Raw genomic sequence first — 136,622 nt, 5'->3', positions numbered from 1 at the left:
GGAATTTTCTTTTGTTTTTTGCAATGTCCAGTGACAGAAGGTGAAATGGGATAAGCAAGGAGGCAGTGAGAGATCCCACCAAGAGAGCTCAGAGCTGGAGAGGGGGCTGCCCAGTGCGGAGGGCTGGTCTGGCCACTCACTGGAATGGGGCCCAGTTTCCTAGTCTGAACCATGTTGGTCACTACACCACCGTGTTAGAATGAAGTGAACCAACTAAAACTCTAGCACAAGTTCCTCAACAAATGTCACAGTTCTTCTCTACCTTCCTATTTACCACAAATTGCTTTAAAACATTTTTAGCCCAGAAATGAAAAAATTAAAAAAGAACCTCAGAGTATTGAAATAAGGCTTTGTCTCATTTCATGAAACTGCTGTGATCCCTAACCATAATGTGAACACAGTTGGGACTGTGTTCTCCAAACTTGGACATTCACATTCCACCTTATTTGGGCCACATCACCTGTGCTTAAAATTGTAATTTATACTCACTCATTATCATTTCAACCATTTTTAAAGAGTAAAGTTCAGTGACATTAAGTACATTCACACTATTGGGCAACCATCACCACCATCCATTTTCACAACTTTTTCATCTTTTCAAACTGAAACTCAATAACAACTCATTTTTCCTCCCCACAGCCCCTGGCAGCCACTAGCCTATTTTGTGTCCATGAGTTTATTCTAGACACCTCACATAAGTAGTCAACACATCCTTTTGTGACTGGCATATTTTACTTAGTATACTGTCTTCAAGATTCACCCATGTGTCAGAACTTCATTTCTTTTAAAAGGCCAAATAAATATTCCATTATATGTATACCACATTTGGTTATCCATCCATTAATGGCATTTGGTTTCTACCTTTTGGCTATTATTAATAATGTGGTATGAACATTGGTGTATAAATACTATCTTCCAGTCCCTGCTTTCAGTTCTTTGATGTATAGACTCACAAGTGGAATTGCTGGATCATATCATAATTCTGTTTTAATTTTGTAAAGAACTACTGTACGTTTCCCACAACAGCTTCACCATTTTACACGCCCATCAGCAATGCATAAATATTCCACTTTTCCTGCACCCTATTGCTTTCTGGGCACGGCTTTTATCTTTTTTCATAATAGCTATCCTAGTGGGTATGAAGTAGTATCTTATGTGGTTTTGATTTGCATTTCCCTAGTCATTGGTGATCTTGAGTATCTATCCACTTTTTTTTAAGTGCTTTTAACTGTCTAAAACAATAGCATTTGTGAAGCCTGAATAATTTATACCAGTTCCTAAATTTTAAAGAACAAAAATGAATAATAATAATGTTCACCTGTATGCTATCTAAAATCATGAACAAAAAGTATATTCTCAGAAATGGTGTTCAAGGGGATGCAAAAGACTCTAGATTCTACCCTCAAAAGCCTCCCAGACTTCTTGAAGTGTCCACATGGGAAACTATAAAGACACACCTGGGTCCACACTAGCTGGAAAGCATGTTGCCCTCTGGCCCTGTTACTCCAAGTGGGTGGACTCGCCCTGGTTCACTCAAAACACTGTTGCTGACCCAGAGGCCTGACATCAGAGAAGGGTTTCTTGCATAAGAACTCAACCTTAACCTTGGAATACGAGCACCTTTAAAGTACCATCTTTAGAATATTTAATGACTTGAAATGTGTAAAACACAATGTCAGATGAGAAAGCAGAGTATAGTGTAGCTTCAACTAGAGTTCATAAAAGGTAAGAAACATGAAAATATTGAAATGGTCATTTCCAAGTAGAGGGATTATGGGTAGATTTTCATCTTGTTTTCTAAGCTAACTACAATTGCACAGAATTGATTTTATAACGGGAAGTTAAGAATTTGTAAAGAGTAAAGGCAAGAATTAGTTATAATGTTTATATTTGTGAGGTTACAAATTTGTGAGGTCCATGGAAGTGTTCATGGGAGAGCAAGGCAGTCAGCCAGGGACAACTATGAAATTACAGGGGAAAAAAATCGACTTCAAGATGAGTGGTTAGATGGAGAAGGGTTGTCTCTATTTCAGTGAAAATAATGACAGCTTTATGTGATGATAACGTCAATAAATAAAAGGAAGCTGGAGGAAACCACAGCACAGAGGAAAATGGCCATCTCTAGGATGAGTCCTAGTCAGGTTCCCACGAAGCTGAGCTGTGGGTGTTCAGAAGGAGCTTCCTGGGAGGAGCTCCTGAAAACAGCACTTTCAGGGAGCTGCCTTCGGGAAGAAGTTAACTGCACGGTTGCTGTGCAGCAGAGATGCTATGTGTAACAGGCCTCTACGGAGGCCGTGGGAGCTCCAGGGCTGGGATGGCCTTCAGAGCTGTCTCCCGTTGAGGTAAGAGACCAGATCTTTGGACTCCTGAGTCAAAAAGTCACTAGGGAGGTTCCCCAAAAAGCTAAAAATAGAGTTGCCATATGATCCAGCAATCCCACTCCTGGGCCTATATTTGGACAAAATCTGAAAAGATACATGCACCTCTATGTTCATAGCAGCACTATTTACAATAGCCAAGACATGGAAGCAACCAAAATGCCCAACAGCTGAATAGATAAAGATGTGGTACATATCTATATACTCATAAATACAATGGGATGTTAGCCATAAAAATGAAACAATACCATTTGCAGCAATATGGATGGACCCAGAGATGATCATACAAAGTGAAATAATTTAGAAGGAGACAAATACCATAGCATATCTCCTATATAGGGAATTTAAAATATAACACAAATGAACTTATCTATAAAACAGGCTCACAGACATTCAGAAGACTTGTATGATGCAAGTAGATGCATCTTCATACAGAAGATGCCAAGGGGGATGGGTAGGGGAGGGAAAGATTGAGAGTTGGAACTAGCAGATACAAACTATTACATACAGGATGTGCTACTGTACAGCACAAGGAACTATAGTCAATATCCTGCAATAAACCACAAATGGGAAAGAAAACAATGCAATATCCACCTTGGCAGAGGTACAGCTGGGCCTGTGTAATACAAGCATCTCACAAGGGTAGGGTGATAAACATGATCTGTGCCTCCACCCCTCCTTCCCCTTCTACTTTTCCTGCCTGCCCACCCCTACTCCAACTACTGTGGGGGAAGGACCACTTTGTGAGCTGAATCCCCCCACAGGCCTCTCATAGATCCCATAACACTCCAACACCCTGATTTGTTTTCCTGTCTGTCTCACTGGTCCGTCAGCATTCTCAGCCCCTGGATGCCAAACCTCCAGGGACCCTAGAGCTGCTCTGTAGATACTGTAGATGGAAGAGGGAGGGAAGGAGGGAGGGAGGGAGGGAAGAAGAAGGGGAGGAAGGCAGGAAGGGGACTGGTTCTTTATCATCTCCTTTCTCATTAACAGCTGCATTAAAGACAATTAACACTTCTGGAGACCATCTCCTACATCCCCATTGGGAGGGAAGATGATAAAGACAGGAAGAACAGGCAGCATGCTGTGTGACAAAACTGACCTCAGTATGGTCTGTGGCTCCTTCAGAGAAGAAGGCCCTCCCCAGCTGTGGTCACTTCCAGGAGCCTCTGCAACTCCCAGGAGAATTGGCCCACCTCACCCACTAGGTCAACTCTGATGGGGGGGGGGATAAATGAAGAAAAGAAAGCAGAAGAGGGAGGTCACAATTCTTCTCCTAAGTGATATAGCACTTCTAAGCCACAAAATTATTTCTTATGTTGAATGCATGATGTAAATTAACCCATCACAGATTAACCCCAGTTGTACAGGGAGCCCTCATGCAGTGGGAATCAGAAGACAAGTGCGATATAATCTAATTCCAGATCACTCTAGTTTATTTTTATTCAGAAAAAAAAAAAAAGCCAAGGACTACATACTAGATACATCAGCATGTAATCAATGTCAATCAGAAATGTCAGTCAGATTTTCCAGACTAGCCCATCAAAACAAAACCCATGTGCTATGAGAAGAAAATCAAATTTTGTCTGGAATCATGAAAAGTAAGATGTTCATTTTTCTATGGTACTTGGAGATATTTGGATAAAAGGTGTTTCCCACTCTGAAGTATGTCCCAGTTATACAAACACATCCCAGTTACAAACAGAAATGTCAAATGCCCCATCCAACAAAAAACAGCCTTGGTTAGATTCTTCGCCTAAGACCTTTCTCTCAAAGCTTTGGCTCTGTCTCCACTCAGAGTTGTTGATGGTCTTGGCTTCATCTCTGCCAGGCTAGGCAAAGCCTAACCAAGGGTCAGAGTCACCCCAAGTCCAAGATTCCTTCCTCTCTGGGCAGGGGAAGGAGGGAAGTCCACGAAGGAAGAGAAAACTAATTACCTTGTAACTCCATGAGCTTCTAAAAGCCCCAAGTTAGAAGCACCAGGTAATATAGCAATAGGTGATGTGCACTCCAGCCAAGTGAGAGAGTCAATTTCTAGGCTCTGCCCCCTTCTGATGTCTATGTCAGAAGCTTTCTTTATCTTTTTTATACTTTAATAAAACCTTATTACACAAAAGCTCTGAGTGATTAAGCCTCATCTCTGGCCCCAGATTGATTTCATCCCCTCTGGAGGCCAAGAATCCTGGCATCTTTCGTGGCTCAGCAACAACCTTTCACAGGAAAATATAGGAAGCTCATTGTTTTCTCTGCAAGAGTCACTCTGCACAGCTATCTGGAGCTAGTTCTGAGTTCAGCCGTGCCTCATTTCACTTCTTAGGAGAAGTAATAACAGCTGCCTGGTGCACGCTAGTCTGCAGGGCCAGCAACCACATCTAGAGTGTGGATTTGGGAAGACAGCACCGTCTCCCTGTATGGCCATGTTACTGGTCCCCAGCTTCTTTCCAACTTGAAACTGTTAGGTGGGCAGACCTGACTGATGTTCTTCGAAATGGATGTGGCCCTTCCCCTAGTGTCTATCAATCACTGAGGCATGTGCTCTCACTGGGAAGTGAGTTGTTACAACCGCCCATTGAAAAATGGCCAAAAGGAGGCTCAGAGCCATAGGTACTCAATAGATACACATGCTCCTGGAGATCATGCAGTAGATAGGATAATTCTTATTGAAGAGCCACTTTTCCCTTTGGCCCTGGAAGAAGCCAAGAAAGCTCTTTCCTGCACATAGGGGAGAAAAGCCTCCTCCTTGGATGGGGCCTCTGCTGGGAAGAGGTGGAGTGATGAGAAAGAAGGGGCTTTAAAGAGGATGGAGAAGAGCAGGAAACCTCAGACACACCTTTTCAGGCTGCCAAGCGCTGGCCATCCAAAGCTTGGTCTTTTTCCCAGCACAGTGGATTTGGACTCCAACGGCCTAGGAGCAAGTCTCACCCCCTCCATTGCCAGCAAGTGGTCTCAAGGCCTGAGCCTCCATGTGCTGTGGGCAGAATGAGGGCCCGGGCAGGCTGCTCATCATCATCCCCACCGGCACCAGTGCCAGCATGTGAGTGGTGCTCAAGAAAGGTTTTGGAAGGGAGGCGGGGAGGTCCCACCACCAGGCTTCCCAGGAATCAGCTCTTTTCCTGTAAGTCTCTTCCAAACAGTTTTCCCTCTGGCTGCCTCACTGCAGCGTGTGCTAAACACCCCTGGCCAAACATAAACAGAGCTGAGCACGTGGCCTGGTTCTAAAACAATGGCTTTAGAAAGTTGGTAGATTAGGTTCCCATTTTAATGGGATCATTAAGAGGAGTGTATCCCTTTCTTCTTTCTTTCTCTTTATTTTTTCTTCTGCAAATGGCAAAACATTTCAGAGTTCAACCCCCACACAGCAGTACTGAGTAACTTGAGTTCACACTTGAGGGCATTTCCTTCAGCTCCCAGCACCCTTCTGCTCCACTCCTGGGCAAGACACCTGGCATGATCAGAGGTGGCCAGACTCCCCTAAGCCTTTTTGTGCACAGCCTCCACCTTGGAAGACATTTGGACTAAAATCCAATAGATGATTTCCCTGAATACATCAGGAGTAGAGCATTTTTTGTTGCTCTTGCCTGAAAACAATGTTTACACTTGCCCGAGGTGGCAGCCCCAGCAGGTAGAGGGGTCCATCCTTCCCCAAGGTGAGGGCAAAGACCAGGCCCATCTCCTGGCTCCCAGGCTGGAGGGGAAGGAACAGCAGCTGCCTGGGACTCAGCTCTCTGCCCTAGCTAGCCTCTTCATCATCTTCTCTTTTTTTCCATAGGGTTTTTTGGTTTTGGCTGAGCTGGGTCTTCATTGCTCCAGGCAGACTTCTCTCTAGTTATGGCAAGCAGGGGCTATTCTCAAGGCTTCTCATTGCAGTGGCTTCTTTTGTTGGAACCTGAAGAAGGGAGTGGCTACCCATCCCAGTATTCTTGCTTGGAGAATCCCATGGACAGAAGAGCCTGGCAGGCTACAGTCCAGGGGGTCACAAAGAGTCAGATATGACTAAGTACGCATACCCCACACTGTAGTGTAATTGAATAAATAGTACTCATTGTATTAATTGGGACAATTCATTTAACCCCTTTGGTTCTTAATGTTTTCATAACAGTTTCCAAGACTCATCCATCTATCGTGGACTTGCTTTGCCAGGAACTTTGCTAGAAAATGTGTACATGCTTGTGATCCCATTTGATGCTTTCAACAATAGTGTTGAGTAACTATCACTACCTCCATTTCACAGCGAAAGAAACTGAGACTCAGAGAAGGTGACTAACCTGCCCAAGGCCAAATAGCTGGTAGGTGAAGACAGATTCCAACACTGACTCCACATTCCAGGTCCTTAAGCCCCATCCTCCATCCCTAGCCCCATCTCATCCCCCAAATATGGGTTTGAATCAAATTACATCTACCGTTACTGATTTTCTTGAGCTAACAAACATTTAGTACGGGAAAAAATGCTTGCTGTATGCAAATTGTGAAAGGAGTATGACAAGGCTGAATATTGTCACCCTGCTTATTTAACTTATCTGCAGAGTACATCATGCAAAATGTCAGGCTGGATGAATCACAACCCCACAGACTGCCAGGAGAAATGTCAACAACCTCAGGTATGTAGATGATACTACTCTAATGGCAGAAAGCAAAGAGGAACTAAAGAGCCTCTTGAAGAGGGTGAAAGAGCTGGCTTAAAACTCAACATTCAAAAAACAAAGATTCATGGCATCCAGTCCCATCACTTCACAGCAAATAGAAGGGGAAAAGTGGAAGGAGGGACAGATTTTATTGTCTTGGGCTCCAAAATCACTGCAGATGGTGACTGCAGCCATGAAATTAAAAGACGCTTGCTCCTTGGAAGGAAAACTATGACAAACCTAGATACTGTATTAAAAAGCAGAGACATCACTTTGTTAACAAAGGTTCATATAGTCAAAGCTATGATTTTTCCAGTGGTCATGTATGGATGTGAGCATTGGGCCAAAAAGAAGGCTGAGTGACAAAGAATTGATGCTTCCAAACTGTGGTGCTGACGAACACTCTTGAGAAGCCCTTAGACAGCAAGGAGATCAAGCCAGTCAATCCTAAAGGAAATCAGTCCTGAATATTCACTGGGAAAGACTGATGCTGAAGCTGAAGCTCCAATATTTTGGCGCCCTGATACAAAGAGCCAACTGTTTGGGAAAGACCGTGATGCTGGGAAAGATTGAAGGCAGCAGAGGATAAGATGTTTAGATAGCATCACTGATGCAATGGACATGAATTTGAACAAACTCTGGGAGATAGTGAAGGACAGGGAAGCCTGATGTGCCACATTCCATGGGGTCGCAAAGAGTCAGACACAGCTTAGGAAGTGAACAACAGCGACAAAGCATTGTCCTAGAGGCCTGGGGCAAACACACAGGATGCACAGGACATAACCCCACAGGCCATGGTGCCCACAGCCTGGGGTGTAGAGAGACAGCTACACAGAGGGGAAAAGTACAGAGCAGGTGGTGCTAAATATGGAGCAAATGGAAATACTCAGGTTCAGCGTTCAAATCTGAAACAACAGTATTATCACTCTGTGGGGAATAGATACCCACTTTATGCAGCAAGTCACGTCTCATCACTGGAGTGAGCAGACCATCGTCAGGAAATCCTGGAAAACACAGGGTCCTGACTGGGTAGAGGGAGGCCCTCGGGTCCAGCTGCTGGTATCGCCACTGTGCAGAGGCGGCCCTGGCTGGGTGCTGGCTCACAGACCACCAGCTGCACTCCTGACAGAGGGCATCAGCGTACCATCCTCTGCATACCTGTTTTCAGCCACCTGCATCCTGGGCGGGGAGTGGAGGAGGAGCTCCCTCACAAGGGCACCAACCCAACCCCCCTTCATGCGGCCAGCCTCGGGGCTGGCCAGAGAGCGGCTGCTGTGTGGGCCTCACCCCACCCTTCCCAAGCTGTTCCCTTGAAATGTAAGGACGTGCTTGGCCAGACATGCCTGGACTCAGCAGCCTCATTTTTGGTGGCTGGAAAGAGTTCATAAAGTCCTTGCCCAGAATAATTTTCCCCACGGCACTGCTGGAAAATCTGCCTCCATTCTCATTTTTCTGTACAGAATGGCAGGGAAGACTGTGAAAATGCTGGTAGAATCCAGGCAGCTTACTCACTGGCACCCACTCCCCACCAAGCAAGCACAGCTTATCTGAAGGTAATGGAATATGGATCAGACTCATAAAGGAGTAGAAAAGGTCAGGCCAAGAGAGACACAGTCCCAGGCCCTGTCAACTTCACAACTCTTATCTTTGGCAAAGCACCATTCTAAATGAGGTTCTTAAGGATAAGCCACCAGGGCATAGATAAACGCATCACAAAATGGTCCTGTGGTCCTGACCACATGAAGGCATATGAAGCGTCAGAGGGAAGCTTCTGTCAGAGTTCACCGTAGCTGTCTCTTGGAGAAATTACGGTTCCTGGCTCTCTATCAGCTGGGGTCTGCAGTGGGCAAGGGTCTTGGGAAATGGGGCCTGTGGGTCAGTGATTCTGTCAAGTCCTGTCCTGCCTCTGCCTGGTGCTCAGGGGCTGGCTCACCTTCACAATCTTTCTTCATCAACCTCCACCCCCTCTCCAGAGGATCAGCCTCATTCCCAGGCTCATCTTAACACTTTTTGTCATCTTTACCTTACTTCTTACCACTTTTCCTAACCCTTGTTGATAACTCATTAGACAATGTGATTGAAAGCACTTTGTAAGTTAAAAAACATCCTACAAAACCAATATTAAATGTTCAGCTGTGCAGAATTACAGTCATGTCTCAGGGCTCCCAGCCTCTTCATTAGGTCAGGCAGAGCCTGAAAGCGAATTAGCCCTGGAAAAGGAATTGCTGAGAGAAGAGGAAGGGAGATGAAAGATGGTAAGCTACTTCCTATTTAACCACCCCACGGGTCGCAGTGAAGGAGCACAGGTTTAAGGCTAAAGTCATCCAGGGATGACAAAGTCAGGGACACAGTGCTGCTGTGGACTGCTAACACAGCTTCCAGACTTCTCTTGGGTTTGGCCCAGCTATCCAAAGACCTCTTGCTTGTGGTGACTATATTTCACGTTTCATGTATGTTTAGTCTCTAAGTTATGTCTGACCCTTTTGCAGCCCCATGGACTGTAGCCCACCAGGCTCCTCTGTCCATGGAATTTTCCAGGCAAGAATACTGGAGTGCATTGCCATTTTCTTCCCCAGGAGGATCTTCCCGACCCAGGGATTGAACCTACATCTCCTGCATTGGCAGGCAGATTCGTTACTGCTGAGCCACTGCAGAAAAAAGACAGATAATAATCTTTAAGTAGAGGCATCCTCAAGTGTGGATCAGGTTACACATGTTAATCATGTTGTTATATGGATATTTACTATTGATATCCTATGTGCCTAATATACAGGCCAATTTCAACCAGGTACAAACACCAGCTTCAACAGCACTTGCAGACTTTGAGATCAGACTGACATAGGTTTGAGCCTCAGCTCTGCCATTTCCAGCTGTGAGATTATAGGCTTGTTGTTCAGTCTTTCCCAGACTCAGTTTTCATGTCTATAAAATAGGGACAAGAACCTCATGTGAGGACAATCAGTAAAGAACTACAATACAGCATCAAATGCTTCACAATAGAACATACGTAAATATTAGTTTCATCTTTCTCTGCCCCCCTCATAGAAAATTAGTCTCCTCTCAGTTCAGTTCAGTCACTCAGTCGCATCCGACTCTTTGCAACTCATGCTGCATGTACTGCAGCATGCCAGGCCTCCCTGTCCATCACCAACTCCCAGAACTTACTCAAACTCATGTCCATTGAGTCGGTGATGCCGTCCAACCATCTCATCCTCTGTTGCCCCATTCCCATCCTGCTTTCAATCTTTCCCAGCATCCGGGTCTCTTCCAATGAGTCAGTTCTTCGCATCAGGTGGCCAAAGTATTGGAGCTTCAACTTCAGTATCAGTCCTTCCAATGAATATTCAGGGTTGATTTCCTTTAGGATTGACTGGTTTGATCTCCTTGATGTCCAAGGGACTCTCAAGAGTCTTCTCCAACACCACAGTTCAAAAGCATCAGTTCTTCGGCACTCAGCTTTCTTTATGGTCCAACTCTCACATCCATATATGACTACTGGACAAACCATATCTTTGACTAGACAGACCTTTGCAACAAAGTAATGTCTTTGTTGGCAAAGTCTCCTCTATTTAAATTTAAATATTTTATCATCTTACTAATTTTACATTCTTTGCAAGTATGAAACAATGGGGTAACTAATGTGTCATGTGTAAAGCAGTGTGAATTTTTTAGGGGATGAAACTCACTCCATGGAGTATTAGAAAGAGTAACAACCATTTTCTTAACAGGAAAGTTCGGTGCTACCAGCCCTAGGAAGGCCTTTCCTGCTCCAGTGAGCTGAATTAAGGGCCAGAAATATCATGCAACCCATATAAATACTTGCAGTGTTGCAAAACCCAGGTTAGTAAGAGGCTGTGTTGCCCTCCCCCGATTTCTGCCTTACTGACCTTGAACTTGCCTGTGAAAGGCCTAACATTGTGGAGGGGCAGTATTTGCATCTTGGCGCTGAATGAAAGTACTTTCCTCTAACGAGGGGCTTCTCAGAGCCCTATTGCAAAGATCGGGGATGGCCTTTCCTGGGGACTCTTCCACTTCCTTGGTCTGGGCTGCAAGTATATCTCCTGCCAGCCCTCTTCTAACCAAAGATTCATAACTTTTTTGCTTCCACGAAGCCCCCAAGCTTAGTAAAGCAGCCCTGTTCCTTATAAAAAGGATCTCACAAAGTCCCATTTGTGAGCCTGATGGCTAGACCAGGTCCCCACTGGCCTAGAGCTGAATGACTCTTAATGATTAGGATACCTGGTATGCAGGCTGGTCTTACTAATCGGTTTCCCTTGGCCCATTTGGAGGAGGGTTTTTAAACCTGGGTAGTTATCTGTCGGAGAGTCCTATTTTCATGTTTTTATTTTGCTCTCTCTCTGCCCATCCCCACCACCATATCCGATGACTCAGCTCTCAGAGCTAAGAGTATATGCCATGTTGAGCACAACATCACAAAGTCCAGCTGGGCTCTGGCTACCCCTGGAATTCTCCTTCACCATTTTGAGACAAAAATTGAATCACCACAAATTCCTTGTTTTTAAGAAAGGAGAAAGGCAGTGTACAATAACAACAAAATCAACAGCAGAAGCAACAACATCTCCATCTAGCAGGGTCTCCTCTGGGACAGGAGCTACATGAGGAGCAAAGCAGCTGCATTTTCCAAACGCTCTGTCTGGTGGCTGTTTCAGGAGTCTTCTCCTCGGGCTGTGGCCCCGTCTTCTCTCCTATCCTCCAAGAACTGCTTCAGTTGTATAGCTCTCGCAGCTGCCCTGCTAGGCCAAGCCAAGTTCACTGAGGGCATTGTTCCAACCCTCAACTCAGAAAACATCCCATTTCCAGTGTATGGGGCTGTCTTAGGAATGAATGCAACTAGAAACCAATCAAGCAGCATTAGGTTATGCAGCGTCCCCCTAACTCAACTTCAGAAAGCTCGAAACCCAGATGCTGAGAGGGTTTGGAAGCTGTGACCTCTCCATTGCAATAGGCACACCCAGCACCCTGGTCTTGCTGCATCAACACCCTTCTTAGTAAAAGGAGCCAGGGCTTCAAAGAGAAGTGGCTGATACCAGGGCTGGGGCAGGAAAGGTACAAGATAAGCCTGGAACATCTTGTGCCAAAAAGTAAGGAAGGCCTCAAGAAGGATGTTGTTTTTGCTGTTAGTCACTCAGTCATGTCAGACTCTGCTATTCCGTGGACTGTAGCCTGCCAGGCTCCTCTGTCCACGGGATCTTCCAGGCAAGAATGCTAGAGTGGGTAGCCATTCCCTTCTCTGGGAGATCTTCCCAACCCAGGGATTGAACCCAGGTCTCCTGCATCACAGGCAGATTCTTACTGTCTGAGCCACCAGGGAAGGATGGGGATGTGTCAAAAAACATAGAAGCCAACTTGAAGAGGCTACCCCTCGCAAATCTGCAGTAGTCTGGGCATTGAAATAAAAAATGGTAATAAGAGATTATAATCCATTGAATAAAATAATAATCCATGAGTCCATACTGACAATATCTAGACTGACCAATAGACAGACAGATAGCTGAGAAGAGCAAACACTACTGTAGAATGCCAGCTAATTATGTAGACGGAAAGATCAAATTAGATTTATAAAAATGTTTATTATTATAAAAAATGTTGCAGGCAGGAGTCATCAGTGAATGCTAAACCTAGAGGCTGGAAGTTTGATGAGCACCAAGATATTTACACATTCTCATATTAGTTCCCCACAAAATACTTACTATAAAGGGAGAAATAATAGCTTTACAGTGGATAAAACTGGCAGATACTATGTTAATCAATGATCAACAGACACCACCAGCACTGGAACAAATGGCTATCTGTGCCTCCTGCTTGGGTGCCCTGAGCAGGAAACATCACTTCAGTGGCACTTAGGCCCAAAATCCATAATCTGATTCTAATGATGACAAGATATCACACAAAGCCAAGCTGAAGGGTATTCGATAAAATACTGACCTATGGTATTAAAAACTGTCACTGTCACAAAAGACCTAAATTAATTAATTAAATTAAAAGGATGAGCAATTTTTCCAGATTAATGGAGATCAAGGAGACATGACAAGTGAATGCAATGTCTGTATGATCTTGGATTGGATTTCAGGGGGGAGAACTGCTATCAGTTGCATTGAGAAAAATCTGAAAAACATGTGTTTGAGATAATAATTGTTAAACTTCCTCATTTTGACCACTATATGGAGGTTACGTAAGTGAATGTCCTTGCTTTTAGGAAATACACACTGAAATATGAAGTATTTAGAAGGAAAATGACTCGAGAATGCCTTGGACTTTAAGGAGATCAAACCAATCAATCCTAGAGGAAATCAACCCTGAATAGTCACTGGAAGAACTGATGCTGAAGCTGAAGCTCTAGTACTTTGGCCATCTGATTCAAAGAACCTGCTCATTGGAAAAGAACCTGATGCTGGGAAAGATTGAGGGCAAGAAGAGAAGGGGGCAACAGAGGATGAGATGGTTGGATGGCATCACCGACTCAATGGACATGAGTTTGAGCAAACTCTAGGAGATAGCAAAGGACAGGAAAGCCTGGTGTGGTGCAGTCCATGGGGCCACAAAGAGTCAGACATGACTTAGCGACTCAGCAACAACAAAGAGAAAAATGACATGACGTATGCAGCTTACTTTAAAACAGTTCAGAAATGAGATGATGGATGGATGGATGGATGGATAGAGACAGAGAGATGATAGATAGGTAGAGAGAAAGAGAGAGAGATGTAGGAAATGCTATAGCTAATGTTGCAAAATTAACATTTGGTTAATCTTGGTGACGGTATGAAACTCTTTGTACTATTCTTTCCTAACAAAATTTCTATTGTGTGAAATTATTTTAAAAAGAATAGTTTTAAAAAACAAAGGAAAGTAGTTTCACAGTTTCCTAAAAACCTAAACATGTATTAATACTTACCATGGACTGCCCTGTGCTTAGTCGCTTAGTCATGTCTGACTTTGTGCAATGCCATAGACTGTAGCCCTCCAGGCTCCTCTGTCCATGGGGATTCTCCAGGCAAGAATACTGGAGTGGGTTGCCATGCCCTCATCCAGCGGACCTTCCCAACCTAGGGATCGAACCTAAGTCTCCTGCATTTCAGGTGGATTCTTTATCATATAAGCCACCAGGGAAGCCCAAGGATACTGGAGTGTATCCCTTCTCCAGGGGATCTTCCCAACCCAAGAATTGAACCAGGGTCTCCTGCATGCAGGCAGATTCTTTACCAAGTGACCTACCAGGGAAGCCCAAATACTTACCATATGACCCAGCAATTGAACTCTTGGGTATTTATTCCAGAGAAGGATTTTTGTCTGTTCTCAAAAAGCCTGTACATGGATGTTCATAGAAGCTTTGGGTATAATATCCAAAAAACCGGAAAGAATCAAAACATCCTTCAGTAGGTAAATAATGAAAGAAGCTGATGCATTTACATCATGGGCTACTACTGAGCAATGCAGAGGAACAAACTGTTGATACACACAACAGTTTAAATGGATTTCAAGGAAATCTGGCTGAATGCAAAAAGTCAACCTCAAAAGTTCACACTGCATGGTTTCTGCAGTATATAGCATTACTGAAATGACAAAATTGCAGAGATGAAGGAAAAATTAGTAGTTGGCAGAGGTTTGGGGTGGAAGGAAGGAGGGAAGTGGCCATGAGTATAAAAGGAAAACACGGGGGATCCGCACCATGGAAACAAGTCTGTATCTTGACTGTGATGGCGGATGTGCAAATCTGCACACATAAAACTACACAGAGCTACACACACACACACAAGTGCTTGTGAAACCAGGGAAGCCTGAAGAAGCTCTGCGGATGGTAGCAGGGTATTTCCTGGTTTTGCTCTTGCACTGTGGTTATATAAGGTGCTTGGCAGAAACTGGGTGGAGGGTGTGCAGCGCCACCCTGTCCATCTCTTTGTAATTCCCTGTGAATCTATAATTATTTCAAAATAAACAGTTCAAACAAAGAAAACAGAAAGCCCCCGACAGAGCCTGTATGGGCTGCCCTGCTGGTACTGACATGACCTTGGTGCCCAAGAGATGTCCCTTGAGGGAGGGGGGTCTGGCCTGAGTGCTGTCCTCTCTTCTCACTTTATCTGGCAGCCCCACAGCTTTGCATGAAGTTTCAACCCCCATCCCCATGAAACTTATCACCGGGGAACAGATGATGGAAGCACAGGGCAGAGACCCAGAGAAATCTGGGTGTGACCTTTAACAATGCTGGAGCTCACGATGGATTAAGGGCTTTGAAGTCACGCTGCTTGGGTTCAAACCCCAATCTGTCACTTACTGTCGATATGACCTCAGATAAGATGCTTACCCTTTTGTGCCACTGTCTTTTTATCTATGAAGTGGGAGTGACGATAGTCCCCAGGCTTAGGTGTACAATGTATAGCATACTGTGCTTGTACCTATAAAGCTTAGAACAGTACCAGACACCTAAAGAGAGTTAATAAATGTTAGCTTTTATTTATAATACTAATAAAACAATTGTTTACTGTTATTATATCTCTCTACAGGTTTAAATATGTGTGTGTATATATATATATATTTATTTATTTATTTATTTGGCTGTGCCAGGTCTTAACTGTGGAATGTGGGATATAGTTCGCTGACCAGGGATCAAACCCAGGCGCCCTGCATTAGGAGCTCAGAGTCTTAGCCACTGGACCCCCAGCGAAGTCCCTCTCTATAGGTTCTATCATTCCTCTTTTATGATGAAGAAGCTGAGACTTAACAAAACTACTTAACTAGTGTGAATCAACCAGTGACAGAGCTGAGATTCAAATCCAGAGCCTCCAAGAGAAAGTGAAAGTCGCTCAATCATGTCCTCCTCTTGGCGACCCATGGACTATACAGTCCATGGAATTCTCCAGGCCAGAATACTGGAGTGGATAGCCATTCCTTTCTCCAGGGGATCTTCCTAACCCAGGGATCAAACCCAGGTCTCCCGCATTGCAGGTAGATTCTTTACCCCCAGGGAAGCCCAGGGAAGCCCAGGGAAGCTGAGCCACCAGGGAAGCCCAGAGCCTCCAAATGTATGCCTTTTCCCATGTATGTGTCTGAGCCAGTGTGTATGGAAACCTTACCAGAAAGATGAGGAGAGGGAAAATTCAGAAAGAACAGGAAAGGAGAAAGAATAGATTATATTCTAGAGAAAAAGATGTGAAAGAACATCTCAACTGACTGAGGACTATGAAGGAAATTCATGTTCTCACTTACGATGGTTTCCTAAGTTGGAAGCCTCTGCTGCTGCTGCTGCTAAGTCGCGCCAGTCGTGTCTGACTCTGTGCAACCCCATAGACGGAAGCCTACCAGGCTCCTCTGTCCCTGGGATCTAGGGCTGGTGAATTCAGCGGTTCAGCAACGTCATGGGTCACATGGGTCCGTCAATCTTTTGACTCCGTGTTGTCAATTCAAAATTCAAACTACGAAAATCAGAAATGTTTGTCCTTTGGAGTAAATGAATTATGGAGACTGTGAAATTCCATGCTAGGGCCTTAAGTAGGTTTTCAGATCACTTGTGAGCACCAAAGGAGCAGCAACTCTTCAGAAGCTCAGGTTGATACATTTTTTCTTAAAGGACTTGCTAATGGTTTGTCTAAGGTCTGAGGAATATATGTATATGGCATGTCAGTTAAAAAAAAAAACTTTCAAGACAATCTTTCACCTATTAAATATTGTTCCATTGTGTATTTCTTTTAAAGAGGAAGATGCAGTTAAAAACTTACAGAATAAATATTTTAATAGCTTTTTTATCCTGTCCTCTCTGTTTGCATATAATGTGTATCAGCAGAAAAACAGTAAAAGCAAAATGGGTATCTTTACCTTTACATACAGTCCAGTGATATCAGCGTTGCTGTTGCTATCATTTTGAATAGGTGATGCTTAGCTCCTTCTTCCCCTGATGAGAAAATCTCCACTGCATGATCTAGTTCTGCTATTCCAACAGGCATTCACAGTAGGAGAGAAAACATTTATTAAAATACCTCTACAGATTGAACATCAGCAATTCCACTTGCGTCACTGCCCTTGGATTTTACAGTGGAGGCTTGAGCTCTGACACTGACACTCATATAATTAAGTTATAAGCACGCTTACTAGTAGCCCAGCAGGGTCTGAAGATGACCTGACTGTTCTCAGATAGGGACCATTTCAGATGTTTAACCCAAGAACTCAACAAGCTCCTTGAAATTGCTTGAAGGCCCCTTTCAACTGAGAAGCCCTTCTCAGTTTAATGCCTTTGCTGGAAGATGGTCATCGGTGTCCAGTTCCTGCTCCTGCTGGGGGAGAACTAAGCAAACTGTGAAATGTCATCACCAAGCTCCCTGAGTGGATTAGCGGCTCCAAAGGACAACACACATCTCTAAGTCATCCTGTAAAGTGACCCCGAAGCGTGGCTTGTCACACCATCCTGGGCTCGTTTACTCTCTGAAGGGCAGAGGGCGGCCTGATGCACAGCAGGTTCAAGCTCACGGATAATCCAGAGCATTTTGCACAATAACTCTGGTTCTAGCCAAGTCATGGTCCCTGCAGGGCCTGCCAGAGCAGAAGCTTACCTGCCCTGAGGTTGGTAGGGGGAACAGGCGATGGGGGCTATTTTTCACCAGGAAAGAGGTCATCATGTGCCTGGAATGATATCTCTGTGATTCTGCTACTAATTTGGTGCCTGTAACCTTGAAAGGCTGAGTCGTTTCTGAAACACCTCCCCTCCACATATAAAGGGTTGATGCCCTGAGGTTTCAGGACCAGACCGGGGCTGCTGCAAACCCTAGCTGCAATACTCACCCTCCTTGACACCGTATCAAGACAGCAGCAGATTCATCACAAAGGTAAAGGATGTTGAACTTGAGTGTACATGGGATGGAAGTTCATCTTGCCCTTCTCAGGGGGGAGTGAACGGAGAGAGTTCTTGTAACCCTGTCTTTTTCAGCCACTGAGGTTCATCTTTCCCTCTGAATTCTCACCTTACACCTGTTTGGGAATGGTGGAATTCCACTGCTTAGAAATCTCAACAGGACTTTTCCATATCTAGTTTATATATTTAAGTAATGCAATCAAAACAGCTCTGTGAGAGAACCAGAAATCTGTTCCAGTGTTCATTTAACAAGGCTCTGATAAGATGATTTCCTGTAAACAAAAACAGTGCATATTGAGGGGGAGATGCTAAACCTCAGAGGAATCAACATCCTTTCAAATAGAGATGCTCAGCTACAGCGGGCTCCTCAGAAGACTGATGCTTAAGAAGATGTACTAAACTCTGGTCTTTGTAATTCTGAAGCTGAGCTTCTTAAACTTTCCTACGTGCGTGAATCATCTGGGGATCAGGTTAAAATGCAGATTTTGATTCGGATTTTGGTCTTGATAAACTCTGCCTTCATAACAACTCCTTGGTGATACTGGTGCAGCTGGTCCACACAACAACTGAGATGGTTCTGTGGTGTTTCAGGGATCGTAAATAATCTTTAGACTTTTCAATGACTGCATCTTATCAAATCAGTGAAAAATCAAAAACAGTTCTGTTCTATTTTTAAATTTTGATTTGTATGTTAACATAGAGCAAAATGACTCTTCTGTGTGTGCTCAATTCTAAGAATTTATCACATATTCAGCTCTGTGGAACCACCACCACAGTAGGGATACAGAACAATTCCATCACCCCCACCCCTAATTTCTTCAGCTCTGGCTTTGAAGTTATGCTCTCCCCCTATCTCTAACCGAAAGCAGTTATTATAGGCTTGTTTTTTAGAGAATGTCATATCAGTTCATTCGCTCAGTCATGTCTGACTCTTTGCGACCTCATGAACCGCAGCACGCCAGGCCTTGCTGTCCATCACCAACTCCCGGAGTCCACCCAAACCCATGTCCAGATGCCATCCAACCATCTCATCCTCTGTCGTCCCCTTCTCCTCCTGCCTTCAATATTTCCCAGCATCAGGGTTTTTTCCAACGAGTCAGCTTTTTGCATCAGGTGGCCAAAGTATTGGAGTTTTAGCTTCAACGTCAGTCCTTCCAATGAACACCCAGGACTGATCTCCTTTAGAATGGACTGGTTTGATCTCCTGGCAGTCCAAGGCACTCTCAAGAGTCTTCTCCAACACCGCAGTTCAAAAGCGTCAATTCTTTGGTGCTCAGCTTTCTTTATAGTCCAACTCTCACATCCATTCATGACCACTGGAAAAACCATAGCCTTGACTAGACAAACCTTTGTTGGCAAAGTAATGTCTCTGCTTTTTAATATGCTGTCTAGGTTGGTCATAGCTTTCCTTCCAAGGAGTAAGCGTCTTTTAATTTCATGGCTGCAATCACCATCTGCAGTGATTTTGGAGCCCAGAAAAATAAAGTCAGCCACTGTTTCCACTGTTTCCCCATCTATTTGCCATAAAGTGATGGGACTGGATGCCATGATTTTAGTTTTCTGAATGTTGAGCTTTGAGCCAACTTTTTCATTCTCCTCTTTCACTTTCATCAAGAGGCTTTTGAGTTCCTCTTCACTTTCTGCCATAAGGATGATGTCATCTGCATATCTGAGGTTATTGATATTTCTCCTGGCAATCTTTATTCCAGCTTGTGCTTCCTCCAGCCCAGCATTTCTCATGATGTACTCTGCATATAAGTTAAATAAGCAGGGTGACAATATACAGCCTTGACGTACTCCTTTTCCTATCTGGAACCAGTCTGTTGTTCCATGTCCAGTTCTAACTGTTGCTTCCTGACCTGCATACAGGTTTCTCAGGAGGCAGGTCAGGTGGTCTGGCATTCCCATCTCTTTCAGAATTTTCTACAGTTTATTGTGATCCACACAGTCAAAGGCTTTGGTATAGTCAATAAAGCAGAAATACATGTTTTTCTGGAACTCTCTTGCTTTTTCAATGATCCAATGGATGCTAGAAATTTGATCTCTGGTTCTTCTGCCTTTTCTGAAACCAGCTTGAGCATCTGGAAGTTCACAGTTCATGTATTGCTGAAGCCTGGCTTGGAGAATTTTAAGCATTACTTTACTAGCGTGTGAGATGAGTGTAATTGTGCAGTAGTTTGAACATTCTTTGGCATTGCCTTTCTTAGGGATTGGAATGAAAACTGACCTTTTCCAGTCCTGTGGTCACTGCTGAGTTTTCCAAATTTGCTGACATATTGAGTGCAGCACTTTCACAGCATCATCTTTCAGGATTTGAAAGAGCTCAACTGGAATTCCATCACCTCCACTAGCTTTGTAGTGATGGTTCCTAATGTCCACTTGACTTCAAATTCCAGGATGTCTGGCACTAGATGAGTGATCACACCATCGTGATTATCTGGGTCATGAAGATCTTTTTTGTACAGTTCTTCTATGTATTCTTGCCACCTCTTCTTAATATCTTCTGCTTCTGTTAGGTCCCTACCATTTCTGTCCTTTATTGAGCCCATCTTTGCATAAAATGTTCCCTTGATATCTCTGATTTTCTTGAAGAGATCTCTAGTCTTTCCCATTCTATTGTTTTCCCCTATTTCTTTGCATTGATCACTGAGGAAGGCTTTCTTATCTCTCCTTGCTATTCTTTGGAACTCTGCATTCAAATGGGTATATCTTTCCTTTTCCCCTTTTCTTTTTGCTTCCCTTCTTTTCACAGCTATTTGTAAGGCCTCCTCGACAGCCATTTTGCTTTTTTGCATTTCTTTTTCTTGGGGATGGTCTTGATTCCTGTCTCCAGTACAATGTCATGAACCTCTGTCCATAGTTCATCAGGCACTCTATCTATCAGATCTAGTCCCTTAAATCTATTTCTCACTTCTACTGTATAGTCATAAGGGATTTGATCTAGGTCAGTGGCTCAGACAGTAAAGCATCTGTCTGCAATGCAGGAGACCCAGGTTCGGTCCCTGGGTTGGGAAGATCCCCTGGAGAAGGAAATGGCAGCCCACTCCAGTATTCTTGCATGGAAAATCCCATATACCGCGGAGCCTGGTAGGTTACCGGCCATGGGGTCGCAAAGAGTCGGACATGACTGAGTGACTTCACTTTCACTTTCCTTTGAGTGGTCTAGTGGTTTTCTCCACTTTCTTCAATTTCAGTCTGTATTTGGCAATAAGGAATTCATGATCTGAGCCACAGTCAGCTCCTGATCTTATTTTTGCTGACTGTATACAGCTTCTCCATCTTTGGCTGCAAAGAATATAATCAATCGGTGTTGGCCATCTGGTGATGTCCATGTGTAGAGTCTTCTCTTGTGTTGTTGGAAGAGGGTGTTTTCTATGACCAATGCGTTCTCTTGGCAGAACTCTATTAGCCTTTGCCCTGCTTCATTCCGTACTCCAAGGCCAAATTTGCCTGTTACTCCAGGTATTTCTTGACTTCCTACTTTTGCATTCCAGTCCCCTATAATGAAAAGGACATCTTTTTTGGGTGTTAGTTCTAAAAGGTCTTGTAGGTCTTCATAGAACTGTTCAACTTCAGCTTCTTCAGTGTTACTGGTCGGGGCATAGACTTGGATTACCATGATATTGAATGGTTTGCCTTGGAAACAAACAGATTATTCTGTCGTTTTTGAGATTGCATCCAAGTACTGCATTTCAGACTCTTTTGTTGACCATGATGGCTACTCCATTTCTTCTCAGGGATTCCTGCCCACAGTAGTAGATATAATGGTCGTCTGAGTTAAATTCACCCATTCCAGTCCATCTTAGTTCGCTGATTCCTAGAATGTTGATGTTCATTCTTGTCATCTCCTGTTTGACCACTTCCAATTTGCCTTGATTCATGGACCTAACATTCCAGGTTCCTATGCAATATTGCTCTTTACAGCATCGGACCTTGCTTCTATCACCAGTCACATCCACAACTGGGTATTGTTTTTGCTTTGGCTCCATCCCTTCATTCTTTTTGGACTTATTTCTCCACTGATCTCCAGCAGCATATTGGGCACCTACTGACCTGGGGAGTTCATCTTTCAGTGTTCTATCTTTTTGTCTTTTCATACTGTTCATGGGGTTCTCGAGGCAAGAATACTGAAGTGGTTTGCCATTCCCTTCTCCAGTGGACCACATTCTGTCAGACCTCTCCACCATGACCCGCCCATCTTGGGTGGCCCCACACGGCATGGCTTAGTTTCATTGAGTTAGACAAGGCTGTGGTCCGTGTGATCAGATTGGCTAGTTGTCTGTGATTGTGGTTTTCGTCTGTCAGCCCTCTGATGCCCTCTCTCAGTGCCAACCTCTTATTTGGTTTTCTCTTACCTTGGATGTGGGGTATCTCTTCACAGCTGGAATCATAAAGGGTATATAGTTTATTGAGACTGGCTTCTTCCACTCAACATGAATGCCTCTGAGGTTCATCCAAGTTATTGAAAATATCAACAGGATTCTTTTTTATTACTGCACAGTATTTCATCCTTCAGATGTTCAACAGTTATTCACACATTCAAAGACTGTTGGTTGTCTCCCCTTTTTGGCATGAAAAATAGAACTGTGGTTAGGTGTACAGACTTTGCTAGAACATTAGCTTGCATTCATTGTTGTTGATTGGTGAGTTGCTAAGTTGTGTCTGACTTTTTTGCAACCCCATAGACTGTAGCCAGCCAGGCTCCTCTGTCCGTGGGATTTCCCAGGCAAGAATATCAGAGTGGGTTGCCATTTCCTTCTCCAGGGGAGCTTCCCAACCCAGGGATTGAACTTGCTTCTTCTACATTGGCAGGTGGATTCTTTACCACTGAGTCACCTGGGAAGCCGAGGTTTGCATTTCTCTAGGCTAAATACCTAGGAATGGAATCCTGGGTCATATGGTGGGAATATGTTTAATTTGACAAGTCATACATTGACAGTTCCAATTGCTCCACCCCTCTCCTCTCTAGCACTTGATATTGTCAATATGTTAATTTTTATTTTGGCCATTCTTATAAGGATATAATAGTATCTCTGCACTTTTTACTTAATTTGTAATTTCCTAGTGGCTAATGATGTTCAACATCTTTTAATGCTTACTTGTTATCTATTCATTCTCTTTGGTGAAGTGTCTGCTAAAGTGGTTTTCCCGTCTTTTACTTGGGTTGCTTGTTTTCATACTGTTGAGTTTTGAGAGTTCTTCATATACTCTGGACACAAATCTTTTGTCATAGACATGATTTGCAAATATTTTCTTCTCAATTTGTATCTCATCTTTTCATTCTTTTTTGGAGAGCAAAACTTTCTAATTTTGATGAAGCCCAATTTATTGAATTTTTTTTCTTTCATGGAGTGTACTTTTTATGTCATATCTAAGAATTCTTTACCTAGCCCCAAGTCACACACACACACATACACACAAAACTAGATTTTCTCTGTAAGAGTTTTATAGGTTTACATTTTATATTAAATCTATAATAAGTTAATTTTTATACACGGTGTGGACCTTAGAGGATTTTTTGGGTTTGTTTTTTTTTTTTTTTGGCATATTGGTATCCTGTTGTTCCAACACTATTTGTCAAGACATGTCTTTGATGTGCTTTTTGTGTTTTTTGTTTTTTTTTTTTTGCTGAAATCACACATCTACATTACTGTAGCTTTACAGTAAGACTTAACATTAGGTAGTATAATTTATTCAACTTTACTCCTCATTTTCAAAAGTGCTTTAGTTACTTTAGTCCTTTTGCTTTTCCGTATAAGTTTTAGAATTATTTTGCCTTTAATTATTTTTAAAAATACAGTTTGGATTTTTGCTAGAATTGCAATAAATCTATAGATTTATTTTTGGAGAACTAATATCTCTGCTATGCTATCTTCTAATCCATTAACATGATATGTCTCTCCATTTATTAAATTTTTATTTTATTCATTAGCATTTTGCAGTTTTTAGCAGCCACATTTTGTACACATTTTGTTAGATTTATACCTAAGTATTTAATTGGGGGGCATTATTGTAAATGGTATTATCTCTTTAATTTCAATTTCCAATTGCCCATTGGTAGCATACACTAATTTGTGTGTATTGAACTGATATCCTGCATCTTTGCTAAACTCACCTACTAGTTTTAGGAATTATTTTGTGACTTGCCTCATGTGCACTTGAAAAGAATCTATATTCTGTCATCATTGGATAGAGATCCAATAAATTACACTTAGATCTAGTTGGCAGCTGCTGCTGCTCAGTATTTTTATATCTGTGATGATTTTCTATCAGTTCAGTTCAGTCGCTCAGTTGTGTCTGACTCTTTGCGACCCCATGGACTGGAGCACACCAGCCTTCCCTGTTCATCGCCCAACTCCCAGAGTTTCCTCAAACTCATGTCCATTGAGTCAGTAATGCCATCCAGCCATCTCATCCTCTGTCGTCCCCTTCTCCTCCTGCCTTCAATCTTTTCCAGCATCAGGGTCTTTTCCAATGAGTCAGCTCTTCGCATCAGGTGGCCAAAGTATTGTAGTTTCAGCTTCAACATCAGTCCTTCCAATGAACACCCAGGACTGACCTCCTTTAGGATGGACTGTTTGGATCTCCTTGCAGTCCAAGGGACTCTTAAGAGTCTTCTCCAACACCACAGTTCAAAAGCATCAATTCTTCAGTGCTCAGCTTTCTTTATAGTCCAACTCTCACATCCATACATGACTACTGGAAAAACCATAGCTTTGACTAGACAGACCTTTGTTGGCAAAGTAATGTCTCTGCTTTTTAATATGCTGTCTAGGTTGGTCATAACTTTCCTTCCAAGGAGCAAGTGTCTTTTAATTTCATGGTTGCAGTCACCATCTACAGTGATTTTGGAGCCCCCAAAAATAAAGCCTGTTAATGGACAGGGAGGCCTGGCATGCTGCGATTCATGGGGTCACAAAGAGTTGGACACGACTGAGCAACTAAACTGACTGACTGACTGACTGACTGACTTTTTCCACTGTTTCCCCATCTATTTGCCATGAAGTGATGGGACCAGATGCCATGATCTTAGTTTTCTGAATGTTGAGCTTTAAGCCAACTCTCCTCTTTCACTTTCATCAAGAGGATCTTTAGTTCTTCTTCACTTTCTGCCATAAGGGTGGTGTCATCTGCATATCTGAGGTTGATATTTCTCCCGAGAATCTTGATTCCAGCTTGTGCTTCCTCCAGCCCAGCGTTTCTCATGAAGTACTCTGCATATAAGTTAAATAAGCACGGTGACAATATACAGCCTTGACGTACACCTTTCCTGATTTGAAATCAGTTGGTTGTTCCACATCCAGTTCTAACTGTTGCTTCTTGACCTGCATACAGATTTCTCAGGAGGCAGGTCAGATGGTCTGCTATTCCCATCTCTTAAGAATTTTCCACAGTTTGTTGTGATCCACACAAAGGCTTTGGCATAGTCAATAAAGCATGCTGAGAAGACAGAGAAAAAAGTAGTGAGGGTCTACTCCACCCAGTGGGACCACAGCTCCTCCTATCAGAGCTGGTGGGTTTTGCATCTCTGCAGGCCCTGCTGCTGGTCCATTCCATTGCTGCTGCCAAGCTCAGCAATGTGTATGTATTGGAGTTTCCTTGGTCAGCTGGGACACAGTGAACCACAACTAGCCGAGAGTCATAGGATTCTTATGAAGATAACTCTCACATCCCTCAATGTGGGTTTAATACTCTGAGTAACCAGAGACTTGGGAAGTTAAATGATTGGCACAGCAGTTAGCAATGGGCAAATGTGCCTTTGTCTCAGCTGACTCACTAAGATCAATCAGCCCCTGGGGCAGTACTGATGCCTCACGGATGGTGAAAAATTCAACACACTTTGTTTAACTGAATTCTATGAAGGTGTTACATGCTGCTGTTCTCTTTAAGCATGCATTAATTTTGTGAGGTAAAGTTTATAATTGTCATTGAAGTTATGGCTTTTCTGAGTTGGTGGTGATTGACTGGAAGGAATACTATTGAGTCTCTCAACAGGAATGCTTTGTGCTATCTGCTCAGTCGTTTAGTCACATCTGACTCTTTGCGACCCCAAGACCTGTGGCCTGCCAGGCTCCTCTGTTAGTGGAATTTTTCAGGCAAGAATATTGGAATGGGTTGCCTTATTTCCTCCTCCAGGGGATCTTCCTGACCCAGGGATTGAAACTGTATCTCTTACATCTCCTGCATTGGCAGGGAGATTCTTACCACTGTGCCACCTGGGAATGCAGTCTGGTGGATGGCATTGTTGGCACTGTTGAACAGATACAGATGAATAGTCACTTATTCATTGAAGACAATCTTCCACATTTTCAAAGGACTTTCTGACTATTGATATCTTCTTTGTCACCTTTCTGCAAGCTAGAGTAGTTGTCCTTATTTCAGAAGCGAGAAAACACAAATGTTCCTGGAAATGTGTATTATCTGTGAGGGGATGGGCTAAATCCTAACAATGAGATGCTGAATCTTCAAGGAGGTTAGAACTGGGGAACTTGGATGAATCTCTAGTCCAAAGATAGAAGATAGTTTTTCTCTATTTATTGAGACATAACTTAAGTGCAATAAAATTCACCTGCTTTAGGTGTACAGTTTGATAAGTTTCAGCATTGTATACAGCTGTGTCACCATGATGAGAAACAAGATATAAAACATTTCCACAACCCAAAAACATTACCAGGCCACCCACCCCATCTGCTTCTGTCCCTCTGTTTCTGCAGGGCTCTCACCCTAGGTCTCTGCAGAGTCCACTTCCTACACCCTGGGCACTCCTACCCACTCATCCTGCATGTCCCTACCCTTAGGAAGCACCCTGAGGCCCTCAGGCCAGGCCAGGTGACCTCAGGGTGCCCCTCACTGGCCCCACAGACTGGCCCTCAATGCCTGAAGCACTGCCACAGGAACCACTGCCACTTCCTGGCCAGACCTTCAGGATAAAGATAACTTGGAGGTGGGAGGCATTTATTCAATTCAACAAATATTTATTGAGCACCAGTACACCCTTTAATATATTTAAATAAAACATAGGATAATCTTATTTCCTAAAAGCTCTGGGAGCTTTCTGCAAAGTCAGTTGGATCTCTGCTCTTTCGCCAGGAAATTGTGAGATCACTGAGCATTTCCAGGAGATAAGAAAATCACCCTCCTCCTTCTTAGGGAACAATTGGGGCAGGGGATGGGGCCTGGCCCCTGAATATGACAGCTGCCCCACTTACCAGCTATATGACCTTGATAAGGTCAGATTGCTACTCAACTTCCTTACCTGCAAAATAGTGTCTACCCTGAAAGACAGCTGTTGCTGAGACATACCTAGGCCCAGCCTTCACTACCTTAGCCTCCCTGGAGCCAGCTCTGGACACAGACATGACCAACACACAAGAGGACAGGATCAAAGACTGAGTTCTCACCTTGACTTGCAGGTTAGAATCACAGGAGGAACTTGTAAAAATCCTGACACCCAGTACATTTTCAAGGCTGATGAAATTAGACTCCTTAAGGAGGAATCCCTGGCATCCATTTTTTGTAAAGCTGCCCAAATGACTCCAAGTTCAGTGAAGGTCAACAGACACTGATTCAGAAAGAAAAGAGAAGTATAATTATTTCATGTCTATAAAAAAAGTTGGGGGGAGGTTGTGATGATTACTTACTGCTAATTATTGTCCTATATCCTGTACAATTTGAGGTTTTAGAATTACAAAAAGCTATGTATATTTAGATCAGAACTCATAAACTGCAAAACACTTTTACATTTATGATCAAATTTAATCTTCAGAGAAATTTTAAAGATGAGGAGACTGAGACCTGGAGAATTATTGGCAAAGAGAAGGTGCATCAAGCTGATAGGTCTGGAGTAAACGTCTGGTTTCAAACCTGTCTCGCTTCTATCCTGCCCTAGTGTCCTTGCCCGTCCCTCTGGGAGAGCTGTGATCCAGAACTTCATGCTGATTCCAGACTGAGTATCCACACACCCCTTCAGGAGTTCCCTTGGATGTTAGTGCCCAAACAACTCAAACTCTGTCCAGCATTGCTCAGGGTTGCCCTGCACAACCCTCTTTCTCTGGTTGCCTGTCTGCACAGGCGTGGCCTGGGCAGCTCCACTGACACCCCTCACTTTCGTTCACCACGTGGAGTTGACCTCTTCAGAATGCCTCCGTCACCCGTGCCTCTGCCTCCCTGGACACTTCCAGTTGCCCGTTAACTCCTTTCCCTGCACCCACTCTCACCCCTCAGCCCCTGTTTTGACCTGTCTGCTGGACCCACCGAGGTCTGGGAGTTGGGCAGTGGTCTCTTCATGTAAAAAGTGAGCATTATTGAGTATCTGACATGTATGATTCCACACACACGTGTGCATATACACACATGTGCATGTACACACATGCACGTGCACACCGAGCTGCTCGCTCTGTTGTGTCAGATGTTGGGACTATTTTCTGTGACACATCTCTTTAGTAAAGAGCCTGAAAATGTTCAGAGGTGTGCAGCCTGCCTTCTGCCTGTTACAGCCATGAGACCTCGAGCAAATTTAATCACTCCTCAAATGTCTCTCCTAGAAAATGAGGAAGGGGATATTGACTCATGGAGATACGATAACTAAAGGGACCAATAGCATAAAATGCCTGGCTCATACTTCCTGCTGATAAAAAGCTGAGAAGTCATTCATTTGGGAGGCGGAAGGAAGGACAGAGGTATTTGTCAGATGCTGGAGAAGGGTCTAGGCTACCCACTCCAGTATTTTGGGGCTTCCCTTGTGGCTCAGCTGTTAAAGAATCCTCCTGCAATGTGGGAGACCTGGGTTTGATCCCTGGGTTGGGAAGATCCCCTGGAGAAGGGAAAGGCTACGCACTCCAGTATTCTGGCCTGGAGAATTCCATGGACTATAGTCTATGGGGTCGCAAAGAGTTGGACTGAGCGACTTTCACTTCACTTGTGACATGCTTCAGCGGGGAGCTTCTGCAGTCATATCCCTGGATCTCATAAATAAACCAGTGTGTCCCTATCACGAGGTTTTGTGCCTGATTGAGGTCTCCCTTGGGAGTTAAACAGCAAGGTCTGTACCTTCCAGAGTACAAGGGGAGCATGTTCTGTGGGGGTTCAGTTGATATTTACTTTTTCAGGGGATGAACAATCAGTACGTCCGCCGGGAGGTCTTCTGCCGGAACACCTGTCACGAGCTCAAACGCTTCTGGGAAAGGGAAATTGGCAAACAGACTTACTATCGAGAATCAGAAGAACATCGCCTGGGAAGAAGTGCACTGAGAAAGTACGTGCCTTGTCTACTTTTTTATTATTAATTTTTAAAAATAAACTTTGATTTTTAGGGTGGTTTTAGGTTCACAGCAAAACTCCGCCACACAGCCTCTCCCACCAGCAACATGCCCCACCAGAGGGTACTCTGTTATAATTCTTAAACCTACATAGACACATCATAATGACCTTCGCTTGTGTGTTTTTTGAAAGCAAAATTAATTTCCCCAGAAAAATGCCAGTCCTAGAGGATGCAATTATTTTAATTTTCCCTGCATGTGGTCCTGCCACCATCTGTGGTTATGGGCAGTAATTTAAGAAATTCTTCCAAGTTAACAAGTGTACACAGCTCTCATCTTTATAACCAGAAAAATCTCTCCTCTCTGTCACCATTTCTAGTGTGTGAGGGTTACACTAAATTTGTGGAGCGTGTCAACAGATGTATCCATGAATAACAATCAAACAAAGGAGACAATGACCAGTTAATGGTCAGTGCTCATTTGGATAATGACACAGGATGTCCTGCACGGTTCTGGGAGGCTCTTGGCCCTCTGGTATGCAACCCTGTTCTAGCCAAGCAAGTCGAGTGGAGAGCAGTGACTCATACGAGCAGACCTGGGTTGCTGTCTCTGGAAGCAGTGGCACTTCACCACCCTCACACATACAGCCTCTTGATGACTGCAGGGAGTCACCTACAGGCCACAGGAAAGGACAGGCCAGCTTGTCTGTTCCCACAGAGGGAACAGTTCAGTTGCTGTCTGTGCACTAAGACCACAGCTACTGTGTAGCCAGGGGCTATGGGGCATGTGTATGCTAGCCATTTTATCTCCTCTATTGGCTTTTTAGCTATATCTCTGTGTGTTATTCTAGTGGTTCCTTTAGGATTTATATACTTATCACAGTCTGCCTTCAAGTGATATATCATTTCCTGTAGAGGGTAAGAACCTTGCAATCATATGAATACAACTTTATCTCACCTCTGGTTTTTGAAAGATAGCTTTGCTGGGTAAACAATTCTAGATTGGCAGGGCTTTCCCCCCCTCTTAAACTTTAAAGATATTGCACTTTCAAAGGAAATTTTAGAAATTAAGACTAAAATAGTACTCAAATAGAAAGAAAGAAAGTGAAGTCACTCAGTCATGTCCAACTCTTTGCGACCCCATGGACTGTAGCCTACCAGGCTCCTCTGTCTGTGGGATTTTCCAGGCAAGAGTACTGGAGTGGGTTGCCATTTCCTTCTCCAGGGTATCTTCCCAACCCAGGGGTCGAACCCGGGTCTCCCACATTGTAGGCAGATGCTTTACCATCTGAGCCACCAGGGCTCAAATAGAAATGAGATTTCAAATATGTATATATTTAAATTTGCAAGTCCTCTGCATACCTTTTCAAGCCCAAACACACACATGCACACACAAGCATACTTAAAACACCTTCAGAATAAAAGGGACAGGAGCTTCCCTGAACCAAAAGTCATGGAGAGGAACACTCCATTTGTGTGTATTTTGTTTCTGTTTTCAGGCTCAGGGAAGAATGGAAGCAGAAAGTGGAAACAAAGCTGAGACTACGCAACAATCCAGATGAGACAGAAAAGCAGGCTAACGTTGGCCAAGAGCTGCACTGACACCAGAGGATACAAAGCACTGAGGTTATTCTGCCAGGACGAGCCAGTGCAAATCCCTTAGTCCCTCTGCTACACCATACATATCCCATACTATTGTTTCCCCCACCTGTGAGGGGATTCACCTGGGGATCCTTCTCCAGTGCTGAGTGGGAATTATTAGCCAAGATAGCCCTCTCTTCATGGGAGCCAGAATATTATTCCCAGTACCTCTAAAGATGGAATTATCTAACATCAAAGCTCTATGCAGCTTACTTTATTTCCATATTATTATCTTCCAATTTTGAAATCCCAATATTTGAAATTCTAAGCACACAAGGTGGGGGGGGGTGATGATTTTTATAGTCATACTGGGTTGACCAAAAAGTTCACTCAGGCTTTTTGATAACATCTTATGGAAAAACTCAAATGAACTTTTGGCCAACCCAATACTTTCAACATTTGCACAGTACTGTTGCTCGACATTTCTCCTAAGAAACAGATCATGTAATCCTTTCTCTTGTTTTCTTTTAATAAGAGAAATGCACCTATCTGCAGCAATAAAAATATTGTAAATAGTCAATAGTATAAGGTTCATAAATTAATTGATCTAATACTATGTTTTCTTCACATGAATTTAATTGGCTTATTCAAAAACACGTTCACATCGAACCACTCAATAAGATTAGGATAATTTTAGTCTAACTTGGTTGCCATGCCATTGCTGGCATGTGTGCTCTTTGTTTTGGCCATTCAGGCATGCAGGATCTTAGTTCTCCTGACTAGGATCAAACCCACACCCCCCACAGTGAAAGCGAGAAGTCTTAATCACTGGACCACTAGGGGAGTCCCATGTGCTCTTCATTTTCTTGCTTTAAATCTCCACATGCTGGCAGCTCAGCTAAAGTATATCTTGCCACCCCAACAAAGTGTCTGTCACATAGATTCTGGACTTTGAAATATCATTGTCACTGCCCAGCTATCCCTCAGATCCCCTTACAGGGTTGCTGCTTCTTAAAGCGAAAATTATAACTAGGCCTGGTGCACTTCCCAAACAGGGCAAAGGAGGAGAGAGGTAGATGCATGTTGTAAAGTACTTCATGGTTGTAGGTAGCTAGCACCTGCAAAGTCTTACATATTCAGGCTGCAGTGCTACCAGGAGACACAGAGAACAAGGCAAGGCATGTGTTCCAGTCCTCTAAATGCCCTGAAATACCACAAAGTGCTTCCATTAACATCCCCAGGGGGCCCAGATGGAAATCACCATCTCAATGGGAAGCAAGAAGAGTTAGGGGATCATTTCCTCAGATTACACTTATATGATCCAGGAAACAGGGCTCAGAGCCCTTCTCCCTGCTACGGTCTCTCATTCAACCTGGGATTCAATTCAATGAATAAACCACGAATCTCAGTTGGGATCACTGAGAGCATTCTGATGAAAGAGGAATTTTTGTTGGATATAAGAGGGAAAGTGAAAGTGTTAGTCACTTAGTCGTGTCTCTTTGCGACTCCATGGACTGTAGCCCACCAGGCTCCTCTGTACATGGAATTCTCCAAGCAAGAATACTGGAGTGGGTACCATTCCCTTCTCCAGGGGATCTTCCTGACCCAGGGATTGAACCTTGGTCTCATGCATTGCAGGTACATTCTTTATTGTCTGAGCCATGAGGGAAGCCCCTAAGAGGGGAAATAGAAGTTAAAAAGGAGAATAAAAGACAGAACTTGCAGGCTCTGTCTGAGAGGCTCTTAGAAGCAAAGGCCTACCATCACAAACTGCAAAATGCTGCTGCTGGAATGTAAATGCAATCAAGTGAGGCAGAAAATGCAGGTGAAAATTTGTTGTGGATTTTCTGACTCATCACATGCCCAGCACTGTGCTATAAATACAGCAGGAAAAAAAAAAAAACAGAAGTGATGGCTCTGGAGGCTACCAGTCTAGGGAAGAAGATAGCAGAAAAGCCAAGGTAATAAGTGTGAAGAACTAAATAACACTGGGAGCCACAGCAGCAAAGGTGCCCACCTGATATAGGGACCCATTCTGGCCGAAAGAGGGCTTCTTAAGAACAGGCTAGTTAAGCCCAGCTGAGCATAATCCAGTGAAGGCGAAATTCAGGACTCAGGTCCCGTGTGTCTTGAGGGAATACATTTAGCTAAGCCAGAATGGGAGTGAGGAGAAAATGTAGCAAGAGCTGAATCTGAAGAAATCAGCATTCAGGGCCTTGCTGGCTGAGTACCTGAGCTTTTCTCAAGGGCCAGCCACTGAAGGGTGTTGGCCAGGGGAGTGCCACAACGGACATGGTTCAGGAGGATTACTTTGCATAGAAAGATGGCAGGACAAAGCTGGGCAGGAAAGCCAAGAGCTTCAGCAGATGCCTCTCAAGAGGCAAGAAGGACCACACGAAGTCCTCAGTGCCCTGGTAGCAGCGACTGGGGGGAAAGAGATGGGGAAAGAAGCATGAGTGCCTTTTCTCACAGTACTAGAGGCTTGAAGTCCAAGATCAAAGTGGCAGCATGGTTAGTTTCTGATGACAGCTCTTTGCTCTATTGTAGATGGCCACTTCTCACCATGTCCTCACATGGCATAAGGAGAGAGAAAGGGAGAGAGAGAAGGTGAGAGAGGGAGGGAGAGAACAAGCTCTCAGGTGTCTCTTCTTGTTGTTTAGTAGCTAAGCCATGTCCGACTCTTTGTGACTCTGTGGACTGTGGCCTGCCACGTTCATCTGTCCATGGGATTTCCCAAGCAAGAATACTAAGAGTGGGTTGCCATTTCCTTCTCCAGGAGATCTTCCTGACCCAAGGATCGAACCTGTGTCTCCTGTATTGGCAGGCAGGTTCTCTATCACCGAGCCACCAGGAAAGCCTGGTGTCTCTTCTTACAAGGACACTAATCCCACCATGAGGGCCCCACCTGCATGACCTTATCTAAACCTAATAACCCCCCAAAGGTCTCATTTCTAAATACCTGTCTTTAGGAAGGGTTAGGGCTTCAGGATATGAATTTGGGAAGGGGTAGGATTTCGGGGATAGGAAGGACACTGCAGTCCATAGCAGAATGGGATGCTTTCAATCTGTGTATGAAGTCCTGGACACAGCCCATTTATCAAACGGATCAGGATCAAACAGCAAAAACTTTGATAACTGAACTACAGCATGGAACAGCATAGGTTTCAAATTGACCTCTGGGTAGCACACAAGCAACAGACCACAAAAGCACTGCAAAGGCTTTGAAAAATAATTGATATTTAAAACATAGCCCACAAATGTGGGCCAGGACACGCATTCTTAACATAAATAGATTGACTGCCTATTAAAATAGTTATATGAAAAACAGAGTCTCCTAACCTTGTACTCAAAATGTCCAGGATATAGTCCAAAATTACTCATACCAAGAGCCAAGAAAATCTCAACTCAAATGGGAAAAGATAATCAACAGACACTTAGTACTGAGATGACATAGAGGTTGAAATTATCTGACAAGGATTTTAAAACAGTTACATAAACACTTCAATAAGCAATTACAAGAACTCTTTAGGCAAATGGAAAAAGTAAAAAAATATCAGCAAAGGAACAATAGATATGTAGACGAACCAAACGGAACTTTTAGAAATGAAAGCTTTCACAACCAAGGCAAACAAACAAACGACAAAAATAACACTGGATGAGCTCAAGGGTAGAAAGGAAAATACAGAGAAAAGGATCAGTGACGTTTCAGATAGTTGATAAAATTATTTAATTTGAATAAGAAAGAGAAAACAGTTTTATTTTATTATTATTATTATTTTTTGGCAGTGCCACATGGCTTGTGGGATCTTCGTTCCTCAACCAGGGATTGAACCCACTCCCCCTGCCTTAACCACTGGATTACCAGGGAAGCCCTGAATACAGTTTTCTCAAAAAAAAAAAAAAGTGGCAGAGTGTCAGGACCTATGGGACAATAGCAAAAGATGTAAAATTTGTGTCACCAGAGTCCCAAGAGGAGAGGATGCCCACTTTCACCACTTCTATTCAACATAATACTAGACATCTAGTGAGAGCAACTAGCCAAGAAAAAGAAAATAAAAGGTTTATCTCTGTTCTTATATGACATGATCTTATATCAAGATAACCCTAAAGATTACACACAAATACAAAATAGACTGTCAGAACTAACAATAAGTGAATTCAGAAAAGCTGAAGAATATAAAATATACTCAAAAATCAGTTATATTTCTAATATACCAAAAATGAACTATGTGAAAAAGATTATGAAAACAATTCCACTTGTTTTAATAGCATCAAAAAGAATAATGTACTTAGGAATTAAATTAACTAAAGAGGCAAAAAGTTTTGTACACTTAAAAGTACAAAATATTGCTGAAAGAAATTTAAAAGATACAAATAAATGAAAAGACATCTCATGCTTATGGACTGGAAAAATTAATATAGTTAAGATGTCAGTATTATCCAAAGCAATCTATAGATTCAATGCAATCTCATCAAAATCTCAATGGTGATTTTTACAGTAATAGAAAAAAATCTGCCGTAAAATTCAAAATTCAACGAACTCCAAATAACCAAAAACAATCCTGAAAAAGCAGAAAGTTGGAGGTCTCATACTTGCTGATTTCAAAACTTTCTACAAAGCTAAAGTAATCAAAACAATGTGGTACTGGCATAAAGACAGACACACAGGCCAATGTAATAACACAGAGAGCCAAAAAATAAACTCTTGCACATGTGGTCAGATGCTTTTCAACAAGGGTGGCAAAACCATTCAATAGGGAAAGGATAGTCGTTTCAGCAAATGGTGCTGGGAAAACTGAATATCGAAATGGAAAAGAATGAAGTTGGACACTCATTATACCGTTTACAAAAATAAACTCAGAATGGATCAAAGACCTAAATATAAGGGCTAAAACTATAAAACTCTTAGAAGAAAGCATAGGGGTAACTTTATGACATTGAATTTGATAATAATTTCTGAGTTGGACTTGGATATGATGACAAAAGAAAAAACAGATCAATTGGGCTACATCAAAATTAAAAACGTCTGTACATAAAAGGACACAATCAATAGAGTGAAAAGGCAACCCATGGAATGGGTGAAAATATATACAAATCATATATCTGATAAAGGTTTCACAGCCAGAACATATGAAGAACTAGAACTCAACAACAAAACACAAACTACCTAATTCAAAAATGGGGAATGTAGTTGAGTAGCTATATTTAAGTGGATATTCAACAGAAATCTCCAAAGAAAATGTGCAAGTGGCCAGTGAGCCCATGAAAATATGCTCAACATCCTTAAATCATTAGGGAGACACAAATCAAAATTACAATGAGATACCACCTCACATCCATAAGACGGCTACTATCCAACAAACAGAAAATAAGTATTGGGGAGGATGTGGAGAAATTGAAATCCTGTCTGTTAGTGGGAATGTAAAAATAGCACAATTGTGGAAAACAGTGTATCAGTTCCTCAAAAAATTAAATGAAGAATTATCACATGGGCCAGCAATTCTACTGCATATATACTCAAAAGAATTGAAAGCAGGATCTTAAGGTGGTGTTTATACACTTATGTCCATAGCAGCATTATCCACAGTAGTCAAAAGGTAGAAGCAACCCAAGTATCCATCAATGAACGAATGGATAAGCAAAACATGGCACAGCCATACAATGGAACACTATGGAGCTTTAAATAGGAAGGAAGGTCCGACACATGGTACAACATGGATGAACCCTGAGGACACTGGGCTAAGTGGAATAAGCTAGTCACAAAGGAACAAACACTGTATATCCCTCCAGGCTTGCATGGAATGGGGAAGGAGCAATTTCCTCAAATAAAAAGCGGAAAGTGTACTGAGCAGAAAATAATTTGTCCCCATAAATCCAAGGGGACCACGACCAAATGGCAAACACCCACAGGACCTCAACACATCTGTGGTCACATTCCCACCCTTAGCTGTTCTGAGCAGCATCTGCTCAGAGCTAAACTCAGAGAAGTTCCTTTCTGGCTTTCCTTTCCAAATCTGTGGTTCCCACAGCAGCCAGTCTTATACCGCAGAGCCCTGTCCTGACTTGGGTTCAGAAAAGAGCGTGGTGCAGACCCAGCAGACATTTCCCCAGGGCGAGGTGGGGTGGATCAAGGAAGAATCCATTTCCTTCTGAGCATCTGAATGAATACCATGGAAATCTGAGAGCTCCAGGGGCCACCATGGCCTCAGACTGTAAAGAGGAGAAGTCTAGCTGCTTGGAAATAAGAGAGAAGCAGATGCCTGGAGAAAAACATATGGGTGAAAAAAGTGTCCTCCAGGGTTCTCAGCGGCCTTCCATTCCCAGTTCTCATCTTTCCCAGGGTCTGACTGCTTACCCAACTTGGGCTCCATGAGGTACTGATGCATCCGTATAATAAATTCCCTTTTCAAAGCTGCCTACACATTTCCCTTATTCACAAAGTTACAAACAATATGGATTAAAGGAGATTTCAGGACTTCCCTGGTGGTCCAGTGGTTAACAATCCACCTGCCAACGCAGGGGACACAGTTTCTATCCCCAGTCTGGGAGGATCCCACATGCCGCAGAGCAGCTAAACCTATGTGCCACAACTACTGGGCCTGTTCTAGAGCCCGTGCCCCGCAACAAGGGAAGCCACTGCAAGAGGCCTGAGCACCACAACAAAGAGAAGCCGCCGTTCGCCAGAACTAGAGAAAGCCCAAGCCCAGCAGCGAAAACCCAGTGCGGTCAAAAATAAATACATATATATTTAAAGGAGATTTCAAAGTCTGGGTCAGGGAACGGGGCTGTTCTGTAGAGACCGGGCCTCCCACATCACCCGTGAAGTCTGCTGGGACCTGAGGCCCCAGATGCGACAGTGCTCTAGAATGCCAAGTTACACCTCTATAGGGGAAAGAGGCAGTCTCAGAAGTTTGGTGCTAGGTTGCTTACTGGGAGAACACCCAGAGTCCACTCAACTCATGGACTAAATTCTGCAAACAAACCTCTCCCAGTTCTATCTCAAGGGCAGCCTAAATACTGTCGGTTCTCCAGAGCAGTCCCGATTTTTAATGTGTTGCCAATATCTGCTCCTGTGTCACCATTTTTGGTGAAGAAATGTGGTCACCATAAATATATTCCAACAGGATTCCAAGGATTTTTCAAAGACATCTCTCATAGATTGTCTCGGCTCAGCAAGTAAGTACTATGTGTACACTGGATAAAGGAATTAGTGATCAGAAGCTACTGGACAGGGCAGCATGCATTCCACAGGGCCCAGGGAGCTGGTGCTGTTTGTTCTGAAGCCACAAAGCACCTGATCATTTGTGTCGGGCTAACTTTCTGTACAACATATTAAACGTACAGAAAGAAAATTCTACTGTGCATAATTCTAGCTAGATGACCTTATTTATGAGCTTCAGTTTCCTCACCCTTAAAATAATAGTTAAAAATTACTTTCTTCATAAGTAAAGCACAGTGCCTGACATATCGTAAGTGATGGTAGGCAAATGGTGCAAATGGAGGTGTAAAGCAACTGAACAGATTGCTAAACTTCCAAGAATGGTAATTTCTACAGTTACAAATAGGCTTCAGGTGAGTGCTCTTAAAGGCTGTTCCCACATTTAAATGCTCAAGATCAAAGTATTCTTTCTTCTAAGATTTTCCCAGAAAGTTTCTCCTCTCCCACTCCCATATTCCACCACCCCCAATCGCATTATCTCCATAAATAGTGCCCCAGTCCCCTGTTACTCAGATTAAAATCTAGTCACCCTGGCTCTTCTCTCTCTCTTAAGTCTTCCATCTAAACCACTCACAAATCCTGCCAGTTCTACCTTCAAAATTCACAAGGTTCTTAAGTTCATAAGGTTTAGAATGAGACCACTACACCCTAGTTCAAAGATGACAGTAACTTTAACACAATTAAAAGTTATCATCTTTATACTACGTAATTTATAAGAGGAGGTCAGAGCCACCCACTCCCCCCAAAGACATCTTCTTTGGGAAGTGCTCTTCCCTTTCCATGAGCGATGGTTCACTTAGGGTGGGTGCAAGGGAGTAGGGTTGGTGAGCTGTAGGTCCCTCAAGGAGCTTGATGGAAGTGGTACTTTTTAAATAGAGTGTGAAACAGAGAGAGAATTATATTTCCAGGCCACTGCTCATATATTCAGGAGCACTACCTCCTCAAGACACTTTTTAGATATCTGTAAAAATGGATATCCTAGGACCTTCTGTTTCAGTGTCTACCTGGTCTCCTAAATGGGGGATAGAGACTTGGCAGAAGTCTTGGCTAGGTCCATGCTGGTCTCCAGCACAAGGCATCAGAGAGAATGATGAATTCACAGTCAAGGTGGTGATGAATGGGAAGAAAAGGTCTTGGACTTGGAGATCCCATTTCTATGGGGATAGGTTTTATGGGTGTGCTGGCAGGTGGAACAGTTTGTGAATGTCACATCTCTGAGAATTAAAAAGGGATGTCTCTCTTTGGAAATACACGAGCATTGCTGACTGGGTGGGGCTCTAACCTATTCCCAGGCTGAACATGTCCCGAAGAGATTTTTATTGATTGGTATGTTTTAGTTTAGTTTTTTGTGAAGCGTGTGAATACAAGTAGAATGAAATTCTTCTTTTAGGATTGATCATAAAATCAACTTGTCATGTTGCTGTGGATGTAACTTATCATTTTTGAAGTTCCATTGGAATTCTCTTCTAGGAAAAAATATGTTTATGGAATCTTGTATAGTGCTTGAAAATAATACCTGTATGACATAGGATTAGTTTGTTTGAGGTCAAGAAAGAGACTTAAGGGATGAATCAGGCCCTGAAGCTCAGCTCCCAGGCCATTCTGTCCCTCTGGCTTGTGTACTCTCAGAGATTTGAACAGTCCTGGATGTTGCTCTTTGGAAATGAGCAGACACTGCTTCCTTTTCTCAAATCTGTGGAAAGGTCACCAGGATAATGCATCTACCAGGTTGAAGACCAGCTTTGGGAGAACTTGAGAAACACAGTGGGAGAAGACCAGGAAAGGAAGATTCCAGCTACATGGTCTGGCTGTGGGGAAAGGGTAAGATAAGTTGGGGCCAGGAAGACCCAGGGCCCACCTCAGGGGGCTCTGAGGCTGAATGTGAAAGCAGAAACCTTGGCTGCCTTGGCATCCAGTACAGCCCTAGGGTCTGGAACAACACTTATAATAGGTTATGAGACATACAACTTACCTGCTGGGTGAATGAATGGAGCGTTCACACAAGCACATTGCTCTACGAGAAACTCCTCAACAACACCCCATTCACAGTAGGACCAGGGAGGCTGAACAGTTGTCACCTCGGGCCTATTTCCTCCCCCTTTCAGCAGAGAACTCACTCAGCTTGTCTGAATTAGTTCACATAAAACAGGCTGAAGTCAGTGGCTAAGCTTCAGAGGCTTCTCCTTTTGACACTTCCTGACCAGGAAGATTTCATTATTTTATAACTGTTCAACTGGTTCCATTCGGCCTGAAAAATGAAGGGCATTACAGTGGCGTGGTGCTTCTAGAACTTTTTCACATGGGTCCAATCCAGTTGTGCCAGGCCTGGGCCTACCTCTGGGTGCGCCCTGCGGCTTCTTGGCTGGTACTTTCTTCCTATTAAAGATAATTGTATATATAAGCCCTGAGTGGCTTTAGCGATGGGTGGTCCCTGTTCCTTGTTCATGACAGCGGCCCAATTCACATCCTTCTACCCCCAGAAGGCTGCCTTGGAGGACAACTCTAGAATCTAGTGAGGACTTGGGACAAGAAGAGGGAAGGGTAAAAAGAAGGCAGAGAACAAACCAAAGGAAGTAAAATTCATGAATGAGAGATAGTACAGTTTTTTGGAAAGAATCCTGCAAAGCGTTTAGAAAAATTGATTCCTGATCTGATACATCTCACTGACAGGCCAGCCAAATGTATTTTGTTGGACTCGTACAGCAGGTAATTAAGCTGACTGAACAAGACCTCAAGTTGCAGGATGAAACCCTCTGAAAGTATTGATTCAACCTCATCCCCCAGGGTTCAGGACCCATCAGCCGAAGAAATCCCATCAACCCTGATGATGTGTACTTTAGAAAGCCAAGGGGCTTTCTCCTCAAGCCTCTACGCTGACCTTTCCTCTTGGCCCAAGGCATTTATCCAGGTACACAGGGTGTATTAGGATTACGGGCTCCACTTTCTCCTGCAAGGAGGAAGCCTAGGGAGGTTCTATCATCTGTAACAGACCCAGCCCGCGAGCTGAGGCCGCCCTGAATGCCTTCCAGAGCTGAGGTGGTGGCAATGATCAAGTGGCATTGATCACTTCAGCTGAAATCAAGGACAAGTTTTCACATCACCTTTCCTAACTGGATGATTCCCATTGGAGGGAAAAGTGCCCTCAGGGTCCACATGCATAGTGAATCTGAGCAAACAATGGTAACCTTATTTTGAAGAGATCTCAGTAATTGTCAGGGGCTTCCCAGGTGGCACGACTGGTAAAGGCCCTGCCTGCCAATGCAAGAGTCTTAAGAGGCATGGGTTTGATCCCTGGGTCGGGAAGATCCTCTAGAGGAAGGCATGGCAACCCACTCCAGTATTCTTGCCTGTAGAATCCCATGGACAGGGGAGACAGTTCATAACATCACAACAAGTTGATACAATTGAAACAACTCAGCATGCACACACACACAGCAGTTGTCAGGGCTAAAGGAGCCGCCAGTGGTTAAGCACTCAAAGGTCTCTTATGACAACCCCAAGGTACCAGTCACCTGTGGGCCTGACACGATGGAGACAGGTGTCTTTATCCAACAGAGCCATGAGCCATGAAACAGAGCCCAGAGCCCTAAGTCCTTCCCTTCTCTGAGTTTCCCCAGCATACTTGAAGAGATGTGTATGGCCTTTGATTTCTCTGGGGGAAATAAAGATCTCTTGGCCTCTGCCCCAAGAATCTTACTCCGTAAAGGAGCTGCATTGAGGACATAGCGGGATGGGAGAATCAGTATCATGTCTCATTGATTTACTCCTGGCTTGATGGTTTCCTATGGTGGTGATCTTGGTGCTTCATTATTTATGTAGACTTTAATTCTATCCTGTGCTTTCTGATTGATTCTTGGATGAAAGACTCAAGTAACATACACTGATAGTCAAGTGCATAATTTATACAAATTTTAGGTATATAATATGTAAGAGGCACAGAAGACCTGAAGCAGTGTAGGTAGACAAACATGAAATAAATTAACAAAATGAGCCTGTCTTAGTATGTCAGGTTACAATAGATAACACTAAAAACTGGAATAACTGTGTGTGATTTTCCCCCCTCTTTGGTCACACCACATGGCATGAGGGATCTTAGTTCCCCGACCAGGGATCGAACTTGCACCCCCTGCACTGGAAGCACAGTCTTAACCACTGGACCTCTAGGGAAGTCTTCTGTGCAGACTTTAAAGGAATTTTGTGTTATTTTAACTTAGTGCTTAAATTTGGGGCTCTGGAATGAATTAACAATTTTCCACTGAAATTAAACTTAATTATGTTTTGTAACTTAGGAGAATTTGCCCCAGATGAGGCTTTTTTTCTTTCCTCTTCTGATCTTTATGTTATAAGCATTTTCAGATTTAAAGTATAATGAATATGCATACATATGTGATCAAAATTTAACAACTGCTGACATTTTGCCATGTTTGCTTTACCTATAACTGTTCTGCAAATGTTTTTGAAAATAAATTACAGACACATTGACATTTCAGTCCTTAGGTTTCTCTGAAATTTTCTCTGAAAATATGACATTTTCCCACATAACTAGTATAAAACTATCACACCTAACAAAACCAATAGTCATTCCTTAAACTTATCTAATACTCAGTAAAAATCATATTTCTCGAGAATAAATTACTCAACCTACAGTTGGAGAAACATTGTAATCTGGGAGAGAACCTGAAGATATTATATTTATATATCTAAGACTCTATAATAGTTTCCCTGTGGAAAGAACCAAAATAGCTCCCTTATACAAGGGAAAAAAGTAACAGAAATTTTCATTTTGTTCAAAAAAGTTTTAGACAGCATCAACAGAAACTTGTAAATTTCACTGCTATTGTCTGAGTGTGCATCAAGGTGAACAGGACGTTCAAAGTTCCCAAAGGGGACTCTTTTCCTTGGGCATCAGTAGGAATCCCTGAACTGGAGACACAGCACATCTTTCCTCTCCTCTTTAGATACACACCGATATGTGAGGTACACTGATGATCAGTTCTCAAACTCTCAAGACCACTGCCTCCCAAAGAAAGTGACCTTCCTGGATTCTCAAAACCCACTAAGGATGGCTCTGGCCAGCACCGCTCTGTGCTATTCTGTTCTCACAGCTGTGCTCCTCGGGGTGTCTGTGAAGCACTGAGACACTGGATCATCAAGGCCAGAAACTGACTCTCAGCTACATCCCACTTACCTTCCTCCTCCTGGGTTTCCTCTGTTCTTACTCTCCATCAGCCCTCCCAACACGGGCACCTGCATAGCTCAGCAAGTGACATTTACATTTGTGTTTACTGTGGTTATTTCTACTGTTTAGGCTAAAATCATGACTGTGGTTTTGGCTTAAAAATAAAGGCAGAAGGATAAGACAGTGGTTTATATCAGGAGCACTGACGCTGTCCCTCCCATCATGCCTTGATCCAAGTCAGAATCTAGAGTCAGGTTGGGACTCTCTCCTTTTTTCACTGAAATGAACACACACTCTGAGTCTACACACATCATTGCTGGATGCACTAAGGGCTCCGTCACTGCCTTCTACTGTGTCCTGGAATGCATGGGATCCCTGGCCCTGGGAAGCACTGCTGTGGATTCCCCAGTCAGGAACCTACCTGACACCCTCGGTGAAGCCAAGTTCAGGCATGCTGGTGTCCTGCAGTGTCTGGGTCACCTCCTTCCCTGTCACAGCACCATGGTGACCATGCAGACCTTTTTCTTCTCGGCCTCCAGTGCAGGACTACCAGGCTGCATCTTTGCCACCCGAGTGCTACATCAATATTCTGCTGAGTACTGATAAGAAAACCTTGCAGGGTTTATTTTAGGGTCTATTTAAGGAGTAAAACAGGCCCTGGAGTCAATAAACATTTCAAAGATTCATCTTATGGTTCTCAAATAAGATGTCTGATAGGTAGCAGACACATGAAAAAATCACCATTTTTATAGAGATAGTGATTTCAAACCGAATTTATAATTTCACCTCTTTCTCAGTTAGCAGAGGTTTTTTCTCCTGTGTTCTCTAGTATACCAGGGGCACAGCTATGCTCAGTCAACAGTTCTTGAAACTTCAAAGTTACTTTGGATATTCCACTCTACAAAATTAAATCTATTATCCCTATTATCTATTTACAGGTACAAAAACTTCATTTTACCCTTCAGTTCTTGACTGAATTTTCTAGCCAAGACACTGATAGTTGGTACAATCTACCAGGTGGTCTACTATTAATATTTTAATTAAATTAAAATATTTTGGTCTCAAATTATTTTGGTCCCAAAAAACCTTTAGGCAGCATCAATAGAAGTTAATGCTCATTCCTAAATAAAATGGCTTTTCACATACTAATATGGGGACTTTTTCCCCTATTTTTTCTTCTAATATATTTAGAGTTTTATTTTTACCTTTTAACTATTCAGTTTATCTGGTGTTTGTTTTTGTGGTTTGTGAAGGAAGCTACACCATCCCTTTTTTTTAAGAGAGAGAACTGGAGGGTATGTGGTTTGCTATCTGTCCTGAGTGAGTCAGGTCTACTGAACATTAGTGACTAAAGTGAAAGACTGAAGAGATTTTGGGGTCCAAAGCCCCAACTTTGGAGAGGCCCTAAATGATGACAGGGCTGTTTATAAGCTGAAGATGTCATAAGCAAGGAGGGAACAGAATCGTAGTTTCCTGGGAGCCTGGGAATCCTGCGGGATCTGGGCCACCCAGGGGTCAGTTACAGGACAACAAGATTAGAGAGACACAGAAGTGCATCAGACGGAAGAAATTCCTGCAATTCAGAGCCAGTCAGCATAAGAGATAGAGACGGGAGAGGCGGAGTCTGCCCTGAGCTCACACTGCCCACCATCTGGAGGGACAGGAACATTCAGGATGTGAGGGAGTTGGAGGGAGTCTCTGCATTACCCCAGGGTGGGGAGGATGAAACCTCAAGTTACAGTAACAGAGAATTACAGAAGCAGTGTGTGTGCTTTCTATTGCCATGAGAGCAAATGATCATAAATTTGGTGGCTTTAAAACAACACAAATGCACTCTCTTTCATTTCTGTAGGTAAGAAGTCTGACATGGCTTTCCCTGGGCTGTGTTCCTTCCTGGAAGCTCCAGGACAGAATCCATTTCTTTGCCTTTTCCAGCTTCTAGAGGCTCTTACACTCTTGTGCGTCTCCCGGGTCATTCCTCCGTGGTTGTTATCTCCTTTTGATACTCTCCCATCTCCCTCTTCAACTTTTAAGGACCCTTGTGATTAGATTGGACCCACCCAGAAAATCCAGGACCAGCTTCCCTTCACAAGGTCCTCAACTTAATCACATCGACAAAAGCATGTGACAGATTCACAGCTTCAGGGATTAGGTAACAGACATCTTCCGAGGACAATTTCTCTGTCTACCACACATTGAAAAGGAAGAAGAAGAAAAAAAAAAAAAAAGAATCCTCAAACTTCTATCCATCATACAGTGGAGAAGTTGTGTTTCTGAGGCAGAAGCCATCAGTGTATGTGGGATCTGTAACTCCAGTCAGAAGGCTGCCTTAACAGGGAAAATAGCCACACTCCACGAGGCCATGGCCCCACCTCTTCCTGATCAGATCTCTGACGGCTCCTCTCCAGGCAAGGCCAGGGCTCCAGCCTGTCCTTTTTAGGGTACGAAAATGCAGCTTCCACCAACACCAACCCTACCATGTCCTTGAAACTAATCTGTGTTGTTTCCTGTGAAGGACAGTTCACACAGCCAGGAAACAGAGGTTTTAGGATGAGAAGCACTTCTTACTGGGAGGGATGACGCTGTTGGGGAAAGGCCATGGTTAGGACAGTGACATGGGGGCAACTGCCCAGTAGAAGCCCTCCAGGCTCCCCGGCCCAGTCACGTGGTGGCAGTAGAGAAGTTTAGAAGACAAGGGTGGATGAGGAAGGAGCTCACTGCACATCAACAGAAGAGCTGTGGACGCAGAAGTGCTTACAGAAGGCAACCCGCAGGCTGCACAGGCTGCACAGGCTGCCTCCCGCTCAGGCCGGTTGGTCCTAAGAGACTTTCTGATGACGAGTGTGGGGGACTGAGAATTACGCAGCCTGGAGCCTGGGGCAGTAGGAAGCTGACACTCCGCGAAGAGGACGCCTGGCGTTTTGATTGGCAGTTGCCTGACAGTTGTGGCTCAGCCTATCCCATTTGAGGCCCGTTACTGGCTTGACACTGGGCATTGGTGAACAGTGAGAGACTAGCTCCCCTTGTGTTGTTCTTCCCTGGCATGTCTGTCATGGAATAAAATGAGCCCTGCCCAGCAAGCCCCTATTATTAAATGAAAACAGTACGTCCAAGAAAGGAGTAAACCAGCTATCAACGGACTCTCCCACCTGCGTGGAAGTGTGGCCTTGCGATGTGGGGTCTTCAGTATACCACTGTCCTGGAGGATGCCTGGGAAAGAGCTAAAGCATGTAGGGGGAAAACGAAAAAACAAAAAAACTCTGCCCATGAACAGAGATGCAGACTGGAGCTTGTCCTGTAAGACACCCCCTGAACACACCTTGTTATATTTTCAGCAACTTGCAGCCAGTAGCCAACAGCCGTCAGTTGTGGCACCTGACCACTGAACAACCTGGATACAGTCCCAACCCCTTAGGGACAAACTGTGGCAGCAGACTGCTCAGGATTCACACGCTCTGTTCATAACCCACGGAAAAGGACCCTTTGGCAATGAACATCAGTGGAACCAATGATCAGTTCTGCGTCACACAGGTAAAGACCGCAGCCACCTGCACATACCATCGCCCAGACTCTGGAGACCCCTTACCCTTGCCCCAGGGGTACCACTGGGTGTCAACTACCGTGATCCCCTTTCTGGGTACCACACAACAATTCCTACTTGCAGAACAGACGCAGGACGTGCCATTTGACAACTCCTAAACGTGCTGCTGCATATCTGAACTCCCTGAACACATCCAGTCCGACAGTGATCCCTCCCTCGTGGTCACGAGTGCCAACATCTGGCATTAATGTGGTATTTCATGCCCAGTATCACCCACAGACAATAGAAGCCATGAAAAGATGAAGTGGACTCTTTTTTAAAAACGGGGGACATCATAAGTGGACCCTAATTGTGGCAATTTTCCAGAAACGTACCACCATTTAAGTACACTATTTAATTAGGATGGAGGATAAGAAAAGGCCCACCCTGCCTGCAAGAGACCCCAGCCACACAATGAGACTTCTCCCACCTCCATTTTCCCCTCCTGTGCCCACCTTCAGGAACCCAGACCACAGGGTCTGTGGGAGGCCGAGCAGAGCTGGGGACCAGGCAGTTTGGGGACATAATGAGCATAAGCATAAGGTGATAACTCCTAGGGTGGTCCTGCCAGCATGGCCAGCATGATCTGAGATGCCATGTATAATCTCCTAGGGATGAATCCATCCGGAGTAAGAAACGGCGAGGATTTTTTAAAGGGTTAAAACTCCCGTGCTTCAGGGACAGGTCATACAGATACTGACCATGGGGCCATGAAAGGACAGCTGTTCTGCTGGTGGGAGGAGACCTCGGACGCTCTGGAGGTCAAAGGTGTTGCGGGGAGGGGGAAGGGGGTACGGCATTTAGTGACTTGGCTGTCACCTGCAGGACCCCTGGCCCAGCCCGTCATCTCAGAATGCCTTGCCAACCTCACCCCAGACCATTGCCATGCCTTCCGATCTGAGTCCTGGACACCCCCTCTTGGGACACTCTGAACTGAGGACTGACTGGGAAGGCAGAATGGCTTCCACCAAACGACAAAACGGTATTTCCTAGATGCTGATATGAACTCCCTTAGATTCACCTTATTACGGCTGGTGCCCTGTGGTTACTCTCTACTGTCAAAACAAAAACAAACCCCTCTTGTGTGCCTCTTGCAGAACTGAACTGGTTGCTGGCTCTGTCACCGCCAGCCCCGACCTGGTCCTGCTGGTGGGACCACCTCCCACTCTCCTGGTTTCTTACCCACCCACCTTGGACCTGAGCCGGGGAGGCCTCCGCCAGGGGCACTTACTCAGAACTCAGGTCCAGCTCCCCCTTCTCTGTACGTAGCAAGCAGAGGAAGCAATGTCCCTGGTGAACTGGGGGGAAGCAGACACCCGCCTGTCATACACCAGTAACGTGACGGAGCAGGGGAAGGGGCACTAGAGAGGGCTGGGGAGCAGGGAGACTTTTGCCTTGGGACACGGGGCTTCATGGGATCGGGGCCTGTGAATATGGCACAGACTGGGACCCAGTGGGACCAGAGGAGGACATTTCTAGGGGAGAGAACAGGGGCAGGAGCTGGAGAGCAGGGAGGGCAGCAGACAGGTTTGACTGTCGAAGGGAAGTAGTCAAGGGTGGGGCGGGGGGCAGGGGGAAGCAGGGTTTGAGAGCTTGCATGAGAGACTGCCTGCAGGGCCAGGGCAAAGGTGGGTCTGCAGAGTCAGGGCTGCAGTGAAAAGTGGGGGGTTGGGTTGTGTGACTCGGACACATCTGCTCACTGAGAGGCCATTTACTAACTCTCAAGTGTCTCCGTCTTTCTCATCCCCAAGTCCAGGCCCTTGAAGGCCAGTGTGGCCCTTTGGAGACTGTCAGAACCCCATCAGTGGGAAGCATCTCCCTGGCCTCTCTCCTCTCCAGCCCTGGAGAGTCTTGATTGAGACAGACTGTGAAGAATTCTACCACTTCCTAGCGATTGTTGCTGAAAGCAGAATCCTCATTCTGGAGAGGAGATGGGGACCAGAAAGACGGGGGCAGAGGCTGCTTTTCACATCAACTGGATCACTCGAGGTGCTAGAGTCCCTGGTTTCCAACCAGACTCAGAGTGGACACCAGTACTCTTACCGCAGCCAAAGGGCTCCAGCAGCGGCTGGGAGACACTATCACTGAGGGTGGACACGCCTGCCCACAGGCCATCTCCATCAACCTCCCCAGGGGACTTACACGGCAGGTGGTCACCTGGCTCCAGGCGTCTTGTCTGTAAATGAAGCACTGACCTTAGCCACCAATCTGCTGTCTAATCTGAAGGCCCCTTCTGGCTCTGCAGTTGTGCGGAAAGGGTCTGACAGCAGAGCTGCCCCGGGAATCTCCCGAAGCCCTGTCAGGAGGCCCCAATTCAGTAGGTGTGGGCGAGGCCCAGCCAGAGGATGGGTGAAAGGGCCCTGGTGAATCTGAACTGTGATGAGTGGGCACCGATGCTGACAAAGCCAGGGAGTGTGAGGGGAGTGAGGCTGCAGCATCGCACCACCTCAGGGCTGCCCTCAGGCAAGGCTGCTGTCACTCGTTAAAGGACAAGAACCAGCTGACAACTGCTGGAGAGCTACCACAGTCCTGGGGGAGGGGCGTGCCCACGGCATCCTGGGGATCCCTATTCTTCACCAGTTCAATCCTCTTCCAGGGACCTCTGTGAGGACACCACGGGCATGTCTGGCAAAAACCAGAGCCCAAAACCGTTCTCCATTCCAGCTGTTCATGTGATGGAACCAGTCAGGGAAGCTCAGCTTTGCCCCTTCTTCTGGAGGCACCTGCGGCCCTCTGCTCAATGCTCCCTAGTATCTCTGAGGGTCCTTGGATTGGCCCCCTGAATCCTTGGGCACAGTTCCCCCGGAACCCTTGGGCCCCTCCTGTCCTTCCTGCGTGCAGGTCCAGAGGCCAATTCCCTTGGCACCTGCTGACAGTGAGGCAAGCAAGTTGAGTTTCTTTCCCCTCTCCCTCCAGCCTGCTCCAGCATGGCCACTGTATGTGGACTGCAGTTCAGAGACCCCCAAGCCCACTCCCTCAATGTCATACCCAATGAGGGGAGGGCCTCACCAGAGGCCACCTAGCAGGGTGGAGCTGGAACAGTTCCTACCCTGAGGCCTAGAGAGGCCCGCACCACCCTGGGGCAGAGCTGGGAAAGAAGCAGGTCAACAGAAGATGACTCATGGGAAAAAAAAAACCCAATAAAGGAAGCGGTCACTAGCAGTTTGGAGCCTCTGACCAGGACAGGAGAAATGGAATGACACCCCCCACAATACAGGAACTTCACTTACAGCCCAACAGACCAAAGTCAGACTTACGGAAGAATGCCAGAAGTCAGCAAGATGGATGGAAGGCTCTTTACAGATCCCCTAGTCCACCATTTTACAGATGGCAACACTGAGGCCCAGAGCGGCTCAGGCACGTGAAGGCAAGGCTCAGGCAAGGAGAAGTCAGGGTCTCTTTGCCTCAGCGTCGAGGAGGTCATCCAAGACTGGCTGGAGAGTGGTGGGGGACAGACCACCAGCTCCAGGGCCACACCCGTCACCCTCACCCCAGTCAGGACTCCAGCAGCATCTCCCTGGAGAAACTGGACCTCATCTCCTCAAAAAGCCAGAGTCACCTCCAGGGCCCATCCTGCCTTCTGCCCCCTGGGCCAGGCCGGGCCAGGCCCGGGCCGCAGGCATTCCACAGCGGCCCTCTCAGCGCTGCGGTGTGTCCAGGAGAAGCCGAGCTACCATGGCTCCCTGGAGCTCCAGCGGCTGGGCAGGCGATGTAGCCTCATGTCCTCCTTCTGGATGTGCTCGTAGCAGGACTGGCAGGAGAGAGGCGAGGCTGGAGCCAGCTGGCCTGCCAGCCCCCAGCCGCGTGCAGAGGCTTTAGGGCCTAACACGGGTGCACCCGCTCCCAGGTCTGGACCACTGTGTCTCCAATCAGCCCTCAGCCACAGTCTGCAAGGAAAGGGGTCCTTCCCTCTCCTCCTGTGTTCAGGGACGCCGCCTGGAACACACTCAGCCCTGGGAGCCGAGGGCCGGGATGTGCTCTGCCCACTTTCCCCCACTCAGCCCCTTTTAACGAGGGCTAGAGCAGGGGCTCTGTGAGGACCCCTCCCACGGAGACACACACTAGCTGTGAATTTGAGCGCATCCCCGTGATGGTGTCTGGGGCAAAAGGGGTCTGCCCCAGAGGCCAGGGCATTCCTGCCTTGGCCAACAGCTTCCATCCCTCACCTCCAGGGCCGTGAGCAGGAAGTCATACAGGCCTCCTGTGTGGAGAGGGTCCATCATGTCACGGATCAGGTGGATCTCGGCTCCCAGGTGCTGGATTCTGGAGCACCGCCGCAGCCACCACAAGAGGGAGAAGGGGACCCATCAGGACAGGCGCCCAGCAGCTGGGAAGGAGCCCTGGTCTGGGTGGCTAGACACCTGGGCTGTGGTCCCCGCTGTGAGTGGTACCCATGGGACCCTGGGTGGGCCTTTCTGGGCCTCAGCTTCCCCATCTGTCCCAAGAAAGGCTTTGCCCATAGACGGTAGTGTTCAAAGGCTTTGCAGTATGTCTTGGTTGGGGGCAGGCAGGGTGGGAAGGGAGGCTCCTGGGCCCACCCCCAGCTGGGGCTCACTGGGCACGAGACACCACGTAGATGAGCAGCGGCAGCAGGTCGTCCATGGGCAGCTTGTGCTCCCGGCCCAGCACCCGCGACACGGTGGCCTCGATTTCCCCGTATGTCCGCTCCAGCACCTCCAGCTTCTCCCGGGGGTCCACCGTGGTGCTGCAGCAGGGTAACTGGCTCCAGATCAAGGCCCTCGGGTTCAATCCCAAACGGGGTCCCCACACTCCTGCCTCCCACGCCCCTCTCCCCAGGCTGCGGACTCACATCATCTTCTGCAGGCACTCCGTGGCCGACAGGAAGCACTTGTCTCTGACCAGGGAGTATCTCTGTGTGGTCGGGGGAGGGGGTTAGATGAGGCCTCCCCTTCCCAGGGCTGGGGCTGGTCCCCAGGCTCCTCACCACCCACCCCTTCCTCATCACTGGCTTCAGCACCAGAGGGCTGAGCGACCCAGGGCAAGTCGCAGCTCCACTGTAAGCGTCAGTTTACTTGACTGTAAAGTGGGGTAAACAGTCTCCAGGAGGTGGGAGGATCAAGGTGGATAGAGGAGAACCGTAACAGCCAATGGTCACTGGGTGCTGCCCAGTTCTAAGTGCCTTGGTCAACAGCTGCTGAATCCCAGGGCTTGTTGAAACACAAATTCCAAGTTCCCTCCCTGAGTTTCTGACTCAGTACGTTTGGTGTGGGTCCAAGAATTGGCCTTTCTAACTAGTTCCCAGCAACGCTGATGCTGCCAATCCAGCAAGCACACTGAACACCAGTGCCTCCTCTGTTCTGGCCTGCCCCCTCCTCCCGCAACAATCGCATGAGGCAGTACTAGTACTGCAGCAGTAGGTACTTCCACAGATGGGGAAACTGAGGGACAGAGATCAAATATTCCGCCCACAGCCATACAGCCAGTAAAAGGGGTGGAGCCTTGGCTTGAGGCTGGTCACTGTGGCTGCACATTCACCCACATGGAAAACCAGAACAGTGCAGAAAGCCTGCCGTCTTCTCCCTCACCCACCTCTGCGGCCTGAGACCGTGACTACGAGGGTAACCCGGGGCCCAGCTGAGGCTCAGGCCTCCCTCTCCTGGGCAGGTAACCAGCTCACCCTCTCACCTGATTGGTCGTCAGTGTGAGGTCCTTGAGGGGCCACAAGTGCCTGAAATAAGACGGGAGATGGGAGGCTTTGCCCTCTGAGTCAGAGGGCAAATTCCCTGCATCCCCGTGTCCCCCAGGAGGGCTGAGCACGGGAAAGAGGCTGGGGATGCACAATGCCATCTGGGAGGACTTGTGTGGAGCCCAGGCTATAGAAGGCCAGGAGGGATTCCCTGAGAGGGCAGCCCTCCATGCAGCCCCAAAACACAGTGAGCAGAGAGAGGGACGGTGCTGCAGGCCAGGGGACCCTTCTGCACAAAGTCCTGGGGGTCCATCCAGAGAGCTCAGCTGTGGAGACTGCTCCAGGGGCTCGGTGAGCTGGCACAGGCTGGCGAGAAGTAGGGATGCCATTCAAGGGAAGTAGAGCCAATGAAGCAGGGAGGCCAGCATGGAGGAGGTGGCACTGAGGCGGCAGAGGAAAACCCTTGGGAAGCTGTGGACAACCAGGTCTCTGGGCTGATGACTGGTCAGATGCAGGAAACATTCACCACAACAGAAAGGGGAACAAGGGTTTTGGGGGAAGGGGGGATAGGAAGCACCATTACCTTGAGAAAAGGGGGACCAGGTTTGGGAGGCAGGAGTGCATTCATACCCTCAACACTCAGATCGAAAGGGCATGGAGGATAAAGGATGTTCTGATTACTGAGGGTAGAAGGGAGGCCCTGACCTGCTTCCAGAACAGTCCTCAGTTTCCCCCTTGAGGATCATCTCTCTCCCACTCTCAGTCCAAGAGCTGGGAGCAGGTGATATTACCCCAGCCCCAGCAGTAGATACTGAGGTCAGCCTGGCCAATCTAGGCCACAGCCAGCATTCAGGGGCACATTCAAGAACCTAGCCATGCCAGGGAGGAACTTTAGAGGCTCTGCTAGAGCTGTTGAGAAGGAGACTCCAACTCCTTGTGGGGACTGAGCTGAGAGAGTATAAACCTCAAGTGACTGGTTCTGTTTGTCACCACACGGGGAAACCAGAGACACACCAATAGAGAGAGGGGTCGCTTCCTTTTTCATGCAGCTGAACACCTAGATCCAGCCATACCTGAATCTAGCTGTCCTGGCCACACCCTAGAACTTCATGGGTACATAAGCCAATTAACCTCTTCCCTTTTTCTCTGAAGACTACTGGAGTTGAGTTTGCATCCTCTGCTACGTAAGAACTCTGGCCAAGGTGGCATGGTGGGGAGGCTTACTTCTGCACGTCCAGGAACTCAAGCAGCCTGGTGTCAGGGAAGAGGCTCAGGTGGGTGATGCCCTGGCTGTAGAGGCTGTCCTCTCTCTCATGAAGCAGCAGGTAGAGGGTGAAGAGCTCCGAGTAGAAGCTGGGCAGCACGAGAGGGAGCACCAAGCTGTGCACCCGCAGGTCCCTGAGTGAGAGCCACCAGGACAGCTCAGGGTCAGCAGGGCGCATGTGGGGGTCTACCTGGGCTGCCCCCAAGAGCCCACAGAAATCTGCATTCCACCTCAGCATGCCTGCCTGCAGCCTCCCCCATCCCTGAGAAAACCCTTCCCAGCCCCGTTCTCAGTCATCTCACAATCAACTGCCATCTGTGACCACCTCATGCTCTCATTCAGCTTTGAGAACCAACATGGCAAGTGAGGTTGGGTTTTGATCCGCACTTGACTGAAAGCAAAACCCAGCCCTGATAGACGAGCGACCTGCAGCAAAGCTGTCAGCAGTCACTCCGGGCTAGTCCAGTTCGGCCTCCTAGCTTTCTGTGCTTGCCAGGACTCAGGGGGAAGTTCTCCCTAGGTCAGTAGACCCTAAGGTCTAACCCTGTTTCCCATGCCTCCTGCAATGCAGTAACAGAAATCCCCCTCCCCCTCTGATCAGGAGCCCTGGGCCTGGGATCTGAAGGCAAGTTGTGAGGTTTGGTCTCGGGGGCACTGGGCCAAGAGATTTAATGACCCACTTAATTCCTGCTCTGTGTGACCTCAGGCTCAGCCTCTGCCGGGCTGTTTCCCCATCTGTGTACAGGAAGAAGGAGGTGCCTGAGGGAGCAGCTCACCCTCCAGGCACCTAAGAGATGAAGCTGGGATAATATGTTCAGAACAAAGGTGCATTTGATGCATTGTGACAGTGTCCCTTTCCAGGCTGCTCAAGGAACAGAGATCACAGGTCTTTATGATTCCTGAATGGTCAATATAAACAGAGTGTGGTCAACAGCATGAATCCCCAACATTTCCTCAGAAACACCTCTCTTCCCTGAGGGAAGTCCCAGGAGCAAGGTACAAGGATCCCCTGGACCTGAGCCTGGCTGCACCAGTGGAGAAGACCCCATAGACTTCCTGGGGGCAGTCACCTTGTCTCTGCATCTTCGTCCTCCTCTGGGGCCTGGCCCTTGCGCTGTAAGGCAACCTGCAGCAGGCCCCTGTGAACCAAAGAGAGGGGCGGTGTGGCTGCCATCTCCCACAGAACGCGTCCCCAAGGCCAGGCAGGTGGGTTCCGCTCCCAGAACCATGAAGCATGAGGCCAGCAGAGCCCAGCTGCCAAACCTCAGCAGTGAGGGGGATGGGAGTACAGGAGGTCCACGTGAGTGTCCTGGAACCCGGACAGAACGAACTACAGCATTGAAGGTTTCAGTTTATAATGTTTGATGGGGTCACAGCTCAGCCAGGACAGGACAGGAGATGGGGTGTGAGTCCAGGTCAGGATCAGCCTGCAGTGGGGTTAGAGCCAGCCCAGAGCCTGGCTGGGGCTTGGACTCTGGCAGCAATCAGGCCTTGTTATCACCTCCCCACTGTCTCACCCATATGCTCACCAGCGGCACACTAAACAACCCATCCTCTGTTTCTCTCAATCCAGACCCAAGGCGGAGGCACCATTCCTACCCAGCGCAGAGGCAGAGCTGAGGCTAGAAAGGGCAGAGCCCCCCGCCCTGGGGACAGGGCAGTGGTTGTCCCCAAGTGCCACCGAGCTCACCTGTAGGCAGCCCAGAGCTCCTGGGCGTGCTGCTTCACCTCCTCCTGCGCCAGCCCCTGTAGGTGCTTGTTGGCCCCGATACCTGCGTATGTGGCCTGGAAGGTCAGCATCAGAGTCCGGAGCAGCTTCCCCAGGGGATGCAGAGAGTTGCTCAGAGCCTGGGCAGGGGCGATGGCCACAAAGAGATGCTCAGCACCAGGGCAAGACCCTGCTTCTCAGACAGGAGCACCACGGCCTCTCAGCAAGGCCTGTCCCCTGCAGTCAGCACCCTCCCCTGCGGCCTCACCTTCCTGAGGCACTGCTGCAGGGCCTCGGGCTCCCGGTGCTGCAGCAGCTCCTCCAGGAGGTCCTCCATCCTGCCCGCCTGGTCCTCGGGGCAGGTCCTGGGGCACCACACACAACGTCTCACCCATGCCCGGGCCCGCCCCCTCCAGAAAGCCTTCTTCCCCCTCCCCCACCCACCCAGAGCCCACTGCCCCCAGCCCTGGGTCTGGACACCCCGTGGGCACACACACCCCACATGCCTGGGCCTCACCTCTCACAGCACAGGTACTCCTGCGACTTGCGCAGCTCCCTTGAGCTCTGCACGTGGAAGCCCAGCAGGGCCTCCCGCAGGTCCCCAGGGCAGCCGGCACGAACAAAGTCCCGGAAGGCGCCATAGACACCCTGCCAGCGGCTCTCCACGGGGAAGACGCCCTGACCCAGCTGCCTGCGATGGAGGTGGTGGGAAATGTGGACAGGGAGGGAGCCGTGTAGGACCCTGTCCAGCCCTTGGAAAGGTGGGGATATCCAGCCTGGCCAGAGTTAGAGCCCAGTGGGGTGGATGGACTGGGGTATGCAGAGGGGTCTGACCTCCAAGACTCCAGGAGGAGAAACGGGAGGCAGAGAAGGGTCAGAGAGAATCTACTCCACGGTAGAGAAAAGAGACAGGGGCACACAGAGCCCTGGAAAGGAAACAGAAAGATCTGGAGAGCTGGAGGCCAAGTCCAGAGACTGGGGTCTTGGCCTGAGAGGCGAGGGCCCAAAGCCCAGGGTTCCCCGACTCTCCCTCCTCCCACACCTGGTTCCTTCCTGAGCTTGATCCTGTCTCGGTCGCTAGGCCCAGGGGTCTGGCTGTGTGCGTGTCTGGTGAGCACTGCCCTCCCCTGTCACACTGACAGATATCCCTACACCTGCACCTAACCCGGGCTCATGCCCCTAGGGTTTGCCATCCACTTCTAGCTCCTGCTGTCAGAGAAAAAGAAACATGCTGGGATGACGTGTCAGGTAAATCAACTTCTGAAATGCTGGCTGGCACCATTAGAACCACCAACCACATCTCAACAGACAATACAAGAGTCACCACTTGAACACCTATTTTCCCAAGGAAGAACTCTGTCCCCAGAAGGAAGAAGTCTATCCACTTCTCAAATACCCCATGATAAGGAGTGTGAATCCACTTCCAAGTTTCCCTTTTCACCCTGGCTGCCAGGGAATTCAGAGTCAGGCTAATGCTCAATTATACTGCCTATCTGCACCTCCTTTTCTTTTAAGCTCAACTCATACTTTAGTTGTCTATTTTATTCTCATTTGCTTAACTATCTTGTACTTTCCTAGAAAAAAAAAAACAGAGTCTAAGCAAAGGCTACACACAGCATTTTTCTTCAGTTCTGTGGCATGTGGAGTTATCACCACATGGCCCTTGATTCCCAGAGTCTCTGATAAGGGTTGTGTGACCTGAGCTTTCTGAACTCTCCAAAGAGCTAAGAGGAGGTACAGAAAAGCCCTTCTAATGAGACCTGAGTCTTTGGGGTAGAAACACGGGCACCCACAAGCACAACCCCCAGAAAGGCTCCAGAATGCACAGGCCAGGTGGTCAGGCTCTCACCTCTTGCAGGTACTGCTTGGATCTGGAGGGAGGGCAGCTGTGTCCAGCACACCCTGGGTATGCAGTCCTCTCCCTGACACGCTGCCAAAAGAGCCCTCCAGGGTGAAGCCATTGGGGAAGGTGACCTTGCCCTGGAAGCCGGGAGAGGAATGCAGGGATGTCTGTCCATTTGTCTGTTCAGCTGCCCTTCCACCCAATCATGACAGGCCTCATGCCCATCATCCTGGGCCACAAAGGCTGGAAACGGACGGGCGGCCTTCCCGCCATCCATTCAATCTGCCCCACCCCAAGGGGCTCCTTCACCCCTGCAGGAGCTCTGACTGAGAGCTGTGCCCACCACCAAGGGACTTGTCTCTGAGGTAGAAGATGGCAAGGGAATCAGAGTAGGGACTCAGAGGTCAGAGTAGGGGGACCACCACAGAGGCTGGGAGCGGGGAATAAGTCCAGAAGTAGGCAGTGGCCTTAGGGAGGGCGTGAGGTATTACTGGCCCCAAGAAGGGGCAATTCCTTGCTGCATGGGACTGTCCCATTCATGGACGGCATTCTTGGTCTCTATCCATTAGATGCCACCATACCCTCCAGTCATTACAAAGAGAAAACAGCCCCTATGTGTCCAAAGGCTCCAGGAGGGATATAACTGCCTACTCCTGGGTCAGCTCGGGCAGAAGCTTCCTGAAGGACAATGCCTTCAGGGGACCCCACTCAAGGCACTGATGGTACTAGTAGAGGTCCCTAACTCTGGAGCCAGCGGGAGAAACAAGAGACCACCAGACCCTCTGCACCTAAGGCAAGCCTGCCTATGCCCTCTTGACTCATACCCAATCAAACTGCACCTTCGTGGCAGAGAAAGGTCACTGCACATGCCCCCTAGATATAGTGGAGATGGGAGAGGCCCCCCCTACCTTCTCCACCCACCCTCAGTCCTGGGTCTAAGCAGGGAGATTATAGATTCTGGCCAAGGTCACAGCGCAGAGTGGAGAAGGGTCTCAGTGGCTCTCACCTTCCCCACGAGGGTCAGGTCCCTGGTAAAAGTGCCCTCGTATAAGGAATCATCATCAGAGAGAAGGATCCCTGGGCCCTAGAGAAGGAGTGGGGAGGGTAGGAGCAGTGGGTTAGGAAGGGCCAGAAGGCTGGGGGTAGGGAGAGGAGAAGGGTCCTGAGCCCTGGCACACCTCCTAGGACTGTGCCCAGGTGGGATGCCAGCCCTTGGACTGCACAAACCCCATGCACCTCGATCCTGGGTTACTCTGACTGATACCCTCAGACCTGGCTTCTCCCCTCCAGCAGCCTCTCTCAGGAAGTTTTCTGGGGGACCCTTCCTTCCCACCTACAGCTCAGGAAGTGCTGGGCTTTTCCTGAACCATCTCTACTTTCCTGTCACTGATGCCAGGGGCAGCGGAGTTCATCAGGCTCCCTTGCGGCTCTGGTTGCCAGGAAGCTTCAGAGCCAAATGGGATACAATTTGTGTTCTTATTTTTAAATCTATTTTATGTGCCTATTCTTATCTTTTCTTCCTCCTTCAACTCCTTCCAGAACAAAGTGTAGCTAAACAAACAAGCCACAATATCAATAACAGCCATCAGGCCGAGCCATACTATATGCCAACCACCTGGCAGGGTGTGGGTGAGACAGAAGGTGGGGGTTGATATGCCCATGCTCAGGATACCTGGGCTTGAGACTCATTTCTGTCACTCAACAGAATGTGACACTAGGCAGGTTCTCTGACCTCTCTGAGCCTCACATTAGTCACTCATACACTAGGGACGACGACACGAACCCCAGGGCTACTGGGAGGATCCCACGAGACCACGCTGGGAGGCCTAGCCCAGAGCTAGGCACCAGGGTTTCCCTGGTGGCTCAGCTGGTAAGGAATCTGCCTGCAATGCAGCAGGAGACCTGGGTTCGATCCCTGGGTCAGGAAGATCCCCTGGAGAAGGGAATGGCAACCCACTCCAGTATTCTTGCCTGGAGAATTCCAGACAAGACAGAGGAGTCTGGCGGGCTAGAGTCCGTGGGGTCACAAAAGAGTCAGACGTGACTGAGTGACTAACACTCCCATTTTCTTTTTTTCAGGCACCCAGTTAGTGGTCTATCAATGTGGGCAGAGGAGGCTGCTGGCATTCTCATTACCATTCACTTCATTACTGCTGTTCCAGTGAGTCATTATAATAGGTAGGTAACCTGAGCTGCTGAAGGGAAAACTGAGGCTGGGAGGGGCAGGGCTCAGCCAAGGCCAGGGTAGGCAGGTGGCAGAACTGGATTCTGGCCCAGGGTTGGGCTCGCTCTAGCACATCAGAACCCTGATTCCTGCCCCATCCACCCCTGACCAGCTTCAGTTCAGCTCAGGACACATGTGGGTCACCGTACTCACCACCATCTTGTCTGCCTGGAAGGTGCCCTGGTAGCAGACACCCGCCTGGGTGACCATGACCCCTGGGCCATAGCGCTGGTCAGCCTGCCACATGCCAATATAGCGCTCACCCCTGGGGGGTGGGGGGGAGAGAAGATGGCCGGAGTTGGATCAGAATTGTTCCCACGTACCTTCTGTGTGCTCTGCTGGCATGGGACCAGGGTGGGGGGGCAAGGGGCAGATAAGGAGCCAGGACATGAATTCACTCAAGTCAGACATGGGGAGGTGAGATTAGGACTGACAAGAGGAACAGAGGGTGGAGGAGAAAGGAAGCCTGCCTGGGGGAGGGCATCCTGGCAGGCTTCTTGGGAGAGGTGGCAGGAAGGACAGATGGAGTGAGATTGCCACTGTGACACATGCAAAGCCATGGCGGTATCAGTACATGTCAGATATGTGGGGACGTTCAGTGGTCTAGAGGGCTTCCCTGGTGGCTCCACTGGTAAAGAATCCGCCTGCTAATGCTTGATCCCAGGATTGGGAAGATCCCCTGGAGAAGGGAACGGCTACCCATTCCAGTATTCTGGCCTGTCCATGGGGTCGCAGAGTCAGACACGACTGAGCGACTTTCACTTCACTTCACTTCAGTGGTCTAGAAGGCTGGGGGGTACACAGGTGTCATGGCACGGATGAGTTCAGAGGAGCAGGAAAGGCCTCGGGTGCCAGGCCAAGGACACTGGGCTTTGTCTCAGCCCAGAGAACCTGGAAGGGCTGTGACCCTTTGAGGGGACAAGATCTTGGGGGCACAAACTCCTCTCTGACAGAGCGAAGGGCTGGAGTTGGGCGGGGGGGTGCATCTGCAGTCAAGGTCAGGGTCCCTCAACCTGAGCCTCAGCAGCAACTGAGGGCGTGGAGTGGAAGTGAGGGGCTTCAGAAAGACTCTGGGAGACAGACAGAATGGACCCACTGATGACAGGGAACCCACGCCTAGAGGCATTTGGTCTGTGAGGGTCCTCTCTCTCCTCAATCCTGCTGGGGGCACTGCAGAGTGCTCACCTGTCGCTGTCCTCCTCGACACCGTAGCCACTCCGCTGGCCCCTCTCCCAGTGGCCTGTGTACCGCAGGGGCCGAGGGGCCTGTGGGGCACTCTCAAGGACCCCGAATCCATGGCGCAGGCCCTCCTGGAAGTAGCCCTTGTACACCTCGCTTGTGCTGTACCTGAGGAGGGTCACCAATGGCTGGCCCTGCCTCCCCCAGAGAACGTGCCCAGCCCACAAGGCTACCCCTCGTCAGATGAGGGTCACTTACTCACAGATGCCATAGCCGCACATGCTGCCTTCCCGCCAGTGGCACTTGTAACAGTCAAACTTATCCTCGGAGGCCTGGGGCACCAGGCGGATGCCAAAGCTGCCAGTGTGGGTGGGCAAGGAGGGCGGTCAGCCCTGGGGCCACGGCCCTGCCCCAGACACCTGTCACACCCCCTCCATGCCCAGGAGTGTCCCTGCTTCCGAGGTGCCTTCGCAGACAACGAGGAGAATCTTATAGGCGATCAGGTCCCTCTTCTTCCTAAGGGCCCCTCAGGATACCCCACCTCCACCCCACCCCCATGACTGAGATTCATGGCCCTAGCCATGGCCCTTCTGGCCCTAGCCCACTCCCTCCATGACCTGCCCTCTCCTCAGAGCCTAGTTTCCCCTTTAGGACAATGAGTGGAGCTAGACCAGAAGGCCTCCAAGTCTCTGCTGGAGGTTTGGGAATTTAGGGTGGGGCCAGGCCGGTGACAGTGATGGGGGTGGGAACCCCCACCACGCAGCCCCATGTCAGCCCCAGCCTTACCCGTGCTCCAGGCCCTGGCAGAAATCCCCCACGTGATTCTGCCCATCTGGCCACTTCAGGGTTCCCCTGGAACACAGTCGAGGTCCACAGTCACAGGTCCATGGGTGTCAGGCCCACCAGACCATCCTTCAGCATACACAAGTCCCCCAGCCGGCCTCCACCATACACTCTCTCAGAGGCCTCGATTGCCCTTGGACTGGACTCTCTGCTCCCACTGGGCCTCTTCCCTAAGCTCTACGACCCTGTATGGGCTCTCAGCCCTTCCCTACTCCTGGCACAGCTGCCCCTTTAGCCTCACGGAGGGCACTCTACACGCAGCAGGGAAAGTTCTACCAGGTTGCCTTGTTCCCTTGACCAACAGGAATCTCAGAGATAACCTTCAAGTTCAAGCCAAGCACTAGGAGTCAGTGGGGTTTCTACCATCCTCATCTCCTCTTCTGACACAGCATTGCTTTTTCTGTGTTTTTGTTCACAGGCTTCCTGAAGCCCTTTCTGGAAGTAGGCAGGGTATCAGAAATGAGTGGAATGCTTGCCAGCAAAACCTTAGCAAGTCCCTTCTGCTTTCTGGGCCTTAGTTTTGCCAGCTGTGGCACAAATTAGGGCCACATTCTTCAAAAGCCTATCTGCCTGTAGAGTCGTATAGATCTGCAGTTGAGGCCAGGCTCCCCCTAGAACCTACCCTGAGGCCTGGAGAAAGACAAGGTTTCTGCATCTACAAAGGGCATGCTAACACTCCCTCAGGCCATTCTTATAAGGGCCACCAGAAAATGCTACACAGACACTAGTTATTCTTTCACCCGCCTTGAGAACAGAACAGTAACTGTGGGCCCTGCAGGCCGGCCTCCTGATGCCTGTCCCGGGCTCCCCAGCCTCACCGACATCAAGACTATTTGGCACAAACCTATTATGGGCCAGTGCTGTTCAGGAGGACTTAAAAATTGACAGAATTGACCAGAGAGGGTAACAGCCTCTGGTTCATGCCCTGAGGCAATAAGGTCCATCCGGTCCTATGTGCTCCCCAGACTCCCAGGAGGACCCCTGCCTTGCTTGGCCCAGAGCCTCGGTCACTCACTTGCCATGGGGCCTGCCCCAGTACCACTCGCCCTCGTAGGTGGCCTGGCAGAAGCGGCCCTCTGCACGGAAGGTGTATGCTCCACAGCGGCAGGTGGGGGGTTCAGAAGGCTCCAGGCCCGCTCCCAGCACCGGGAAGTCCTTCTTCCCACGCAAGGCCTGGCACACAGCCTGGGTAACCTTCCATTGCCAGACCACCTGGGGGAGGACAGGGGAAACACAGGACAGGTCACTGCTGCTGGAGGCAGCCCCTTCAGGAAGCCTCCTGGGGTGGCTCCAGGTACCACCCCCCGCCAACACCCCACTCTGTCACCTGGGGGAAGCTCCAACAGTTCCACACTGCTCCCTAGGGCCTCATCCAGATCTGAGATACTGACTTGCAGTTTGGGGCCTTCCCAGAGCGGCCAAACAAAACCATCAAGCAGGCCTCAACACTGGCTTCACAGAGAAAAATACCTGCTCTCTATGGCAGTCTTATGCCTGCGTCCAGGCAGACGCCTGATTCACTCTGGTCATGGCTCCAGAGGCTTGACATTCCCAAGGAGCCTCCAGGGCAGTATCCTCATGCCCTCCCCTTACCCTCCTGTCGCCTTCCCTTCCTCCCCCAATCCTCGTCCCCAAGTTCACAGTCCACCCACACTCACCAGGCCCTGCGGGTCCTTGGAACAAAAGGAGAACTCTTCCTCGGGTGTGAGGAGGTGAAACGTGCACCTAGACAGATGGAGGTGATGAGTCGGCCCCAGTTCCATTCAGAAGGGAGCTGCGGGCGGGTCCAAGTCAGAGCCTGGGGTGGGCAGGTTTCATGGGGTAGAGGGAGGGAAGGCCTGAGGTGTCACTGGAGAGGGGCGCTCACCTGTCCTGCCCAGGTTCTACCCACACCAGCTTCAGATCAAAGGTGTGGGTGTTGTGGCCCTGAAAGAAGATGGGGCATAGGTGGGCAAGGCTCACCTATTCTCCGGTTTGGCCTTGCTCCCGAGCACCAGCTCAGCGCGCCCCTGGGTGCCCCCAGGTTGCTCGGTTCAGCATGCCCAGCGCTGAGTCCCCCACCACCCCTGCCTGTTCCCATCTCCAGGGCAGCCCCTCCACCTCCCTTCCCACCCAAGACCCAGGATCAGTCTCCCACAATCCCCCACGTCCTGCTCCATCAGGGCCACCAGAGTGGTCTTCCGGAAATGCAGCTTGGACCTTGGGAGCCCCTTCTGGAAACCTCCCTGAAGTTCCTACGGCCGAGCCTGACACCTGAGACCACACAGAACAGCCTCAGGTCATGTGCCCCCTCCTTTCTCCACTTGCCACAAACTCTCCTCAGCCTGAACCTTCCCTGTGCTGCTCCTTCTACCTGGAATGTCATCCCTGCTCTGAGAGCCAGACCAAACCTCCCTTCCTCTGGAACATCTTGTGTAGTGACCTCTCCCGCCTAGCAATAGCCACAGGAGGAAGTGGCCCCAGGCCCAGGCCTGAAGGGGAGGAGGAACGTGCCAGACATGGGCAAGGACAAGAGAGGGTCCCGCAGAGACAACAGGACGTGCCCAGATTCAGAGGTGAGAAAGGGCTCGGCGCCTTTTAGTGAGGGTCTTGTCAGTGTACCTGGAGCACAGAGGGGGCAGTCGGGGGTGGAGGAAAACTCAAACTGCATCAAAACCCCCAAACCAGGCTTCAGGAGACATAGGTTTGGATAGGCAAGTAGCACCCTTTCCATGCCTCAGCCCCCTCATCTCCCCCAGCCACTTGTCTCTTTCCTCCTTTTCTCAACCATTCCCAAGACCTCTGGCCAGCCCCAGCCCACCTGCAGCAGGACGAGGGCATCATCAAAGAGCAGCACGCGCTCTGCCCGCAGTGGGGTGACTGTCACAGGGACGTCCTGGCTGTCTTGCAAGAGTCGGCGAGCGGGGGTGCAGAGTACATCCTGGTGAGGCAAGGAGGGAACTGCAGAGCTCAGGGACCCCCATTCTTGACACTGCACCAGTCACCCCACTGCCTGCCTCTGCCCCAGGCACGTCCACCCACACTCTGAGCGTCTCCTGGAGGCCCCCAGGTCAGTGACGGGCACTGGGGCTCTGAGCTGGTGGTGCTTCATTCCTGGCTACTCCCAGCAAGACGTCACAACTTCTCTTGAAGCCCTGCTTTGTCCTCCTCCACCCCATCTCAGGCCATGGCCACGACCAAGCCCCCATCAACTCTCACCCAGGCTTCTACAATCCCTGCCTCTCTCTGGCAATTCTTATCCCCTTCATTTGTCCTCCTAATTCTCCGCTCTGGGCCCCAAGCCTGTCATGCCTCATCAGAGCACAGGGGATTTTCCCCCTGTAGGGGCAGTGTAGGCAGTGGCTCGAGGGTGCAATCATTCAGTGACATCCCAGGAGAGAGGGTCGGTTCTGTGACCGCTCTTCCAGAGCCAGCAGCTCACATCCCAGCCCAGGAGGTACTCAACAAATGCGTGAAGATGGCTGGACAGAGAAGTGTCACAGACACTTGCTTTAGCCACTGCCCCATTTGGGTGGGGAAACTGAAGCATGGAGAATGCAGCAGGCAGCTCGAGCCACGCAGGGGGCCCCCACTGGATGGGAGGGTCTTCTCAGAGCGCCCTTCAGGCGTGGAACTCACCCTCAGCCGGCTACTCAGAGTGGGCCAGAGGGCCTGCGTGGCCGTGGCCTGGTCCAGCTCCTGCCTCATGAAGGACTGCAAGTCCCCAAAGAGGCTGGCGGCGTGTATCACCAGCTTCCGGGTGGGGTGACACTGTGGGGGGACAGAGCCACCGGGGCGGGGGCTCGTCAGAACCTTCCCCCAATCTGGGATGACTGCCCCAGCCCGGCCCTGGCCCAGCTGGTCAGGAGTTTGTTCTTTTCTCCCTGCTGGCTCTTCCTCTGAGGAGAGGTCAGCAGAAGGATGCCTCCGGGGGATTCAGGACCATCTGATGATGCCCCACCTGGGCCTGGGCCATGTGTCCTCACACCCAGCACACGAGTCTACATCTGCTCTCTGGGTCTCCGCTGGCTCCGCCAGGGAAGGCCCATGTAACTCAGATGCCCCAGGGCAAGGACATGGTCCTTCAAACCCCCAGAACAAGATGATGTCCCCAAGGCAGGCCAGATCCTTTTCAAACAAGGGGTTCCTGACATAAGGGGTTCCCTGAGCCAGAGGCCCATTTCTCCCGTCCGTCAGCTTCCTCACAGAGGCAGGTCTGGTAAGCATCGATACCGCCCTGGCCCCCTGCCCCCCGCACCCCTGCTACCTACCTCCCCGACGGTGTCCCCGAGGCTCAGCAGGAGGAGCACATACTGCTGCACGTGATGGGCGAGTGGCTGGCGGAGGGCCTGGAGCAGGGCCGTGCCCACCGAGCCCTCGGAGCTCAGGCCAGACAGGACTTGCCGCAGCGCCTTCCGCTGGCCCCGCCAGTACTCACTGAGTGGAGGGAGGGCCAGCGCCCCGTCACTCTCCCCTCCTCTGTTCCCGCACCCACCACCATTGCCTCCTTGCCCTGGCTAATCCCTCAGATCCCAGGACCAATCCCAGACCCCAAAGCTCTCTCCCATGAGAACAGTGGCTGAGGTTTGGGAGGAGCATCTCAGAGACTGAAGGGATCACTGATTACAGCAGCCCTCCCTGAGTAGGAATCAGGAATGCTCCCCTGCCCCAGGGTCACTCCTGCTAGTTGGTGTCTCTGGCTTCTGCTCACAGCCTCCCGAGGCTTCCCTGCCCCTCTTCAGGGGTGTGGATCAGCGTGGGGTTGCCAGAGCCAGGAGCGCTCAGGATGAATCCCGGGCTGTGACACTCACTGCTCTGGGGTCGTGGCTTCCCCACGTCCTCTCTCCCAGACACGCCCCTCTCAGAGGCCCACCGCGGTGCCCTGTGCTCACCTTCTCCTCTTCACTGCCTTCTGAAAGGCTTGCACTGCCACGCAGCATGTGTAGGACTCGATGTACCTGTAGGTAGCACCAGGGATACCCTGCAGGCCCCACCCTCAGGTCCAGACTCAAGGGCCTGCCCTTCTGGGGTTCCTAGATCCTACCCGCTGAGTGGCTACAGCCCTGAGGGCCTGGCTCTGGGCACTGCTGATCTTGAGTCCTCACTGACTCAACCGGACAATTCTAACTCAGTCTTTCTTCCCTGGGAGGTCACCAGGCTCAGATCTGGGGTGTCTGAGCCTGCCCCCAGGCTAACACCCAACCCCAGGGCCAAGTGCAAATCTTTGCCAAAGCCCTGAGCCAGGTGAGTCCCAGCGCCAGCCCCCAGCCCACCGGGGCTATCTTACTCCAGGTGGACCTGCAGGACACGGTCTGCGCTCTGCAGCAGCAGCAGGGACTCCAGGCCGACAGCTTCGGGGCGGCGCAGCCTCTCCCGAAGCGAGTGCAGGCTTTCCTCTGTCACGTCCCACAGCTGCTGGGAGCTGCTGTGCAGCTGCTGCAGGAGCTGCAGGCACTCTCGGCCCCAGGGGTCTGAGGCCTCTGGACCTGGGGCAGGAGCACAAGCACCCCGTGAGGGGGAACAGGGCCGCTCCACCGTCCAGGGAGCACACACAGGCCCTGGCTGGTCACCCGAGGGGCAGTAGCCCCACGAGCCCTGGAGGTCCTTGGGACAGGACTGGAAGCCCACGTGCCCCCTGGAGCTCAGCAAGGGACGGGCAGGCTGCAGTAGTGGGTGGCACCCTTTTGGATTAAACAGGGGCACATTTCCACCTCCTCATTACATAGGGGCAGCACTGATGACCTACGGCCACTGAGTACACACATTCCCCGAGTTTCAGAACTTCCTCAGGTCCAGAATGTGCAGTGATCCCCTGCCATTTACAGACACGCCGACAGAGCTCCTGAGATGAAGGCACCTGCCTAAGGTCACTTCACAGACTGGGCATCCTGCCTTCCAGTCACGCCCTGGGTGACAGCAAGATGAGAATTTGGGCAGAGAATCCAGACCTGTGCCCTGGGAGAGATGGAATTTTGTCTCCATGCACAGCAGACCTAGGTTAGAATGGGGTTCAGAGCCTAGCTCCCCGGGGTCCCTTTGAGAAGGAAGCAGCCAACAGTTGGGCGTGAGAACCCTGGACTCATCGAAAGCCATCCACTTCAAATGCCACCGCTCCCATCTGCAGTTAGGGTTAGGGTTAGGGTTAGAAGATCCAACCAGGGAGGACTCCTGTCCCTAGGAGGATGGTTCCTGTGGCCCCCACCTTTTTCACTGGAGAGCCTCAACTCACCAGCCTCAAGAAGGGGCTGGAAGACAAGGCTGTTGATGCGGGCAAGGGTGGCTGAGAAAACCTCCTCCAGCCGCAGCAGGGCCGCCTCCTCTGGGCTGCACATGGCCAGGGTGCCAGACTCAGGCCTGTGGACAGAGCACAGATTAGAGCAGCTGTGGGAGCATGGTCAGTGCTCATCTCAGGCCAGATGCCCAAAAGCAAGGCCCAAGACCACCCCACCTCAGAACTGAGCAGGGAGCCCAGGTCACCCCAAAGGGGAGTTCTAAACAGACCAGTGACTCCTATTTATGCTCTACTTGGACCCAGTTGAGGGGAGCCTGAAGGAGTAGTAGAGAGGGCTCAGAATTGCCTAAAGAAACATCTATTTTTACCCAAAAGGCAGATGTTCCTTAAGCCCTCTGGCTTGTTCATTCCCCTGCTCAAACACCCACCATGGCTCCCAAGGGCTCAGAGTAACATCTAGTAGTGATCTGACCTAGCCCCCTCTCCACAGAGTCTCTGGAAACAAGGATATTGTCAGAAGGGCACAGCCTTTTTCTCAAGGTCATGACTCAGGACCCCCTGTCTTGCCTTATTAACAAGAAGAGGTCTGGGGGAAGTAGGGGACTGCCTGCTGGAGCATGAAGGATGAACAGGAAATAAAAGAGGCAGAGAGGACAAGGCATGCAGGTGAGGGAACCAAGAGCGCAAAGGCTCGATAGCATGAAGACCCAGGCTTGGCAGGGGGCCCACCAAGAGCTGCCTAAGTGGCTGACAGAGGAGCCGTGGAGGGGCTCAGAGTCGGGGACTGGTGATATTCAAAGTCAGACTTGGGGACACGGACTTGGTGACAGCTGCAGACGAGAAGATGCCAAGCAGTGAGAGGGTGAGATCAGTGTGGGCAGGAGCCAGCCCCTCCATGCTCCCCACCTGGCTGACCCTGCAGGACAGGTCCTACTCCACATGTGGGGGCTTTGGGGATGAGCAGGTCTTTGTACCTCCTGCTCTGGAGAGAGGGACCCACCAAGAAGGCAGGATCACCTGAGAAAGGAGCCTCCTGACTGGAGAGAGAGGAAGCAAAGGGCCTAGGTTCAAACCCACCGCCATAGCCAGGCTGCAGCCTCCAATCAGACACAGCCCTCTCCTACCAGACCTAGTAAACGAGGTCATCTGCCCAGATTTCATGACTATACATCTTAGGATTGAAAATTAAATACTCTTTTAACCCCAGACTCTCAGACTCAGCCTCTCTCCAACTCTGACATGCTGAGTTGGTTGACCCGGGTGGAACTAGAGACATAATTTGAGGCAATGCTGGCAGACCCAAAAGACCAAATGGGAAGGGGTCTCATCATCTCCCTCCTCCCAGCCCTAAAGACACTGAAGGGTATTCCAGGCCCCTGGAAGAGCCTATGATTCCCAGGGAATTGGCTCTGGGGCAACAAAGTGAGACAAGTGTCTCAGAACTCTGGCCATGGGCCCAGGCATTCCTGCCCCACCTTTCCTGCTGTTGTTGTTTCAGGAGGGTGAGGCCTTGGGAGGGAGAGGCAGGAAGGAGAAATGACTGGACACCCAGCTGCAGCCTTCTTCTCTTTCTGCTGGCCCTGCAGCAGCCCCAGGCTGCTTTGGAGGACTAGGGGAAGGTTGCTCTAAATCAACTCAGACAGACCAAGCGACCCCAGCCTAGGAGTCAGAGGTGCAGCAAGTATCACCTGGGCCCATCTGACTCTCACCCACATCTCCAGAAACTGGTGGAACGGAAAGATCCTTTGGAAGGTGACCTTTCCAACCTTAGCTGGCAGTCTGTCAGGGTCAGAGCTGACAGGTGAGGACACTGGCTAAAAGTGAAGGGGGGAAGGTGTGGTTAAAATAGCAGGTACAGACTAGAGACCAGATCAGGGTGAGCTGGGGACCTGCAGCACATAACTCACTGTTGGGAGGCCTTGAACATCAGATCCCAGATACTATTTGGGGCCCACCCCAGCCAATGCCACATTCGAGATGCTCTTCTCCCCCTCAGGTTTCCTCCCCTTGCCACATGGGGCTGGCAGTTGCTACCCCAACCCTGGATGCGTGGCTCACACCTCAGCAGTTCCCACAGGCCCCTTCTGACCTCTGCCCAGTCTTGGCCATTTCCCAGCTTATCCAGAGCCTTGCTCATCTCTGGGACTCAATCACCTTCTCTATGAAATGGAGAAGACTAAACTATAGCTTTTTACTCTGACTAAATCACAGCTTTTTTAGTCTACCCTAGAAAGGATAACAGAGAAGGCAATGGCACCCCACTCCAGTACTCTTGCCTGGAAAATCCCATGGATGGAGGAGCCTGGTAGGCTGCAGTCCATGGCGTCACTGAGAGTCAGATACGACTGAGCGACTTCACTTTCACTTTTCACTTCCATGCACTGGAGAAGGAAATGGCAACCCACTCCAGTGTTCTTGCCTGGAGAATCCTAGGGACGGGGGAGCCTGGTGGGCTGCCATCCATGGGGTCGCACAGAATCGGACATGACTGAAGCGACTTAGCAGCAGCAGCAGCAGAAAGGATAAAGGAGCTTCCCTGGTGGCTCAGACAGTAAAGAATCTGCCTGCAATGCAGGAGACCCAGGTTCAGTCCCTTGGTTGGGAAGATCCCCTGGAGAAGGGAATGGCAACCCACTCCAGTATTCTTCCCTGGAGAATTCCATGGACAGAGGAGCCTGGCGGGCTATAGTCCACGGAGTTGCAAACAGTCACCAACCGAGTGACCAACCCTTTCAGAAAGGATAAACTGATGGAGGGGAGCTCTTCTGGGGACCTGTTTCTCACCTTCCCTTACCTTTCAGTGCAGCCTGGGGCCCCTGGAGCTGAGTCTTACAGACCCAGACTGGCAACACTATTCTGGGACCCTTCCAGGTCTGTGGCCCCAGAAGGATCTTCTACCTTTGAGACACACTGCCCAAAGAAAAGGCCAGAGGCTAAGCATTGCTGGTGAGGTGGTGGGTGGGGAGAAAACTGCATTTGAGGCTAAAAACATCTGGTCTGGTAGTCCTGAGAGCCTCTGCTCCGAGGCTAGGAAGCTCCCAGGCTTCATCCCAAGGGCAATGAAATGTGAGGGCAGGACCCAGGCCAGGCATGAGTGTGCCTGAGTGTGTATGAGGAAGGAGAAAGAGGTGCTGAACCTAACACCACAGGGACCCAGCAGGAGTCTCCTCCCTCAAACAGCAGTCCCATCACCAAGCCACAGCTCGATGGTTAAGGGCATGGCCTTCTTACCCTCTCACTCCATCCAGTTCTAAGGTTCCTTAGGAGCCTGCACAGGAGGTACATATGGGGAAGCTGAGGCCCAGGAAGGAACGGAAGGGCCCAAAGACACTAACTATAGAGCACATACATGGCTCAGACCCAGGCCTCCAGCTCCCAGTCCCATGAAGCTCACTTGAGCTAGGCGGTTCAGAAAGGCTGGGTGACTCACCTCAGGGCACACAGCAAATACCTAGGCTCCCCAGGCAGCTTTCACGGTCACCATGGGGCAGGGTGAGGACAGACTGGCTAGCCTTGGCATGCCCAGGTGAGTCAGCTGCCGGTCCTTGCAGCTATCTAACCAGCAGCCAGACCTGCTAGCTCACTCTGGCTCGCTTGCTTGCTCTCTCTCTCTCTCTCTCTCTCTCTCTCTCTCTCTCTCTCTCTCGCATTCTTGGCCTCTCTCCACGCTGGGTCCCTTTCTCCCCTGCCTTCTCCAAGGCCTGGCCCCTCAGGCCCCTTGGCCACACCCTGTCTATGATTTCCTGGTCAGCAAGGAAGTGCTGCCTGCTGCGGAGGCTTTTTCCTGGGCTGCCTTGGAAGCCCCTTGATTATCCAGCAAGCTGGGGCGGTAGACAGAGAGAGGAGGGAGGAGCTGCCCTAGGGAGGGGGCGCTGAGCTGTCACAGCTGACAGGTTCCAGTCCCCACCTGGGCCTCTCCCCCAAACCCTTTCTCTGGGCCTCAGTGGCTCCAGGCACCTTGTCCTAGACCCCACCCCCCATTTTTTCACAGCCTTCCTTCCTCTCCCTGGGCAGGCACACGCAGTCACTGGAACTTCCCAAACATGGGATCTTGTTCCAGTCACCAGGCGTTTGCCCATGCCATTCTCCCTGTGGCAACACTAGACTGCGTCACCTCCTGGCACCAAGTTCCTCAAGCTGGGTGCTGCCCACGAGGTCGCCCAACAGCCCAGGCCAAGCCCCTGGGCACTGCCCTCTTGTCAGGCACGGGACCAGAGAGGCTGTCCCATGGTGACAGGGTGACCAAGGGGCAGGGAGGACGAAGCTGAACCCCGCTGGGAGGGAGGGGCCTTCGGACAAACTCTGACGGGCCCCGAGCGAGCGTGAGTGCCGCTGAGGACTGAGCAGTAGTGGAGGGGCGGCGCGCGGCGGCCCGAGGGGGCGCGGAGACGAAAGTCTCACCTGGAGCGAGGAGAGGGGACAGTAAAAGGGCTCTGCCCCAGACGCGCGACCTCCACCCCGCCCTTACCTGTGAGGCGCGGGAACCCACGCGGGGGAGCGCGCTGCGGTTGCTTGCTCGCGGACGCCCGCCCCTCGCCGACCCCGCCCCCTCTCCGGCCCCGCCCCCACTCCTTCCCGGCCCCGCTCCCGAAGGCAACTCCGCCTCCCCTGCCTCCGCCCGGCCTCTGGATGTTGCTCGTGGTCCAGGACAGGGATCTGCAGGGAGGAGGCGGGAAGTGGCGTCAGTCTGCCCCGCGCATGAGGCCTCTCCTGAGGTCTCAGTTTGGCGTCCTCTAGGGTGTGGGACGCAGTCGGGGTGGGAGAAGGAGGAGAGAAGGTGGGAACTTGATTGCCCGCCCCAGCCAACACACACGCACACACACGCGCGCACACACACACACACACACACACACACGCTCACGCTCAGGAGAGCCCAGCTACGCCTTAGGAAACATCCTGGAGGAGTCTTTCCCTGTTCCACGCATCTGCGTCCCTCCCCGCTGCCCCGCCATTCTGACGCCCTGCGGACCTAGGTGCACCGGATGGGTTCCTGAAACCTGTGGCGGAGAGGAGGGTAAACCGAGGCTGCTCCTGGTGGCCAGGATGTCCTTGGCCAGCCGCCACTCTTGTCTGAATGACCTTGGGGAAGTCTCCTGCCCCCACTCCCGACTCTCAACATAGCCCGGTAGACCGTGAAGTCAGCGAGTGGTTGTCTGCGCGCCAGGGCCTGCGACCTTGGGAAAGGTGGCAGGAAGCCTTGTCCTGGAGGACCTCCTGGGAGGGGGAGCACCCACGGTTCAAGCCTGTAACAAAGTAGCCCGCTGTCTTCCTCTGGGTCCTCCAATCACTTCCTGCGGCATGAGGATTCTAGGGGATAACCGTGTCACTGACAAGACTGAGGTCAAGAGCGCCCCTCCAGAGACGGGCAGTGGAAATGAAGAAAGGATGCGGGCTGGTCTTCCCTCACTCACTCCCCACTCACTGGATAGCATCACAGGCATTCCCAAGCCCAGTTTTACTGTCTCATAAACGGGGCAAGACCTGCCCAGCCTTCCTTCCAGGGTTGTGGATAATTTGAAATGCCCTGATAGTGCCCCAAAGACAGCTTCTACTGGGTCCACCTGCTCTTTGCTGCCTGCAGTACCCCCAAGGCCCTTACCCAATCCCATCACAGATGTGCACATACCCACCTGAACTTCTCCCCCTTCTACACACATGTGATTCCACAGTACATTCACCTGTGTCACATGGACCCATCTGCTATTGAACCCACTGGCAGGGCTTCTGTGTTGCACAACTTGAGTGGCAGCTCTGTCCATAGGCACATGTGTGCAGACTCATACACTGGTCCATGGAACACACACTGAGACTCAGACCCATGCACGCAGAGAGGTCAGTGCAGAATACTTATGTACTCCCATGTACTTGAGTGCCCCTGGACACAAGTAAATGCTGATGAACACACAGATCTCACCCAGGCCCGGCTCAGCCCCAGAGCTATTTTGGGCCAGGCCCAAGGCCAACAAGGTCAGAGGCTGCCAGCTCCCAACAGGCCCCAGCCACTGTGTCACAGGCCTCAGCCTCCCAGCCCCCACACCAGCCTAGGCTGAGTCCAAGATGCACTGGATCTCAGCCTGGCTCTGTAACAGGAGGGATCCTCCCTTCCTACCTGCTGCTTCCCTAGAGCTGAACTTTGAACTCTGGGGTTTCAGACTCCTGAAGAGAATGTCTTCAGGGTCCCCTGGCTACTGCCAAATGACTCTGCCCACAGCTTCCAACCCAGAAGCCCTAGAGGCTGGACTGGATCCCTACAGGAAACCCACAGGAGCTAAAAATAATACGCAAGGGACAAATAGGCTTCTGCAGGCCAGCATTCATGCCACCGTGTATAGGGGGACACTATCTCTCAGAGAAGCCAGGCTGGAGAGCTTAGGGGTCCAGAGCTCTGTTTCCCCAGACCTGATGGGCCCAATTAGGAGTGGAACATAGGAGTATGTGTGGCCCCTCAGAAGAAGTAGAAACAGTACTGAACAGTGAGCAGAGCTCACTGGATTACAAGCTGAAAACTGAGTTTGAGGCTCCAGTTCCTGAGTGACCTTAGGTAGGACACTACCTCTCCCTGGGCTTCAATTCTCACAAGTAAACAGAGGAGAGGAGTAAAAAGGTGGGAAAAGCTTTAGCTTTCAGGATGTTCCTCTCACCATGGTGTTTAACATTGGAGAATTGGAAACACACAAGTATTCGAGAATAGGGAACTGATTGAATAAAGTATAGCTGAGGATTTGTGCTTGGTTTTAGGTTTTGTTTTTCTGCCTGCACCACATGGCATGTGGGATCTAAGTTCCTTGACTAGAGACTGAATGCGTACACCCTGCAGAGGAGGGACAGAGACCACCAGGGAATTTCCTCTATGTGGGTTTTATACAGTGTAATTTCAGACTGCCTTTAACAACGATAACAATAATGATGGTGACTTGCATTTACTGAAGGTTTGTAATGTGCGGGTGCCACGATACTGTAGTTATACCCATTTTACAGATGAAGGGTTGAGGCTTAGAGAGATTCACTAACCCACCGAAGGCTCGCAGCTGTCAATAGGAACATGACCCAGAAGTCTTCATTTTAAGCTTTAATAACTTCAGAAGTTATAAAATATAAAGCTCAAACTTATAAAAAACAATTTGAAAGTTTCATCACATATCTTCTTTAAGCTGATTTCATCGTGAACTTTGGATAACTAATTTTTGGTCATGTTTTGTCATCTTCAGAGGCAGAAAAGGAACTTCAAATAAATTTTCAAATGGGGTCTCTTGTAAGTTTATAGCTTTATACTTCTGAGGTTATTAAAGCTTAAAACTACACTAACCCTTCCGGTCCACATTGTTATTTTAAGTCCGTTTGACTCCAAAGCCTGCATGACAGTACTGACACTGTGTTTAGGGAAGGTGGGGATCTAGGATGTTGTACTGGGAACAACCTCTGGGAAAAAGGTATATTGATAAATGGCATACAGTGAGATTTCAGCTGTATTCAACAGCCTGAGGAGAGGTAGAGCCCACTTGGAGCAGTGGCCATCTCAGGGACACACATGATTGTATTCCCTTTCCGATTTCTTCATTGGGCTTTCCCTACTTTTTGGATAGAAAGAAGCAATGACACCCTTCCCTCCTGGGCTGAGCCATCCCATCAAGGCAAGCCAGATTGTACTCATCACTCCCACAATTGTTAGATCATATAGTCCTCCCATCAGCCCTGGGATGAGAGTTTTGCCCTCTCCATTCCTTAGATGAGGACATCGAAGCAGAGAGGAGTAACGGTTTACCCAAGGCCACTGTTAGGCTCACTAACCTCAGCCCAATCCAACCAAGGCTTCTCTGACCTCATGACCCAAGGGTAACCTCCCTAGTTGGTCAAAATGGTGGGCAGAGAGCTACAGCAAGTGGTTTGGGCTTCAGTGAAGTTTCTGTTTGCTTGATGAGGGAAAAACCCGGGGAGGATGAGGTGACCCAGCCTATTCAGTCCCCAGACTTTGCCAGCCACTGTCAAGGGTCTTCTCCATGGACCCCTTGGGACAGCCATCATGGTTCACTGCTGGCTTTCCCACTTTCCTGCCTGCCCTGCATGTCCCAGCCCTGATGCCTGTAGGTATCTACAGCTGGCCCTCTCCTCTCTGCTGCAGCTTGCCTTGGTCCTTGCCCATCTACCTGGCACCACCAGGCAGGAGCCATAAAGGCTCTGTATCTACAGGGTTCCCAATTCTAACAGCAGGCCCAAGGCCCAAAGCACCGCAGCCGGCACAGGTCTCCACTGGTGTCCTTGGGGATGAGGAATGGGGGCGTCTAACACCTGGCTGCTTCTCTAGCGCTCAGCAGGGAGATTAATAAAACACAAAAGAAGGAAAGAGAGAAGGGGGAGGATGGACCATAGGAATCTCCCTGTCACAGGCCTCCCCACTTCTCTTCCAAAGTCCTCCCCAGGTCTCCACAGCTCCTCCAGTCCTCCTTGAATCCCGGGGTTGTCAAGGCTTACTCTGAGATCAGGACCAGAGTGCAGTGTGGGCCAGGTTCAGTGTGAGGTCAGGGTCATGGCTCAGACTGGAGTGAGAGTCAGAGCTCCGGCTGGGGCAGATGCTGAAGATCAATCAGAAACAGAACATGGTCTTCCAGCCCTTTCAGGGGGAGCTCACCCTGTCCTGTGGGGCCACAGATGCTGGCTCCTTCAGGAACCTTCTATCACACCCGCCGCTGGCTGCTCTGACCATATAATCCCTTTCCCCCTCCCCCTCCCCCTTGCTCTGGTGTCCAGGGTGACCAGAGCTGCCTCTGGGCAGGAAGCCAGCCCAGAAAGCCCAGGACATCCCTGAGCGCCTGTCACCATAGCAACCTGCCTGCCAAGCCATCCACCCCCGACCCCACCTGGGTCCAGTACGGGTTTTCAAATTCAGAACGTCAGAATGGGAAGGGCCTCCTAGATCAGCAGATTCCAGCCCCTCCCTTTGTCCCAAATGAATAAACTGAGGCCCGAGTGGGGAAGGGAAGGGGGAAACCTGTTGTCCAAGGACCTGACCCCAACCTGTCCCCCCTCCCACCCACTCCCGCCCAATGTCGGTCTTGGTTGGATTCGGAGAATGCGGAGTCTGGAGTGTGATCTCCGGAGGGGGGCGGGCCCTCCACCCGGAGTGATGCAGGGGCGGGGAGCCCAGGAACCGGACACCGACGATGAATAAATGATGTTCACTCGCAGCCTGCCTGCGACCAGGTCGCCAGTGCCGAGCGCCGGCTGCCCAAGGGGCAGTCACCCGGCTAAGGCAGCCTGACCGGCGTCCCTCGGCTCCCCCGACCTGCGACCTGCGGCGGAGCAGCGCGGAGCGCGCGAAGATGGCGGGGCCGCGGCGAGGCGCGGGGCTCCTCTGGGGGCTGGGCGGCGCCGCCCTGGGGGTTTGCCTCGCAGGGGTCGCCGGGCAGCTGGTGGAGGTGAGGTGGGCCGGCGCGCATGGGTTCGGGGTGGCTGTCACCGTCCAGGCAGAGCCAGGCGGTGCCTTTCTGACGGGAAGCTGGTTTTTCTTTTTCTTTTGCCCTAGGAGACCTGACTTAATGGGGAGACAGTCCATCCCAAGCGCTTCCAGGATGCAGGGAGACTCAGCCCCAGTCTTAGTGTCCTTGCTCTGATGGGAGGGCACAGCCCCCGATCTCAGGAACATTATTCTGATGGGGGAGACTCACCCTGACCTTAGGGCTTCCCAATCTGATTGGAGATACAGCCTGGCATCAGCGACTGTCTGATGGGGGACACTCAGCCCCTGTACTCTACTCTTTGGTGTCCAGAGGTGGGCAGGTGGGGGGCGGAGGCAGGGGGACGAGGACAGCCTTCGCAGAGCAGCCATGTGTTGAGTTTGACTCCACACTGCAGGGAGGGGCAGGCAGGGCAGGGCCCAGGGACTCAGGGTCTTACTTGGTCCTGATGATAACTGGGAGCTAGCAAAGGTGTCTGAGCAGAGGAGAATCAGGATGAGTCCTGGACTGGAAGGAGAATAAATTAGAAGAGGGCCTACACTCGGGAGAATTGGAAGGAGCTGCTGAGATAGTCCAGGACGAGGTGAAAAGGATGGCTGAGGGGCTGGCCAGAAAGGGAAGGGTGGGGGCCATCTGCAGCCCCCTTGGCTGGCCTCTCTGTACCCCATTCCTGCTGAGCCAGGAAGGGGAGCTGATGAGGCTGACCAGACCCAGGATTCTAGAGCAACAAGCAAGAGGGAGAAGGCCAGAGGTAGAGCCAGGGAAGAGTGGGGTAGGAACCTGTGTAGGCAGAGGCAGAGTGGAGAGAGCAGAAGTGCACGAGATAGTCAAGCACCGCGGAGAACCCGCAAGAGGCAGGTGCTGGGCAACAGGATGGGAGAGGGAGGACAGGGCCTCATCTTTGGGGTTTGAGGGGACACACCCCTGAACTAGTGGGTCTGAGGTATGTGGGGACAGAGCCCTGCACCCCCATGCTAGTCTGTGCCTGCTGCTGACCAGGGGGTGTGATCAGAAGGCTGCTCTGGAATCAGATGTCAGCTCTGGTGTCTCTGTAAGGGAAGTCGGGCTGGCTTGAGCCCCATGGAGTGCACTTAGGCCCCTACCAGCTGTCCTGAGGCCTCAGGTGCAGAAACTGAGCTGGTCTGGGTGTAGGAGAAGCCTGACAGAGGGGGTCGACTCAGATCTGAGTCAAGGACTCTTCCCTCAGTCCCCAGGAAAACGTCTTCTCCCACTTCATCAAGGGAAATTGCATTTTGAGTCCTTCTGCCTACCATCCGCCTACAGCCTGAACAAGGGCCTGGCTGAGCCCAGGCGATCCAAGGAAGTACCAGAAAGATAAGTGGGGCTGGGGTCCATGGTACCACCCACCCTACCCACAGGCATCACCCTCCAATTAGCCTGTGAAATTCTGATGGAGACCAGGCCCCCAAGCTTCAGAGTTCAGACTCCCAGCGGTGTCCACCACAAACAGATGCCCGACTATTACCTGCTTCCCCCTACCCACGGCCCTATCAGTGTGTCTAGAATGTGTCAGAAGTGAGCCCCTGGCTGCCCAAGCTCTGAGTCTGAGATCTTTACCATGGCCCCCAGAATCTCCCAGTCTTACAACCAGCTGGGTCAACACACTGACCCTCAGAACCATGGAACCCTGCCACTGCCCAGACCTCAGCCCTGACTCTACAGATGTGTGCCCGACCACAGGCACATGTACTCCAGCCGCATGTGCCCTGTACCCACAGTGCCCAGCCCCAACCCCACACACATGTGCCAGACCCCACGTACACGTGTCTGACCCCACAGATGGGTCCAGGCCCCTGGGATGATGCTGAGGAAGGGTGTCTCCTTGTCCATTTTACCACTCAGGTTGTGTAGGAAGCCTCTCAGAGACCCCTGGAACCATTCCACTCAAGTTACAGATGGAGAAACTGAGGACTAAAGGAAAGAAGGCTCCTACCCCAGTTCACCTTGGTTAAGAGGAGAGGGCTGGGAATCATGTACCAGTCCTGGGCACATAGACCTTCTTGGTTACCTGGGACAGGCTGCTGGTCCTCTCCATGTGTCCCCAGTATAGGCTGAGGGGTGGCGTCTATAAGGTGAAAAAGTACCTGGCTTTCGGTAGGTGCTCCATCCAGGCTTACGGACCAGGGGAAAGACTGGACAGACGGTTGAGCTATGGGTTGCCTTTCCTTTCCAGAGAGCTGGAAGAGACTCCTCTTGCCTGTCCTTCTTCGGTTAATCGAGGGGCAAGGCGTTGCACTGATGCCCCAGGGGGGGTCCCCTCTTCCTCCAAGTACCCCTCCATACCCCTCAGCCAAGCTCCATGACAGAGATAGGGTCATATCCCTCTCAGCCCCCCAGGTCAGGGACAGGTCTCGCTGCTACCCTCCAGAGCAGGGCCGTGTCCCTGACCTGGGGGGCTGAGAGGGATATGATTCTATCTCCTTCCTCAGAACCCCAGGACAGGGAGGTGTGGCACTGGGAAGGTGGGAAGTGGCGCGCAGTGCTCATGATCGCTCCAGCCGTGCTTACAACTTTTGGCCTCCAGGTGTCGCTACTGCACTTCAGACAAATTAGTCCCTTTTTTTTTTTTTGGCGAGGATTCTGGCCTAGCTTTCTGGTCAGAGGAGGTGACTCAGGTAGGACAGGCAACTGCTGAGGCCACCTGGTGGGCATCCTGGTCAAGTAAGAGAGTCATGAAGCCCTGACTGCTGTTCCACACCCTATCCCACACCAGGGGCCCATGAGAAAAAAATACCGCGGGGCAGTACAGGACTCGCGTTGTCTCTGGCCTTGGTCCTGAGACCCCATCTGCCTGTGTGGGGCCCAGGCCTGGGGCAGGAGAGAAAGGGCCTTGAACCTGACTAAACAAACCATCCACATTTGCCCCTTGGGTTCGGTTTCCCCAAGCACTAACTACCCTCACACTCCCAAGTTCCCAGCTCCATGGTTCTGGGTTCTGCCCTCTTCTCTTGCTCTAAGGCTGGAACGTCCCAAGGTCTAAGGCATTGGTTATGAATGTCTAAGACCCTTGATCCTGGGAGATTCTGAAATGCTCAGACTTAGTGAGTCCTCGCTGAGACCTGGGCCTCTCTCAGTCCAGTCCCAGCCCCTGGCTTCTGCCTGTCTCACTCTGCTCTCTCCCGACCCACAGCCCAGCACAGCCCCGCCCAAGCCCAAGCCGCCCCCGCTGACCAAGGAGACAGTGGTGTTCTGGGACATGCGTCTGTGGCACGTGGTGGGCATCTTCTCGCTTTTCGTGTTGTCCATCAGTAAGTAGCAGCTGCCCCCCTCTACTACCCCCTGCCATGCCACACCACAGTGGGAGCACAGCACCCCGTTACCCCCCAGCACCACCCCCCAGGGGCTCAGAGCAGCAATTCCGGGCAGTGCAAGTGGGCCTGGTGCCCACAGGAGGCCCTCTGTGGTTTCTGGCACCTCCTAATCTACACAAAGTCCCTGTGGAGGGCTGACAGGCTGGTGGTGACCTGAAGTATTCTGCCCGACGGGGGATGCAGCCACATGGCAATTATGGTAATTACAGGGGACTCCACTGAACCAGGACGAAGACGTGTCATTTTTCCCTATCGCTGGCCTCCTCATGCTTTTCCTGCAGCTTGGCCAGCTTAAAACACCCACACCCAGGGCCCCAACAAGGCCACCCTTGGCTGCAGCTCAGCACCAGAGCTCCCCAGACGCCCAGCAGATGTGTCTCCCAGGCTGCAAACCCAGCATTGTTAAATACCATTTCCTTGGAATGATTCACACCCACCTCAGTTAAAAACAGGAGACCCCTGCCCTCGCCCTTCCTCTCTTGGATCTGGGAGTTGCTTTATGCGAAGTTGCAACAGAAGCCAGTTTGGGATGCTCCTCTCAGTTGTCTTTCCAGAGTTGGGGTCTGGAGTTGAGAAAAGTGGGGCTGAGAAATGCCGAATGGATGGGAGAGGCCACCAGGGTACAAAGAGGTTCCCACAGACCATAGGGAGGAGGGGGGCGCAGGCAGTAAAGGGAAAGAACACACTCCCCTAGTAAAGGCTTCGTGGAGGAGGGGTCCTCTAAGCTGTAGATGGATAGGACGGGTGACGGTTTGTGTCAGGCAGCTAGCAAGGCATTCTGGAGAGAGGTACAGTGGGGGTGGACGTGGGAGAAGACGGCCTCCACACAGGTCTCAGATAACCCCTCTAAGACGGTTTCTGAGTGCACCCTGGCTCAGGGGCTACAAGGGCATTTAAGTTCTAGCAGGAGCTATCCTGGGATGAGGTTCCCCAGAGGGCAGGGCTGACCACAAGGGCCCACCCAGATGTAGAGGCTCCAAGGGAGACAAAGACATCAATTTTGCATGTGCTTCTCCTAGCACCAGAAGTGCCCTTCCACCCCACCCCTCACCCCCACTCTCCTCACAGCTAGAGTGGGAGAGCTTCCCTGGTGGCTCAGACGGTAAAGAATCTGCCTGCAATGCGAGAGACCTGGGTTCGATCCCTGGGTTGGGAAGATCCCCTGGAGAAGGGAACGGCTACCCACTCCAGTATCCTGGCCTGGAGAATTCCATGGACGGAGGAGCCTCGCAGGCTACAGTCCATGGGGTCGCAAAGAGTCAGACACGACTGAGCAACTTTCACAGGGTGGGAGGAGGAGGTGAGCAAGAGGCTGCCTTCTATTCTAGCCAAGGCTGATATCAGTCAGGCTTCTGAGTGGAGGCCCCACGGACAGACAGATGTGGCTGCAGCCCCAGCCAGGTGTTTAGAGAGTGGAGCAACCCCCAAGTACCAAGAAGCAGGTTTAGGGGAGGTAATCTGCCTGCAGGGGCCACAGGAGCAGTCCAAAGTCCAACAGGTCCAAAGAGCAGCTCAGGGGGACCCCGAGGAGCAGGGTTGAGGGCACCATGGGGCCTCAAGACACACAATGGTTTCTCCCGGGCTCTGCTTGGCCCAAGATGGTGGAAGTGCCTAGGGCCACATAGGAAAGCTGCAGTGTCAGGCCCAAAGAGGCACTTGGACCTCAACTACACAGACTGACTTCTATTCCTAACCCTATTTCCTGAAAAAGGTAAGGGATAGTCCCAAAGGCCTCTGAGTTAACAAAACCTTCTATGCAGGGCTCTAGGAGTTGGAGACCCTGGGTCCTGGGGAGGAAACATTTTTCCCACTTCTCTGTCTGCTTGGACCTCGGTGGTACAGCTGTTAGTGGAGCATCATCCCCACAACCTTGTGGATAGGATGGAGTTGGATGGGTTGCCTCTTTAGTTCCCTGCCAGCCTGGGGACTCCTATCCCCAGCCTCTTCCTGGGCTTGGAACTCCGTCCAAGAAACTTCGTTTCTCTACTCTGAAGAGAAGTAAGCAGGCCAGGCTGGGTGGGACAGGTCCGGAGTGAGGGGCAGGGCCTCCATCCTGCTCTGAGGGACTGGGACCAGCCTTTACTGAGAGCCCAGGCATGGTCCTGAGAAGGTACCTGATGGGGTAACTAGAAGAGGTGCTTCAAGCCAGTAGGGTGGGGGTGGGGGACCAACCCTGGACCTCTGGCATACAGGAGTCTGGAGGTGACCAGAGGCCAGCTTTTTGGGTAAGAAAGGCCTACTGTCTTCCCAGGTCCATCCCTGGGCAGCAGTGCACAGTCAGACCTACTATTAGGGCCCTCACATGACTGTCCCCCACCATATGTTCCTGGATGCTATTGACACCCTGTCCATTCATTCAGGAGTCCTGTCCGAGTCGCAAAAGCTTTGAAACCATCTCATTCACTTTTTCTTTCATTCTGTGAGTCTGAGGAAGACTCAGTGGGGCCATAATACTGGCCGAGGAGGTTGCACAAGATGACCCCAAAGGGTGCTCCTGCAGGCCACATAGGTCTGATCTATCTTCCCCAAAAAGAGGCCTGGCCTGTCCTGCCTGGCCCTCCTGCCTCTAGGAGTCTGCCAGGAAGTTATGTCTGGTCATCTGATTTATAATAGGAAGCAGCTCTGTCCCCTCCCCCTGAGGCTGGGGCCAAGGTGGTCAGACTGGGGGCCTTAGAAAAATAAACTCAGTCCAGCCGGGTCCTGGCAGCCCTGCCCTGCCCGTCCTGGACAGGCCAGCTCCATGCCTTGGCCCAGCTTGCGTGGGCACAGCCGCCCTGAGCCAGAAAACCACTCCTGGAATAACTCTGTCTGAGGTGAACGCCCCAGGGCAAGGTCTGTGTCCTCCTGCAGGCTCTCACAGCCAGGAGGAGCCCCGGCTTGTCCTCAGGGAGGTTGAGGAGGATGCAGCCTGTCCTCTGGGGTCTGAGGTCCTCTCAAGAGCCTGGGGAGGAAAACCTAGGATGAACCAGGAGCCCAGCGGCCTGGGCTGCAAGTACAGGACACCCTCCAGGAGGCTGTAGCTTGAGTCATGGTGTAGCCTATTTCTTACCCTCCAGGACCTCTCAATCTAGTTAGAGAGACCCTCCCCTGCCCAACAAGCCAGGATCACTGACATAATATATGGGACCAGTGAAAAATGAAAATATGAGATCCCTGTCCAAAGATTATTAAGAATTTCAAGAAAGTGACAGCAGAGTATTACACCAAGCACAAGGCCTCTCTGCGAATAGGCCTCCTACCTAAAGCCAGCCCTGCTCAGGAAAGACAGTTTGAAAATCTCAGAGCCCACAGGGGTTTTGTCAAAATGTGGAACCTCCTGAAAGAGACTCTTGGGTGAGACACACATAGATAGATGGAGACATGCCTGGAATTCAGGTGCTATTCCTGGGGTGTCTGAGCTCTGGCCCTTGCCAAGCCTGCTCTGTCCTCCCTGTAGTTATCACTCTTTGCTGTGTCTTCAACTGTCGCGTGCCACGGACCCGGAAGGAGATTGAAGCCCGGTATCTGCAGCGAAAGGCAGCCAAGATGTACACAGATAAACTGGAGACTGTGCCGCCCCTCAACGAGCTCACAGAAATCCCTGGAGGTGAGCAGGCCTGACCCCCAGTCCCGCCAACCCCCAACCCTGCCAGACTGGCCATTTCCTTGATCCTTCCACCCAGAATGCCCTGTTCCTCCCCTCCACCTGGTTCAGGAAGGGGACTCATCCCTGTTTCTGGAGACCAGAGCAAAGAAATGGGTCAGAGTGAGGCAGGGAAAACAAGAAGCTATTTTGCAGGTAGGAGTGCTTTGGAAGGAAAAAGGAATGAAGGGTGGGACTGGGAGGCTCTGGTGTGGGTCCTAGGACTCTGTTTCACTCCCGTTGAACCCTTTTCCTTCTATTCCACAGAGGAGAAGAAGAAGAAGAAGAAGAAGGACAGTGTGGATACAGTGGCCATCAAAGTAGAGGAGGATGAGAAGAATGAGGCCAAGAAGAAGAAAGGAGAGAAATGAGGAGAGCTTTCTGGAGGTGGCGGCTGGGGCTGGCCAGTCCTGGGGCTCATGGTCCTGCCAGAGTCCAGACATCTTAGACTCCAAGTTCACACATGGACCCAGGAGGTTGCAGAGAGCCCTCGCCCTGTAGAGAGGGAGTTGCAGGGGCCAGGACCCTGTCCTAGAGCCTATAAGAGCAAGGACAAAACTGTACCAGGTGTGCCACCTCCTGGCCTGGACGCCAACTCCCTTCACCCTGTCACATGGGGCTCAGCAGAGGTGGTCTGTAGACCCTGTCCCTCTATAGATCCAAAGTGGCCTCTACCCACCCAGACATGCCTCTGTCTCCTCTTCTGCCAGGAACAGCTGTGGCTAAGGGGTGACGGGATGTGGGTTTTCTCCTGGAAGGGGATGGCCGGCCTGGATGGGCCAATGTGAGGCCACACCAGGCTGCCCACAGGAAGGAGAGGGTCACTGGAGGAAGCGGGAGGCTCTCGGACTTGGCTGGATAGCAGCCCTGCTGGTGAGGGGCTACCCCAAGCCTGGCATGGGTTCTGGCCCAGAGCAGCGGGCAGAGAAGGACCAGAGGCAGAACCCCCAGCCCAGCAGATACCAAGCTCCAGGCAGTGGACGTACTTGTCTTACTTACTGTCATGTAGCTGAGGCTGCTGGAGCGCCTAGCACGAGGCCCAAGGGCTCAGGACTGGGGGCTCCAGGGGTGTAAAAGGCTGAGGCCAGTGAACCAGAGAGAGAAGAGAAGACAGCTGGCACCTGGGACCCAACTTGGGAATCCAGGGAATATTTGAGAACCCAATGGGGACTTGAGGCTGTTCTGGGGCCCTTTCTAGGCTTAGCTGTGGTGGGAGGGCCCCAGGAGACCACCACAGGGGGCAGTTAGGGATGGAGGTAGCAGCCAACCTTCCACCTGCTGAATATAAGAGCACAGCTTCCTCTTCTGCTCTCAACCATGATTCCCGAAACAGCACTGCTGACCCGAAGGTGAAGGCTCAAACTTGACCTGCGGACTGGATCCCTGGGGAGGGGACATGCAGAGAGGGTATCTAGATGGCAGCAAACATCGCCTGAAGAACTCAGACCTGGGGCTGGAGACTTAGGAGATACTGGAGGTTTCCGAGCTGGGGAGAGCTGCTGGAAAAGCTCACGCTGCCTCTGCAGCCTGCAGAGATTTGTAAATAAAGCTGAGTGCCTTCTCATACCCGAGCGACCTGAGATGACTGCTCAGGTACCCCGTCCCTGGAGCATTTACGTGGAGGGCGATACAGTGATCAGTGATAGGCAGTGAAGGCCAGGCTGTCGTTCCCTTTCCTGACTTTTTTCTGTTCTGAATTCAGATGAGCTGGAGGAAGAGGTGGTGGGCCGAGGGGCAGAGGGTCAGCTGTGGCCGGTGGGGCTCAGCCCTGAGGCAGGGCATCAGGACCAAGAAGGAAGCTGCCTGCTCTGTGCTTGCCTCTGCTCCATTTCCTGGTGTCAATAGATGGGTGCTTGAGACACAGAGGAGTCAAGCCTGGATTCCAGCCTGGACCCAAATCATTATTACACGAGGCAAGGGAACCAGGCTGACATGGGGGAAGGAGCACGGGGTCTTAGAGCCACGGCGGGGGGCAGAGATTACAGAAGGCCCTGCTGTGCAAGCTGCGTACTCACTGGGCCACCATGTGGAAACCCTGGCTCTGCCCAGGGGTCCAGCCTGTGGGTGTCTCATACATACAGTTTTGGCAAAGACCATTCTACCGATACAAGCCAGAACCCTTCTGTTGGCTTCGCAGCAGAGGCCCAGGGAAGCGGGGCCCACTAGAAGTCAGAGAAGCAGCTGGCAATGCCTGGGTTAAGTCCAGGCCCGGGCCACATCTCCTCTACCAGCTGCGTCCTTGACGTCTGACTTGGGTCTCCACTAGCCGTTTAAGGACAGGCATATCTGCTAATCATGGGGATAATGTCTGATCCCAGTGGGCATCTGCCCCAAGTCCAGGCAGGGGACAGGGTTGGAAGGTCAAAGTTAACTACAGTGCTTCAGGGCAATGACAGAGTATGTTCCAGCCACAGGCCAGAAGATGGGTCAAAGTCAAGGAGAACACACTCACCTCCACGGCCCAGAGCTGCAACCTTAGGCCCAGCGTCACACTGGGTCCTGGCAGCCCCAGAATGAGCCTGGGCAGTACATTCTAGGCCCTGAATTATCTGACCCCAGTATCATCCCCACACATTCCCTCCACCTTCTGCGGGAGCCACCCCGAGCCTGCGGATGGAGCTGGGGCTCTGCACTTTGCAGTATCAACTGCCGGAAGCCACCCATCCCACCCCTTCCCTGTTCTCTCATCTCCCACTGCAGCAGGCCCAGGAAGGAGGAGGCATGGGGAAGAGAGCCATTTAATTGAACATCGAGTCTCTCCCCTGCCTGTGAGGGCTGAGAACTGCACCTGCAGCCTTCTAGACAAGAGGGTGAGGAGGGGCCTGGGCAAGAGAGGGCAGACCCAGGGACAGCAGAGCATCAGAGGGCAGCAAGGAAGCTGAGGAGCATCAGGAGTGCCAGGAGCAGGGCCCGGGGTGGGGCTGGCAGAGTCTGCCCGCTGATGCGGTCCCAGATCCACTGTTGGTAAGAGGAGATGTGGACGTAGATAGGCGGAGCCTCGCTCTTCTTGCAGCCTGGGCCCCAGCTCACCACTCCCACCAGGTGCCATATGTTCTGCACAGGACAGGCCAAGGGCTCCCCACTTATCTCCTGCGGGGAGGGGTGGAGAACAAAAGGGAGGCCACATGTGGTCCAAAGGAGACTTGATCCAGCTCAGGAACAAGCAGGGTGCCCTCACCAAACCTTCTGCGCAGCCTCCAAGTGTCTTATAGCTGAGAGGTACCTTCGAAGTCCTGACCCAGGAGACCTTCCTTAAAAGGCTCCACCTTCCATCTCTCTCCATCCCCCATCTCTTTAACATCCACCTTCCATCTTCCCACCCTTCCCGTCCTCCTGCATCTCCAACCTCCATCCCCACTCCCCATCTCTCTCTCCCCAACTCTCATCTCATTCCCCCCAATCTCCATTCCCTGTCAAATTTCCCCTCCTTCATCTTCCTCCTCACTTACCCCTGCTCATCCCTGGCCCCTCTCTCCTCCCCACATGTCCTGCCTCTGCTGTGCCCCTCACCCCAATTCTGGCCAGGTGCCCTTGGAGGCAAATGAGCAAGGGCTAGAGATGCTCACGTAGCAGAATTTTTCCCTGTCGACGTCCTTTGCACAAATCATCTGGGAGTTGATGATCTGAATCAGAGAGGGGATTTTGGAGAACCTGCGGTAGAGGCTGTCACACTCTGTGCTGTTCAGGATGGTGACTTCCTTCTCCTGGATGGTTCGAAATTGGGGCCACTGACCTGTGGGACAGGGGCCCCCATTCAGGCTTGGCTGTTTAGCTCGTGCCTGCAGCCACTGGCCTCATGCCCATCCTCCCTTTGTTCCTTGCCACACAGCAGCCCTGGAGATCTCTCCAGGATTAGCCCACCTACCACTCCAGACGCTTCCCAAAAGCCCCTCAATATAGAGACCCTGGAGCAGTTTACCCAAAATCTGGCTTTGCTGGGCCTGATCTCACATCTGGCAGAGTCCAATCCATCAAGTCCATTCTGATCTCGGCATTTTGACTTTTGCATTCCGTCTATCCCCGAAGCCTACCAAGTCTATCTGAGGTCCAAATCCTGCCTTTTCTTCAAGCTTTCCTCAAAGGCCTCTTCCTCCCCTGAGCTTCCCCAGACTCGCCTCTGTGGTTCCAGGAGCTCCTCACTCCCCTCCCCAGTCTCACAAGTGTGTGTCTGTCCCTAAGTCTGAGCTTCCGGGGGACAGGTGACTTCCAACCGTTCCCAACTATTCACCAGACAGGCCATGGCAGGGATGACATAAAGCCACCCCACCTGGGCTGGAGATCCTGGGTGCTTTCAGGCATGCTGGCTCTATGCGACCACAGGGAAGAACACTTCTCTTGTGGGAAAGGGACAGGGGTTCCCTGAAGAGGATGGACATTTCTGGGCTAAGGAAAGGGGCCCTTGGATGGCCCTGGGACAACACTCCTGCTCATTGGGCTCCTAAACTGGGATGATAAGGGATTGAGGGCCACTGCTGGGGTAGGGGGAGACATGGGGAACCCTCGGTGACTCCCAACTTCCGGGTGCAGACTGCCCTTAGCCAGACGCATGGGTCTTCTGGGGACCCTATTACAGACATAGACCCCTTGTCCTCTCGCCTTGCCTGTTCTGCTTCAAAACATGATGCCGTAGGATTGTGTGCAGATAGCAAGATATCACTCTGTGCCCACTATGCCTTCAAGGACGGCCTGTTTACATACCCTGACCTGGGCCTGAGGGTTTCGAGGGCAATCTGGGTCCCCTAGATACATTCACTGCTGAAACCCTCAAAGGGAAAAAGAGATAAGAGTCTGACAGGAGAGGGGTGGTGGGCTCCCTGGGGAAGGCGTCTCAGAAATGCCTGTCCACGGTAGACCCTGGCCTGCACCCAGGTTCTATCCCGCACCATCCACCCTGCTGGGGGTAGGAAGGTTCCAACTCACCATCAACCCTGGGGAGTCCCCAGCCTGTCACAGTGCAGAGCGAGTAGTCCTTCACCGAATAGTCCAAGCCAGGCAGGCAGATGGGCCAGACATACTTGCTGTACTGCAGTGGCCGATCCAGGTTGAGGAGGGCAATGTCGTTGGCCCGGCCAACCCAGGACCAGTAGCGACTGGCTCGATAACGGCTGTGCACGATGACCTCTTTTGCCAGGGTGTCGATGGAAGTCTTCGTTATCCGGTCAATCCACGGACTCCCTGCCCGTACTGAATAGGTAACGTCACTCCTAGGGGAAGGGCAAGGGGAGTCCTCCATTAGTCCCAGGAACCCCACAACAGCCTGCACCCCACTAAACTCCACCGCACTGTTGTACTCTGAGCAAATCCAGGCAAGCCACCCACCTGCTTCGAGTCCCCGAGCCCACTTCTCAGGGCAGGTGTGAATGGGGCCCTGCACACACAGACACCGTGTGGTCAGTCCTGACAACAACCCTTCAGTTTATGGAGAGGGAAACTGACTCAAGTGACTGACTCAAGGCTACACAGCTAGCAAGTGGTGGAGGTGGGATATGGACCCAGTTTTCTCTGGTTCCAAACTTTAGACTCTGTCCAGTAACCCATGCTGGGTCCCAGGAGTGACAGAGGCCTTGTGCAATCATCCAACCCTCCCTCTAGCTTTCTTTCTCAGTGTGTCCTTTAGGCGTGGAAATCACTTCTCCTCTGGCCAGCCCTCATGGCCAGATGTGACCCTCAGGTCGCCCCCTGGCTCCAGACCACAGGCACGCCTGCTCTCTTGTCCCCACACTGACCAGACTGTGAGCATCTATATTCTTGTCTGTCTTCCCCAGCAACCTGACAGGAGTGGGGCAGCCCTCTTCTGCTACCAGTGCCCAGACCAGGGCCTGGCTTCAAAGACTGTCAAGGCTACTGGTTGAATGAAGGAAGGAATAAGTGAAACAAAGGGTATGGAACAGAAGAATTAGAATCTTCTTTCTGTGCACAGGAGGAAGACCTAGACAGTGCTTTGCAAGTCTTCGTTTCCTATCTGTGGAATGACTGCACAGGACTAGGGGATCAGATGAGGGGAGCAAGCCTCCAGTTCCTAGGAAGGAATCTACAGGACTCAGCTCCACCCTGCTAGGAGCTGGGGTGAGGCTGGGATTACGGGGTTCTGCCACTGAGGGGCCAGCTGGCAGAATGACTGAAGCCCCGGTGGCTCCACATGACTTTCCACCCGTCTGTCTAGGCCCCGACTCACTCGGTCGTGCAGTGGGCTGCAGTCAGCACCCAGTCGGAGGCAATGAGGGTTCCTGCACAGATGTGTGTGCCATTGGCCCGCACGCTGACCATCCACGGCCACCGCCGAGCCATGGACTCCGGATCCCTGAGGGTGGGGTCCCGTTCATAGGAGAAGCCGCAGGCTGAGGAGGGAAGTACAAGGAGCTTGATAAGGAGTGGACCTTTCCAGCTGCATCTCACAGCTCTCCCTCTCCCTCTCCTCAGCCTGAGCTCCCACCACTCTAGCTGGCCTGCACCCATCCAACGATTCTCCTTCTTCATTGGTCATCAAATAATGGTGTTGTTCACATGAGGATTGGGGTCTCCAGCCTTAGAAGGGCCTCAGCATCCCCCAGGCATCCCTCACGTCAGGTCCCAGGGCTGACCAGTCTGGGCGTGATTCACTGGCTCCTTTGTCCTGGTCAAGCAGGCCTCAGCTCTGGCTAGGCTAGGCCCTTCACAATTCATCTGTGTTTCCATCTGGTTCCCCTACTTCAACCAAAAAGACCCTTTCCTCCTTCTCTAGGACCCTCCTCCTGTGATTCAGTGAGAGAAAAGCAGATGACCTAAGAGAAAAATGAGCACTGCACATGAACGCGCACACATCTGAGGATAAAACCCCAACAGCAATGAATGCAGCTCTTCAGCCCCATTAGTTCTCAGGGGAGCATGGACTTAAATCACAGTGACGTTCTGCTCACCGTCACCTGCCAGGCAAAACTAAATGTCCCTGATGCTAGGAGTTGGTGAGGATCACAGCCCCAGACTGCTCACTCACTGCTCAAGGGAAGCTCAACGGGTACAGCCACTTTGGAAAAGCTTTTATGGAAAAATTCTTTCAACTGAAGAGGCACGTATCCAACACCACAGCAGACCCACTCCTAGGTGTTCCAAATGGACTAGTAGATTGTGAGATCAATGTAAGTAGGCCATCACCAGCAGCTGTAAAGGCTAACACAAGAGAGGGAACGGCAGCACGCACCGCGGAGTGCTGCGGGGTCCTCAGTGTGAGACTTCCCATGACACTTAAATTCTGAGCAATGAGTTCCAGGATGAGAAGTATTCCTTATGTGAGTCTTACTTCAACCAGCTTGGAAGGCACTGCTAGAGAGAACACTTATGGATGTGACCCCAAACACACAAGGGAAGGCTCCCTGAAAGCGGTGCTGGAGACCCCCAGAGGCCTTGGCTGGGAGCTTGGATCAGGGCCTGGGCCCGATGGAGAGATGCTGTCCCCACCGGCCATTCAGGAAGGCAGGATGTACAGCACGCCCCAGGCTCCCCCGACCTTCCTTGCCTTCTACCTCAGCAGCATGGGAGGTTCCACCAATAGGTGCTCAGTAAGCACTAGTGAAAGGAAGGTCTCCTCTCTCTCCCTGCCCCTTCTTCCTCTGTCCCTTAAGGTCCTCGAGGCTGCTTGGGCGCCTCCTCCCGCATGGAGGCCACAGTACTCACGGGGAAGGAACTCGTGGGAGGCTTTAGAAGTAGCGTACTGCGAGATACTGGGCGGCGGGCTACCACCGGTGACCTGCCGAGGGAAGCGACGTCTGCCCGAGGGACAGGTGGCACTGGGGGCACATGGAGCATCAAGGTCTGCGGGGACGTCCGTGGACAGTGCCCCCAGGGTGTCGCCAGCGCCCAAGCAACCTGTGGAAGGAGGCAGAGAATCAGAAGTGGAGGCCAGATCTGAGGGGGTCGGGGGATGGGCGGGGGCGGGCCTTACCCAGGGGCCGCAACAGCAGCAGCAGGAGCCCGGCGGAGGCAAGGGCCAGGGCCAGGGTAGACGTCCCAGGGCGTGGGGGCCCACGCCTGCCGGCCGGCAGCTCACACCAAAACTCCATCTGCGGGAAACAGCGACTGCGCCGCGGTGCTCTTCTCGCTACAGCGCTCCCAGGACCCGCCCCACGAAGGCGCCCCCCATTGGCGGCCGGTGACGGCTCTCTGTGGTGTGGTGGGCGCGGGCATCCGCGGCCTCGCGGGCGCCCCCCAGTGGCCTCCTGCCATGGTGCTTCTGATGTCCCAGTCACCCTCTGGCTTGCAGGTGGCTCAGGACTGCCTGGCTTCTGGCCACGCCTCTGCCCTCCTGGGAGCACGTCACTCCCAGGCGGTCTGGCCCAGCAGTTTCCTGGAGTCCCTTAACCTCACCTCGTCCAGTTTCTGCACCTCCTCTGGCATCCCACTCCCATCCCTACCTGGTGAGATGGAGGCCCAACCCCTGGGGCTGGCATCCGGGATTTCCAAGCGGTCCCATCTGCCCCCCAGTCTGGTAACTACAGTGGGGCCTTGCCCCAGGGTACTGAAATTAAGCAGATTGAAATGTTTTCAATAACGATTTTTCAAGAGTGCATAGTTTTAAGCATTGTTCCCCACCCTCCCACCCTCCCACCCTCAACTTCCATTCAGCAAATGCCCTTCCCTTACAGATCCATCCTCTTAGAAAGATAGCACAGGTGAGGTTTCCATAGACAGTAAAAGAGTGATGGTAACCAATGGGCTCTTCTCGGTACACTGGAAGTCGGGAACATTTTGATGGCTCAGTGACACAGATGGATAATACAGTTAAAAGGTAGTCTGGGGACATCCTATGAATTTTGATTCAAAGCTGTTGGAAAATTCTAGCCCAATAAAAGGTGGAAGTTAAATCAGACTAGAACAATTTAACTTTTGCCAAGGCCTGCTCTCTTGGGACAAACAATAGGGCTGGCCATTCAGTACTTCAGTCTCCAGCAAACCACACCTGCTATGCTGTGGAGCCCAAGGGCAAAGATAGGGGCCACTGTGAACCTGAGGCCCACCAGGCCTGATGGGCTCCCATGCTACCTCCCACAGAGGTAGTAGGGCTCTGCCCTCTCAGTCTGGCTAACTGGGGCCTAGTCTTCCTCTTCAGAGTACGACAGATGTCACTAAGGCAGCTCTGGAGTTTAGGGTGCAGTCACCCCCCACAGTCACCTAAGCAGGCGCTCTGCCTTGCCCCTCCCTGCCCCCCATCCTCACTCATTCCTGCTGGGGAGGGAGGAGGAACTGGTCAAGCTCTGTAGACTCTTAGGGTGATATGAGGGCTTGAGAGAGGCCCACAAGTTCTGGAACTGAATCCACAAGTGCAGGTCTGGTCATTTTGAGTTTCCTGGGAAGAAGACAACCCTCATGGTAAGGAAATGAGGGGAACCTGTGGTCAGAGACCCAGGGCATGGCCATGGGGACCTGGGGACTGCTGGAGTGCTGGGTTACTAAGCAGGGAGTGGGGATCACAGAGCCCAGCTTCATATTGGTAGAAGAGGCAACTGCAGCCCAGAGAGGGGAACAGGATGAGTACAAGTACAAGGAAGGCTATCAGGGAGGCTCCCCTTGAGAAGACAGCAGGCCTCTTGGGGGTGGGGAGGCTCTGGCCAGAGTCTAGAAAAAAGATGATGACTTCGGTGACACAAAGTTCAAGAGCATCTTCATTGAACAATTGAAAAAACAGTGGTTCTGGAACCCTCCCCCATGGACTTGCCCTGATGTCCTGTGTTCCTCCAGTCTCCGCTTCTCCTCAGGACAGACAGAGGAGAGGAAGCAGCTGCATCGGGGAGGGACGCCCAGGAAACATCATTCACAGGAGCCACAGGCAGCCCGAGGAGATCAGCAGGATGGAGCTAGTGAGGAGGACTGGGCTAAGGCAGGCAGGCCCGGCCCTGCTGACGATCTTCACGTCACCGATCTGCTTCCTCATCCAGTTAGTGAAGTAGGAGGTGCTGGTGTAGACAGCCGGGAAGTGGCGCCGGTTGCAGCTAAAGCTCCAGGTCACCACCCCCATCTGAATCCAAGAGTTGTCCATTTGGCAGACCAGGGAATTGCCAGAGTTACTCTGTGGAGGGGAGCAAGGGCGGCATAAGAGAGGCAGCAGGAGGGCCTCCTTGCAGGTCCTGGACAAATAAATTTGCACCTTCCCAGGCCATGTCCTTAACATGAGCTGTATTAGGCCCGTGCTGTCCCTGACAATGAGGCATAGCTAGGAGCCTGCCCTGTGACATGGAAGCGCTGTTCTGGGGCCTGAGCTCAGGATCACACTGGTCTCTTTCTTCACTCCCCTGCTAACCCTCTGACCATAACTCCCTGGTCCTCTCCTCTGCCCTCTCTCTAAATTGTGGTGGGCCTCCAAGGTGTTACCCTTGACTTTCTCCTTTCCTACCATCCGGCTGGCATAATGAACTATTTGAAATGCAAATAAATCTGTTCCCTCTTTTCATGCAAAGCAGAGGCAAATGTAAGAATAATGTTTACAACAGCAAACATCAAAGGTAACAGCTTTTATTTCTGCTGCTGATGGGTTTATGATTTTTTAAACTATCCTATACTTTTTAGTATTGTTGAAAAGTTTTATAAATCAGAAAAATAGCCCATGCTCTCCCTCCCTCCCTATATGTATACATATATATTTTAATGTAATGTAAACCAAGATTTGGAGAAGGAAATGGCAACCCACTCCAGAATTCTTGCCTGGAGAATCCCAGGGACGGGGGAGCCTGGTGGGCTACCATCTATGGGGTCGCACAGAGTCGGACACAACTGAAGCGACTTAGCAGCAGCAGCAGCAGCAAACCAAGATTTATAAGATATAATCTAATGAAGAGTGCATAAGATACATAAGGACAAATAACAAAATCATACTTAATAAGATAAAGGAAGACCTACATTAATGTACAGATATACTATTGTTCTTAGGTGAGGCAATTTAAAACAATGTAAAACTGTCAATTCTCAGCATCTGGCTTCCTGCAGCATGGAAGGCTAGATCCCCTATCCCACCTTACTTAAGATAACATGTGAGTTTTTTTTAATTATCATTTTAAATGCATGGGTGAGCTGGCAAGAAAATAGACTCCTCAGTTTGCAAAACCCAAGGGAGGGCTGAAACCCAGAGAGCTGACAGCTAAGCCCAGAAGATGACTTTTTGCTCCAAGGCCATGGGCCAAACCCAGTGAAACTGAGTTTTGGTTTTCACAGCCTTATTCATGGGTGCAAAAGACAAAATGCAAAACCCAGAGCCTGCTCAAGATGGGGAGCCCAAGAGGAAACCTCCTGCAAAAAGTTATTCCTGCCAAAAAGGACCACACCTTCTGCGTGAGGATAAACTAGGAACACCTGCCCTCATGTGAACTTGTAATTCAAATTCACACTGTCTGGGTGATTAAAAAAAAATTGAGCCAAGAACATCATTTAAAGCAGTTTTTGGTTGGCTTTATGCCCTGGTACCTGGCAGAAGCAAATATAGATTCTGTCTGAAGGACCTCACTTTTCAAGCCATGCTTCAGCGAACTCCCACGGAGAACACTCTAAAGAGCATGTCATCACTTTTAAAACATCACTGCGCACACAGGGAAGTTGAGGCACCAAGAGCAAATGCCAGCCAGCAGAAAAAACCAAAAGCAGCATCAGAGCCTTCACAGTTTGATATTCAGAAATCATCACATGAGAGCCTCAAAGTTTCTGGTGATGCACTATTTTGTAGGCTTGGTGGTGAAGGTACGGGTATTGACTGTGTTATTCTTTGTTCTCCAAACACATTTTATAAATATCTTTTATCTTTATTCATTAGAGAGTAAAACAGTCAAAATATTGTGACAATGTCAGTTCTTGCATTGACCTCTAACATTCAAGCAATTCCAAGTAAAATGCTACCAGGATTTTTTCAGGACCTTGACAATCTGATTCTAGAACTAATATTAAAGGATAAAGGCCATGAATTCTATGACAAGTTTGAGAAAAAAAGAGCAAACTGGAGACGCTGTGGACTGGAGATATATCTAACCAGAGTTAGATCTATTTCAAAGCTATAATTATACAAACTATGGCACTAGCATAGAAATAGAAAAATAGACCACTGGGGCAATGGAGAGCCAGCCAGATGCCTGCAAGTGAGGAAACTTGGCACATGCTCCAGAAAGTGTCATGACTATGGAAAAGGAGGTCTCTGTTGTAGGTAGTAGGGAAATTGACAGAGAAAAATTAATTTGGACCCCACCATAACAAAATTCCAGGGAGGTAGAGTGGGCTTGGTGAAGTTTAAATCAAACTGATTTTTAAATTGAGGCTTATAATAGGACAAGGCATTTACTAACTGAAAGTAACTGAAAATTATGGGCTCCTCCCAAAATGGAGGAGAGAGAAAGATTTGACATAGGGCAATGGGGGAAATGACTCAAAAGAATAAAACTAATGTGGATTCTCTAACAAATTGAGATTCCTCAACAAACAAATACAGGAGGGGAATGTAGGACAACATCAGTTATGTAAATTAAAATACCCATATATCATGCTACACATTTTTCAAAGATACAAACATCTTTAAAGACATTACTAAACACATTTCAGTAGGGGCCTTATGTGGGGAGAGAAAATGGAAGATGAAGGGGAAAACCAAGCCAGTGATAATTAAGCTAGTAATGATAGTGTGAGGACCCTTACCTGAGAGAGATGCTTGACTGGACTCTGGGAATCCAGAGTTAAAGAAAAGTCAGAGAAAAAGAGAGAGAAAATTGGAGGGCAAAAGAAAGATCCTATGTGGACATTCTCTTACCACAGTGAAATAAAGCCAGAACCCAATTAAAAAATGTGAAACACCCCCATCAGAGGAAAAAAAATTAACTTTCAAAAATGCTAAAATAAAAACAGAATTAAATCTACAATTGGAATGCAGAAAAATAAGAATACCATATATTGCAAAGTCCATGGGATGTGGGCCAAAATTGCACACAAAACAGTCTTAGTCTAAATACTTTTAACATCAAACAAGAGGGAATGAAAATAAATTATTATCAATTATTTATCACTGCACATTCAGCTGAAGACAGTTAAAATGGAATTAATAAAGGCAAAAAGGAGATGTCATGCATTAGAAAGCAAAAAAATCATGGACTTGAGAAATAAAATCAATCACTTTTTCTTAAAAAACAACAAAATATATAAATACCTTTTAAGTCCTACCAAGGAAAACTGAAAGAGGAGGAAAATGCAAATATTTTGTGGTGTAAGTAGAAGAGATTAAAGTCAGATTCAGGGAAAATACACTTTCTAGGATCTGAAGACTGTTTATAACTTTCTCTTTATGGATTTAAATTCTAGATGAAATGAATAATTCTTAAGAAAATACAAATCATAAGCCAATAACCATGGACAAAATAACATAAAATACTGCTCAAGAACTACCCCTTCAAATGAGAACAGGTCTGTGTGGTTTCACAGGCAACTTCTTTCTAGCGTTCAAGGAGCAGATAATTTATGTCATTTCAAATGTTCTAGAACATAGACTGTACTTTCAAGTGAAGCATAGTTGTGACTCTATAATTTGACAAGGAGAGTGCCTTTCTCAACACACCTTAAATGCAGCCCAGTCTTACTGGAGGAAAACAAAACACAATGCAAAGACTGCGTGTATGGCGTCTCACAGGACTGCTGTTCCCTGGCCGCACCTTTCCTGGGCTGTGCACCACCACCATCCTGTGTCTGGTCCAGGGGCCAGTACAGGGTGGTCTGTTGGATGAAGAAAGAAATTAAACATATCCTAAAAAAGGATATTATAAATCTGAATACAACAGATGAATGAAACCAAGGCAACTATGACCAGGGAGAGCTGATCCTAGCAGGCAGGGTAAATGGACATGAGGACTCTGTTCACAGAACCAACTTAGCATGCTGAAGAGTATACAGTCATCTTGATAGCTGCAGAAAACACGTTTTATGAAGTTTAGCATTCGTTCCTGAAATAAAATGCCACAGTGAAACAGAAAGCAATCACTCTCTCCTCCACAGATGATATGCCATGTTAGCAAGATGCTTCATCATGAAGTGTGGGGAGCACGTCCAAGAAGGTCAGCAACAAGAAAAAGCAGAGCCACAATTCCAGGCTGCTTTCAGGGACAGTACCCAGAATAATGGAAAAAGTAAAAATCATGAAAACAAAAGAGGCAAAATCATCACTAATCATAGCTCATATGGGCATAGACCTGGAAAGCCCAAGAGAGTCAACAAAAACTCTTGGAATATAATAAAAGGGTTCGGTGAGCTGAACTCCTAGATGTTTTCAACAAAATGAGTCTGGTGGATGGAAGTAGGGCAAGTCAAAAGGAAGGAAGGTTCTTGTTCTTCTGAGGAAGCTGTAGACATTGATTAACCCTGGGTGTTAAATTTAAATACATGTGTGGAAACTATCAGGTGACCAACAGGAGAATGACCCTGAGATACAACAACTTCTAAACCACTACAGGGAAAAAGTGGAGTGGAAAAAATATCAAACCAGTATATAAAGTGAGGGGTATAAAAAGAAACATTCTTCTTGGTAAATGGGTTAAAGGAAAGCCTCCCAAATGTGTTGGAAAGTATAAGGCACTGAGCCTTATATTGTTTATAAGACATATAACTAAAACAAGATAGCACAGTGTCTCATGGAAGACAGAGGGATTGTTCTGGAATATGATTTTTGATATTACAAAAAAACAGAAAAAGAAATAGGCATAATATTGAAAAGTAGGAGACAAATTTATCACTGTTTGCAGATGATGTGTCTCTGGGCCTACAAAATTAAAGAGAATCCACTATACCTAGGAAGCTTGCTTAGTACAAAGTAAATACATACAAAAATCAATATATTGATATAATACAAACAGAAAATACACTGAAAAAAAATACTGCTCACAATAGAGATGTGATATAAAACACCTAGGAATAAACTTAAGAAGGGGGGCATGCAATAACTATATAGAGAAAGCTATATAAACTGTTGCTCTAGAGACACAAAGAAATAAACCAAAATAGGGTCTATTTTTCCCTAAATCAATCTATTAATTTCCACCAAAATCACCATGATTTTCCTTTTATATTGTACTAAGACTGTTCAAGAGAAAATGGGGAAAAAAGAACATATGGACACTACACGACATGCTACTAAAACACCAGTGAGTCAATAATTAAATCAAAGAAGAAATTAGAAAATACCTTGAAACAAAGATTGTTCAATTTGAATGAACGTGGGAGAACAGCCAGGTAAATTCTTTAAAATAAAAATAATAAAGGAGGACTTGCCTTACCACACACAAAAAGGAATTGTAGAGCTATAATAATTTTAAAACAGTGGTGGTGGCATAGGAACGAGACTGCAAAGGACAGAAATACACAAAATAAGATGGAAATGTATAACATAATAAAGAGGGCATTTCTAATTCATTGCCCCAAAAAAGTATTCAATAAAAATTGTTGACCTAACTGGTTTCTTCTCTCACCCTTCCAGATGAATCAAAATTAAAATATTTAAAGAAAATAATTAAGAACATATATGAGTAAAGAATTTTAAAAATCTTAGGGTGGGAAAGATTTCTAAGTACAGCATGAAAACTACAGTCACTAAGGGAAATAATGATAAATGTGAACATATGGAAATTTTAGTTAACTCTATGAGAACAAATCCATACCCAAAGAAGGTAAATCGTGAACATGTAGGGTGGAATTGTAAAGCATTTCACAAAGGGTTAAAACTTCCTGTTTCCAAAGTTTAAAAAAAAACCCAAACTTTTGATTTTGAAGTAATTCAAGACTTACAGGACTTCCCTGGTGGTGCAGTAGATAGGAATCCGCCTGCCAGTGCCGGGGACATGGGTTTGATCCCTGGTCTAGGAAGATTCCACATATCCAGGGCAACTAAGCCCGTGCACCACAACTGTTAAAGCCCGAGCCTAGAGCCTGTGCTCCACAAGAGGAGCCACTGCAGCGGGAAACCGGCGCACCAATGCGACAAAGAGCAGCTCCTGCTTGTCGCAACCAGAGGAGGCCCGAGCACAGCAACTAAGACCCAGGGGAACCGGCAATAAAAGTAATTAATTAAAAAAGATTGACCAAAAAGTTATGAGTATAATATTTTTACTCAGACCCGCTGATTTAATGTTTAACCATATTTGTTTTATTTTCTCTATCCATTAGTATGAGTGTATACATACACATATTTTATAAGCCACTAAAATTAAGTTGAAAAAGACATGATGTTCCTTACCAGTAATTACCACAGCATATAATAGCTACAGTTCTTACAAATCAATAAAAAGAAAAGTAGTTTAATAGAAAAACATGGGCAAAGGACAGGGAAAAGTGTAAATGGTACACTGAACACAATAAGCATCTTCATTTGAACCCTTTTGTCCCTTTAAAATGTATTTCCTTGATCCTGGGTAAAAACTGGGCAGAATCAGAATGTTTTGCTCACTGTGACTATTGTAATCATAATCACTGTGATTACACTGTCATATAAATGTCTCAGTTTAGAAATCAGAATACACACACCCACACAGTAAGCACAAAGCTAGACTTGATTTAAAGTCAAACTTCTCAGTAGATAACTAATGAGGACCCACTGTATAGCACAGAGAACTCTACTCAATACTCTGTAATGGTCCATATGGGAAAATAATCTAAAAAAGATAAATCTGGGACTGGCAGAACTCCTGGACAACCAAGGCTGCAAGAAGGATCCCCATGTAACCAAGTCTGACAGGAAAAAAAGCATCGGGTCAGGACCTGTGCCCCTGGAAGGGGTCTAAGAGGAGAAGAAAGACTGCACAGTAAAACCTCACCTTGAGGAGTGAGCCATAGACTGGCCATCCCAGTTCTGGGGTCCTACATGGAGGAGACAAGCCCCCTTGGCTGCTGGGAGAACCACTGGGACAGATAGGCAGGAGAAACCTAGATGCCACACACGAGGAATGTGCCAGTGCTAGCTTAATGACAGGTTAGAGAGACGTCTGCCTAATGACTGCTGCCTTACTGCCTTAAACTTAAACCCCACTCACGTGATGCCACAGCTTAGCACAGAATGGAGGGCAGCTGGGTCCTGAGAAAAGACTCAGTCTAGCAAGGCAGAGGCAGCAGAGGGGTGTGGGGTGGGGTCCAAATGTGGGGACAGTGGCCATGGTTGGCACTTACTCAAACAGCACTTACTCAAACAGCACCACAGAGACAGCCTGGGCCTCTGGTGGCAGTACAGCCACTTGAACCCTTGCAACCAACACCACCATCCCCACTCCCATTCCGCACCACGATACAGCACCAGAAGTGGGACAACCAAGCAGGGGAAAAGACTCAGTCTTGGGCTATGTGTGAGCAGAGCCCCAGAAGCCTACACCGGCAGCGCAACAGCCCTGTGTGAGCACACAAGCCCCATTTACTCCAGCACTCCCCTCCTTCGGGGCAAAAGCCCCAGTGTAGGGAGAAGAAAAACACAGACTTAAAAGGAACAGAATTAGCTTGAACTCGACCTCAGGGTTTCCTAGCAACGTGGGAGCAAACTCCACCCTTGAGGGGGTGGCCACACAGAGGGAGCAGAGAGGAAGTCCCAGCTCCTACCCTGCACAGTCTGTAGCTCCTCTAACAGCAGCCACACCTTCCATCAAGGTGATAGTGGCCAGCACACCATGAGGAAAGACTTGGCTGGCATCTACATCAAATCCAGCCCTCACAGCAAAGACACTGGGCACACACAGTCTACGAAGGGACACTTCCACATAAAAACATCACCCCTTCAAGACAACAGCAGACAACTGTGTTTCACCTAAATTCGTAGACAGAGAAAGTTAAGTAAAATTGAAAGAAACTTACTCCCAGCTGAAAGAACAAAAGAAAAGCCCTGAACAAATAATGAAACAGATAATCAGTCTACCAGACACTGAGTTCAAAAAGTTGGTAATAGGGACTTCCTTGGTGGCCCAGTGGCTAAGACTCTGCGTGCCCAATGCAGGGGGCCTGGGTTCAATTCCTGATCAAGGAACTAGACCCCACGTGCTGCAACTAAGAGTTCTCATGCCCCAACTAAAGATGCCACATGTTGAGATGAAGATTGACAATTCCCTGTGCCATGAGTAAGACCATTTATTTGGTGCAGCCAAATAAATAAATGTTTTTTAAGTTGGTAATAAAAATGCTAAGTGAATTAAGAAAGAATTATTAGTATAAACATAGATGATTTTAACAAGAAAGCAGAACTACAAAGAAGGCCCAATCAAAAATAGATAAATCAATTTCTGAGATAAAAGGCACTCTAGAGGCAATGAATAGCCAACAAAATAAAAAAGAAGAATACATAAGAGATCTGGAAGATAGAAGAATGGAAATCACCAAATCTGAACAGCAGAGAGACAAATGAAAAACAAAAAAATAAATAAATAAAGCAAAATATGAGATCTGTGGGTGTAATATAATGGTGCCAATGTATGCATAATAGGGATTCCGGAAGGAGAAGAGAGAGAAGGGGATTGAAAATGTATTTGAAGGAACTTCCCTGGTGGTCCAGTGATTGGGATTCCGCCTGCCAATGCAGAGGACATGAGTTCAATCCCTGGTCCAGGAAGATCCCACATGCGTGGATCACCTGAGCCCATGAGCCACAACTACTGAACCCATGCCCCACAACCACTAAAGCCTGTGTGCCTACAGCCCATGCTCCGCAAAAAGAGAAGCCACCACAATAAGAAGCCCGAATACCACAATGAAGAATGGCCCCCACTCGCAGCAACTAGTGAAAGCCCATGCATTAACAAAGATCCAGCACGGTCAAATAAATAATTTTTACAAAAAGAAAATGTATTTGAAGAAATTATGGCTAAAAACTTCCTAAGCCTAAAGGAGGAAACATATCCAGGTACAGAAAGCACAGAGGGTCCCAAACAAAATGAATCAAAACATTCCCACACCAATACATATTGTAGCTAAAATGGCAAAAATTAGGACTTCCCTGGTGGTCCAGTGGTTAAAAATCCACCTTGCAACACAGGGGACATGGGTTGGATCCCTAGTCTGGGAAGGTTCTACATGTAGTGGAGCAACTAAGCCTGTCCACCACAGCTACTGAAGCCTACCCACCCTAGAGCCCGCGCTCTGCAACGAGAAGTCATCACAGTGAGAAGCCTTTGCATCACAACTACTAGCCCCCACTTGCTGCAACTAGAGAAAGTCCTTGCAGCAACAAATAACCAACACAGCCATAAATAAATAAATATTTTTAATGGCAAAAGTTAAAGAGAGAATCCTAAAGGCAGCAAGAGAAAAACAGAGTCATGTACAAGGGAACCCCCTTAAAGCTATCAGCTGATTTCTCTGCAAAAGCTTTGCAGACCAGAAGGAAGTGGCATAATATACTCAAATTCATGAAAATGGGAAGACCTGAAACCTAGGATACTCTACCCAACAATATTATAATTTAGAACAGAAGTAGAGAGAAAAAATTTCTCAGACAAGCAACACTAAAAGAATTCAGTTACACTAAACCATTCTGAAAGAAATGTTGAGCATCTTCTCTAAATGGAAAAGAAAGAATCTATAGGGAAAGGAAAATCCCAATAGGAAAAGCAAACTATATAGTAAGCATTGATGATCATTTAAATAATTCAAAACATAGAATAAAAAACAAACAAAAACTATAAAAGCAACTATAACTGCTGAGACGGTCAATTCCTAGGCAGGTTGATTAAAAAGTCCAGGGTCCCCAAGGAGGAGAAAGGGGTCTGGGGCTCTCAAGGAGAAGGAAAGGACAAACTCTTTTTTCTACATTCCTTAGTAAGGATTATATAACAATAACGTATCCTGCTTGAGGACATGTTTCTCCTTCCTGAAAACCTTCTGACTAATCCTGTTATCTTAAAATGTATATTATGGGAGTGGGTCTAGTAAGATCTTTACAACCTTGAGACATTATTTGATTTATTGCAATAACCAATTAAAAAATATATAATTCCCTTGCTAAGAATAGGGATGGGGGCACTTTCTATTCCCCTTCTGATGTCTATGTCAAAAGATTTCTCTGTCCCTTTTTCACTTTAATAATACTCTGCTATGCAAAAGCTCTTGAGTGATCATGCCTGGTCCCTGGTCCCGAAGCTAAATCTTCTTCAGAGATCATGAATCTTACGTTCACTGTAAGCTATCACTACAATAAACAGTAAAGGGGCGAGCATGAAGATGTAAAATATGACATCAAAAACACAAAATCCGGAGAAGGGGAGTAAATAAGTAGATCTTTTAGAATGTATTTGAACTTGAATGACTTCTTTTAAAGCAACTAGATATAATTATGGATCAACATATATAAATTCCATGGTAACCACAACTCAAAAGCATACTTATTGTAGGTTGTGTATACACAAAAACCAAATAGAAAAGACCTCAAGCATACTATTAAAGAAAATTATCAAGCCACATTGGAAAAGCAAAAGGAAGAAGAAAGGAACAAGTAAGAACTACAAACACACTAGAAAGCAAGGAATAAAATAGCAATAAGTACATACCTGCCAATAAAAACTTTAAATTTCAATGGACTAAATCCTCTGATCAAAAGACATAGAGAGACTTACTGGATACCAAAAAAACAAATGAGACCCTTCATTACGCTGCTTACAAGAGACTCAGTTCAGGGCAAAAGACATATGCAGACTGAAAGCAAGGGGACAGAAAATGGAATTCATGCAAATGGAAACGACAGGAAGGTGGGGGTACTGCTACTGCTAAGTCACTTCAGTCGTGTCCGACTCTGTGCGACCCCATAGACGGCAGCCCACCAGGCTCCCCTGTCCCTGGGATCCTCCAGGCAAGAACGCTGGAGTGGGTTGCCATTTCCTTCTCCAATGCAGGAAAGTGAAAAGTGAAAGTGAAGTCGCTCAGTCGTGTCCGACTCTTAGCGACCCCATGGACTGCAGCCTACCAGGCTCCTCCGTCCATGGGATTTTCCAGGCAAGAGTACTGGAGTGGGGTGCCACTGCCTTCTCCGAAGGTAGGGGTAGCGATACTTAAATGAGACAAAACAGACTCTAAAACAAAGGCTATAATAAAAGACAAAGAAGCACATTATATAATGATAAAGGGGTCAATACAAGAAGAGGATATTACACTTGTTAACACACACACTTAATACAGGAGCAATTAAATACAAAGCAAATACTAACAGACATAAAGGGAGAAACTGACAATAACGCAGTAACAGTAGGAGACTTTAATACCCTACTGATCTCAATGGACAGATCATTCAGAAAGAAAATCAATAAGGCAACAGAGTTCCTAAGTGACACCAAAGATCAGTTGTACTTGATATCTACAGGACACCACATTAAAAAAAAAAAAAATAGACTACACACTCTTTTCAAGTGAGCATGGACTGTTCTCCAGGTTATCTCACACACTAGGTCACAAAACCAGCCTCAACAAATTTAATAGGATAGAAATTATATCAAGCATTTTTCCGACCACAACAATATAAAACTAGAAATCAACTACAGAAAAACTGGAAAACAAATATATGGAGACTAAACAACATGCTACTAAAAATCAATGAGTTAATGATGATATCAAAGACAAAAACATTCTGAGAGAAGTTTATAGTGATACAGGCCTTCCTCAAGGGAAAAAGAGAAAAATCTCAAATAAACAACCTAACCTACCACCTAAAAGAATTAGAAAAAGAAGAACAAAGAAAGTCCAAAGTTGGCAGAAGGAAGGAAATCATAAAGAGATGAAATAATTAAAACAGAGATTTAAAAAAATAGAAAAGAAGGATGAAACCAAGGGCTGATTCTTTTGAAAAGATTAACAAAATTGATAAACATTTAGCCAGTCTCATCAAAAATAAAAGAGGACCCAAATAAACAAAATAAGAAAGAAAGAAAAGAAATAACAATCAATATCATAGATGTACAAAAATCATAATAAAATACTATAAACACTTAAATGTCAACAAACTGGACAATACAGAAGAAATGGACAAAATTGGACAAATTTCTAGAAACATATAGCTTGCCAAGACTGAGTCAAAAAGAAACAGACAATTTGAATAGACTAATCATAATCATTATAAGTGAAACAGATTCTGTAAAACAAACAAACAAAAACATGGCCTGCAAACAAAAGTTCAGATCTGTCGTGGTTAAGACTCTGTGCTTCCATTGAGGGGGCATGGGTTCAATCCCTGGTCCTGGAACTAAGATCCCACATGAGGCAAAAAAAAAAGAATCAGTTTATTTTTAAGGACTTCCCTGGAGGTTGAGGTCTGAACAGCTTCACTGAGGAATTCTATCAAACACAGAAAAAAAAAAAAAAAGTTATCCCTATCCTTCTCCAACTATTCCAAAAAACTAAAGAGGAGGGGATACTCCCAAATTCATTCTATGAGGCCACCATTACCCTAATATCAAAACTAGACAAAGATCAGAAAAGAAAATTACAGGCCAACATCTTTTATGAATATAGATGCACAAATCCTCAACAAAATATTAGCAAACTGAATCCAACAATACATTAAAAAGATCATACACCATGATCAAACTGGGTTTACTCCAGGGTCACAAGGATGGTTTAACATACACAAATCAATGTTATACACCACACTAACAAAATGAAAGAAAACCCACATGATCATCTCAGTAGATGCCAAGAAATGCATCGATAAAATTCAATATCCATTCATAATAAAAACCCTCATCAAAGTGGGTATAGAAGAAACATATCTCAACATGATAAAGGTCATTTATGACAAAATCAGGGCCAACATAATATTCAATGGTGAAAAGCTGAAAGCCTTCCTCCTGAATTCAGGAAGAAGACAAGGATGCCCATTCTTGTCACTGTTATATATATATATATTTTTTGGTCACTGTTATTTAATATAGTACTGGAAGCCCTAGCCATAGCAATCAGACAAGAAAAAGAAATAAAATATGTGCAAATTGAAAGGGGGGAGAGAAAATTGTCACATTTGCAGATGACATGATACTCTATATTGAGAACCCTAAAGTTTCCATCCAAAACTATTAGAATAAATGAATTCAGTAAGTTTTCAGGATCCAAGATTAATATACAGAAAGTTATTGCATTTTTGTACCCTAGTGAAATATCTGAAAGAGAAAGTAAAAAAACCATCTTGTTCAAAATCTTGTAAAAAAAAAAAAAAAAACCCTAGGAATAATCTTAACCAAGGAGGTGAAAGACCTATACACTGAGAACCATAAAACACTGATGAAGTAAGCTGAAGATGACTGAAAGAAATGCAAAGATAATCTGTGCTCTTGGATTTCAAAATTAATATTATTAAAACAGCCATACTACTCAATCTACAGATTTAATTTGTTGTTGTTCAGTTGCTCAGTTGTATCTGATTCTTTGAGACCCCATGGACTGCAGCATGCCAGGCTTGCCTGTCCTTCACTATCTCCCAGAGTTTACTCAAACTCATGTCCATTGAGTTGGTGATGCCATCCAACCATCTCATCCTCTGTCATCCCCTTTTCCTGCCTTCTATCTTTCCCAGCATCAGGGTCTTTTCCAATGAATTGACTCTTCACATCAGGTGGCCAAAGTATTGGAATTTAGTTTCAGCATCAGTCCTTCCAATGAATATTCAGGGTTGATATTTTTTAGGATTGACTGGTTTGATCTCCTTGCAGTCCACGGGACTCTCAAGAGTCTTCTCCAACACCACAGTTTGAAAGCATCAGTTCCTTGGTGCTCAGCCTTCTTTATGATCCAACTCTCACATCCGTACATGACTACTGGAAAAACCATAGCTTTTACTAGGAGGACATTTGTCAGCAAAGTAATGTCTCTGATTTTTAATATGCTGTCTAGGTTTCTCATAGCATCTCTTCCAAGGAGCAAGACTCTTTTAATTTCACGGCTGCAATCACCATCTGCAGTGATTTTGGAGCCCAAGAAAATAAAGTCTGCCACTGTTTCCACTGTTTCCCCATCTATTAGCCATGAAGTGATGAGACCGGATGCCATGATCTTAGTTTTTTGAATGTTGAGTTTTAAGCCAGCTTTTTCACTCTCCAGGCTTCCCTGATAACTCAGTTGGATAAATTTATATTAAAAAAAAAAAAAAGAATCCAACTTCAATGCAGGAGACCCTGGTTGGATTTCTGGGTCAGGAAGATCCACTAGAGAAGGGATAGGCCACCCACTACAGTATTCTTAGGCATCCCTTGTGGCTCAGCTGGTAAAGAATCTGACTGCAATGCAGGAGACCTGTGTTCGGTCACTGGGTTGGGAAGATCCCCTGGAGAAAGGAAAGGCTACCTACTCCAGTATTCTGGCCTAGAAAATTCCATGGACTGTATAGTTCACAGGGTCGCAAAGAGTCAGACTTAAGTGAGTGACTTTCACTTTCATTCTCCTCCTTCACCTTCATCAAGAGGCTCTTTAGTTCCTCTTCTGCTTTCTGCCATAAGGGTGGTGTCATCTGCATACCTGAGGTTATTGATATTTCTCCTGGCAATGTTGATTCCAGCTTATGCTTCATCCAGCCCGGCATTTCACATGATGTACTCTGCATATGTTAAATAAACAGGGTGACAATATACAGCTTTGACACACTCCTTTCCCAATTTTGAACCAGTCTATTGTTCCATGTTCAGTTCTAACTATTGCTTCTTGACCTGCATACAGGTTTCTCAGGAAGCAGGTAAGTTTGTCTGGTATTCCTATCTCTTTAAGAATTCCCTAATTTGTTGTGATCCACACAAAGGCTTTAGTGTAGTCAATGAAGCAGAAGTAGATGTTTTTCTGGAATTCTCTTGCTTTTTCTATGATCCAACAGATGTTGACAATTTGATCTCTGTTTTCTCTACCTTTTCCAAATCCAGCTTGTACATCTGGAAGTTCTCAGTTCACATACTGTTAAAGCCTAGCTTGGAGGATTTTGAGCATGACCTTGTTAGCATGTGAAATGAGTGCAACTGTGTGGTAGTTTGAACATTCTTTGGCATTGGAATGAAAACTGACCTTTTCCAGTCTTGTGGGCACTGCTCAGTTTTCCAAATTTGCTGGCATATTGAGTGCAGCACTTTAACAGCATGGAAGTAACCCAAGTGCCCATCAACAGACAATTGGCTTAAGGAGATATGATACCCACACACACACAATGGAATATAACTCAGTCAATAAAAAAAGAATGAAATAATGCCACTTGCAATGTGGATGAACCCAGAGAACATTACACTTAGTGAAATAAGTCAGATAAAGACAAATACTACATGATATCACTTACATGTGGAATCTAAAAAAGAATACAAATGAATGTATACACAAAACAGAAACACAGTCACGGATACAGAAAACAATCTTGCGATTACCAAAGGGAGAAGGGACGCGGGGAGGAACAAATTAGGGGTATGGGATTAACAGATACAAACTACTATTCAATATATATAAAATAGATAAGAAATAAGCATATACTGTACAGGACAGAAATTATACTCATTATCATGTAATAACCTATAATGGAATATAATCTGCAAAAACACTGAATCGCTATGCTATATACCTGAAACTAACACAATAAATCAACTATACTTCAATTTTAAAAAACCAAAAGAAACACTTGTATTAAAGATGAAAAAAAGTTAAGATGTCCAACTCAAGAAATTATACTTTGTGTATACAGAAATTTGATTTATGAGATTATTGGTGACAGCCAGTAGAGGAAATGGTTTTTTTCACTGAATGACACTGGGAAAACTGGTAGTCCATACACAGAAATAAATAAAAACAGACCTCTAACTTTCCCTATTCACGAAATGAATACACATGATTCAAGACCTAAATGTAGAAACCAAAATTTCCAAACTTTTAGAAAAAAGAAAACATAGGAAAATGTCTTTATAACCTCAGGAAAATGAAGGATTTCTTAAATAAGCATATGCCAAAAGGGGAAAAAATGGATATATGTTTGACTGAAATAAAAACTAAATTGCTAACACAACACTGTAAATCAACTATACTTCAAAACAACATTTTAAAAAAATCCAAATTGCTGTTCAGCAAAGACAGTATATATAAAATGATATATAAAATGATTTCAAAAAGAAAACATTTGCAATATATATAATGAACATAAAATCAGTATCCAAAATATAAAAATATAATAAAAAGAAAACAGCAAACAATAGAAAATGTATAAAATATCTGAACAAGTGACTCACAGAAAAAGAATCATGAATGGTGAATAAACATAGGAAAGGATGCACAAGTACACTAGTAACCAGAACATGTACATGCAACCACATAGGATACTATTTCTCTAGTTCTCATTCTCAGAATGGAAAACATGTTAGTCTGACCAATACCAAAATTTGGCAAGGATATAGAGCAGTGAAATTTTCAAACACTGCTGTAAGAATATAGATTAATACAATCACTTTGGAAAACAATTTGGCAATGACTATTAAAGATGAAAGTATGCACGGCCTATCACCCATCAGCTCCCTGTAAGTACTGCCATGATTAACTATAATTGGGAAGAGGAGTGAAAAGTATTTTCATCCCTGTTTTTACAGAGTGGGAAAACTGAAGCCCAGGGAAAGGCGATTTTTAATCCCCCAGTGCCATGTGGGAAAGAATGCATGACCCCTAACAGTCACCTTCTTGCCCAGGTCTAGACACTGCGCACCTGACAGGTGTCCATGCCCAAATGAGAGGTGGCACAAATCATGTCATTCCCAAGTAACTTCTTCTGGTTTGTCAAGAAGAGGAACTTGTACTGTTGATTGCAGATATCATTATTTATGATCTTGACAGCCACCTCCTGAAGGCTGTAGGGGGACTGTGGGTTCGCTGGAGAGAGAGAGATCCTGCCTCACTGTCTCTTCAGCTCATCTCCATCTTGGAGCTATCCAGATTCATAATGTGGGAGGCAGGGCCATTTCCTAGGATAGTGATTCACAAAGGCCCCACTCCGCAGTCTGACTTTTGAAAATGCCCAAGCACATTAAAAAGTCCAAGCAAAAGTCTCCTGAGGGGCTCAGAACAACATCCAGGCACAGAATGAAGCCAAGGATTCAGGTTTCATGAGCATGAATGGCTAAGCACTGCTCCATTGCTACCTGCCAAGATGGCAAGATCCCAAAGCCTAGACGGAGCCACCCCCTGGAAGGCAGGACCCCACAAAGGCTCCTCAACTCTAGGACCTCAGAGTGACACCAACAGGGGACAGGAAGTCTCGGTGCTCAAGGCAACAACTGTGTAAACGGCTCCCAATGTCTAGGTAGCCCCTGTGACCATGGCCCTGTGCCACCTGCAGACAGGAAATCCCAGGAACAAAGTTAATTTCCTTCCAGGCTGCAAGGTGAGAGTTTGACATTGGATTTAACTTAACTTTGGGAACCGAGATCCATGGACATCATGGGTGTCTTTTACACCAGGGTGCTGCATATATTCTCACATCAACAGAGTTCAGGACAATGTGCAGCACACTTAGGTGCTCAGGAAATGTTTGCTGATGGAGTGAATAAAGGAATGGGATGGAGAAGCCCTTGGTGGAGCTATGTTCTGAAGAGGCAGGTGTCTTGGAACCTCAGCCTGCTTTCACTTACCGTGAATATCCACTTTTCCCCACCCGATCATCCAGCACAGGGATCCAAAAGATGGCTTGAGTTTGGGGTTAGGTAGACAGACAGGCTGGATGAGTGGGGACCAGGAGACAGAGTCCCTGAGCTTCAGGAGGGCAAGATCCTGGGATAGGTTAGTGAAATCCTCATGAATCGTGATGCGAGCAACTTGACGTTCGGTACCATTTTCCAAGAGGCTCTGAACTCCCATCTTCACGGAGTATGACAAGGGGTCCTTGGATCTGCAGGGTCACAGGTAGGAGGCAGATCACCAGCAGTGAGGTCAAACATGGAACAGGTAGAGAGACACAAGCTGAGCACAGGGCTACCCAGCCAGGCCCCTACTCCTGGATCACCAGATTCAGTGGGGGCTCCCAGGCCAAAAAGCAGAGCCCCGGGGACCGCTGGCCACCCTGACTGACCTCTGTAAGCAGTGCGCAGCTGTAAGGACCCACTGGCGGTGGATGAGGGAGCCACTGCAGATGCTCATGCCCAGGAATAGGATGCTCACCTGCCATGGCCACTTGCCTACCTCCACTAGCTTTCCGTTCACATTCTTGCAGGAGATGTTAGTCTGACCACAAGCCCGGAACCAGGACCCTTAGGAAAAAGGTAGAGAGGGGGCCATGCCAGCCTCATGCAGACTCTCAGGCAGCAAGGGGCAGCCCTCAGGCTTCTGGCCGTCACAAGCAGCCACTGCCGCATGCACATGTGGGGAGGGACTTTTCTCACCACCCCCAAAGTGGCAACCAAAGGTCCAGAGGCAGCAGGAGCCCCATGCTAAAAAGAGAGCCTCCAAACAACCGGGACCAGACAACCTCTCCAGGGCTTGTTCGGATCCAACAGCCCAGGAGTCATCCCTTCTCCCTTGTTAACACAAGCAAAAGGTTAGGGGAGTGAAGGGGAAAAGAGAATCATCAGAGGGATGAGAGTCAGTCAAGCACTAAGTGATGGGGCACAATGAGCAGGGCTGCTAGTCAGTTGTAGCCAGAAAGCAACGGACAGTCATGTCACATTGTACAACTCCAGGGCCTGGTCCATGGACCACCAGCCCTGGAGGTGTGCTCTCTGTGACTATAACAGGAAATGAGTAAAGATGCTGTCAGTTCCCTCCTTGCCCCTCACTGGCCCCAACAGCATGAGTGGGAGGAGACAGGGCTGTATTGAACTGGCTGTGAGACTGAGATTTTGAACTGGACCTTCCTGGACTAGTATTTAATAACAGCATCACTGAGGACAGGAAAAGGAGAAATTCTACAGCAAAGGTTGGAGACTGAGATTAAAGACAAAAAGATGTTTTATCAACGTATAACCTGCTGTCAAGTTTGGACTGGTCTAGAACCGTCACAGGGAGGTCAGAGACATCCTCATTACATGCAAACTTGGACATGTGTTTACACTGTCTCAAGGAGACGTGGTTCCAGCAAGTGTTTCCTTAAGCAGTTCAGCGTGCAGTGCCACCCAGAGCTTCAGGGACTCAGCAGCAGCAAGCAAAGCTTGTCCTTGCCTGGGAATGGGGAAAGGGGCAGGAGGGGAATTATGGTGGTGGTGGAGAGGGTACAACAACAGACAGACCAGGCTAATCATCTCTTGCGACCCATACACTAGCAGAAACATCTACTGGGCCATGCCTCAGAGCAATCCCTCAGAGTCCCAAACCACTGATGTTTGGTCTTGTTCCACCATGTCCAAGGGCTGTTGGTACTGCTATCAGATGTGGGTGGCTGGTTTCTTTGCCACACCTGAGGCTGGTCACCTTTACCCTCAACCAGTGGCTCCCTACAGGGATCCACAGGCACCCACACAGGCCCCAGCATCTCCATGGAGTTTTGTCTACCTTGCCCTCTCATTGCTCCATTCTTGCCCATGTCTCTGGCCAGTGGCTTGCTGTCCTATTTTCTGTCTGCCCCAGGTGGGGTGGCTATATTTTCCAGCCTTTCTCATATACTGTGGTTGGTTTATGGCTACCTTGTTTCAGATTACAGCCTACCCCAATGGAGACTTTGGGAGGAAAGAGATGGCTTCCAACGTCTTGCCCTTTCCTTTCTCACAAGGCTAAGGCCCTGAAGAGCCAGGGTCCCACAGAATGAACTTCACCACTTGAAAATCTAAATCTCATATCTAGTTCAATGCAGCCCATTCTCCTCCCACTCCCGCTGTTGGGGTCAGTGAGTGGCAAGGAAGGAACTGACAGCTAGGAGGAAGGGTTGGGCTTTGCTTCTGTGCTCCACAAGTGTAGTGGGTTCTTCAGTTTCAGAGAATAGCACTCCTCAGAACTCATGTCCAGGACAACACTGACTCTGATCTCTTCCCCCAAAAGCTTATGAAAGATTTGCAGGATTCAGCTTGGAGATGCCAGCACCAGATGCCAGCACCAAGTACAGCAGCTGAACCTTTAGGGAACCAGGATGGATTAATTTGGGGCCGTGAGATGTTGCAGATCAATCTTCTCATAGGCACAGTGATACTATTCCACACACAGGGGACACTTAGTGGCTCCAAGAGACCACTGCAGATCACCTCCACCCCTCCTTGGAGTTCCAGAGTCCAAGCACTCCCACTCACAAGCTGTATTCTGATGTCACCACCTGCCCTCACACGTGGTGATGGAGACACCTGTCTTGGCTCATGACCTCCATCCCTACAAGGTCACAGGTCCTCACCCGCACATCATCACAGGCACAGCCATCAGCAACGAGGAGCAGTGCCTATCCTCACCAGCCACAGATGCCTGAGGACAGCAGAGAGCAGGACGGCACTCATTCATTCAGTCCCTCACTTAAGGAACTGGTCTGGGAAGGCAAGTCACACTAAGGGAAAAGGACAAAGTCCCTAAGTTGGGGGACACATCCCGACCAACAGATGCCATGCCAGCATATTTTCTGCCAAGGGGCAGAATGGGCAGGTAAATCTGAACCAGGGCTGCCACCACAATATTACATGTGGTCAGTTAGGGTGGGATCCCAGACTTTGTCAAATGGGGTCCAAACTTTTTACCCCCAAAGAGTCTATTGAAAATTGGTGTTGAATCCTGGCTCCATAAGCATTTAGTTCTCTGGACCGCAGGTTCCCATGGTGAAATGGCCCACCTCATGGGGTGCTGAGACGTAAGCATGTGAATGACACCTTTCATGGCTAAGCAGCCACCTACATACCACACTGCTGAGAATGATGCCATGGGAATGATACCTTCTGGGGCTGAGCAGCCACCTACACACCACACTGTCCTCAGCACAAGTCCTGCTGCTCTGAGACTGTGCCTCCCTAATGAGCTCACTCATTCCACAGATTATTCGTTTTCTTCCACTTTTAATAAGGCTCTTTCCTCATGTCCATGGTCACCTGCACACAGGAACTGCCTTGCCACTGTCTGGGTCCCCACGCTTGGCACACCATGCAGTCTGGTGAGGAGGTACCCATCAAGAACAAATGAAGGCCCTTCAGGCATCAGGATGGCTGACATTGGCACCCAGGCAGAGTCCTCCTGCCTCTTTCTCATGCTCCCAAAGCCCTACCTTCAGCATAGAGGTGACTGTCAGCCCTGGCAGAAGGAAATGGAGATGCGAGGCCCTGAAGAGCTCCCTGCCCACAGGCCATAGCAAGCAAGTGAACAGCTCTCACTGGTTCTCATAATGGGACTTGGGGGCAGGGCATCTCCACTGTGTGAGAATTCTAGAACTCATGGTTTGTTTATATAGCAGGAAGTGGGGCAGAATCAGGAAGCTAAGGAGACAGTGTGGTCTGGGTCATGACCTGCCAGGGTTGTGAGGTGATGCTGTTGCCAGATACCCCTCTGGTATGGTGCACCTGTTGCCAAGCCTAAGGCCTGCGACAGCACCTGGTGTCTGGCCCATGACCTCCTGGGCTTGGCCTTGGCCTTGACAGTGCCCCTGTGTGCCTAACACCCAGTCTGTGGTAGCACAAGGTATCTGGCTTGTGACAGCGCCTACTCCCTGGCCTGTGAGGCATCCCCAGTACCCAGTTCAAGAGCCTCAAAGCCCTTCTCATGGCTTCTCTGGAGGATGGAAACTGAGGCTCTAACAAGGGGATGGCTAGTTCCTGCTGAGACTCACTGAGCTGGAACTTGAGTTTTCCTTTTCCCCCACACTTTTTCTCTTCACTTTTAAGAGAACAGCTCATGGGTGGAGGGAGGTGAGCAGTCTGGGGCCTGGAAGGTGAATTCCTGAGAGGAAGCAGTTTGCAAGCCTGGGTCTTCATGAATCAGCAGAGTGACATCTTGCCCTCCTCATTACTCCAGTGAAGTCCCACCCCAAGAATCCCATCTCCTCATACTATACAGGAGGATGACTCACTCCTGCTCCACCCTGCCGTTAGTGTTGTCAAGAACATGGAGTAATGAGATCGCTATCATTACACTGCCACAGGAGATGGACTGGGACCAGCACTGTGAAAAACTTTGGGATCATTTCGTAAAGCAGAAAATGTGCCTAACTCACAACCTGCTGGTCCGTTACTTACAGTGTGCCCTGGAAATATCATGCATGTAAGCAGCAGGAAAGCCACACCAGACTGTTGACAGTGGCACTGTTGAGTATAGTCCCAACTAGAAACCCACCAGCTGTCATCAAAGGCAGGATGAATGCACAGGATACTCAAAAGCAATGAGAACACAGCAACATGGTAAATCTCATAAAAACATATTGTTGAAAGAAGTCAAACACATATCACATGAAGTTCAAAAACAGGCAGCACAAACTATTTTTAGGGACTGCTAAGTCACTTCAATTGTGTCAGACTCTTTGGGACCCACCAGGCTCCTCTGTCTATGGGATTCTCTGGGCAAAAACACTAGACTGTGTTGCCATGCCCTCCTCCAGGAGATCTTCCCGACCCAGGGATCGAACCCACATATGTTTCCTGTATTGGCAGGCAGGTTCTTTACCACGGAGCCATCAGGGAATACATGGTACAAAAATCAAAAGAATGATTAGTGAAGTGAAAGTCACTCAGTCGTGTCCGACTCTTGTGACCCCATGGACTGTAGCCCGCAAGGTTCCTCTGTCTATGGGATTCTCCAGGCAAGAATACTGAAGTGGGTTGCCATTTCCTTCTTCAGGGAATCTTCCACTGAAGTGGGTTGCCATTTCCTTCTTCAGGGAATCTTCCAGATCCAGGAATCGAACCCATGTCTTCTGCATTGTAGGCAGATTCTTTACCGACTGAGCTAGGAGGGAAGCCCTAGAGAAGAAGACAATGATTAGTCCTATACTTAGACTGCCTCTGAGAAAAAAGAGTAAGGAAAAGAGAGAAGAAAGAAAACCCAGAGAAGCAAAACCACCTCTACTCTTCTGGCTCTGTGGAAAGTAATGCTCCGTGGGGAATAATCAACCAAGAATAAAAGATAACTGAATAAAGACCAAGCATATTCATGACCACCAATGTGAATACAAAGAAAAACCTCTACTTACACAACAAGTCAGAAATTCTTATACTGGGTAGAAAAAAAATCCACTCATGTGCTACTTGAGACTCACCTAAAACAAAGTAATATGAAGCAGTTGAAAGTAAAAGATGGGCCGAAATACATTAAATATATGTAAGCAAAAATAGAAATGACAAGATTAATTTCTAAAGATGTAATCCAGGATAAAAGCTTTAAATAGAAAAAATAAAGTTATGGTGAAAAAAGATAAAAATTATAATGACTATGTGATAGCAAGGGATTCCCTAGTGGCTCAATAGTAAAGAATTCACCTGCAATGCAGGAGACATGAGTTTGGTCCCTGGGTCAGGAAGATCCCCTGGAGAAGGAAATGGCAACCCACTCCAGTATTCCTGCTAAGATAATTCCACAGACAGAGGAGCCTGGCAGGCTACAGTCCATGGGCCTGCAAGAGTCAGACGTGACTTAGAGACTAAACCGCCACCATCACCATGTAATATCATGACATCAAACACAAGTGATACATGAGAAACAGAAAAACCTCACTTGCAATGGGAGAGTCTTCTCCAGCTCTGCCTATCTTTGAGGGAGGGAATATCTATAAAAGTCAACCATAAACTAGACTACTAAGAAAATCACAGTTAACCTCCCTAAAAGCAGAACTATTCTGGGCCACAGCTTTAACCTTAATGCAATGAACAAGGATTTAATAACAACTAAGTGAGATTAAACAAATGATTTAAAAATCTTAAAAATAAAGTTGGTTAACTTATTTCAAGGAAATAAAAACATTATATCAACTATTTAGAAAATACTAGTAATTAGAGCAATGCATTGAAAAAACTTACTTGAACTTGGGTATGTTCAAGGCAAATCCATAACTTTAAATGTATTTACTACTGAGTAACAAACAAGGAAGGAAGTGGAGAACACCACTAGACCATTCAGGTATGACATAAATCAAATCCCTTGTGACTATATAGTGGAAGTGAGAAATAGCTTTAAGGGACTAGATCTGATAGATAGAGTGCCTGATGAACTATGGATGGAGGTACGTGACATTGTACAGGAGACAGGAATCAAGACCATCCCCAAGAAAAAGAAATGCAAAAAAGCAAAACGGCTGTCTGAGGAGGCCTTACAAATAGCTGTGAAAGGTAGGGAAGCGAAAAGCAGAGGAGAAAAAGAAAGATATACCGATTTGAATGCAGAGTTCCAAAGAACAGCAAGGAGAGATAAGAAAGCCTTGCTCAGTGATCAATGTAAAGAAATACAGGAAAATAATAGAATGGGAAAGACTAGAGATCTCTTCAAGAAAATTAGAGATACCAAGGGAACATTTCATGCAAATATGGACTCTATAAAGGACGGAAATGGTATGGACCTACGGGAAGCAGAAGATATTAAGAAGAGGTGGCAAGAATACACAGAAGAACTGTACAAAAAAGATCTTCATGATCCAGATAATCACCATGGTGTGATCACTCACCTAGAGCCAGACATCCTGGAATGCGAAGTCAAGTGGGCCTTACGAAGAATCACTACGAACAAAGCTAGTGGAGGTGATGGAATTCCAGTTGAGCTATTTCAAATCCTGAAAGATGATGCTGTGAAAGTACTGCACTCAATATGCCAGCAAATTTGGAAAACTCAGCAGTGGCCACAGGACTGGAAAAGGTCAGTTTTCATTCCAGTCCCTAAGAAAGGCAATGCCAAAAAATGCTCAAACTACCACACAATTGCACTCATCTTACACGCTAGTAAAGTAATGCTCAAAATTCTCCAAGCCAGGCTGCAGCAATACGTGAACCGTGAACTTCCAGATGTTCAAGCTGGTTTTAGAAAAGGCAGAGGAACCAGAGATCAAATTGCCAACATCCAATGGATCATTGAAAAAGCAAGAGAGTTCCAGAAGAACATCTATTTCTGCTTTATTGACTATGCCAAAGCCTTTGACTGTGTGAATCACAATACACTGTGGAAAATTCTTAAAGAGATGGGAATACCAGACCACCTGACCTGCCTCTTGAGAAACCTGTATGCAGGTCAGGAAGCAACAGTTAGAACTGGACATGGTAACAACAGACTGGTTCCAAATAGGAAAAGTAGTACATCAAGGCTGTATATTGTCACCCTGCTTATTTAACTTATATGCTGAGGACATCATGAGAAACGCTGGGCTGGAGGAAGCACAAGCTGGAATAAAGATTGCCAGAAGAAATATCAATAACCTCAGATGTGCAGATGATACCACCCTTATGGCAGAAAGTGAAGAAGAACTAAAGAGCCTCTTGATGAAAGTGAAAGAGGAGAGTGAAAAAGTTGACTTCAAACTCAACATTCAGGAAACTAAGATCATGGTATCTGGTCCCATCACATCATGGCAAATAGATGGGGAAACAGTGGAAACAGTGACAGACTTTATTTTCTTGGGCTCCAGAATCACTGGAGATGGTGACTGCAGCCATGAAATTAAAAGATGCTTGCTCCTGGGAAGAAAATTTATGACCAACCTAGACAGCATATTAAAAAGCAGAGACATTAGTTTGTCAACAAAGGTCCGTCTAGTCAAAGCTATGGTTTTTCCAGTAGTCGTGTATGGATGTGAGAGTTGGACCGTAAAAAAAGCTGAGCACTGAAGAATTGATGCTTTTGAACTGTGGTGTTGGAGAAGCCTTTGAGAGTCCCTTGGACTGCAAGGAGATCCAACCAGTCCATCCTAAAGGAAATCATTTCTGAATATTCATTGGAAGGACTGATGCTAAAGGTGAAACTCCAATACTTTGGCCACCTGATGCAAAGAGCTGACTCATTTGAAAAGACCCTGATGCCGGGAAAGACTGAAGGCATGGGAGAAGGGGACGACAGAGGATGAGATGGTTGGATGGCATTACTGACTCAATGGACATGAGTTTGAGTAAACTCCAGGAGTTGGTGATGGACAAGGAAGCCTAGTGTGCTGCAGTCCATGGGGTCGCAAAGAGTTGGACATGACTGAGCAACTGAACTGAACAAAGAATGAAAATAAATGAATTAAATGTTTGAAGCAAGAAATTGTAGAATGTACAAAATAACCCCTAGGAAAATTTATAAGAAACACATACAAAATATAAAATTATATTCTAATCAATTATTACAGCAGAGTTAGGACTGAACTCTATGATCTGGATCTCTGTAAAAACAAATATTAAATGCAATAACAGGTGTATTTTACACTGATAGTATATATTCCACCAAGATGGTATAGTAGGCATGAATCTTGTACTCCTAACAACACAGCTTTAAAAAATAAAGCTAGAATTGCAGAAGGAAATAGTCTTTGTTCCCAAATGTGGGTGTCCCTGTCTATACATATATTTTTATAGATGTCATCTTTTTCACATATAAATTCTTTATCAGGTAAAACTTTTTTAATGCATAATATGAAAAATAATAAAACAATCTCTAAGTTTCCCCTAAGTTGTAGAATTTTTTAGTATTATCAATACTCCCACTGATTATTTAAAAATAATAAATGTTCTTTACCTTCCAAAAAAGAAATAGTCTTAATTCTCAGAAATCAACAGATTTATAGATATAAACTATCTGAAGTGTTGAGAGGATTTGAATAACACAGTCAACAAACCTGATGCAATCACTTATAGCTAGAACTCTGTTTCAAAACACACACTTTTATTTCACACACACATGAAATATTCAATAAAAATTACCAAATACTAGGCACAAAGAAAACCTCAATAAATTCTCCTATCCCTCTCCCAAACTATCTGTCAGGAGATTAAACAACACACAGATAGAACTCTTGGGTTAAGTAAGAAATACAGTGTGAAATTAAAAAGTAATATAGAAATGAATGACAAAGAAACGAATGACAATGAGGTCAAATGAGGCCAAAGTGAGACTCACAGGAAATTTTATGGAATTAACTGAAAATATCAGAAACCAAAAATAATGAATGAATTAAGCATACTACTCAAGAAGTCAGAAAAAGAACAATAAAATAAAGCCCCCCAAGGGGGAACATTGGACTACTAAAGCTAAAAGAATTTTCATGAAATAAACAAAAAGAAGGGTATTTGATCACTAAAATCAAAAGGCAGTTTGTACCATTTAGGAGTTCCCAAGTAAAACGTTCACTTAAACAGGCTTGAAATTTCTGTCTCCTCGCTTCAGTGATGGCAACTTCATTGTGAGTCAGTCCCCTTATTGAAAAATGGTGGCCAGCATCCTTCTGCTTCATCATCCACATTAAGAGAGAGGATGTATTTCTCTCCTCTCAGGTCTCAGTTCAGTCACTCAGTCGTGTCTTTTTGTGACCCCATGGACTGCAGGATGCTGGGCCTCCCTGTCCATCACCAACTCATGGAGTTTACTCAAACTCATGTCCATTGAGTCTGTGATGCCATCCAACCATCTCATCCTCTGTCGTCCCCTTTTCCTCCCGCCTTCAATCTTTCCCAGCATCAGGGTCTTTTCAAATCAGTCAGTTCTTCACATCAGGTGGCCAAAGTATTGGGGTTTCAGCTTCAGCATCAGTCCTTTCAATGAATATTCAGAAGTGATTTCCTTTAGGATGGACTGGTTGGATCTCCTTGCAGTCCAAGGGACTCTCAAGAGTCTTCTCCAACACCACAGTTCGAAACCATCAATTCTTCTGCACTCAGCTTTCTTTACGGTCCAACTCTCACATCCATACATGACCACTGGAAAAACCATAGTTTTGACTAGATGGACCTTTGTTGGCAAAGACATGTCTCTGCTTTTTAATATGCTGTCTAAGTTGGTCATAACTTTTCTTCCCAGGAGCAAGTGTCTTTTAATTTCATGGCTGCAGTCACCATCTGCAGTGATTTTGGAGTCCAAAAAAATAAAGTCTGTCACTGTTTCCACTGTTTCCCCATCTATTTGCCATGAAGTAATGGGACCATACCTTATGCTAACTGGGATAACCCACCTGGGGTCAGGTGTCCGAGCACTGGCTATGCTAATTAGATCAAGCCAATGGGCCACCCAGCTTTGGAGCTGGGAGTGTGAGAGCTTCTCCCTGAAGATGATGAGCAACATGGCAGAGAGTGTGAGCTGCTGTCTGGATCTGTAGTAACATGAAGGAAGGATGGCTATCATAAAGCTAACCAGTAATACTACATCAGGTTTTGTGGGAAATACCTATGAAATAGATAAAAATTTGGTAAATCTAATTATTAAATTAAGAAAAGTGACAGAGTACACATGTAAGTAACAATTAAAAATAGGAAAGGAGCCATAGGTTCAAATTTTACTTATCAGTTTGAAATATTAAAATCTAAGCTAAATTGCTTTTTTCTTTTTTACTAAAATTAATGCAAAAAGAGGTGGGAAACCCAACTAAGCCAATAACTATGAAAGGTTTTTTTAAACACTCAAAGATCTACCCCATAAAAAAGGCATCAGGCCCAGTGAATTTTATGTTTACTATCTATCAAATGTAAGGAACAGATAATGCTGGTGTTATACAAACTGCTGTAGGGCACAGGAAAATACTAGAAAGCTCCTCAACATGTTTAAGAGGCCAGTATAGTAATGATACCAAGAGTGGAACAAAAAAGAAAACTGTAGGCCAGTCCAACACTGGAACAAAAATTCTAAACAAAATGGTAGAAAAATGAATCCAGAGAATATTATAAATTTACCTAAGCAATCTGGTGGAAATCTAGTAACGTATTTCATTATGTGAACGAATTTAATAAAAATTATATCTTAAAAGCTCACAACTGTGTCACCAGGGCCCAAAACAGTGCCTCGCACAGAGGCAAGTCCCAATAAGTATCTATGAAATGAATAGAAGAAGAATTCAGCACATATACTCCCACCATTATTGCTACTAATTCATATTGCACTAGAGTCTCCAGCAATGAGATAGCAAAAGAAATAAATGGCGTGAATTTCAAAACACACAAGAGGTAGCTGTGACCATTTTAATTTGATTACCCCAAAATAAGCCAAGAGAATCACTGAAAAACCACTGAATTAAATACACAGTTTTGCAAGATGACCAGGAATCAAGATCATTATGCTTTTACTCCATCAACAGCTTTAAAATACCTAATAAATGGAGTTTTATAAATGTAGTGGAAAAGATACCATTCCTAAAAAACATAATCAAAACTTGTAAACTACTCAGAAATAAACTCAGTTTTTTTCCAGACATCCATGAATAGAAGAGCTGAATGAATGGAAGCGTATACTACATTTCTGGCTAGGAACTCAATTCTGTAAAAATGACAATCTTCCTCAAGTTATTCTGTGTATTTAATTTTAATTCAAATACCAATAATATTTTTAATGAAAAATATTAAAGAAAAAAATTTAATGAAAACTGACAGATTATAAAGTTTATAAGAAAGGCAAACTTGGTAGATTAAGCTGTTTTTTTTAAAGAAGAGAGCTTTTGCTACCATTTAACTAAGCATAACATGAAGCTGGTTGAAACAGTACAGCATTAGCCCAGGGACAGACAGATTAGTGGGAAATAACAGAGATTTCAAAAAAATCTACCCACAAATATATTGGAATTTTGTTATTATAAATGTGGACATTCAATTCAGCAGGAAAAGGATGGACTCTACAGTAAATAGTGTGAGAGGCTGACCTCACACTATACATAAATTTCAAATGGATTACAGTTACACATGAAAAACAAATTTATCAAAATATTAAATATGTGAATACAGCTTTATAATCTGGAGGTGGAATAGGCCAAGTTAAGCAAGCGCCAAAATTCATAAAGAAAATAAAGACTGACTGACTTCATTCAATAATTTTTGAAGTCTTTACAGGAGGATTACCCTTCTATTCTACATATTTCTAAAAGATGAGTGGCAACAACTGGGGAAAATATTTGTAAAGTAATCGACAAAAACTTAATATTCAGGACTTTCCTGGTGGTACAGTAGATAAGAATCAGCCTGCCAAAGCAGGAGACACAGGTTCAGTCCCTGGTTTGGGAAGATTCCATATGCCACAGAGCAAGTATGCCTGAGCACACAACTACTGAAGCCCATGCGCCTAGCGCCTGCGCTCTTCACCAGGGAAGCCACTGCAAGAGAAGCCTGTGACCACAACCAAGAGTAGCCCCTGCTCATCTAAGCTAGAGAAAGCCTGTGCACAGCAATGAAGACCCAGCACAATCATAAATGATTTTTTAAAAAGCTAAATATTCAGAGTCGACTCACTGGAAAAGACCCTGATGCTGGGAAAGATTGAGGGCAAGAGGAGAAGGGGGTGACAGAGGATGAGACAGCTGGACCGCATCACCAACTCAATGGACATGAGTTGGAGCAAGCTCCATGAGATAGTGAAGAACAGGGAAGCCTGGCAGACTGCAGTCCATGAGGTAGCAAAGAGTCAGATATGACTTAGCAACTGAACAACAACAAAAAATATTTAGAAAAGAGAAAGACCTTCCATGAGAAAAAGATAAACAATTACTAAAATAGGCATATGAGCAAAGGTTTTATTAGGGGAAAGATACACCTTTTTTTCAATAAACACATGAAAAGGTATCCTTCCAATCAAGGAAATGCAAATTAAAACAGCAATGATATAACTTTCTACCACTGGATAGGCAAAATTTTTGAAGATTAATAATATCCATTTTTTAGTAAAAAAGAAGAAACATTCGTTCTTGTATACCATAGGTATAAATGTACACTGGCTCAGCTTTGGGAGGAGTAAATTATACCAATAGTGCTCATCCAAAGTTCCTACGTTTGCGTTTCCTTTGATGGGCCTCCCCCGAGTACACTCCTAGGAAGACGTTGCAGACATGCTGCAGTGTGTCCCCCAACTCCACCCCAAGTGTGCAGGAACGCATTCATGGCAACACTGCTGCAAGGCAGGCAAGTTCAGAAACTGCCTAAACCCTGGTGCTGGTTAAAGGACACACACACATTCACATGGTACACATGACATGATGTAAAATTATGAACAGCTCTAGGTATTGACATAGAAAGGTTTTCAAGGCATATAGTTTTTTTAATGTAGGTTATTAATAATATATATATGAGTCTAATTGCTTAAAAAATCATTGATATATTTAAGGATGCTAACAATGACTACTTTTGAGGAGGGGAGCAGCATTACTGGTGGGGGGTTAATGAGCAAGGGGGAATCTTTATGTGTATTTCTAAATTTTTTTGGTAAATCACAACAAAAATCCAAATATTGCCTTTAATTATTTTTAATTTTTAAAAAATATAGGATCAGGACTTTTGTAATCATTTTTTTATATGCTAGTTATAAAAAAAAGAAAGCTGATTTTGGAGCACGATAGGTCCTTCCTACTGCCACCTGTAGTGCGTGTCTCAGCTGTTCCCCTCACGCCCACTTTCCAGTTGAGAAAACTGATGCCTCAGGCCCAAGCCCTTTCCCAAAGCCGCAGCACAAGTGGCTTAGCAAAAACAACAGTCTCCACTCTGGGAAGCCTCCTGAGAGTTAATTCCAGGAGGCCCTGCCCACCCACCAATCCCCAATCCCCAGGGCCACCCAGAAAAGAGAACAGAGTCAGTTTACGTTTTCACAAATTTAATCCCCGCTATCCTGATCCCCAATTCCAGAGCGCTTCTAGGCCACACTTCCTTTCTCCTGGTCACTCAAGGCTTAGTCATCCACCACTTCCCTCCCCACTAGGAGGCCAAAACTGGACTCAGTCCCAGGGGCCACTTTTTCCCCATCTTGACTCTTGTTGAATACAGACCCATGACCTTGATCTAATCTTGATCTGGCCTCATTCAGCAAAGGCAAAGCATGGAGAAGGGAGAGCGAAGATCAGGGGCCCATCTGGGGCTGCAGCAGCCAGAACAGGAGTAGGAGCCAGGCAGAAGTGCAGGGAACTGAGAGAATCCCATTGCTTATTTGCTTCTTGATCCATCTGCTGTATTTGGTGATACGGGTATACACGCCCGGATTACGTACTTTGGCGCAGGCCTTTTCCCAGGACAACACCCCAGCAAGAATCCATCTGCCCTCGACTTCACAAGCCAATGGACCCCCAGAATCCCCCTAGGCAAAGAGAAAGGAGTGATGGAGGCTCCCGGCCCAGCTGGGGCCCAAGAGACTGGGGGACCCAGAATGCCCACCCTCTGAGTTCTGCTTGGAAGCTTGTTTCAATCCTGCACTCCTCAGTTGAGGACCCCATCCCAGAATATCAGGCAAAAATCAAAGTCACGGGGAAGGAAGATGGGAGAAGGGCTCTGCCTGATGATGATGACAAAGAGGGAGGCCAAGCAAACCCCTCCCTGGGGAACTGCCCCCCTATCTGGAGTCATCCCAACCGAAGGAGAGCTGCCAGAACCTCCCAGAAACTCACAGAGCACAAGTCTTCTCTGTAATTGGTGGCACAAATCATATCCCCCAGCACAAGGGGGACAACGCGGGGGATGTGGGACTTCTTGCGGTAAATCTGGTCACACTTCTTGTTGTCCATGATAAACACCTCGGCCTCCTGCAGCTCTGGGGCCAGCGTGGAGTTGGCTGTGGAGGAGTCCAGTGTGGTGAGAACTGACTCCTCACTCCACTCAACCCTGCCTCTCCCCAGGGTTTGTCCCTCCAGCATCAAGACTTGGCCACAGCCCTTCACGTCAACAGGCCCTCCTTCACTTGTCCCTTCCCCTGCGGTGTGGGCCATGTCTGACAAGCACCTAACTCTCTAAGGCTCTACTCCAAAACCCTTTTCTCTGGGAATCTTTTGCTTTTGAACCAAGCAGGATACAATACAAGTTTCAGTGCAACTACTCTGAAATTGAGACCCCTACACCATGCTGCTTCTCTCCAGCCTCTGAGCTTTGTACTGGCTGTGCCCTCTGCCACCTGATTGACACTCACTCCTCCTTCTGGCACCTCAGGCAGACCCTCTGCCCAGAGCTCATCCCAGACTCCTCCTCACTTACTCTCATGATCACCTGATAAAGTCTCTGCCTCTTTCCTTGAGTCTGTGCCCCTACCCACACTCCAGTTATGAGTTCCCAAGAGGCAGGACATACATCCTCAGTGCCAAGGGTCTGGCATGTGGCAGATGCCTGAACATTGACATTTGTCAGGTAAACGAATAAGTGAATGAATTTATGAATCCCTAACTCTAAGCTTCTGAAAGAAGCAAATGATCAGGCTTTCCTAGGTCTAAATGAAGGGCCCACAGCAAGTGCAATGGTGTCAACCATGGCAACAGTTCTCATGTGAGGAGCAATCCTAACACATCCAAAGAACCAGGGGTCATAGGTAACAGCTTCGTGAGAAGCACCATGAAGGGGCTCAGCAGGCAAGACCCGAACAGAATGGAGTGTACCCTCTGGGGTGCCATACCTCACCCCCAACCCCTTCCTCCTTACCTGAGAAGCGCTGTTTAACCTGGCCCCAGCCAGTTACCCAGCACTGTGTCCCAACCTTCAGGCTGTAATTGGGCTCTGGAAGGCAGATGGGCTGCACATACTTGCTGATGATGACAGGATTGTAAAGTTGGAGAAGGGCCACATCACCCATGATGAAGGTCCGGCCCCAGTACTTGGGGTGCATAATGATGTCCCTCACAGGGATCAAGAGGGTTCTTGTGGAGTTCGGGGGCTTCAGCTTGGAGGTGCCAAGAATCACTGAATACTCTTTTGTGCTACAGGAGACACAGAGCCCCATCTGGTGGATCTCAGGTTCTCAAGCAACACTATGCTCCTACCTCCACCAAGGATGCCCCCATTAGTAGAAGTCCTGCCTGAGTGACTCTCTCCTATTGTGGAAATCCCTTCCTGCTCCCTCAACCTCCTATATCCCCACACTATTTCACAGAGGAAACAAGGAGTCTAGGCTGGGTCCTTTACAGTCTTGGGTCTCCAGAGGCCATACTCACCCTTGGATGCAGTGGGCAGCAGTCACCACCCACTTGAGGTCAATGAGGGCCCCTCCACACACGTGCTCATTTCCCACTCGGAGGCTCACTTCCCAGGGCCAATGGCGAGACAGGTCCAAATTCTTCGGCCACCAAGGTTGGCCACAAGCTTCAGGAACAGTGTGCCAGGGAGATACAGTGGCCACACAGAGGAGGCTAAGGATGACTAAGACCAAGATGCCCCCAGGGGAACTTGCACAAGGCTGTAAACTCGGGGACTTGCTTCCATTTCAAAGAAGGGGAAACTAAGCGTGAGAGAAGAGCAGCGGCCTGCCCGAAGGCACTGAGCTGGACAGAAGATGACAATAACAGAGATAAAAAGCATCAAGACAGAGACGTGACAGGAGGAGAGGGATACTGAGACACACAGGGAGCGAAAAGCACAGAACTTCAAAACTAGGGAGAAGCATAGAAGGAGCCCCAAGACAGGAAATGTATTTTCTTATGTTCTCAGGCCATGTTCCTAAAAGGTTTTCTGCATCTCTTAAATGCAAAAGGCCTCTGTCCCCATACTACTCAGAGTCAAGAAAATCTCCAGACTTCTATGTCAGAAATCTTTACACAGACGATTCAAGAAAAAGCCCCAGCATGGAGCCAACAGAGGCCTCCCACTCACAGCTTACACACTGTTAGTTTGCAAGTAGTTTCAACAATCAAGTTGTATGACTGTATGAATGTGAAGATACATGCAGAATTGTAAATAAAATATTAGCCGATATTATATTTTTTAAAATAATGAACCATGATCGTGTAGAGATTGTCCCAGGGCACAAGGGTAGTCCACAGGGGAAGCACTCTTGGGGTATTCTCCACATACATAGTTCTTTTTCTCTAAGGAAAATTCATGCGCTTTTCTTAACAGATATAGAAAAGGGCATTTCAAAAATTCAACACAGCTTTATGACCAAAAACAAAACAAACTCTTACTTTAGCAGTAAGAAAATCTACAGGAAACATTATACAACATTAAAGAACAAACCAAATAAATTATACTTTCAGAAGCCAGGAGTAATGATACTTTGTGGGAGGAGGGCAAAGGAAGTAACTGGGACGACAGAAGGGAGCTTCTGGGTGCTGGTACCACTCTACTTTCTGACTGGGTGGAGACTTCACAGATGCATTCACTGTGTGCTAATTTCATGAGCTGGGCACAAGATTTGTGCACTTTTTGCAGGCGTGTATATAATACTTCAATAGCTGATTTGTAAAATCAGTAACATTTCTCTACCCCAACCGACCTGAATATAGCACAACTATATTCAAAAGAAGATACATTTTATAGCTAAAAATTATAAAATACCCTGGAATTCAAGTATTCAACACTAAGCAAGATGTCTGTGGTAATATATTTCAAACTCTAATAAAGGACACTGAAAATGACTGGAATAAATGGAGAAAGACCCATTGTTTTAAAATAGAATAAATATTTCAGATGCAATTCTTCCCAAAATTAATCTGTAAAGTCACTTTCCCATGTCAAATTTTTAAGAAATTTGATAAACTTCCTTTAAAATTGAAATAGAAAAACAAAGGTCCATAAAGTAGAGCAAAGAAGGGATACTTGTCCTAGCAGATACTAAGGCGCACAACAAAGCCATAGTAACGAAAACTGGTACTGCCAAGCACAGACCAGAGGACCCCAAAAAGGAACAGAGAACTTGAAATTGTTCCTCAGAATACAGGAACTTAATGTAAATAAAGGAGCTACCACAATCTGAGTAAATGATGGACTGTTGAGCAGATGGTTAAGGAAAACTGGCTCATTATAAAATAAGTAAGAAAAACAAAACTCAGTTCTTCTCTAGTAGTACTTGAAGACCTTGAAGGTAAAACTGTAAAGTTAACAGCCAAACATGTGACATGGGATGGAAAAGGACTCTTTAAACAAACCACAACCCATAAAGGCATTAAACTGATTAACATGAGTACATAAAAATCAAGGATTTTTGACCCCAGGAACAAGGTTAACAGACAGATGACAGATTAGCCGGTCATATCTGCAATGTCTAAAATCAATGCTTTTGTTAGGAATATACAAGGAACTCCAGGAAATCAAGAAAAAAGAACAACAGACTATGTACAAAGTGATAAGGACAATCAATTTATCAGAAGAGGAAATTCAAGAGGCCAGAAGCACAATGAGACATGCTCATTAGTAATGAGAAAAATCTCAATTAAACTAAAGAGTCAGTTTTTTAATCTGTTAGATAGGCAAAAGCTGGATAAAGCCAAGGGGTGGGAGGTCTGTAACAATATATACACCTTCACAAATTGCTGGTAGGAATGCAGAGGGCTGACTCAATTAGAATATGGACAGTAGATAAAAATATGGTATCAATGTACATTTTTGAAATTCATAGGTTGTACTGTGATTACCTAAGAGAATATCCTTAGAAAATACACATCAGAGTATTCAGGGATAAAGAGTTGCATGCTACTCTCAACTGATTCTGAAAAAAATTATGTATATGTGTGTGTTCCTTGTACTATTTTCAGTCTTTTGTATGTTTAAAATTATTTCCAAGGAAAATATTTTTTAAATGGAGCTAAATGAAAAGAGGAGGAAACAGAAAGAGATCTAGAGCACATACTGTTTATGTAAGTTAAAAATACATGCACACAAAACCACAATATGTAATTATACCAAAACACAGATATGCATTGAACATACAAGAAAGGTTGGGAGGACAGTGAAGAGAAGGAATAGGGGTAGGGCAAAGATATAAGAAAAAATAACTAACCAAACAATCCACAATAAATCGGGGTGCACCTGTTAGAATGGAAACCTATGAACAAACAGGAGCAACACAACCCTCCACCCTTAAAAGTCTAAGGAAAAAGACAGGAAGAACCCAGAAGAGCCAGGCTCTGCAGACACTTCCATAAGGCCCAAGAGGCTCCATTTGCAAATGAACAGTTCAGAGCTCAAAAGGTTTCTTCCTGGGCATGTTCCCTGATGGGATACAGCCTGGGTTGAACTTGAAGAGGCTCTGCATTCTCACAGGAGGCCAAGATACGCTTTCACTGTGCACTGTTGAGTCTGTACTTCCTGGCAGGCACAGGCTGTTCTTTAGAAAGCAGGCCATTTACACTGAATTTCTGCTTGCTATAGACCCAGAAACACTATCTCTGTGACCCTCTTCAGAATATACCCTCCCAGGATCCAAGGTTTTCTTGAGGCAGGGTCTTACCCTACCTACCTGGTTTGGTGCTGTCTCCTTTGTAACCTGGAGGAGAAATGGGGAACAGAGATGAAATAAGAGGTTGTAACAGGATGACAATGAAGAAGTACATTTTTCATTAGTTCATTCAATCCTTCACCAATTATTTCCTCATCTCCCACTCTGTTCCCAGCCCTGGAGCCCAAGGCCAAGGAGCTGGGGGTTCTATCAAGGGACAGAGGTGTATCGACAGACACATCCTGTATGTGCTCTTGAGGAGCAGGTTGTCCAGCAGAGAAGTCACAAGTAAACACACAGTCACTCATGTGAGATCAATGTGGGGACAAGGCTCCAGGTGTCAGGTAAGCCCAGAAGAAGACAGAGAGGATTCTGGAAAGAGGGGTTATTGTGCCAGATCTTAAAGATGAGAGAGTAAAACAGAAATGAAAAGTGACAATGACATTCTTTATGAAAGAAACATCATGGTGTAAGCTAGAGACTCTAGAGGATAAAGGACAAAGCCTGTGATGGCAAGAAATGACACCAGGGAAGACAGTCAGGAGTCAATCAGAAGTGCCTTCCTAAGTCAGGCCAAGAAGCCTGGGTGAGACTCTGGGAGGAGGGAGGCCAGTGGAGGTGTGACATGGTCAGGCTTGTATTGTGAAGGCAGTATGCAGATTAGATAGGAAGGTGAAAAGGATGAACGCAGTAAGATTTCACCAAAGACTTGGCAGAAGCCAGGCTATAAATGAGGAGGGCTGAACGAAGTGGCAGTGGCAAAAGACTTGATGAGCTGGATGTGGGACTAAGGAAGATAGCTGAGTCTAGGGAAAACTCCCCAATTTCTGATTTTAGAGAAAAATGACTACTATCCACTGAGTAAGAGGACAGAATAAGAGAACCTAGTTTATCGGAAGAAAAGGATCTCAACTTTGGAACCCAAGGAGCTGCGATGGCTCTAGGTCATTCAAGAACAGATGCCCAGTATGTTGCTGTGCATCCAGGCATATTGTTTCGTGAGGGAGCATCACATAAATGGCAGCTGCAGCTCAATACCCAGGGCAAATGAGTTCACTCAGGGAGCAGTGAAGAGGGAACTCAGACAAGACTTCTGGGAACACCAATTAGTCAGGGATGACCGAACATGGGGGGCCTGGGAGGAACACAGAAGAGCATGGGAGTCACTCTGAGGTAGAGGAGAATCAGGAGGCACGGCCTGAGAGAAGCGGACGGATTAGAGAATATCAAAGAGGGAGGAGTGGAAAGGTCAGGGATGACAGGGCAAAGACATGCCAGGAACGCGCTAAGGATTAAGTGAGAAATGAGGAAGCACCGAAGGAAAGATGAAGTGAAAACTTACTGCGAGAAATCTGGCAGTGAGGGGATGACACGGTAAATAGAAAGGGAGAGGATACAGATCTACGAGAGCAGACGGAGGGCCCAGAGTCCAGAGCACGGGTGAGCAGGCTGACCTTGAACAGGAGGCCTGGCTCTGATTCCTAAAGAAAGGGTAACAGTCAGGTTTGGAGGGGCCGCAGGGGCTGAGGGAGTCAAGGGAGACAGCACCTGAGGGCCTGAGTTTCCTGAGGGAAGGAAGCCACTGCTAGTAAGGCACTCTCCGAAGAACAGAGGCTCTGAGAAGAAAGTGAAGTTGACCACACTGGTTTAAGTGTGGGGAGACCATGGGCTTATCCCCCACAGCAGGGGGGACTACCCTCGCACCACAAGGCCTCAGGAGGCTGTAGGGCTGGCGGGCCTAAGGGTAGCCGCAGAGAGGGCGGGAGTTTGCGAGCCCTGGAACAAGGGAACCGCCCTGAGACAGGCCCGAAGGCTCCGTAGACAAGGGGCTCCGGGCTGGCGGGCGGCGCAGGGCCCATCCCGGCCTCTCCCGCGGGTTGGAGGGCAGCGTCGGGGGAGGACGACCCGGAGCGGGAGCGGCGCGGAACAGACACCGCCCTCACCCGAGTTCAGCAGCAGCAGTACCAGCAGCAGGAAGCTGCGGCTCAGGCCTAACGGCCTCGAGGCTGCAAGCCCTGCGCTAAGGCGGGACAGCGAGGCGGCCATAGGCCCCTGAGGCGGCCTCTAGCGGCAGCAGCGGCGGCCCTCGTGAACCCCGGACGCCGCGACGACTCCACCAGCACTTGACGCACATGACGGAGCTTCAGACACGTGACGGCCCGTCCAGCACGTGATGACGTCGATGACGCGCGATGGTGCACCTGGAATCATGAACGCTTAGCAACACGTAGGCCCACCTCCTGCAGGCTCCGTGAAGATGCCTCTCGTTGCCTCTTCAATGGCCGGTGCCATGGAAGTACACCCAAGTGCCTTAAGTTGGTGACTGTACCCCCAGACCTGGCCAGTGAAGGCACATACAAATCCTCAGACTGGTGTTGGCGACATGTCGTCCAGCCTCTGATCACAACCTTGTGTCCCTTGCATTGAAGAGTTTCTCAGTTTATGTTGTTTTGAGACTCTGGAAAGATGTAGAAAGTACCAGAAAAGAACACTAAGGCTAGGGAATCAGGCAAGATGTCCTTATAAAAGTGACATTTAAGCTGGACCTAAGACTTGAACAAGAGATCTTGGGGGAGACCTCAGAAAGGCGTTTATACACTTTCACAAACCACCAGTGGGATGGCAGAAACAAAGAAATGGTGGCAGATATGAAACCTTGGGCTTTCACAGGATGATTTGTAGAAGAATGCTGTTTGGGGATCTGTTTGGTGTATCCCGGATTGGGAGATGACAACCAAGATTCCTGCTGCTTCTGTCAAGTGTGGGGGACCCAACTCTGGGAACCACATTCTGCACCCTAGCATCTGCAGTGGTCCAGAATATGAGTTCCACTAATAGGAGGTGAGGGGAGGTGACGTGTGCCACTTCGATGCAAAGGCAGTAAAGAGAAGATTGACTTCTCTACTGTGTTGATGCAGAGCAATGGCTCTCAAAGTGTGGTCCACAGAGCAGCAGGAGCAGCACCTGGGAACTTGAGATGTACATTCTTAAGACCCACCCAAACCTACAGGATGTAAAACTCTGGGAGCGGAATCAGTTATCTGTAGTTTAACAAGCCCTCCAGGGAATTCTGAGGTAGGTAAGCATGAACCACAAGGCTGAGAGGAATCATAATATAGAGAAAAGCCACCTGCTGACCAAGAACACCTGATTGGGATGATATAGGAACAAGAAGTTGAATTTATTTTGTTAACCCGTGAATATTCAGTGACTTCTTTTTTTTAATTTTATTGAGGTATAGTTGATTTACGTTACATTAATTTCTGCTGTACAGCAAAATTATTTATTTATATAGATACATAGATTATATGGGGTGTCCCAGGTGGCTCAGTGGGTTAAGAATCCACCTGTAATGCAGGAGATACAGAAACATGGGTTCAATCCCTGGGTCAGGAAGATCCCCTGGAGGACATGGCAACCCACTCCAATACTCTTCCCTGGAGAATCCCATGGACAAAGGAGCCTGGTGGGCTACAGTCCATGGGGTTGCAGAGTCAGACATGACTCAAATGACAGAGTACAGAGATTATATAGATGCATTCTTTTTCATTTTTTTTCCACTATGGCTTATCATAGGACATTAAATATATTTCCTGTGCTATACAGTGGGATTCCCTGATAGCTCAGTTGGTAAAAAATCTGCCTGCAATGCAGGAGATCCTGCTTTGATTCCTCATTGGGAAGATCTGCTGGAGAAGGAATAGGCTACCCACTCAAGTATTCTTGGGCTTCCTTGGTGGCTCAGCTGGTAAAAAAAAATCTGCATGTTTATCCATTCTATATATAATTGTTTGCATCTGCCAATCCCAAACTCCTGATCTATCCCTCCCTCACCCTCTCCTTGGCAACCACAAGTCTGTTCTCTGTGTCTGTTAGCCTGTTTCTGATACATAGATATATTCATTTGTGTCATATTTTAGATTCCACATATAAGTGATATCATATGGTATTTGTCTTCTTCTGACTTAACTTCACTTAATATGAGGTCCATCTAGGATGCTGCAAATGGCATTATTTTGTTCTTTTTCATGGCTGAGTATAATCCGTCGTATATATGTGCCGTATCATCTTTATCCACTCAACTGTTGATGTACATTTAGGTTGTTTCCATGTCTTGGCTATTGTAAATAGTGCTGCTATGAACACAGGGGTGTGCATATCTTTTTATAGTTTCATCCATGTATATGCCCAGAAGTGGGACTACTGAATCATTATGGCAACCCTATTTTTAGGTTTTTGGGGACCCTCCGTATTGTTTTCCATAGAGGCTGCATCAAGTTATATTCCCACCAACAGTGTAGGAGGGTTCCCTTTTCTCCACATCCTCTCCAGCATGTGTGTATTTTTTTATATAATGGCCATTCTCACTGGTGTGACGTGATACCTCACTGTAGTTTTGATTTGTGTTTTTCTACTAATTAAAAATGCTGACGTTCAGCATCTTTTCTTGTGCCTATTGGCCATCAGTATGTCTTCTTTGGAGAAATGTCCATGTAGGTCTTCTGCACATTTTTTGATTGGGTTGTTTTCTCTGTTGAGTTATATGAGCTGTTTATGTATTTTGGAAATTAAGCCCTTGTCAGTCATATCATTTGCAAATATATTCTCCCAGTCAGTAGGCTGTCTTTCATTTTGTTTATGGTTTCCTTTGCTGTGCAAAAGCTTGTAAGTTTCCTTAGGTCCCATTTGTTTATTTTTGCTTTTATTTTTATCGCCTTGGGAGAATGATCAAAGAAAACATTGGTATGATGTAGCTCAGTGAGTTCTGCCTGTGTTCTCTTGTAGGAGTTTTATGGTGTTATGTCTTATATTCAGGTCTCTAAGCCATTTTACGTTTGTGTACAGTGTGAGGCTGTGTTTTAACTTCACTTGATTTACATCAGTTCAGTTGCTCAGTCGTGTCTGACTCTTCGTGACCCCATGGACTGCAGCACGCCAGGCCTCCCTGTCCATCACCAACTCCCGGAGTTTACTCAAATTCATGTCTATTGAGTAAGTAATGCCATCCAATCATCTCATCCTCTGTCGTCCCCTTCTTGTCCCACATTTAATCTTTCCCAGCATCAGCATATTTTCAAATAAGTCAGTTCTTCACATCAGGTTGCCAAAGTATTGGAGTTTCAGCTTCAGCATCAGTCCTTCCAATGAATATTCAGGACTGATTTTCTTTAGGATGGACTGGTTGGATCTCCTTACTGTCCAAGGGACTCCCAAGAGTCTTCTCCAACACCACAGTTCAAAAGCATCAGTTCTTTGGCTCTCAGTTTTCTTTATAGTCCAACTCTCACATCCATACATGACCACTGGACAAACCATAGCTTTGACTAGATGGACCTTTATTGGCAAAGTACTGTCTCTGCTTTTTAATATCCTGTCTAGGTTGGTCATAACTTTCTTCCAAGGAGCAAGCATCTTTTAATTTCATGGCCACAGTAACCGTCTGCAGTGGTTATTTATATTTATATTTGGAGCCCCCAAAATAAAGTCCATCACTGTTTCCACTGTTTCTCCATCTATTTGCCATGAAGTGATGCTGCGAAAGTGCTGCACTCA

The 136,622-nt window shown here is 47.8% G+C and overlaps 6 protein-coding genes and 1 long non-coding RNA gene across 15 annotated transcripts; 2 read left to right on the top strand and 5 right to left on the bottom strand.

Annotated features, from left to right (window-relative positions):
• Window positions 1-16,013: 16,013 nt before the first annotated feature.
• LOC138984735 (uncharacterized) lies at window positions 16,014-26,309 on the bottom strand. Its single transcript, XR_011462019.1, has 5 exons — window positions 26,064-26,309; window positions 22,214-25,298; window positions 17,789-17,974; window positions 16,829-16,937; window positions 16,014-16,428 (listed from the first exon to the last, which is right to left on the bottom strand). It is a non-coding gene; the product is annotated as an uncharacterized lncRNA (long non-coding RNA).
• Window positions 17,366-31,276, top strand: FAM240A (family with sequence similarity 240 member A). The gene is made up of 3 exons (XM_070360157.1): window positions 17,366-17,832; window positions 28,967-29,112; window positions 30,615-31,276. Exons 2-3 carry the CDS (start codon window positions 28,970-28,972, stop codon window positions 30,715-30,717), a joined length of 246 nt encoding a protein of 81 aa, XP_070216258.1. The 5' UTR covers window positions 17,366-17,832; window positions 28,967-28,969; the 3' UTR covers window positions 30,718-31,276.
• Window positions 31,277-48,228: 16,952 nt separating this feature from the next.
• On the bottom strand, window positions 48,229-72,131 carry ALS2CL (ALS2 C-terminal like). 9 transcript variants are annotated; one of them, XM_070360151.1, is made up of 27 exons: window positions 72,062-72,101; window positions 69,870-70,157; window positions 67,564-67,715; window positions 66,649-66,847; window positions 66,254-66,319; window positions 65,633-65,798; window positions 65,001-65,132; window positions 64,183-64,302; window positions 63,250-63,308; window positions 63,041-63,107; window positions 62,398-62,594; window positions 61,326-61,391; window positions 60,798-60,896; window positions 60,546-60,707; window positions 59,514-59,625; window positions 58,143-58,220; window positions 57,143-57,273; window positions 55,811-55,984; window positions 55,562-55,658; window positions 55,276-55,433; window positions 54,656-54,724; window positions 53,546-53,719; window positions 52,321-52,363; window positions 51,485-51,546; window positions 51,230-51,379; window positions 50,841-50,937; window positions 48,229-50,425 (listed from the first exon to the last, which is right to left on the bottom strand). In XM_070360151.1, the coding sequence occupies exons 2-27, from the start codon at window positions 69,881-69,883 to the stop codon at window positions 50,345-50,347; spliced, it is 2,925 nt and encodes a 974-aa protein (XP_070216252.1). In that variant the 5' UTR covers window positions 69,884-70,157; window positions 72,062-72,101; the 3' UTR covers window positions 48,229-50,344. The 9 variants fall into 9 exon arrangements, 6 of the variants coding, with proteins under 6 accessions (XP_070216252.1, XP_070216253.1, XP_070216254.1 ...); XM_070360152.1 differs by having other exon boundaries at window positions 49,956-50,425; window positions 67,591-67,715; window positions 72,062-72,080; XM_070360153.1 differs by lacking the exon at window positions 69,870-70,157 and having other exon boundaries at window positions 49,956-50,425; window positions 72,062-72,131.
• A 4,498-nt stretch (window positions 72,132-76,629) lies between these two features.
• Window positions 76,630-85,558, top strand: TMIE (transmembrane inner ear). Its single transcript, XM_005900900.2, has 4 exons — window positions 76,630-77,006; window positions 80,197-80,314; window positions 83,814-83,963; window positions 84,267-85,558. Exons 1-4 carry the CDS (start codon window positions 76,911-76,913, stop codon window positions 84,368-84,370), a joined length of 468 nt encoding a protein of 155 aa, XP_005900962.1. The 5' UTR covers window positions 76,630-76,910; the 3' UTR covers window positions 84,371-85,558.
• A 1,200-nt stretch (window positions 85,559-86,758) lies between these two features.
• On the bottom strand, window positions 86,759-92,098 carry PRSS50 (serine protease 50). The gene is made up of 6 exons (XM_005900905.2): window positions 91,918-92,098; window positions 91,650-91,841; window positions 90,175-90,337; window positions 88,920-89,203; window positions 87,566-87,732; window positions 86,759-87,089 (listed from the first exon to the last, which is right to left on the bottom strand). Exons 1-6 carry the CDS (start codon window positions 92,033-92,035, stop codon window positions 86,859-86,861), a joined length of 1,155 nt encoding a protein of 384 aa, XP_005900967.1. The 5' UTR covers window positions 92,036-92,098; the 3' UTR covers window positions 86,759-86,858.
• A 1,685-nt stretch (window positions 92,099-93,783) lies between these two features.
• On the bottom strand, window positions 93,784-115,073 carry PRSS46 (Putative serine protease 46). Its single transcript, XM_070358965.1, has 5 exons — window positions 114,917-115,073; window positions 111,997-112,174; window positions 111,560-111,816; window positions 110,638-110,801; window positions 93,784-94,038 (listed from the first exon to the last, which is right to left on the bottom strand). The coding sequence occupies exons 1-5, from the start codon at window positions 115,071-115,073 to the stop codon at window positions 93,784-93,786; spliced, it is 1,011 nt and encodes a 336-aa protein (XP_070215066.1).
• A 10,710-nt stretch (window positions 115,074-125,783) lies between these two features.
• PRSS45 (Putative serine protease 45) lies at window positions 125,784-133,115 on the bottom strand. Its single transcript, XM_005900902.2, has 6 exons — window positions 133,013-133,115; window positions 131,091-131,117; window positions 127,852-127,999; window positions 127,343-127,617; window positions 126,325-126,488; window positions 125,784-126,017 (listed from the first exon to the last, which is right to left on the bottom strand). The coding sequence occupies exons 1-6, from the start codon at window positions 133,113-133,115 to the stop codon at window positions 125,784-125,786; spliced, it is 951 nt and encodes a 316-aa protein (XP_005900964.1).
• Window positions 133,116-136,622: the final 3,507 nt, after the last annotated feature.

The sequence above is a fragment of the Bos mutus genome, chromosome 22 (genome assembly GCF_027580195.1).
Source record: "Bos mutus isolate GX-2022 chromosome 22, NWIPB_WYAK_1.1, whole genome shotgun sequence".
In the NCBI taxonomy this organism is placed as follows: domain Eukaryota; kingdom Metazoa; phylum Chordata; class Mammalia; order Artiodactyla; family Bovidae; genus Bos; species Bos mutus.
This window is presented reverse-complemented; position numbering and strand designations above follow the sequence as displayed.

Coding starts and splice junctions, on each gene's coding strand:
- FAM240A (XM_070360157.1), top strand. CDS start 28,970: ATGAACAATCAGTACGTCCGCCGGGAGGTCTTCTGCCGGAACACCTGT. Junction 29,113..30,614: donor GGAAGAAGTGCACTGAGAAA/GTACGTGCCTTG, acceptor TTCTGTTTTCAG/GCTCAGGGAAGAATGGAAGC.
- ALS2CL (XM_070360151.1), bottom strand. Junction 64,303..65,000: donor CTCTGAGTAGCCGGCTGAGG/GTGAGTTCCACG, acceptor TTGCCTCACCAG/GATGTACTCTGCACCCCCGC. Junction 61,392..62,397: donor TGGGGCAGGCCCCATGGCAA/GTGAGTGACCGA, acceptor ACTGTGTTCCAG/GGGAACCCTGAAGTGGCCAG.
- TMIE (XM_005900900.2), top strand. CDS start 76,911: ATGGCGGGGCCGCGGCGAGGCGCGGGGCTCCTCTGGGGGCTGGGCGGC. Junction 77,007..80,196: donor TCGCCGGGCAGCTGGTGGAG/GTGAGGTGGGCC, acceptor CCCGACCCACAG/CCCAGCACAGCCCCGCCCAA. Junction 83,964..84,266: donor GCTCACAGAAATCCCTGGAG/GTGAGCAGGCCT, acceptor TCTATTCCACAG/AGGAGAAGAAGAAGAAGAAG.
- PRSS50 (XM_005900905.2), bottom strand. CDS start 92,035: ATGGAGTTTTGGTGTGAGCTGCCGGCCGGCAGGCGTGGGCCCCCACGC. Junction 87,733..88,919: donor GGGACTCCCCAGGGTTGATG/GTGAGTTGGAAC, acceptor CCTGTCCCACAG/GTCAGTGGCCCCAATTTCGA. Junction 87,090..87,565: donor ACAGGGAAAAATTCTGCTAC/GTGAGCATCTCT, acceptor CCCTCCCCGCAG/GAGATAAGTGGGGAGCCCTT.
- PRSS46 (XM_070358965.1), bottom strand. CDS start 115,073: ATGAGAAAGAGGCAGGAGGACTCTGCCTGGGTGCCAATGTCAGCCATC. Junction 112,175..114,916: donor AAGGCAGTTCCTGTGTGCAG/GTGACCATGGAC, acceptor CTTTTTCCTAAG/GGTCCTGGTTCCGGGCTTGT. Junction 111,817..111,996: donor GCTGCGCACTGCTTACAGAG/GTCAGTCAGGGT, acceptor GTGACCCTGCAG/ATCCAAGGACCCCTTGTCAT.
- PRSS45 (XM_005900902.2), bottom strand. CDS start 133,115: ATGGCCGCCTCGCTGTCCCGCCTTAGCGCAGGGCTTGCAGCCTCGAGG. Junction 127,618..127,851: donor GCTGCCCACTGCATCCAAGG/GTGAGTATGGCC, acceptor TGTCTCCTGTAG/CACAAAAGAGTATTCAGTGA. Junction 126,489..127,342: donor GGTTAAACAGCGCTTCTCAG/GTAAGGAGGAAG, acceptor ACTCCTCCACAG/CCAACTCCACGCTGGCCCCA.